The sequence below is a fragment of the Rattus norvegicus genome, chromosome X (genome assembly GCF_036323735.1).
Source record: "Rattus norvegicus strain BN/NHsdMcwi chromosome X, GRCr8, whole genome shotgun sequence".
NCBI classification, from domain to species: Eukaryota; Metazoa; Chordata; class Mammalia; order Rodentia; family Muridae; genus Rattus; species Rattus norvegicus.
The window spans coordinates 134851344-134995522 of NC_086039.1; the positions used below are offsets into that span (position 1 = coordinate 134851344).

The 144179-nt window shown below is 41.9% G+C and overlaps 1 long non-coding RNA gene across 50 annotated transcripts; it reads right to left on the reverse strand.

Moving 5' to 3' along the window:
• Nucleotides 1-28966: 28966 nt before the first annotated feature.
• Nucleotides 28967-102228, reverse strand: LOC103690083 (uncharacterized). Of its 50 annotated transcripts, none has more exons than XR_010061584.1 (37): nt 101836-102228; nt 97969-98077; nt 93635-93708; nt 91296-91335; nt 88356-88473; nt 85634-85785; nt 83937-85016; nt 83432-83500; nt 80775-83354; nt 80034-80344; nt 78252-78404; nt 77753-77821; nt 77511-77675; nt 75095-76763; nt 72572-74664; nt 72073-72141; nt 69416-71995; nt 66893-68985; nt 66394-66462; nt 63736-66316; nt 61213-63305; nt 60472-60782; nt 60086-60170; nt 57183-57472; nt 55939-56071; nt 55337-55469; nt 54250-54391; nt 53293-53445; nt 52780-52847; nt 51632-51773; nt 50665-50817; nt 46493-47117; nt 42955-43026; nt 39842-40010; nt 38137-39427; nt 35560-37712; nt 28967-32372 (listed from the first exon to the last, which is right to left on the reverse strand). It is a non-coding gene; the product is annotated as an uncharacterized LOC103690083 (long non-coding RNA). The 50 variants fall into 50 exon arrangements; XR_010061596.1 differs by having other exon boundaries at nt 78252-79292; XR_010061578.1 differs by having other exon boundaries at nt 79151-80344.
• Nucleotides 102229-144179: the final 41951 nt, after the last annotated feature.

The following is a 144179-nucleotide window of genomic DNA, read 5'->3' on the forward strand; positions in this document are numbered from 1 at the left end:
GGAACACCCATAAAGAAGGGGAGGGGGAGGGATTAGGGGGATGTTTGCCCGGAAACTGGGAAAGGGAATAACACTCGAAATGTATTTAAGAAATACTCAAGTTAATAAAAAATAAATAAATAAATAAATAAATAAATAAAAATAAAAAGACATAGATTAACAAACTGCATATGTAAAGAGGAATCAGCATTTTGCTGTATACCGGAAACATACCTCAGAGACAAAGACAGACACTACCTCAGAGTAAATGGCAGGAGTACAACTTTCCAAGCAAATGGGCAGGCAGAACAAGCTGGAGTTGCCATTCTAATATCTAATAAAATTGACTTTCAACCAAAAGTCATCAAAAAAGATAAGGAAGGACACTTTATATTCACCAAAGGAAAAAAATCCACCAAGATGAACTCTCAATCCTAAATATCTATGCTCCAAATAGAAGGGCACCTATATTCATAAAAGAAACCTTATTAAAGCTCAAAGCACACCTTGCATCTCCCACGAAAATAGTAGGAGATTTCAACACCCCACTCTCATCACTGGACAGATCATGGAAACAGAAATTATACAGAGACATAGAGAACTAACAGAAGTTATAAACCAATTGGATTTAACAGATCTTTACAGAACATTCCATCCTAAAACAAAAGGATATACCTTCTTCTCAGCACCTCATGGTACCTTCTGCAAAACTGACTATATAATCGGTCATAAAACAGGCCTCAACCGATACATGAAGATAGAAATAATCCCATGCATCCTATAAGATCACCATGGACTAAGACTGGTCTTCCATAACAACAATAACAACAGAAAGCCCACATATACATGGAAATTGAACAATGCTCTACTCAATGACAATTTTGTAAAGGAAGAAATAAAGAAAGAAATTAAAGACTTTTCAGAATTTAATGAAAATGAAGGTACAACATACCCAAACTTATGGGACACAATGAAAGTGGTGCTATGAGGAAAACTCTTAGCTCTGGGTGCCTGCAAAAATAAACAGGAGAGAGCATATGTCAGCAGCTTGACAGCACACCTAAAAGCTCTAGAACAAAAAGAAATAAATAAAATGAAGAGGAGTTAAAGGCAGGAAATAATCAAACTCAGATCTGAAATCAACAAAGTAGAAAGGAAAAGTACTATACAAAGTATCAACAAAACCAGGAGCTGGTTCTTTGAGAAAATCAACAAGATAGATAAACCCTTAGCCAAACTAACCAGAGGCCACAGAGAGTGTATCCAAATTAACAAAATCAGAAACGAAAAGGGAGACATAACAACAGAATCTGAGGAAATTAAAAAAAATCATCAGATGCTAGTACAAAAGCCTATATTCAACAAAACTTGAAAATCTGGAGGAAATGGACAATTTTCTAGACAGATACCAGGTACCAAAGTTAAATCAGGAACAAATAAACCATCTAAACAACCTCAAAACCCCTAAAGAAATAAAAGCAATTATTAGAAATTTCCCAACCAAAAAGAGCCCAGGACCAAATGGGTTTAGTGCAGAATTCTATCAGACCTTCATAGAAGACCTCATACCAATATTGTCCAAATAATTCCACAAAATAGAAACAGACAGAGCACTACCAAATTCCTTCTATGATGCCACAATTACTCTTATATCTAAACCACACAAAGACCCAACAAAGAAAGACAACTTCAGACCAATTTCCTTTCAGAATATTGATGCAAAAATACTCAATAAAATTCTTGCAAATCGAATCCAAGAAAACATCAAAACAATCATCCATCAATATCAAGTAGGCTTCATCCCAGGAATGCAGGGATGGTTTAATATATGGAAATCCATCAACGTAATCCACTATATAAGCAAACTCAAAGATAACCACATGATCATTTCATTACATGCTGAGAAAGCATTTGACAAAATTCAACACCCCTTCATGATAAAAGTCATGGAAAGAATAGGAATTCAAGGCACATATCTAAACATAGTAAAAGCAATATACCACACACCAGTAGCTAACATCAAACTAAATGGAGAGAAACTTGAAGCAAGCCCACTAAAATAAGGGACTAGACAGGCTGCCCACTCTCTCCCTACTTATTCAATATAGTTCTTGAAGTTCTAGCCAGAGCAATCAGACAATGAAAGGAGGTCAAATGGATACAAAGTGGAAGGGAAGAAGTCAAAATATCACTATTTTTAGGAGATATGATAGTATACTTAAGTGACTGCAAAAGGTCCACCAGAGAGCTACTTAACCTGATAAACAACTTCAGCAAAGTGTCAGGGTACAAAATAAATTCAAACAAATCAATAGCCTTCCTCTATTCAAAGGATAAACAGGCTGAGAAAGAAATTAGGGAAATGACACCTTTAATAGTCCCAAATAACATAAAATATCTTGGAGTGACTTTAACCAAGCAAGTGAAAGATCTGTATGACAAGAACTTCAAACCTCTGAAGAAAGAAATTGAAGAAGTTCACAGAAGATGGAAAGATCTCCTATGCCCATGGATTGGCAAGACTAATATAGTAAAAATGGCGATTTTGCCAAAAGCAAAATACAGATTCAATGCAATCCCCATCAAAATTCATACTCACTTCTTCCTAGAGATAGAAAGAGCAATTTGCAAATTCATCTGGAATTACAAAAAACCCAGGATAGCTTAAACTATTCTCAACATTAAAAGAACGTCTGGGAGAATCACCATCCCTGACTTCAAGCAGTATTACAGAGCAAAGGTCATAAAAATTGTATGGTATTGGCACAAAGACAGGCAGATAGATCAGTGTAACAGAATTGAAGACCCAGAAAAGAACCCACACACCTACGGTCACTTGATCTTTGACAGAGGAGCTAAAACCATCCAATGGAAGAAAGATAGCATTTTCAACAAATGGTGCTGCTTCAACTGGAGGTCAGCATGTAGAAGAATGCAAATCCATCCATTCTTATCGCCCTGTACAAAGCTTAAGTCCTAGTGGATCAAGGACTTCCACATCTAACCAGATACACTCAAACCAATAGAAAAAAAAGGTGGGGAAGAGTGTCAAACACATGGGCACTGGGGAAATTTTCCTGAACTAAACAGCAATGGCTTATGCTCTAAGATCAAGAATTGACAAATGGGACTTCATAAAACTGCAAAGCTTCTGTAAGGCAAAGGACACTGTCACTGGGACAAAATGGCAACCAACAGAGTGGGAAAAGGACTTTACCAATCCTACATCTGATAGAGAGCTAATATCCAAAATATACAAAGAACTCAAGAAGTTAGACTCCAGAGAGCCAAATAACCCTATTAAAATATAGAGTACAAAGCTAAACAAAACATTCTCAGCTGAGGTATATAGAATGTCTGAAAAGCACCTAAAGAAATGTACAACATCATTAGTCATCAGGGAAATGCAAATCAAAACAACCCTGGATTCCTCCTCACAGCATTCAGAATGGCTAAGATCAAAAACTCAGGTGCTGGCAAGGATATGGAGAGAGAGGAACACTCCCGCATTGCTGGTGGGATTGCAGACTGGTACAACCATTCTGGAAATCAGTCTGGAGGTTCCTCAGAAAATTAGACATTCCACTACCTGAGGACCCAACATATATGCCTCTCCTGGGCATATACCCGAAAGATGCTCCAACATACAACAAAGACACATGTTCCACTATGTTCATAGCAACCTTATTTATAATAGCCAGAAGCTGGAAAGAACCCAGATGCCCTTCAACAGAGGAATGGATTCAGAAAATGTGGTACATCTACTCAATGGAATATTACTCAGCTATCAAAACAATGACTTTATGAAATTCATGGGCAAATGGATAGAAGTAGAAAATATATCCTGAGTGAGGTAACCCAATCACAGAAACACACACTTGGTATGCACTCACTGACAAGTGGATATTAACCCAAAAGCTCGAATTACCCAAAATGCAATCCACAGACCACAGGAAGTTGAAGAAGAAGGATGGCCAAAATGCGGATGCTCCCACTCCTTCTTAAAAGGGGGAACAAAAATATCCATAGGAGGGGATAAGGAGGCAAAGTTTAGAGTATAGACTGAAGGAATGGCCATTCAGAGCCTGCCCCACATGTGGCCCATATATATACAGCAATCAAAACTTGATAAGATTGATGAAGCTATAAAGTGCATGCTGACAGGGACCGGATATAGATCTCTCCTGAGAGACACAGCCAGAACATGTCAAATACAGAGGTGAATGCTAGCAGCAAACCACTGAACTGAGAACAGGACCCTCATTGGGGGACTTAGAGAAAGGTTTGAAGGAGCTGAGGTGGCTTGCAATCCCATAAGAAAAACAATACCAACAAGCCAGATCTCCCAGGGACTAAACCACTATCCAAAGACTATTCATGGACTCACCCAGGGCTCCAACTGCATACGTAACAGAGGATGGCCTTTTTGGGCACCTGCCAAGGTTGGACCCCCAGTGTAAATGATTTTTGTGTGGGCAGTAACGGGGGGTGGATGTGAAGGGGAACACCCTTATAGAAGAAGAGGAGGGAGAGGGGAGTGGGGCTTATGGACAGGAAACTGGAAAAGGGAATAACATTTGAAATATAATAAAAGAAATATCCAATAAAAAATAAATAAATAAAAAATGAAAAGGTAAAATAATGTAGATATAATTAAACTAAAAAAGAGGATAGAGACTTGTGATGATTGGAATGAAAAATAAATATACATATTAATATGGATATTAAATATATGTGTGCATATATAATATTATATAATTTATATGAGTTTTAATATTATATATAATATATACATTTGTTGGGGACAGCATACTATGACAGGGACTGCCAGCAGCAGGCCTGGATGGAGAGCACAGAAGTCCCCAGCAGTTTCTTGTAAAAATGTATGGTGTCTTGGGCCTTGAGAAGCTGGAGTCATATCCCTCCATGAAACCCAACATCTGAAATAAGGGGCTGCCTGTAGTAGACCAGATGTAGACATCTCAGTAGCCCCTGGCAGCTCTTTGTAAAAAAAAAAAAGATTTTCCCCCATTTTTCCTAACCTCAGCCCTGGACAATGGCTGTATAGATTTCATTTGTGTGTGACTGCTTTACAGTTGGTTTGGTATGCATATTTATTCTATTATATCTGACTTTCCTATTTCTTTCTCCTTCTGCTCTGGTGAATTCTGTGAAACTAGATGTTCCTTGATGTAAAGATTCTTAAACAATTAAAAATTGAGGCATAGGGACCAGCCCAGTCCTAATGATCAGGTGCATGACCTGTGCTCTCATCTTGGAAACAATGTAGTAACTTCACAATGGTACTTCTAGATAAGTGCTTAACTTGCAAAGAAAGTTTGAAGAAATTATTAGAAAATGAAATAGAGCCACCATTGGAACTCCGAGAAAGATTGAAGTTATGAAATAAGTTTTGCACAACATTTGGGAGTTATTCCTAGATAAGCAAGTACAGAATGCATAAAATTATGTACTAGAAAAACTACTAGTCAAAATACTGGAATTCGCAGGAGAGTCATTGTTTGCAATGTGCAGAAGCAGAAAGCTAGAAGAACTACTGAGTTAAGGGTTAACCTGATTCTTTCTGGTCACTGCCTGGCAGCTTTGCCCATGTCATTTATCATTAGAGCTTCACAGGAAAATTGAAGTAGCTGACTTTGGAACTCTAAGTGGATATTAGCCCAAAAGCTCACAATGCCCACAATACACCCACAGTGCTGAGAAAAGACAAGAGACACAGATAGCAGGTGTGCCTTTGCTACTGCTCACATCCCTGGGGCTTCTCCAGGTTACACCTTCAACAAGACCACTGTCTCCAAGTTATTGCCTCAACAAATCTGCACCCTCAGGTTACAAGCCCACCCCCTACCTAATGACCACCAATGCAGAGGGGAGCAGAAATTAAGTGTATGACATGACAGTGGCTTTCCAATTAGATGCTTTCATACTTCCACACCTCATCTCACCCCCGATGCCACTTACTATAAAGTCTTGCCCCAATAGACTTTTGGCGTTCTGCTGAAGGACCTGAGGGGCTTTCGCCAACCTTACACCCACCAGCCTCAGGTCAAGGATAGGCTAGGTACCATTCTCCACCCTCAGGAACATTCTTGTAGAAAATTATCAGAATGTACTGACTGATACTGAAGAAATATAGTTTCATAGATGTGATAAACAAAGTTGTAAAAACAAGGTTTTGAGAAATACATCTGGTGGTCAGGATGCCTATGACAAACTTGTAACTTTTCTGAGCGATACATCTGACGTCATGATGCCCAGTGATAACATAAAGTTTTGGTGATCAAGATTCTGACTAAGCTAATTAAGACAAAACAATAGCAACTGCTCTCAGTAAGACCCCCCCCCCCCAACCCATCCCTGTGGTAAATTCCGAGAACAACCGCAAGATGTCATCCTGACCCTGCCCGACCACCCAGTTCCTCCCCTATCTAAGGGACGTGCCAATTTAGCCCTTTCCAAGTGATTCTCCAAGGCCAGGTGTAGGGCTGGATGAGTTAAGTGACTAATTGAGCCAAGAACCGCCCCTTGAGCAGGCCAGCCAATACCGGACCAGATCCTCTGTCCTGTGTTCCACCAATGAGAATAGGCCAGCTAACTCTGTTGCTGAAGTCCGCCCTCTGTAATGAATAAAAGTTGTGTGCTTTTTGGGTTCCGGGTTGCCTCTCCCTGCATGGATGAGCAATCCCATGTATGTGGATTAAAAACCTTATACCCTCATGCTATTGCACTTTGTCAATCTGTGCTCTGTGGGTTGCGCTCCTGAGGTAAGGCCACTATGGGTGGTGTCTTACAACAATGCTTGCTAGCCGATAGATTTAAAAATCAATATGCTTAGCCAATAAGTTTGAACTCTAACCTTGCTGAGGTAACCTGTCCCTAAAAAGTATAAAAAGTGCTTGTAATAGCCATTTGGGGTCGAGTTCTAGTCACTCACCTTGAGGGACTAATTGGAGGTCAACCCCGGTACAGGCCAGAAAATAAACCTCTTGCTTTTGCATCGATCTGCGTCTCGGTGTCTCACTTTTTTTTTTTTTTTTTAAGATTTATTTATTTATTTTATATGATGACACTTCTCTGTCTTCAGACACACCAGAAGAGGGCATCAGATCTCATTACAGATGGTTGTTAGCCACCATGTGGTTGCTGGGAATTGAACTCAGGACCTCTGGATGAGCAGTCAGTGCTCTTAACCGCTGAGCCATTTCTCCAGCCCCCGGTGTCTCACTTTTGGGGCGTCTCAAAGAACCACTGATCGAAGGTTGGGGGTCACCAACCTGTGTTACATTGGAGGGGCCTGAGATAGCCCGACTAAAGACCCTGCCGTGAGTTGCATCATATTGGCTCCTGTCTGGTTCTGGGGGGGACTACTAACATTTCTCTGCCACTACAGTCCCTGGTAGTCTTTTGGGGAAATCTCACGATCTGGGCATAAAAAGGGGAATGGGGGCCTCAGGATCCAGTATGGGTAAAGACAGGTGATTTTCAGGCTAGATAGCCATGAAAGTAAATAGAAATTATCTTTCTTGATTGAGTCCACATGGTCCAAGATTCATAGTACTCTCTTGCTCTTCCTGCACCTTACAGTAGGGTACTTTACGATAAGTCGGAGTGCGTTACGGCCATACCTTTGTGCTCTACGGCTTCCTAGTTATCCTGGGATATTTTTACGACAGAAAGCCGATTCTCACACCTGTATGTACTCCTGCCACAGTCATTCCAGGTTTGGAGAGTCTGCTAGAGGGCTGTATGACTTTTGGGGTCATTTTCACATCTAAATGCCCTCTGATTTGCTTTTAAATTTTTATTTAGGCAACTTTTGGTTGTAAACATTTAATTTTCTGCTGTCTCAGGGGCTGGCAAAGCCTCTCAGAGGACAGCCATATTAGGCTCTGATCTGGGAGCACATTTTGGCATCATCAATAGTGTCGGAGTTTGGTGTCCGAGCATAGGATAGGTTCCAATGTGGGGCAGTCTCTGGATAGTATTGGTATGAGGTCTTCTATGAAGGTCTGATAGAATTCTGCACTAAACCCGTCTGGACCTGGGCTCTTTTTGGTTGGGAGACCTTTAATGACTGCTTCTATTTCCTTAGGAGTTATGGGGTTGTTTAACTGGTTTATCTGTTCCTGATTTAACTTTGGTACCTGGTATCTGTCTAGGAAATTGTACATTTCCTGCAGATTTTCAAGTTTTGTTGAACATAGGCTTTTGTTGCAGGATCTGATGATTTTTTGAATTTCCTCTGATTCTGTAGTTATGTCTCCCTTTTCATTTCTGATTTTGTTAATTTGGACACACCCTCTGGGTCCTCTTCTTAGTCTGGCTAAGGGTTTATCTATCTTGTTGATTTTCTCAAAGGACCAACTTTTGGTTCTGTTGATTCTTTCTATGGTCCTTTTTGTTTCTACTTGGCTGATTTCAGCTCTGAGTTTGATTATTTCCTGCCTTCTACTCTTCCTGGGTGTATTTGCTTGTTTTTATTCTAGAACTTTTAGGTGTGCTGTCAAGCTGGTGACATATGCTGTCTCCTGTTTCTTTCTGCAGGCACTCAGAGCTATGCGTTTTCCTCTTAGCATGGCTTTCATTGTGTCCCATAAGTTTGGGTATGTTGTACCTTCATTTTCATTAAATTCTAAGAAGTCTTTAATTTCTTTCTTTATTTCTTCCTTGACCAGGTTATCGTTGAGTAGAGCATTGTTCAACTTCCACGTATATGTGGGCGTTCTTCCCTTATTGTTATTGAAGACCAGCTTTAGGCCGTGGTGGTCTGATAGGACGCATGGGATTATTTCTATCTTTCTGTATCTGTTTAGGCCTGTTTTTTGACCAATGGTCAAATTTTGGAGAAAGTACCATGAGGTGCTGAGAAGAATGTATATCCTTTTGCTTTAGGATAGAATGTTCTATAAATATCTGTTAAGTCCATTTGGTTCATGACTTCTCTTAGTCTGTCTACGTCTCTGTTTAATTTCTGTTTCCATGATCTGTCCATTGATGAGAGTGGGATGTTGAAATCTCCCACTATTATTGTGTGAGGTGCAATGTGTGTTTTGAGCTTTAGTAAGGTTTCTTTTACGTATGTAGGTGACCTTGTATTTGGGGCATAGATATTTAGGATTGAGAGTTCATCTTGGTGGATTTTTCCTTTGATGAATATGAAGTGTCCTTCCTTATCTTTTTTGATGACTTTTAGTTGAAAATTGATTTTATTTGATATTAGAATGGCTACTCCAGCTTGCTTCTTCTGACCATTTGCTTGGAAAGTTGTTTTCTAGCCTTTCACTCTGAGGTAGTGTCTATCTTGTCTCTGAGGTGTGTTTCCTGTAGGCAGCAGAATGCAGGGTCCTCGTTGCGTATCCAGTTTGTTAATATATGTCTTTTTATTGGGGAGTTGAGATCATTGATGTTGAGAGATATTAAGGAATAGTGATTATTGCTTCCTGTTATATTCATATTTGGATGTGAGGTTATGTTTGTTTGCTTTTCTTCTCTTTGTTTTGTTGCCAAGACGATTAGTTTCTTGCTTTTTCTAAGGTGTAGCTTGCCTCCTTATGTTGAGCTTTACCATTTATTATCCTTTGTAGTGCTGGATTTGTAGAAAGATATTGTGTAAATTTGGTTTTGTCATGGAATATCTTGGTTTCTCCATCTATGTTAATTGAGAGTTTTGCAGGATACAGTAACCTGGTCTGGCATTTGTGTTCTCTTAGCGTCTGTATGACATCTGTCCAGGATCTTCTGGCTTTCAAAGTTTCTGGCGAAAAGTCTGGTGTGATTCTGATAGGTCTGCCTTTATATGTTACTTGACCTTTTTCCCTTACTGCTTTTAATATTCTTTCTTTATTTTGTGAAGTTGAACCAGCACCATTTGCTGAAAATACTATCTTTTTTCCATTGGATGGTTTTGGCTCCTTTGTCAAAAATCAAGTGACCATAGCTGTGTGGGTTCATTTCTGAGTCTTCAATTCTATTTCACTGGTCTATCTGCCTGTCTCTGTACCAATACCATACAGTTTTTATCACTATTGCTCTGTATTACTGCTTGAGATCAGGGATGGTGATTCCCCCAGATGTCCTTTTATTGTTGAGAATATTTTTAGCTATCCTGAGTTTTTTATTGTTCCAAATGAATTTGCAAATTTTTCTTTCTAACTCTATGAAGAATTGGATTGCAATTTTGATAGGGATTGCATTGAATCTGTAGATTGCTTTTGGTAAAATGGTCATTTTTACTATATTAATCCTGCCAATCCATGAGCATGGGAGACCTTTCCATCTTCTGAGACCTTCTTCAATTTCTTTCTTCAGAGGCTTGAAGTTCTTATCATACAGATCTTTCACTTGTTTGGTTAAAGTCACACCAAGGTATTTTATATCATTTGGGACTATTAGGAAGGGTGACATTTCCCTAATTTCTTTCTCAGCCTGTTTATCCTTTGAGTAGAGGAAGGCTACTGATTTGCTTGAGTTACTTTTATACCCCGACAATTTGCTGAAGTTGTTTATCAGGCCTAATACTCTTTGGTGGAACTTTCAGGGTCACTTAAGTACACTATCATATCATCTGCAAATAGTGTTATTTTGACTTCTTGCTCTCCAATTTGTATCGCTTTGACCTCCTTTTGTCTATTGCTCTGGCTAAGACTTGGAGAACTATATTGAATAGGTATGGAGAGAGTGGGCAGCCTTGTCTAGTCCCTGATTTTAGTGGGATTGCTTCAAGTTTCTATCCATTTAGTTTAATGTTAGCGACTGGTTTTCTGTATATGGCTTTTACTGTGTTTAGGTATGGGCCTTGAATTCCTATTCTTTCCAGGACTTTTATCATGAAGGGGTTTTGAATTTTGTCAAATGCTTTTTCAGCATCTAGTGAAATGATCTTGTGATTTTTACCTTTGATTTGTTTATATAATGGATTACATTGATGGTTTTCCATATTGAATCATCCCTGCATACCTGGGATGAAGCCTACTTGATCATGATGTATGATCGTTTTGATGTGTTCTTATATTCGGTTTGCAAGAATTTTGTTGAGTGTTTTTGTGTCAATGTTAATATTCATAAAGGAAATTGGTCTGAAGTTCTCTTTCTTTATTGGGTCTTAATGTGGTTTAGGTATAAGAGTAATTGTGGCTTCATAGAAGGAATTTGGTAGTGCTCTGTCTGTTTCAATTTTCTGGAATAGTTTTAACCGTATTGGTATGAGGTCTTCTATGAACGTCTAATAGAATTCTGCACTAAACCGCTCTGGTCGTGGGCTTTTTTTGGTTGGGAGACTTTTAATGACTGCTTCTATTTGTTTAGGAGTTATGGGGTTGTTTATATGGTTTATCTGTTCCTGATTTAACTTTTGTAGCTGGTATCTGTCTAGAAAATTGTCCTTTTCCTCCAGAATTTCCAGTTTTGTTGAATATAGGCTTTGTAGTAGGATCTGATTATTTTTTAATTTCCTCTGATTCTGTTCTTATGTCTTCCTTTTCATTTCTGTCATTTCTGATTTTTGTTAATTTGGACACACTCTCTGTGCCCTCTGGTTAGTCTGGCTAAGGGTTTATCTGTCTTGTTAATTTCTCAAAGAACCAGGTTTTTGTTCTGTTGATTCTTTGTATAGTCCTTTTTGTTTCTACTTGGTTGATTTCAGCTCTGAGTTTGATTATTTCCTGCCTTCTACTCCTCTTAGGTATATTTGCTTCTTTTTGTTCTAGAGTTTGTAGGTGTGCTGTCAAGCTGCTGGTGTATGCTCTCTCTGGTTTCTTTCTGCAGCCACTCAGAGCTGTGAGGTTTCCTCTTAGCACAGCTTTCATTGTGTCCCATAAATTTTGGTATGTTGTACCTTCATTTTCATTAAATCTAAGAAGTCTATAATCTTCTTCTTTATTTCTTCCTTGACCATATTATCATTGAGTAGAGCATTGTTCAACTTCCATGTATATGTGGGCGTTCTTCCCTTACTGTTGTAATTTAAGACCAGTCTTAGTCCTTGGTGGTCTGATAGGATGCATAGGATTATTTCTATCTTTCTGTTTCTGTTGAGACCTGTTTTGTGACTGATTATATGGTCAATTTTTGAGAAGGTACCATGAGGTGGTGAGAAGAAGGTATATACTTTTGTTTTAGGGTGGAATGTTCTATAAATATCCGTTAAGTCCATTTGTTTATTAACTTCTGCTAGTCTCTCTATGTCTTTTTTTAATTTCTGTTCCATGACTTTTCTAAGGCAACACTGCCATCATGCGGAGATCGGTCCATAAATTCCTTGTGCCTAGTCTTAGGTATCTTGTTCTGCCATGTTTGGTGGATAGAACCCTAGGAAATCTGTTCTTTGCAGAAGAAACAGAGAAATAGTTCTCAGGGTACGGGTAAGGAGCAACCTCTATGCCTTCTCTTCTTGTGGCTGTTTCTCTGCTCTGGATCGGCGTTGCCAACAAACTGCTTGATAGGAGGGTTGCTAATTTCAATTCTAGCAAACACACTAAGTATCTTTTACAACAGCCCGGTGAATTGGACTCAGATGAGAACAGAGGACCAATGTGCTTAACAGAGTAATAATCAGTCCAGGGACATCTCTAAATTTTGTTCCAAGAGACTGGAACAGGGAACAAGAGCCCCAGAGCGTCTGCGCTAATGTTGAACGCGATTGACCGCGATTTCTGTATACTGGAAAGACCGCGGGTCCCATTACCAAACTTCCTGAGGCACCGTGTCCATGCAAGGGCCTGTCCACTCGGGTACCTCGCTTGTTAGATCTGAAGTGAGAAAACTTACCAGCCCATGTCTCTCATTAGACTTTGAGAGAAGTCACAAAAGCCCTGATAACAAGCTCAGATACTTCTTGCTAGGAATCATGGGAAAGACACTTAGTGAGCCAGTTTTGAATCTCTTTCCACATGATGGCAGTATTGTTCCAGAAACGCGGGTATCACACTTATCTCCAACCTTTCATATCTAGACAGCAAACAAAAAAACATGCCACGTAGAGAAAGGGGGACCAGGAAATATGGCTGTTTTGACTTACATCTAATAACTACTAGTTCAAAAGTATTTTGTTTTTACTGCGGTCAATGAACAAAACCAACGCCTAGCACGACCATAACTCAGTTCACTTCTTTCAGAAGTGAATTTATAGGGACGTGGTAATCCAGTATGAGCTTTCATTCTCGCCCTCTCCATTTCTTTTTTTTTATTCCATCTCTATTAAATTGACTATTTATTTACATTTCAAATGTTATTCCCTTTCCCGGTTTCCAGGCCAACAACCCCCTAACCCCTACCTCTCCCCTTCTATATGGGTGTTCCCCTCCCCATCTTCCCCCCCATTACCTCCCTCCCTCCAACAATCACATTCACTGGGGATTCAGTCTTGGCAGGACCCAGGGCTTCCCCTTGCACTGGTGCTCTTACTAGGCTATTCATTGCTACCCGTGAATTTGAAGCCCAGGGTCACTCCATGTATATATAGTCTTTGGGTACTGGTTTAGTCCCTGGAAGCTCTGGTTGGTTGGCATTGTTGTTCATGTGGGGTCTCAAGCCCCTTCAAGCTCTTTCAGTCCTTTCTCTGATTCCTTCAACAGAGGTCCCGTTCTGAGTTCAGTCGTTTGCTGCTGGCATTCGTCTATGTATTTGCTGTATTCTGGCTGTGTCTCTCAGGAGAGATCTACATCCGGCTCCTGTCAGCCTGCACTTCTTTGCTTCATCCATCTTATCTAGTTTGGTGACTATATATTTATGGGCCACATGTGGGGCAGGCTCTGAAGGACCATCCCTTCAGTCTCTGCTCTAAACTTTGCCTCCTTAGGCCCTCCTATGGGAATTCTGGTTCCCTTTTTAAATAAGGAGTGAAACATCTGCATTTTGGTCATCCTTGCGAGTTTCAGGTGGTCTGTGCATCTTGGGTAATTCAAGCATTTAGGCTAATAGCCACTTATCAATGCGTGCTTACCATGCGTGTTTGTCTGTGATTGGATTACTTCACTCAGGATGATATTTTTCTAGTTCCATCCATTTGACTATGAATTTCATGGAGTCATTGCTTTTGATAGCAGAGTAGTACTCCACTGTGTAGATGTACCACATTTTCTGTATCCATTCCTCTGTTGAAGGGCATCTGGGTTCTTTCCAGCTTCTGGCTATTATAAATAAGTCTGCTATGAACATAGTGGAGCATGTGTCTTTGTTATATGTTGGGGCATCTTTTGGGTATATGCCCAAGAGAGGTATAGCTGGGTCCTCAGGTAGTTCAATGTCCAAATTTCTGAGAAACCTCCAGACTGATTTCCAGAATGGTTGTACCAGTCTGCAATCCCACCAACAATGGAGGAGTGTTCCTCTTTCTCCATGACCTTGCCAGCACCTGAGTTTTTGACCTTATCCATTCTGACTGGTGTGAGGTGAAATCTCATGGTTGTTTTGATTTGCATTCCCCTGATGACTAAGGATGTTGAACATTTCTTTTGGTGCTTCTCAGCCATATTCCTCAGTTTAACTTCTTGAGGTCTTTGTATATTTTGGATATTAGCCTTCTATCAGATGTAGGATTGGTAAAGATGTTTTACAATCTGTTGGTTGCCGTTTTGCAGTAATGACAGTGTCCTTTGCCTTACAGAAGCTTTGTAGTTTTATGAGATCCCATTTGTCGATTCTTGATCTTAGAGCATAAGCCATTGGTGTTTTGTTCAGGTAAATTTTCTCCAGTGCCCATGTGTTCGAGATTCTGCTCCACTTTTTCTTTTATTAGTTTGAGTGTATATGGTTTGATGTGGAGATCCTTGATCCACCTGGACTTAAACTTTGTACAGGATGATAAGTATGGATCGATTTGATTTCTTCTACATGCTGACCTCCAGTTGAACTAGCACCATTTGTTGAAAATGCTATCTTTTTTCCATTGGATGGTTTTGGCTCCTTTGTCAAAAATCAAGTGACCATAGGGGTGTGGGTTCATTTCTCGGTCTTCAATTCTATTCCAGTGGTCTATTTGCCTGTCTCTCTACAAATACCACACAGTTTTTATGACTATTACTCTAATACTGCTTGAGGTCAGGGATGCTGATTCCCCTGGAAGTCCTTTTATTGTTGAGGATAATTTTAGCTATCCTGGGTTTTTTGTTATTCCAGATGAATTTGCAAGTTGTTTTGTCCAACTCTATGAAAAATTGGATTGGAATTTTGATGGGTATTGCATTTAATCTGTAGATTGCTTTTGGTAAAATGGCCATTTTTACTATATTAATCCTGCCAATCTATGAGCATGGGATATCTTTCCATCTTCTGATATCTTCTTCAATTTCTTTCTTCAGAGGCTTGAAGTTCTTATCATACAGATCTTTCACTTGCTTGGTTAAAGTCACACCGAGGTGTTTTCTATTTTTTGGGACTATTATGAAGGGTGTCGTTTCCCTAATGTTTTTCTCGGCTTGTTTCTCTTTTGTGTAGAGGAATGCTACTGATTTATTTGAGTTAATTTTATACCCAGCCACGTTCCTGAAGTTGTTTATCAGCTTTAGTAGTTCTCTGGTGGAACTTTTGGGATCACCTAAATATACTATCATATCATCTGAAAATAGTGATATTTTGACTTCTCCCTTTCCAATCTATATCCCTTTGACCTCCTTTTATTGTCTGATTGCTCTGGCTAGAACTTCAAGAACTTTATTGAATAAGTACGGAGAGAGCGGGCATCCTTGTCTAGTCCCTGATTTTAGTGGGATTGCTTCAAGTTTCTCTCCATTTAGTTTAATGTTAGCTACTGGTTTGCTGTATATGCCTTTTACTATGCTTATGTATGGGCTTTGAATTCCTGTTCTTTCCAGGACTTCTATCATGAAGGGGTGTTGAATTTTTTCAAATGCTTTCTCGGCATCTAATGAAATGATCATGTGGTTTTTATCTTTCAGTTTGTTTATGTAGTAGATTACATTGATGGCTTTCCATATATTAACCCATCCCTGCATCCCTGGGATGAAGCCTACTTGATCGTGATGGACGATTATTTTGATGTATTCTTCAATTCGATTTGTAAGCATTTTTTTGAGTACTTTTGTGTCAATATTCATAATGGAAATTGGTCTGATGTTCTCTTTGTTGGGTTTTTTCGTGGTTTATTTCTAAGAGTAATTGTGGCTTCATAGAAGGTTTATCTGTTCCTCATTTAACTTTGGTACTTGGTATTATTCTAGATAATTGTCCATTTCCTGCAGATTTTCAAGTTTTGTTGAATATAGGCTTTTGCAGTATGATCTGGTGATTTTTTTTGAATTTCCTCTGATTCTTTTCTTATGTCTCCCTTTTCATTTCCGATTTTGTTAATTTGGACACACTCTCTGTGTCCTCTCGTTAGTCTGGCTAAGAGTTTATCTATCTTGTTAATTTTCTCAAAGAACCAGGTTTTGTTTCTGTTGATTATTTGTATAGTCCTTTTTTGTTTCTACTTGGTTGATCTCAGCCCTGAGTTTGATTTTTCCTGCCTTCTACTGCTCCTGGGTGTATTTGCTTGTTTTTGTTCTAGAGCTTTTAGGTGTGCTGTCAAGCTGGTGACATATGCTGTCTCCTGTTTCTTTCTGCAGGCACTCAGAGCTATGAGTTTTCCTCTTAGCACAGCTTTCATTGTGTCCCATACGTTTTGGTATGTTGTACCTTCATTTTCATTAAATTCTAAGAAGTCTTTAATTTCTTTCTTTATTTCTTCCTTGACCAGGTTATCATTGAGTAGAGCATTGTTCAACTTCCATGTATATATGAGTGCTCTTTCCTTAATGTTACTGAACACCAGCTTAAGCCTGTGGTGGTCTGATAGGATCCATGGGATTATTTCTAATTTTCTGTATCTGTTGAGGCCTGTTTTTGACTGATCATATGTTCCGTTTTGGAGAAAGTACCATGAGGTGGTGAGAAGAAGTTATATCCTTTTGTTTTAGGATAGATGTTCTATAAATATATGTTAAGTCCATTTGGTTCATGACTTCTCTTAGTCTTTCTATGTCTCTGTTTAATTTCTGTTTCCATGACCTGTCCATTGATGAGAGTGGGGTGTTGAAATCTCCTACTATTACTGTGTGAGGTGCAATATGTGCTTTGAGCTTTAATAAGGTTTCTTTTATATATGTAGGTGCCCTTGTATTTAGAGCACAGATATTTAGGATTAAGAGTTCTTCTTGGTGGATTTTTCCTTTGATAAACATGAAATGTCCTTCCTTATCTTTTTTGATGACTTTTATTTGAAAGTCAATTTTATTCTATATTAGAATGGCTACTCCACCTTGCTTCTTCAGATCATTTGTTTAGAAAGTAGTTTTCCCGCCTTTTACTCTGATGTAGTATCTGTCTTTGTCTCTGAGGTGTGTTTCCTGTAGGCAGCAAATGCTGGGACGTCATTACGTATCCAGTTTGTTAATCTGTGTCTTTTTATTGGGGAATTGACTCCATCGATATTGAGAGATATTAAGGAATAGTGATTGTTGCTTCCTGTCATCTTCGTATTGGGAGGTAAGTTTATGCTTGTGTGCTTCTCTTCTCTTTGTTTTGTTGCAAAAAAATTAGTTTCTTGCTTTTCTAGCATGTTGCTTGCCTCCTTGTGTTGGGCTTTGCGATTTTTTATCCTTTGTGGGGCTGGATTTGTAGAAAGATATTGTGTAAATTTGGTTTTGTCATGGAATATCTTGATATCTCCATCTATGTTAATTGAGAGTTTTGCTGGATGCAGTAACCTGGGCTGGCATTTGTGTTCTCTCAGGGTCCATATGACATCTGTCCAGGATCTGGCTTTCATAGTGTCTGGTGCAAAGTCTGGTATAATTCTGATAGGTCTGGCTTTATATGTTACTTGACCTTTTTCCCTTACTGCTTTCAATATTCTTTCTTTGTTTTGTGCATTTCGTGTTTTGACTATTATGTGATGGGAGGAGTTTTCTTTTCTGGTTCAGTCTATTTGGAGTTCTCTATGCTTCTTGTATGTTTATGGGCATCTCTTTTTTTTTTTTTTTTTCATTTTCTTTTACTTTTTTTCGGAGCTTGGGACCGAACCCAGGGCCTTGCGCTTGCTAGGCAAGCGCTCTACCACTGAGCTAAATCCCCAACCCCGGGCATCTCTTTCTTTAGGTTTGGGAAGTTTTCTTCTATGATTTTGTTGAAGATATTTACTGGTGCTTTGAGTTGGGAGTCTTCACTCTCTTTTATACCTATTATCCTTAAGTTTCATCTCGTTGTGTCCTGGATTGCCTGTACATTTTGGGCTTGGAGCTTTTTTCCTTTTTACATTATTTTTGACAATTCTGTCAATGTTTTCTATGGAATCTTCTGCCCCTGAGATTCTCTCTTCTATCTCTTCTTGTATTCTGTTGCTGATACTCGCATCTATGACTCCTGGTCTCTTTCCTAGTTTTCTGTCTCCAGGGTTGTCTTTCTTTGTGCTTTCTTTATTGTTTCTATTTCCATTTTTAACTCCTGGATGGTTTTGTTCATTTCCTTCTCCTGTTTTGTTGTTTTTTCCAGTAGTTCTTTATGGTTATTTTGTGTTTCATCTTTTAGGGCTTCTAGTTGTTTCCTTGTGTTGTCCTGTATTTCCTTAAGGGAGTTCTTTATGACCTTCTTAAAGTCCTCCATTATCATGATAACATGTGTTTTTAAATTTAGATCTTGCTTTTCTGGTGTGATTGGACATCCAGTGTTTTCTTTGGTAGGAGAATTGGGCTCTGATGATGCCAAGTAGTCTTGGTTCTGTTGCTTGGCTTCCTGTGCTTGCCTCTCGCCATCAGGTTGTCTCTGGTGTTAGCTTGTCTTACTATTGCTGACAGTGGCTTCACTGTCCTGTAGGTCTGTGTGTCAGGACTGCTGTCAACCTATTTTCTTTCAGCCAGCTATGGGAACAAAGTGTTCTGCTATCAGGTGTGTAGTTATTCATGTCCGCTAGCTTTTAGCTCTCCCTGTGGGCAGGAAACAGAAGGATCCTGCCCCTACTGCTCCTAGGTCCCTGTGCACAGATGGCACAAGGCGTTTTACTCTTGAGTCAGGAATGTGGGCAGATTGTAGTCTCCTCTGGTTTCTCAAGAGTGTATTCTCCTCTGAAGGTCTAAGTCTCCCACCCACAGGATTTGGGTGCAGGGAGCTGTTTGACCAGTTCAGTTCAGATCCAGGCTCAGTCTAGACTGTGGGGCTCCTGCAGCTTTACTGCTCCTATATTCCTGTGTCCAGAGGCACTATGCAGTTTCTTCTTGGGCCAGGGATGTGGGCAAAGGTGGGTAGAAGTGGCGGTCTCTCCTGCCCTGCAGTCTCAGGATTCATCCTCTCCATTTCTTTTCTGTAGGATGCAATTGTATTCGTAGGACACATTTGGTAAATACAAAGGAATACAAAGAGGTTGCTTGAAGCCTTGAGGGTATCATGTAATCCAAATGCCCCTCCTTTTTTCTTAATTCATATTTTAAGCTTAACGTTCTAAATTGTACTTAATAGGGGTGTCTGAGAATGCTGTGGGATGTTTGTGCACATAGCATGGCATTTATCTTGAGTTCAGAGGACAATTTCAGTTTAATTCTGCTACCCTTTTGTAGGTTTAGGGCTCAAACTTAGATGGTTTGTGTGGCAAGTGCTTTAATGGCATGCCACATTGTCTAGTCCATTGTAAAGTTTTCCAATTAGGTTTCCTTATGGAATTTTCTCATAAAATGTTTTAATGTTTCCTCTCTGCCCCTTCGAGGGCTGCTCCCCCTCCAACAGCCTCCTTCAGCTTTCATGTCAGCTCTTCAACGGTTGGGATTATAACATCTGCCATCAAGCTAGTTTGGTTTTGCTTCCCAAGTCTGCTTTCTAACACTTTAACATCCCAAGTACTGGGATTAGAGGCTTGTGCCTCCATGTCAGGCTCAAGTGGTCTCAGACCTGGCATCCCCTCCATAAGAACCAAGACTCTGTTCCTTCCTACATCTGTACTAAACTGGATAGAAGAATATCACTGCTGTCAGAATTGCTATCACAACTTCCAGAGTTGTCTCATTTACTTATCTTTTAACATGTGAACATTTTCAAACAGCAGGAAAACCTCTTTTTCTGGCACTACCATAGGCTCTGTGCACTTGTGTTTCATCTCTGCTATATTACTTAACACTTCCCCAGTAGTACATTAAAGGTTTCCCTAGAATTTAGGAAATGTCAGTGTCTGAGAGTTTCTGTTGCTGTGACCATGACAAAACCAAATTGGGTAGGAAAAGGTTTATTTATGCTTCCACATTACTGCTAATAATCGAAGAAATTCCAGACAGGAACTCAAAACAGGGCAAGAAGCAGGAGCTGATGCATAGGGCATGGAGGGGTGCTGCTTATTGGCTGCTTTCTTACAGAACCCAGGACCACCAGCCCATGGATGGCCACACCTCACAATGGGGTAGGTATTCTCCTCAATCACTAAGGAAATGTTCCACATGCTTACCTACCTACCACCTGATCTTAAAAGAAACATTTTCTCAATTGGGGTTTCCTCCTCTCAGCTGACTCTACCTCATGCCAAGTTGACATCTCACATTAAGTTGACATAAGCTACCAAGTGTGCTATGAATAGCAGCACCAAAACCACAAAGCAACTCATACTGGGGACTGAATACAGCTCAGTACCCATGTCACGTGGGTCACAGACCCCAATTAACTCCAGCTCAAAGGAAGCCAATAAACCTGTCTTCTATCCCCTGTGGACATGTACACACATAAACTGAAACATCTAAGAGAGAGAAAGAGCTCACTGTTTGGACTGTTCTTGTGCATATCCTTCTGAGAAATTTGGGGAGCCCACGATGAATGTCACATGCTGTCAGGGAAATTGGGCCTTCTTAAGGTTCTTAATCTCATTAATACAATAATTTAAGACATGACTCAGAAGGGGGTTCAAAAACAATTTTATTAGTTTAAAAAGACATTCCTGGGAAGTTGCTGTGGCCGAAACGCAGTGGTCAGTGGAGGCGGGACTTAGGGGGGCGGAGGCCTGGGACCCGGGATCTGAAGCGGGCAAACTTCAACTTGACCTCTGAAGTAGGCTGAATGATATGGCGAGCTGCAAGCTACGGGCAGTGGCGGACGGACTCTGAGATAGCACTGGCAGTGGCTATGATTCACTTCTTCCAAAAGCCTGCAGAATCCAAAAAGCCCTCTGTGCCGGAACCGGAAACCGATGGATTTGTCCTCTTAGATCATATTTAGAAATCCATAGTTAAAAATAAAGCCCGAGGGAGGGCCCAGGAGCAGCAGGACCACTGCGTCTGAGACACTGCCAGAACCTGAAGGGACCAACCGGATAAACAGTTCTCTGCACCCAAATCCCGTGGGAGGGAGAGCTAAACCTTCAGACAGGCAGACACGCCTGGGAAACCAGAAGAGACTGCACTCTGCACACATCTCTGACGCCAGAGGAAAACACCAAACGCCATCTGGAACCCGGGTGCACAGAAGCTCCCGGAAAGGGCGGTGCAGATCTTCCTGGTTGCTGCTGCCGCGGAGAGCTCGTAGGAAGCACCCCACGAGCAAACTTGAGTCTCGGGACCACAGGTAACACCAACTTTTCTGCTGCAAGTGACCTGCCTGGTGAACTCAAGACACAGGCCCACAGGAACAGCTGAAGGCCTGTAGATAGGAAAAACTACACGCCCGAAAGCAGAACACTCTGTCCCCATAACTGGCTGAAAGAAAACAGGAAAACAGGTCTACAGCACTCCTGACACACAGGCTTATAGGACAGTCTAGCCACTGTCGGAAATAGCAGAACAAAGTAACACTAGAGATAATCTGATGGCGAGAGGCAAGCGCAGGAACCCAAGCAACAGAAACCAAGATTACATGGCATCATCGGAGCCCAGTTCTCCCACCAAAGCAAACACGGAATATCCAAACACACCAGAAAAGCAAGATCTAGTTTCAAAATCATATCTGATCATGATGCTGGAGGACTTCAAGAAAGACATGAAGAACTCCCTTAGAGAACAAGTAGAAGCCTACAGAGAGGAATCGCAAAAATCCCTGAAAGAAATCCAGGAAAACGTAAATAAACAAGTAGAAGCCCATAGAGAGGAGTCATAAAAATCCCTGAAAGAATTCCAGGAAAACACAATCAAACAGTTGAAGGAATTAAAAATGGAAATAGAAGCAATCAAGAAAGAACACATGGAAACAACCCTGGATATAGAAAACCAAAAGAAGAGACAAGGAGCTGTAGATACGAGCTTCACCAACAGAATACAAGAGATGGAAGAGAGAATCTCAGGAGCAGAAGATTCCATAGAAATCATTGACTCAACTGTCAAAGATAATGTAAAGCGGAAAAAGCTACTGGTCCAAAACATACAGGAAATCCAGGACTCAATGAGAAGATCAAACCTAAGGATAATAGGTATAGAAGAGAGTGAAGACTCCCAGCTCAAAGGACCAGTAAATATCTTCAACAAAATCATAGAAGAAAACTTCCCTAACCTAAAAAAAGAGATACCCATAGGCATAAAAGAAGCCTACAGAACTCCAAATAGATTGGACCAGAAAAGAAACACCTCCCGTCACATAATAGTCAAAACACCAAATGCACAAAATAAAGAAAGAATATTAAAAGCAGTAAGGGAAAAAGGTCAAGTAACATATAAAGGCAGACCTATCAGAATCACACCAGACTTTTCGCAAAAAATATGAAAGCCAGAAGATCCTGGACTGATGTCATACAGACCCTAAGAGAACACAAATGCCAGCCCAGGTTACTGTATCCTGCAAAACTCTCAATTAACATAGATGGAGAAAAAAAGATATTCCATGACAAAACCAAATTTTCACAATATCTTTCTACAAATCCAGCACTACAAAGGATAATAAATGGTAAAGCCCAACATAAGGAGGCAAGCTATACCCTAGAAGAAACAAGAAACTAATCGTCTTGGCAACAAAACAAAGAGAAGAAAAGCACACAAACATAACCTCATATCCAAATATGAATATAACAGGAAGCAATAATCACTATTCCTTAATATCTCTCAACATCAATGGCCTCAACTCCCCAATAAAAAGACATAGATTAACAAACTGGATACGCAACGAGGACCCTGCCTTCTGCTGCCTACAGGAAACACACCTCAGAGACAAAGACAGACACTACCTCAGAGTGAAAGGCTGGAAAACAACTTTCCAAGCAAATGGTCGGAAGAAGCAAGCTAGAGTAGCCATTCTAATATCAAATAAAATCAATTTTCAACTAAAATTCATCAAAAAAGATAAGGAAGGACACTTCAAATTCACAAAGGAAAAATCCACCAAGATGAACTCGCAATCCTAAATACCTATGCCCCAAATACAAGGGCACCTACATACGTAAAAGAAACCTTACTAAAGCTCAAAACACACATTGCACCTCACACAATAATAGTACGAGACTTCAACACCCCACTCTCATCAATGGACAGATCATGGAAACAGAAATTAAACAGAGACGTAGACAGACTAAGAGAAGTCATGAGCCAAATGGACTTAACAGATATTTATAGAACATTCTACCCTAAAGCAAAAGGATATACCTTCTTCTCAGCTCCTCATGGTACTTTCTCCAAAATTGACCATATAATTGGTCAAAAAACGGGCCTCAACAGGTACAGAAAGATAGAAATAATACCATGCGTGCTATCGGACCACCACGGCCTAAAACTGGTCTTCAATAACAATAAGGGAAGAATGCCCACATATACGTGGAAATTGAACAATGCTCTACTCAATGATAACCTGGTCAAGGAAGAAATTAAAGACGTTTTAGAATTTAATGAAAATGAAGGTACAACATACCCAAACTTATGGGACACAATGAAAGCTGTTCTAAGAGGAAAACTCATAGCGCTGAGTGCCTGCAGAAAGAAACAGGAAAGAGCATATGTCAGCAGCTTGACAGCACACCTAAAATCTCTAGAACAAAAAGATGCAAATACACCCAGGAGGAGTAGAAGGCAGGAAATAATCAAACTCAGAGCTGAAATCAACCAAGTAGAAACAAAAAGGACCATAGAAAGAATCAACGGAACCAAAAGTTGGTTCTTTGAGAAAATCAACAAGATAGATAAACCCCTAGCCTGACTAATGAGAGGACACAGAGAGTGTATCCAAATTAACAAAATCAGAAATGAAAAGGGAGACATAACTACAGATTCAGAGGAAATTCCAAAAATCATCAGATCTTACTATAAAAGACTATATTCAACAAAACTTGAAAATCTGCCGGAAATGGACAATTTCCTAGACAGATACCAGGTACCTAAGCTAAATCAGGAACAGATAAACCAGTTAAACAACCCCATAACTCCTAAACAAATAGAAGCAGTCATTAAAGGTCTCCCAACCAAAAAGAGCCCAGGACCAGACGGATTTAGTGCAGAATTCTATCAGACCTTCATAGAAGACCTTGTACCAATATTATCCAAACTATTCCACAAAATTGAAACAGATGGATCACTACCGAATTCCTTCTATGAAGCCACAATTACTCTTACACCTAAACCACACAAAGACCCAACAAAGAAAGAGAACTTCAGACCAATTTCCCTTATGAATATCGACGCAAAAATACTCAATAAAATTCTGGCAAACCGAATCCAAGAGCACATCAAAACAATCATCCACCATGATCAAGTAGGCTTCATCCCAGGCATGCAGGGATGGTTTAATATACGGAAAACCATCAACGTGATCCATTATATAAACAAACTGAAAGAACAGAACCACATGATCATTTCATTAGATGCTGAGAAAGCATTTGACAAAAATCAACACCCCTTCATGATAAAAGTCCTGAAAAGAATTAGAATTTAAGGCCCATACCTAAACATAGTAAAAGCCATATACAGCAAACCAGTTGCTAACATTAAACTAAATGGAGAGAAACTTGAAGCAATCCCACTAAAATCAGGGACTAGACAAGGCTGCCCACTCTCTCCATACTTATTCAATATAGTTCTTGAAGTTCTAGCCAGAGCAATCAGACAACAAAAGGAGGTCAAGGGGATACAGATCGGAAAAGAAGAAGTCAAAATATCACTATTTGCAGATGATATGATAGTATATTTAAGTGATCCCAAAAGTTCCACCAGAGAACTACTAAAGCTGATAAACAACTTCAGCAGAGTGTCTGGGTATAAACTTAACTCAAATAAATCAGTAGCCTTCCTCTACACAAAAGAGAAACAAGCCGAGAAAGAAATTAGGGAAATGACACCCTAATACTCAAGTTAATAAAAAATAAAAATAAATAAAAATAAAAAGACATTCCCAGGATGGCCAAGGTGTAAACCTTTTAGCTGCCCAGAGAAGGTAAAAGGACGAAAAGGGGGAGGGTTTCTGAGTAAAGAGGTAGACCCAGGCAAGCTGCAAAGCATGGGTGTAGGGCCAAAATCTATTACACCACAGATGGGCTTTCTAGGAAGAAAAACCACACTAGCTCAGTAAAGCGTATTTTGACATAAGCTGGAGTGGCTCAAATCCTAATGTAAACCCTGCTAAGTAGCACATGGCTTTCATGTTAGAATAGTAGGACTGTTTCTCTGTAGGTTCCCATGTAGGTGCTAGTGTTGAATGAACTAAGGTTTGGAACACTGAATATACACAGCATCTTGCAGCTGGCCAAAAATTAATTTTTTCTTTTCACTGTCAAGCCCAGTAGAGTGTCTGTTCCTCAGGAGTCACCTGGGCTTGGGAGCAACCCTTGACTCTTTTTTTCCTCCCATTTTTATTAAATTGGGTATTTATTCACATTTCAAACATTAATTCCTTTCCCGATTTCTTTTCCATCAGCCGCCTACAGCTCCCCTCCCTTTCTGTATGGGTGTTCCCCTCCCCATCCTCCCCTCATTACCACCCTCCCCCCAACAATCCAGTACACTGGGGGACCAACCTTGGCAGGATCAAGGGTTTCCCCTTCCACTAGTGCCCCAACAAGGCTATTCACTGCTACCTATGCAGTTGGAGCCCAGGGTCAGTTCATGTTATAGTCTTTGGGTAGTGGTTTAGTCCATGGAAACTCTGGTTGGTTGACATTGTTATTCTTAAAGGGTTGCAAGCCCATTCAGCTCTTTCAATCCTTTATCAAATTCCTCCAACAGGGACCCCGTTCTCAGTTCAGTGGTTTGTTGCTGGCATTCGCCTCTGTATTTGACATGTTCTGGCTGTGTCTCTCAGGAGAGATCTATATCTGGTTCCTGTCAGTCTGCACTTCTTAGCTTCATCCACCTTACCTAGTTTTGGTGGAGATATATATGGGACACATGTGGGACAGGCTCTGAATGGCCCATTCTTTCAGTTTCTGCTCTAAATGTTGCCTCCCTATCACCTCTTATGGCTATTTTTGTTCCCCTTTTAAAGAAGGAGTGTTTAACATCGGCATTTTGGTCATCCTTTGTGAGTTTCCGGTGGTCTGTGCATCTTGGTAATTTGAGCATTTGGGCTAATATCCACTTATCATTTAGTGTATACCACGTGTGTTTTTCTGTGATTGGGTTACTTCAGGATATTTTCCAGTTCCATCCATTTGCCTATGAGTTTCATAAAGTCATTGTTTTTGATAGCTGAGTAATATTCCATTGTGTAGATGTACCACATTTTCTGTATCCATTCCTCTGTTGAAGGGCATCTGAGTTCTTTCCAGCTTCTGGCTATTATAAATAAGGCTGCTATGAACATAGCACGTGGAGCACGTGTCTTTGGTATATGTTGGGGCATCTTTTGGGTATATGCCCAAGAGAGGTATAGCTGGGTCCTCAGGTGGTGCAATGTCCAATTTTCTGAGGAACCTCCAGACTGATTTCCAGAGAGGTTGTACCAGTTTGCAATCCCACCCACAATGGAGGAGTGTTCCTCTTTCTCCACATCTCGCCAGCATCTGCTATCACCTGAGTTTTTGATCTTAGCCATTCTGAAAGGTGTGAGGTGAAATCTCAGGGTTGTTTTGATTTGCATTTCCCTGATGACTAAGGATATTGACCATTTCTTTTGGTGCTTCTCAGTCATATTCCTCAGTTTAACTTCTTGAGGTCTTGGATATTTTGGATATTAGCCCTATATCTGTTATAGGATCGGTAAAGATCTTTTCCCAATCTGTTCGTTGCCGTTTTGTCCTAATGACAGTGTCTTTTACCTTACAGAAGCTTTCCCGTTTCATGAGGTCCCATTTGTGGATTCATGATCTTAGAACATAAGGCATTGGTGTTCTGTTCAGGAAAATTTTCCTAGTACCCATGTGTTCAAGACTCTTCTCCACTTTTTCTTCTATTGGTTTGAGTTTATCTGGTTTGATGTGGAGGTCCTTGATTCTCTTGGACTTAAGCTTTGTACAGGGTGATCAGAATGGATCAATCTGCAATTCTTCTACATGCTGACCTCCAGTTGAACCAGCACCATTTGCTGAAAATGCTATCTTTCTTCCATTTGATGGTTTTGGCTCCTTTGTCAAAAATCAAGTGACCATAGGTATGTGGGTTCATTTCTGGGTCTTCAATTCTATTCCACTGACCTATCTGCCTGTTCTGTACCAATACCATATAATTGTGACCATAGTTGTGTGGGTTCATTTCTGGATCTTCAATTCTGTTCCATTGGTCTATCTGCCTGTCTCTGTACCAATACCATACAGTTTTTATGACTATTGCCCTGTAATACTGCTTGAGACCAGGGATGGTGATTCTTCCAGAAATCCTTTTATTGTTGAAGATAGTTTTACCTATCCTGGGTTTTTTGTTATTCCAAATGAATTTGCAAATTGTTCTTTCTAACTCTATGAAGAATTGGATTGCAATTTTGATGGGGATTGCATAGGATCTGTAGATTGCTTTTGGTAAAATGGCCATTTTTACTGTATTAATCCTGCCAATCCGTGAGCATGGGAGATCTTTCCATCTTCTGAGATCTTCAATTTCTTTCTTCAGCGGCTTGAAATTCTTATCATATAGATCTTTCACTTACTTGGTTAAAGTCACACTGAGGTATTTTATATTATTTGGGAGTATTTTGAAGGGCATCCTTTCCCTAATTTCTTTCTCAGCCTGTTTATCTTTGTGTAGAGGAAGGCTACTTACTCTTTTGAGTTAATTCTGTACCCAGCCACTTTGCTGAAGTTGTTTATCAAGTTAAGTAGTTCTCTGGTGGAACTTTTGTGGTCACATATACTATCATATCATCTGCAAATAGTGATATTTTGACTTCTTCCTTTCCAATTTGTATCCCTTTGACCTCCTTTTGTTGTCTGATTGTTCTGGCTAGGACTTTGAGCACTATATTGAATAAGTACAGAGAGAGTAGACAGCCTTGTCTGGTCCATAATTTTAGTGGGATTGCTTCATGTTTCTCCCCATTTAGTTTGATGTTAGCTACTGAACACCAAACTGTCTTGATTTCGTGTCATTAAAAATGTTTGTAATTTAAAAAAAATTAAAATAATTTTTAAAAAATTACATTTTTGTTTCCCTTTGCTATCAATAGTAGATATATTAGGAAGGGCTAGAATCTTATCCTAGCACCAAAAATATGTTAAAAGAAAGAAAAAGAAGTAAGATCTAGGGTACCCACTATCATCTGTCATCAGACATCTTTTTGAAGATGTAAGAATACATATGATTAAGGCCTCTGATGTCTGCCCATCTTTATCCAGGAGTTTTCTATCAAGTGATTCTATATTTAGCAAATTTTCTGGTGGTCTTGATAGCAAACCAAAGGGATCCAGACCTAGGGAAGAAAAGAAAATTCATAAACATCAGGATTAGAGAACAGCAAAGCGTGGTTCTCATTCAGATTCACTTCCAACCATTGTGACCTTTGTGCCCAGGAATGAAGCTGACTTAGTTTTTAAACAAACTAAATTACAATGTATTTTACCTCTAACAAGTTCTACTTTCTGAACAGTTTTTGACATTTTTAAATAATGGCAAGGTCTAGAATGTAGAAAATAAAACAGCCATAGACTGACATAAAAACCACAGCGCGCAACTTAAAGGAAATAAGGATGGTTTATTCTGGATCCATTTTGAGTCACCATGGCCCGAGAACACAGGTTTAGATCACCCCAGATTACATGTTCCAACATGGAAACAGTTTCCCAAGATTTTTATACTTTTATACAACAAATAAAATCATGAATCAGGGCAAGTTTAAAAGACATTGGTGGATACATGGGAGAGGTGGCTGTAACATGATTAGGGAAGTTATTCTACAGCTCCAAGATGCTACCTGTTGACATTCTGCACTCTTGAATGGGTGGAAGCTAGTGCTCTGCTAAGTTAATAGCTTCTAAGGCTTTTTTATGTATTATCATGATGTGTTGCTTCACATCAGAGTGAATGGAACAAGGAATGGCTGTTTCAGAAGGCTAAAACTAGCCCAAGTTAAAGTAATTGTCCTCTAAACCTGAAAAAACCCAAATCTCTCCATAAGACTGTGATTCATCAGCCTCGGAAGACAGACTCCTCCAAGACTGATTAATCCACGTCTTGTTGGTTTATTTGTTTTTTGTCTTTGAGACAGGGTTTCTGTGTGTAACCCCGGCTGCCTCAGAACTCACTCTGTAGGCCAGGCTAGCCCTGAAGTCAGAGATCCACCTGCTTCTACCTTCCAAGCACTGGGAATAAAGGCATGTACCACCACAGCCCAGTTCTTCCAGTTTTTACTCACAACCAGATACAGCTTCTTTTTAGCATTTTTTTGCTCATATATAAATCTTTTTATTAGATGTATTCATTTTTACTTGTTTTCCCTGTATGTATGTATATATGTATATACATATGTATGTACATAGTCTGTATATATGTATTGCTCACAGTGGTTAAAAGAAAGCACTGGAGCCCTGGAAAATAGCAATGATAGGTGGTGGTTACCTATATGAATACCGGAAATTGAACTAGGTCTCTGTAAGAGCAACCAGAGCTCTTGACTCCTATAACATCTCTCTAGGACCGAATAAAAGTCTTCTTTCAGCTATTTATGACAAAAATTAAGGCATTTTATTCACTAAGTAGTTAAACAAATTTCATACATAATACATATAAAATTAATATATACTAGGGAATCCCAAGGTCATTTCACTACTCAGAAGTTTGTGTTTTTTGAGACAAGGTCTCTACATAGCTTTTGTTGTTGTTTAATGCTTAAGTCTTTACATATCTATAATGCCAGACTGAGGTAGAATTGCCAGTTAGAGGCCAGCCTAGGTGGACTACACAGTGTGATTCCTCCAAGAGAAAAAGATACATTTGTATCTTCAAAATCCATTGGGGGAGGGGGGAACCTCAACAAATGATGTTTAAAACTGGCTTCTCCAATACAGTCACCCAGCTGTGTACACTGAGAGCTTTCAGACATAGCAAACCATTCTCATACACTCAAGATTTTCATGAACGGGGTTGGGGATTTAGCTCAGCAGTAGAGCGCTTGCCTAGCGAGCGCAAGGCCCTGGGTTCGGTCCCCAGCTCCGAAAAAAAAAAAAAGGAAAAAAAAAAAAAAAGAAAAAAAAAGATTTTCATGAACATCTCTTTAGTTATTAAATTATAAAGTAATCTTCAACATTGACAGATATTATAAAAACATAGCTTTATACAGTCTTTGTCATCACCTTAAACTGTGGGCATATATTCATATTTATATTTTGAATATCTGGACTTCTGTATTTTACTTGAGAAGACATTTAAGAAATGATAAAGTAAATAGAGCTTGGTACCGTGTCTTATATGAAATTCATTGTCAATTACTTGTCTTCAAATTCCAAGTGACATTTACAATTAGCAATTCTATTTCTGTAAAAAAAAAAAAAAGCGGGGTTGGGGATTTAGCTCAGTGGTAGAGCACTTGCCTAGGAAGCGCAAGGCCCTGGGTTCGGTCCCCAGCTCCAAAAAAAAGAACCAAAAAAAAAAAAAAGCATTTACATTGAATCTATCCCACCCACCCATCCCCACACATACATTTACTCTTCTAGATGGAAGCCTAATTCTTTGCCCTGTGTTTTGATAGTTGGGTACACATCAGGCCTTTTCTAAACTCCCTTGGCACGTGGAATTGGCTTTTCTTGCCGGTCTTCCACTGCTGCAGTTCCTGGATCCAGCGGGTATAGTAAGTAGGGCTGTAGAACAGTGATGGTGCGTGAAGTTCTGCTTCCAGCATGGGCAAGAGCAATAGGAACACACACCCCTTCTCATAGTGCAGTGCCTCTAACCCATTTTAAAAGTTCATTCTTGAGTTCCTTGACACAAAATCTTCTCTCTAGCCCATGTTTACCTAGTGCTCACTGTAGTCCTTTCCTACCTTCAGAACACTGGGATTACAAGCAGGAGCCATCTTGATGACGGAGAGTTTGCATTTGTTTTTGAGTTATTTCTACATTTTCAAATCAAAGCTGGGAATAGCACAGTTTCAGTATCCCAGACTACTTGTGGTCCACTTCAGGTCCCACAACCTTCAGGTTCTATGAGGAATTACACCAGCTTCCTGGCATTTCTTGGGGCATTGGAAGACAATGAGCTTCAGTTTGAAGGCTAGCCTTCCTTCTAGCAGGGGCTTATAGGAAAGAAACTGCTGGTGTCCTGTTGAAACTAATTCCTCTTGGGGGCAGCAGAGCTCTAGATAAGTTCAGCAATGCCACCTTACATCCTATTCTCCCCCCAGTTTAGTCTGAAAAAAAGGACAAGAAAAATGCCTGCTTCCTCTTCTGTGCAGATTCTAGTTGTACAAGGCAGCCATTTTACTTTTGCATTTGCAATTCAAACCAAAGATTGCAAACCACCACCCTTCTTCATGAAAACACCTCTCCTTTGTCTAGATAAATTCCCTCAGAGCCCTGTGCATTCAGGCTTGATTTACTTGGTGATACTTGTCCAGTAGGTGAATAAAAAGTAGAAAGAAAGCATGTGAATTCTGAGGGCATGTCTAGTAAATCCTGAATCCAAGTGCTTTTTTACTCATTTCTGTACTTATGAATTTCTGCAGTGTCCTCAGGTTGTGGGAGGATAACCGTTTGTGATACTGGGGTTGCATGTATGCCTGAGGACCTCTGTTCCATCTCCAGCACCCTCTTTAAAGGAGATAACTAACACTTACAAATTGTTCTCAGACCTTGGCAAGCATACTACAGGGGTACACTCGCACCTACAGTAAACATGTATGCTATTAAATTGCTTCACTGCTGATAGTTCGTGTCACCCCCTAGGTTCTACACTAATGTACAGTTAGGGTTCAGTTCTCCAGGTTGTAGAAAGAAAATAATGCCCAATCTCTTCTAGAACACTAAAGGCCAGGGCTGTCATGGGAAGGAAACTGGAGGTAACATGTCTGATGAAACTGTGTCCTCATGGGGGCAGTAGAGCTCTACGAGGAGCCATTGTGGTGCCCTCCTCTTCCACCCATCTTATCTGAAAAGAAAAAAAAGAAAAAAATCATTTTCCATTTCTAAAAATATCAGAAAGTAAGCCTGCCTTCCATTTAGGCTCAGAGGCAGCTCATAAGGCAGCCATTTTGTTTCCGAATTACCTTTTCAAGGCTAACAGATGCCTATAACTCCACCCATCAGCACTCCTGTCCTTTTCCTAGGTAAATTTCTGAACTCCACAATGGGAATCAATGGTCCAGAAAGTTGCTGTTGTATTATCATATCTCCTCAGTGGGGTAACATGGATGAAGCCAGGAAGACAAAATTGCTTGAAGCCTGTTTTCTAGCAAATATTTAGCAGATTTTGGTTGTTATTTAATGCAAGTTACCTCAGGCCCACTCACCTATGAAATTCCTATTTTCTAAATAACATTAACTCCTAACTGAAGTGCCATTCTCCCATAAAGCCATTCTGAAGGACATACATCCATACAGAAGCATTTCTCAAATTTCAAGCAAAACAATACTGTCTACTTTTTATAAAGCAATGTTTTACAGTATATTAAATTTTACCATTACCTGTGGTAGAGGTCTAAAGTGTGACAAACAAGGTTTATGAGTCTTCATATTTACTGTTAACACAAAAATACAGCCCTCACCTCCAAAGGGATTAGAGATACTGTATACTGAAGTCAAATATGAGTAATCTTGACTCAAGAATGCATATCTAGGTTACCCCAACTTACATGTTCCAATAAGGTAGCAATTTACTGAACTATTTGTAGTAATAAAACAAAGAAAGTCAGAATACAGGCCCAAGGCCTGGGATGACCTCAAATTCAAGAGTCTGAAGAGCAAAAAATAAAAAAAACTATCTATAAAAAAAGAAAGAAAGGAATGAAATAAAAATTCTAGACTACAAATATCATTAAGATTGGCCAAATCTTAACAAAATATAAAATTTTCTCAAGGGTTTTAACATCTGGACCAAATGTTATCTTACACTGTTACTCATTTAATCAAGGGGTACCAAACAGCCATGAGTTCAAGATAAGCCTGGACTACTACATTGGGACCTGTTGAATGAAGGGGAAAAAAAATCACCTGTATTACAGAATAAATGTGTACTGTATATACTGACATAATACATACTTTTACAGTAGAAAAGCAGATGTTTTGCTGTCTTGGTGTTTACATTGTTTTTTGTTTTGTTTTATTTTAAAGTGTGCCTCTGAATGTATACCAAGTGTGTAATGCTAACCACAGAGGACAAAAGGGTGTGTCAGAACCCCTGGAGCTAAAGTTCCCAGGAAGAGATGAGCCTGTTGACTTGGGTACCCACAACAAACTCAGATGCTTTGGGAAGAGCAGGAAATGTTCTTAATGAGTCACCTCTGGAGCTCTTCTCATGTTCTTGTCCTGAAACCTTACCATGAAACTTTATAGTTAAATCTGTGCTGAAGGTACCAACCTGTGATTCCCACAATAGAGGAGTTCAGGGAAGAGAATTAAGGTTTCCGGAACAGAAGGTGTGGGGAATGGGTGTAGCAGCAATCCCAAGATGGCGCCAGGGACTGCTGCCGAGTTTTAAGACTAGCACCTGAAAGTAAGCCACGCCCCATCATGAGAGCTGTGCAGGCGCACCATGACCATAGATCAGGCCATGTGACGTGGACCTATGAACAGAGGATACGCACACTGGATGGTTGAGTTGAGGGAGGTTATAAGGGAGTACTCTCGGGGCTGGAGAGAGATTGTTGCTGCTTGTATGCTAAAAGGTTCCTGAATAAACTGCTTTGAGAAGAACGTCTTGGTGTCGCTCCTTTCCTGCTGGTCGGGGTTGGAAGCGACAAGAAGGGACACAGCAGATCCACAGCTCACTTATGACATAGAGAGCTATGCTAGGAATAAGTAAAATATAAAGCAATTACAGCCCAATGCTACTGTGTAGGTTGGCCAGATTGTCCTAGGCCTCAATGCTATCACCATCCTCCAACCTTGGGAGTGGTGGCACTGCAGCTCAGTTTCTTGAATTATATTTCCAATATTCACATCTAGGATGAACAAATGAAAACTTTGTTGCAAATAACATTACTCAAAGCAATCACCATTAACAGCTTGTTATATATGTGTATTTGATTGGAAATGGAATAAAAGGAAGTTTGTTGATGAGAGCTCATATTTTTAAATTACGTATATGTTTGTCAGGGTAATATTGTATTTGTACCTTTGGATGGACACACAGGGAGAGGAAAACAGGGAGACTGGGAAATGGAGTGGAGGTTTAGTGACACAGAGAAGGAAGACACTAAGAAGGAAGGAAGAGGCTGAAGAACTCAGGACAGCCATCCTAGGTGTTTTTATCAGACAGGAAGGGTAGGGGGACAATCACTCACAAGCCAGTGTGTGCAGCTCTGCTATCATAAGAACATGGTTTCAAAATTAACAACACCATGTCCCATGATTCTTTGCAATGGCAGAAGATTACAGACAGCAAGAACAGCTCCGGGTGCCTATTTGAGCTTCCTGGATTTCTCCTCTGGCCCCAACAAAAACTCTGTAGTTTCCGTAGTGCTTTCTCATCAGAACCTGGAGAATGAGGTGTCTGGCTTCCATAGGCCACGAGTTAAAAGGTTGAGATAACTAGCTGAGGACCAGTGAAACCCGCCACTCTGCTTCCTGTTCCTGAGGACAGCTGTGCATGTGGTACAAATCTCTCAGTCAACATAGTCTACATTAACACTCTGTAAGATCCCATGATTCTAGTCTGACTACAGAAGGAAAAAATATATATATAACCAGCAAGCTTTGCCATTTAGGACTCTGAGAGCTTCCGTGTTTCAAAATGGTGACAAGCAGGATCAAGGAAGTCCCTGTGCATGCCTGTGCCCTGTGCAGGAATATATGAAACATATTCCACATGACGGCACTGTGGCCCCACAGGAGTGACTATGCCCTGACTGAAGTTCCCTATTCCCCACCTTTCCAGTATGAAAAAAAAGTCAATACAAATATAGTATCCTGTAACTGGTTGGGTCCAGCCTTCTTTCTGTCAGAAGCCTATTGTACTCCCAGAATTTAGCTTCCGTTTTGCATTTTATTCCAATGCCATTCCTAACAAGGATAGACCTGTGCTCCCACTAAATAAATTATTGAATGGATAAAATGAAATATAAAAAAAAAAAAAAGCAAACAAGAGGCAAAAGGAAAGCAAGCCTTGAGGCACCCACCTGCCTCATTCCTCTTCTCTTGGGAGGAAGTCTGTGCAGTCCACGCTCAAATCCTGCATTGCTCCCCATCTGCCCCCAGCAGCATTCTGCCTCCATGCTTGCCCCTGAAGTCTGATGGATTCCTGGTCTTGAGAGCGATCTCAGGGATCACTTCAAGGGAGAAAAAAGACATGTTGCAACCTCAGGGCTGAACAAAAGTAAACCATCAGGGGACCTAGTTCTTACCTACTTCACACAGACTTCCCTGGATAGCACGCTGTGTGTGATCCAGACAAGGGCTTTAGACAAAAGGCCTTGTGTGTCCTGTGCCAGGCTGACTCTAGTGGCCCTGGATAGAGGATCCAGATACCTGTCAACACTGAATGCTATGCACAACCCCACTTGGAGAAACATGTGCGTTGAAATCAGAGTGGTTTCCAAATGGATCTGTCACTGATTCTCTCTAGGGGATGCTTTAGTTCACACTGCAGCAAGGGCACAAGAGTCTTCCTAGATTGGAGGCCTATTACTGTTTCCCATGACATAACTACATATGCCTGTTACTGTCTTCACTCTAGATTATACATTCAGTCTTATACTTGCCCTTGGCAACCAAGACATGGACCTCTGAGAGGAGCTGGGACTACACAGTGTGTGCCAGGGCAGCTTGGGCTAAACGGGGAGTGGATGTGTCTCAGCAAGAAGGCAAACTTAAAATCCGGCCCACACATGGCACAAGGAGCAGGAGACAGACATCCCCTTCAAGAGCCTGCATTTCTTTTCCTGTGGTTTCTTCTTGTCAGGTCCCAGATAAAAAGACCAAAACCCCGCCCCACAACTTCCTATGTCAGCTTGTCTACTGGTCTTCTCTTAGTCCTGTACTCTTCATTTTTAGCTCCAAGGTAGTGCTGGTGTTCAAATCTCTCCTGCTGGAGAGGAAAAGCACTGGAGTCCACTTGGAAGTCAAAGGAATCCTACCTGACATTGATTCCCCATTGCCAGGACTCATGGGAATGAAGCTGTAATGGCCCTGCACTGTAGCTCTACCTGCAGGATGGCAGTAGGGCACAGCAGAGGCTCACAAAGGCCATCCTTGACTACTCCTCCCCCATGCTCAAGCCTAAAAAAAAAAATACAATAACCAAAACAGAGAGACAAAAGCGTGGATGTCTCGTATTTTCTTACTGTTTCACAGAAGTAACTCTCCACTGAACCTTCTCCGTTCAGACCTGTTAAACTCCCCTTGGATTTACTTGTGTTTCAAAGGTGGGTAAATTGGTGGATGAAGAAAGAGAAAGGGAAAACCTTGAAGCCTGGACGTTGTCTTTAGGATAAAAGTAATAATTGCCAAGGGTTTGTTCGGTGATGTTATTTAAGACAAGGTGAAACCTACTCCTGCCATCTGGTCATGGTAGCATGAACCTAGAAATTCTGAAATTCTCAGGGGCAAAGACAGAAGTCTCATGGAAAGACCCAGGCCAGCCTGGTCCATGTAGTTAGCTCACAACAACTAGGGCTTAGCATTGTTCTTTGCTTTTAAACAATACCTCTATCATGTGAAACCTATGAAAAATTAATCATTCCAAAATTTTACGAAGACCAATAAGTATCTGGAATGGGTAAAAATGAGCCGTCATAAAGAAAGAAAAAGAAATATTCCAGATCACACAAGGAAAAGAATCCCATAAAACAAGAAAAAAAAAAAAAATACTGGTGAAATTACTCAAAGATGAGCTGAAGAACTCAGGACAGCCATCTTTGGCGTTTTTTCAGACAGGAAGGGCGGGAGACAATCACTCACAAGAGCTTGTGTGGAGCTCTACTGCCATCATGCGGATGCGGCTTCAAAACTGACAACACCACTGACCTTACTTCCCATGATCCTTAGCGATGGCGGAAGCTTTTTTAATGGCAAGATCAGCTCTGGGTGCCTACTTGGGCTTCCCGGACTTCTCCTAAGGCCCCAACAGAGACTCTGTAGTTTCAGTACTGCTTTCTCATCAGAACCTGGTGAGAGGCCTAGCTGGCCTAGGCCACCAGCTAGTAGGTTAACATTGCCAAGTGAACGCCAGTGAAACCCGCCCCTCTGCTTCCTGCTCTAGTACCTCAGGTCAGCTCTGTACCTGGTCCAAGTCCCTCAGTGAAAACAGTCTGCGTATTCTGAGAGGTCCTGCCTACGGAAGGAAAAAAAATGTAAGAGGCCAGTTTGCCCATTAGGGATTGTGAGACCCTCCCTGTTTTAAAATGGCGACAAACAGGATCAAGGAAGTCCCTGTGTTCTGGAATGTCTGAAAGGCTTTCCGCATGATGGCGCTGTGGCCCCAAAGGAGTGAAGGTGTCCTGACAGAAGCTCTCTCTCCCCGCCTTTCCAGTGAAAAAATTCAATGCAAAAGCAATATCTCAAAGCTGTGTGGGTCTAGCCTTCTTCCTGTCAGAAGACTGTTGTACTCCCAGAATTTATCTTCTATTTTGCATTTTATGCCACTTCTAACAAGGATGGACCTGTGCTCCCACTAAATAAATAATTAAATGGATAAAATGAAATATAAAAACAAAGCAAGCAAGAAGAGAAAGGAAAGCAAGCCTTGAGACACCCACCTGCCTCATTCCTCTTCTCTTGGGAGGAACTCTGTGCAGTCCACGCTCAAATCCTGCATTGCTCCCCATCTGCCCCCAGCAGCATTCTGCCTCCCTGCTTGGCCCTGAAGTCTGATGGATTCCTGGTCTTGAGAGCGATCTCAGGGATCACTTCAAGGGAGAAAAGACATGCTGCAACCTCAGGGCTGCACAAAAGCAAACCATCAGGGGACCTAGTTCTTACCTACTTCACATAGACTTCCCTGGATAGCACGCTGTGTGTGATCCAGACAAGGGCTCTAGACAAAAGGCCTTGTGTGTCCTGTGCCAGGCTGACTCTAGTGGCCCTGGATAGAGGATCCAGATACCTGTCAACACTGAATGCTTTACACAACCCCACTTGGAGAAACATGTGCGTTGAAATCAGAGTGGTTTCCAAATGGATCTGTCACTGATTCTCTCTAGGGGATGCTTTAGTTCACACTGGAGCAGGGGCACAAGAGTCTTCCTAGATTGGAGGCCTATTACTGTTTCCCATGACATAACTATATATGCCTGTTACTGTCTTCACTCTAGATTATATTATCACAGCAGCCTGGTCCATATAGTCAGTTCACTACAACCAGGGCTTAGCATAGTTCTTTGCTTTGCTTCTAAATCTCCACAATAACTCTATGGTGTAAAACCCATGAAAAATTAATCATTGTAAAACTTTAAGATCATTAAATATTGTAAATGGATAAAAAATGAGTTGTCATAGAGAAAAAAAAGGAGATATATTAGATAACACAAGGAAAAGATCCCCATAGGACAAAAAAAAAAAAAAAAAAATACTGCTGAAAGTATTCAAAGTTGGGCTGAAGAACTCAGTACAGCCATCCTTGACGTTTTTTTCAGATAGGAAGGGCGGGGGATAATTACTCACAAGAGCTTGTGTGGAGCTCTACTGCCATCATGAGGTTATGATTTCAAAATTCACAGCGCCACTGCCTGCCTCCCCATGATTCTTAGCGATGGCGGAAGATTACAGCTAGCAAAAGCAGGTTTAGCTGCCTATTTGTGTTTCCTGGACTTCTCCTCAGGCCCCAACAGAGACTCTGACTGTAATGCTTTCTCTTCAGAACCTGGAGAGAGTGAGGCCTGGCTGCTCTAGGCCACCAGGTAGTAGGTTAACATCCCTAGCCGAGCTTGGGTGAAACCTGCCCCTCTGCCTCCTGTTCCTAGGCCTCGGGTCATCTGTGTACTTGGTGAAAGTGTCTCAGTCAACAGGGTCTGCATTAATACTCTGTAATGTCCTGTGATTCCAGTGTGCCTACAAAAGGAGTGAAAAAAACAAAACAAAACAGTAAAGGCCAAGGTTTGTCATTTATACATTCCCGTGATTCTTCCTTACTTCAAAATGGCCGTCCACAATCAGGTTTGATGATGAGGTATGCATGTGTGGGTATGTATGAAATATTTGTTGATGGCAGTGTTGACCCAGAGAATTAAAGGTCCACTGACTCTAGCTCTCTGCTCCTGCCTTTAAAAACTGGAATAAATGGGAGGTCTCTTTGCCTTTTTCCTTTATTGTGAGGAAAACTGATCTGGGCAGTTTAGCTTCCATTTTCACTTTATACTCTTACCAATCTACTGGATAAGGACCTGTATCAGAACTCAAGCACCAAAAGACAGACAGTCAGACAGAACGATGGGGGAGGAGTGAAAGTGTTGCTGAGACACCTACCTCCCGTCCTTGTCCATCCTCTCTGAAGACCTGAGAGCCAGAAGTGACAGCCTAGTCAATGACAATCCTGCATTTCTCCCTGTCTTCAGCCAGCATCATTCTAGCTCCAGTGCTTTCTCATGCTACCTGATTGTTTTGGGATTTGGGGGGCAAGTCTCAGCATCCAGTTCTAGGTAGGAAATGAAAATACAGCTAACTCGGTACCTGGATTAGAACTAAGTGAGCTCCAGGAAACCAGGTTGTCAGCCAGTTTCCCTTGTTCCCTAGGCCTCATATTTCAAACTCTGATACATATAATAGGCCCAGTGTGGACCGCAGGATGTGACCTGTAAGGTGGACCTGGAGACTGGTGAAGACTGAATGTTACAGAAGCCCAAGCATTTTTAGTGTTTGAGCATGTTCAACAGTCTAGCAGTTTCCTCTCCTTTCACTGTGGACCTCTTATTCTTCATCATTATTTTTCCCTTGAGCCTCAGTGTTATTTTTCCTCATTGATACTTAAGATATACACCATATACAGGATTCAGCACTTTCATTAAACTTAATATTCACACTGATGAATTTTCCACATTCACTCCAACTCTCCCAATGCCTAGATCCACAGCTCATTACCGATAATGAAATACTCATTAAATTTGCATTGAAATTCATTATGTTGCACAATGATTTTCATGTCTTTACTATGCATAATGTACCTAAGGCTAAGGAATCGTTATAGCTCAGAGTTTGAGGCTAGCTTATTTCTAGTGAGTATATGTCAGCCTGGAAACTAAGAAGAAAAACATCAAACAAAAATACCAATGTATTATTTAATATATTAATAAGTTTCTATTCATATATAATACAAACTTTTAAAATCTTAATACAGGTTAATAGCCGCAAGATTTTTTTGAAGATTTATTTTATATGTGTGTGTGCACATGTATATGCTTATGTGTATGAATGTATGTTATGTATGTGCAAGTAGCCCCGAAGTCCAAAATGAGGAGTTGGCTTCCCTGGAACTACAGTTAAGAGGAAATTATGAGCCTGTTCAGTTAGCTACTGAGAACCAAACTCAATTCCTCCGGGACAGCAAGAGATGCTATTAACTGCTGAGCCCATTCCAGAGCTGGGCTTCTTCCTGTTTGTATCCTAAATTCTTACTTTACAATTGTATCTTTGCAACTGTGCATGCTGGGGTTTATGTGTGATTCCCACCCTACAGACGTTCAGACAGGGGGATTGAGGGTTGCTGACTAGCTGGGCCAACATAGCAATCTCAAGACCCTGGCCTTCTCCAGCCCACTCTCCCCATCACTGGGAACCTTCACGGGAAATCATTCTTGGTAATTCTACATCCTCCTGCTGTTAATAATGCACTAGCTGTGGTCAAAACGCCATCATAGTGCCCTTCCTACCTGAGAAACATCATCCAGAAAAAAAGATGTCAGGGAACACAACTGTTTTGACTTTCAATAGGATATTCTGAAGGGTCTAACTTTTGTTTTGTTTTTCTATTCGAAACCAAACTTTCAGCAAAAGAATTAATTTCGTAGAAATCAAATGTGCTCCCTGCTTCCCCACGCGGTGTTTCTCATGCATCTGGACCTGTGTTTGCCCAGTACTCCATGTCCCATACTTGGCCACTGCATCATATCTCTGTCTCAGAGAGAAAATGGACATTCCAAATAAAAAAGGAGAAGAATGTTCTGGAATTTAAATTTGTTGCCCAGAAGAAGGCATCTCTAATAACAAATCTTAGCTCTGAGGCTCTGCAAAAGATTCTTCTGTTAACTCTACAATCCTCATAAACTAATGGATTTCTTAATACACTCCTCATAACCAAGATACACATATTGACAAAAGAGAGCAACAAAAACCACTTCAACAGCTTTTAACTATATTCTACTGCTTCCTTTTCAGGTTAGGTTTTCCTTCATTTCATGAGATAGGGTCTTTGGCTCAAGTGGTCTAAAAGACCCAAGGTAGCCCATTATGATTAAACTTTTTTTTTTTTTTTTTGGTTCTTTTTTTCGGAGCTGGGGACCGAACCCAGGGCCTTGCGCTTCCTAGGTAAGCGCTCTACCACTGAGCTAAATCCCCAGCCCCATGATTAAACTTTTGATCGTTCTGCCTCCACCTTCTACTGCTGGGATTGAAGGCAGGCTCCACTGTTGATAAAACGTTTAGATGCAAACAGAAGGCCTCATGCACAGTACAAGCCCAGGGATGTTTTCACTGCACAGCCTCAAGATTACCCTTTCATTAGTTGTTAAAATGATAATTTCAAACATTTTTGTGCATGGATTCAATATAAGAAAGTACTATTTAAAAGAGAAAATGTGGAGATTAAGGGGTCATATCGAATAAAGAGTCATGCAATCAATCTCAGAGCATCTACTACTATTAATTTTATATACTCAGGAGCGATTAAGATTCTTATGGAAAACAGCATAAACTACTTCAGACAGTAAACATGGATTCTTTGATAACTGATAACATGTACGGCCTAACAGTTCTCTTAGGGCCTGAGAGGAATTTAAGGCCAGCCTCTAGCACTAGCTTCTCAAGGCCTCTACAGATGGACCTTAATCCAAGTCAGAGGTTCTCAACTTTCCTAATGCCAAAATCCTTTACTCCAGTTCCTCATGCTGTGCTGACCTGGAGTGTAATATCATTGGGGTCACCAATTTTTAATTTTACTATTGTTATGAATCATAATGTAAATATCTGATATGCAGGACATCTGGTATGCAAACCACAGTTTGAGAATCACTGCTTTAAGGAGAGGACAGGAAGTTGGAATGGCGCTGTTTTGAAACTGCTTCCTCATGGTGGCAGTATTGTACTAGACACTTACACAACCGCCATTTTGTAATGTCTTCTCCCGCCCTTCTTGTTTGAAAAAAAGAAAACCTACATAAACTATGGATACCTTGTATACTGTCCAGTTGGAAGGGACAAGATCAAACTATTTTGCTCTAGGTGTACTATTCTCCATAAAACCAAACTTAGGCCAACCACTTCATTGCCACTTCATTGTTAACATTTTCTTACGAGTTAAATCACCTTCACATTTAAATTCTCTCATCTACCCTTCTGGCAGATCTTGTCTGAAATGCTATACTCACATTCGACACTGTACTTCGCCGCCATTTTTCATACTCTGTGTTGAATTGTTGGCAGTTCTGTGCTTTAAAGACCTAAGAAGAGGCAGAGACAGTTCTCATCAGACACCATTTTCTAACCTGTACCCCCTGTATATAGCATAATTTTCTGCTAGGACAGAGAGACCTCGCTCAGCCCACAGTTCTGTGCTTAAAGTGGAACGAAAATGCATTCCTTTGCTATGAAGTGTTTTCTTTTCTTTCTAACTGAAATATTTTTTAACAATAAATTCTGATCATGGTTTCCCCTTCCCCATCCATCTCCTCTAACACCTCCCCTTCCCCCGTCCCAACTCCAGGCCATTGCCTTAGGGAGCCTATATGGTGATTCACTCCTTTAATCCTAGCATTTAGGAGACAGAACAGGCAGATCTTTGAGTTCTAGGCCAGCCAGAACTACAGATTTTTTTTTTCCTTTTAAAAGGGGTGGTGGTGAAAAATACAAACAAACCAGATTGTTTTTAAAAAGAAGCAAAAGCCCTACTGAAGGATATTTGATCGCATAGTGAACCCCAAGAGTGTGACCTGGCAAAAATCTCTTCATGGTAAGGCTCAGCCTTAGCACATACCTAGCAGAGTGAGAACAAAATAGACATAGGCGAAGACAGGAGTCAGAGAATGAGGAGCCCAAAGATTAGAACAGATCATAAAGGTAGTATGAGGCCAAGCACAGAATTCAGTGAGAAACCTAGAGAAAAGCCTGACTGAATCAGTCAGCTGGGAGAGGAATTTAGTCCAGAAAAGCAGGGGTTGACCAGCCAGCCAGAAATCAGAAAGAACTAGAAAGGGTGAGCTTATTCAGCAGTAAGTCTCACAGGCTGAAGACATTCTAGGCCTAGATAAGACTGTACAGAGGCCTAGGTTAGCAGACTGAAGGCAGTAAGCCTCCAAGATGACAATTATACAGAAGAGTAAAAGTTCCCTTTACAAAACACAAGTATTAAACAGAGATACACAGAAACACATACAAACACAAAATCCATAAAAACAGAATGAGAAACTGTAACATACAAACAGACTTATAAGATAAAATACCCAAAGAAAAGGTTTACCCTTAAGTGTGGTTTAATACCCAATGACACTCTATTAGAGAAACCCAGAATTTCCTTTGCAAGTGGGTGTCAATTACAGAGAGTCTCAGTTAGGAATGGGGGTCTCTTGCCACTATCAGGGCTGGGATCACATCTAGCTTCAACCTGTGTAGGGCCTGCACATGCTCTGAGTCCTGAGAGCTGTGATGTGTGTCAGCCCTGTTGTGTTCAGAAGACACACAGGCCCTCTGGCTCTTACAATCTTAAGAGCTTGTCATCTGCATAGCTCCCTGGGCCTTGAGGGGAGAACCATTCAGGAGCAAGTGTTCCACAAGACTCCGTCTCCAGTTGTATGTCTCTGTGTTACTTCCCAACTACTGGAAGACAAACTGAATAAAACATTTTTCAACCCCTTTGACTTTCTTGTGGTGCATATGTTGTTGTGTGTATGTGTTTATGTATGTGTGTGCACAAACTGGACTTACAGAAATGTATAAAGTTGAATAAGGTAAAATACTTGAATGCAACATGGAAGTTTGTAATACAAATTAATAAATGTGGGCTTCAGGCTGGCCAATTTTTCCTCTTAGACTTTACTGGAAAGATATTTATAATTAAAATGAATTTTCTCAGCTTACAGAATAGATACACAGACATAAAAAAAATATTCTGTAACAATGACTTATAAGAAAGGCCATAGTGGGGGTTCATACCCTGAATCCCAGCACTCCTGAGCAGGGGAAGAGGGAGATGGATCTGTTAGTTCCAGACCAGCCTGGCCTAGAGTGAGTTCTAGAACAGTCAAGGATACAGAACAATTGTTTTGAGGACAAACAAAACAAAAAACAAAAACAAAGAGAACTAAATATATTAATAAAATGATTTCATCAAAATGGGTTATCATTATTAATCCCATCAACTATTTTCTAAATTTCCATCCCAGTCATATAATGATAAGATTTAATGCCACAGATATTAGGAAGTGGGAAATTCCAGGGCACATACTGTAGAAATAAATTAGCTCCCCACCTCCAGTAGTGAGGATCAAACCAAGGGCAAGGACATGTAACCCAAGCATTGTACCCCCCATTTATAGCCATTGCATTACGTGTTCACTGTATGTGTTTACTTCTAAATCTCACAGCACATCTTTATTGCATAAAAGTTTAAAAGGGTACCAAAATTTTAAATATTAGGCACTTGAACAAAGTAGAAAGGAAGCAAATGGGAAACAACCTTTGGTGTTTTAGGAAAAGCATCCAATGATCCCTTCTAGATTTGAGCTTTAGTTTGGCTTCACCTGAAAACACAACAAAAATAAAATACTTTTCGGGGTTGGGGATTTAGCTCACTGGTAGAGTGCTTGCCTAGGAAGCGCAAGGCCCTGGGTTTGGTCCCCAGCTCCGAAAAAAAAAGAACCAAAAAAAAAAAAAAAACTTTTCAAAGTACCCAGAGCGGAGCAAAACCCAGAGCACCCATCTTACTTGGTCACTTTCTTTCTGGGTAGCGTTTTTTCAAACAGGAAGGGCGGGGGGGACACCCACTCACAAGCACTTGTGTGGAACTCTACTGCCCTCATGAGGATGCGGTTTCAAAACTGACAGCACCACTGACCCGCCTTCCCAGGAGTCTTATCGATGGCGGAAGATACCGGAAGATTACAGACAGCAAGAACAGTTATGGGTGTCCATGACTTCTCCTCAGACCCCAACATAAGCTCAGACCGTAGTGCTTTCTCATTGGAACCTGGAAAGTGCCTTACTGCCATAGGACAGCATCCAATAGATCAATATTGCAATCTGGGCAGCGTGAAACCCCACCCCTCTACTTCCTGTTCCGGGACCACAGGAAATGTAATAGGCACTTGTGTTTCAGTCAAAAGGATTAACAGACTCTGTGATAGCCCATACCTCCAAACTGCCTATAAAAAAAAAAAACGGAGTAAGGAGAGGCCACAATTGGCCATTTATGAATTCCCCTGGACACTCTGCCTTCTCCATAATGTCTAGAAAAAACATTAAGGTAGTGCTCTGTGCCTGGGTATATATGAATTATTTTCTACATAGAAAAGAAGTGGAGTAAGAGTCCAAACACGGATAATTAGTAACTTTCAAACTATCATAGCTTTCCTTAATATTTGTAATTCCAGCATGGAGGAAGAGACCTGTAGTCAGGTATGTATGAAATATGTTCTGAATGACGGAAGTGTTGCTCTAAAGAAGAAACAGTACCCAACCCCCAGTTCTGATTTATACAAACAAAAAACAAAAACAAAAACAAAAATTGAGTCCAATTGGAGAGTCCAGCAATGGAGGCAGCCTTTCCCCCTTCCTTCAAAGTGAACAAAGAGGTCCCCTTCGGCTTTCATTTTTCGTCAATGTCAGACCAACTGGATCTCTTCCTGATTTGGATCTCCAAAGGACAAAAGACCAAAACACGAATAAAGAAGGAAAGAGAAAGAAAAGTGAGACCTGAGGCACCTCATGCATCTTCTCTTTGGATAAAGTCAGCATTCAACCTCCAAAGGGTTCTTGTGATATTTATGATTATCTTGTGCTCTTAGGATCCATTTCTAGAAAGAAGAAAGAAAATGCTGTATGGAACCTCCGTGTCTGCATTAGAGCAAATCCAGGTACCAGAAACCCTACTCTCAGACAAATTCACTTATTCCTTGGGCACCATATCCCGAAGGACATAACAGGCCTCGTGTGGGCAGTGGGTGGTTGACTAGCATCATATAAGGAGAATCTAAGTAGTAATTTTGAATGCTCATAATCGAAGGGGGAGAAATAAACATTGCACTGCCTATAAATTCCAATGAGATAAGTGACAGTGTCTTATTATTCTCCTATTCTTGTGAAGGGCCACTAGGAAGCAATTCATTGGAGGCTTATTAACACTTTCCAGTAGTAAATTGATGTCCAATGTTGCGAGAAGCATGGAAGCGAGCAGGCAGGCGAGCTGCTGGACCAGGAGCTGAGAACAAGCAGACGAGCAATCACTTTCACTGCATGGCTTCTAGAGTCTGTCTTCATTAACTGTTGAACCGGTCATTTTAAAAATGTTTGTGCATAGATTCAGGAAATAAGGAAATTCCTTTTTAAAGAGAAAATATGGAAATAAAGGGATCGTATTACATGAGCAATCTCAAAGCATCTACTACTGTTTATTTTAATGTACTCAGGAACAGTTAAAAACACCCTAAGTAAAACATCATAAAATAGTCAAACAGTAAATATAACCATTCCATTATTTGTAACACCAAGAGTGTATGAGGATACACATTCTCTTAGGCCATATTGAAATTCAAGGAAGGCCAAGGCCAAGTTCTCCAGGCCTCCAAGACCAACCTTGCTCCAGGGAGAGTGCAGGAAGCTGGAATGGCGCCAGCTACATGGAAACTGATTCTTCAAGAGGGCAGTATTATTCTACATACTTATAAAAGCCCCATTTTTTTGAGCCTTTTTCTCCCATACGCCTCATTTCAAAGAGAGAGAGAGAGAGAGAGAGAGAGAGAGAGAGAGAGAGAGAGAGAACCTGCAAGAAGACAAGACATGGCAGCTTTGTACTTGGCCCAGTCTGAAAGGACAAGTTCACACTGCTGTGCTCTTGGCCAGGTGCTCCCTGTGAAACCAAACTGTGGTCTCAACCCACAAGGAATCTTTTGACATGAGTCAGATTATCCCCTCCACGCAGTAAGTGGGTGGGTGTGTTTCCTACCTATCAACAGGCATTGTGAACCTTATCAAATTATCTGCTCCAGCTAGTTATGTGGACTCTGTATGAAATGAAGACTGAACTTTGGGCCCTAAGAAAACTGAACACATTCCTAAAAGTCCGCACATGCTACCCTGAAGTTCACCTCCATTTGTCCTACTGTGTGTTGAATTGTTGGCAACTCTTTGCCCTAAATACCTAAGAAGAAGCAGGGACAGCTCCCATCAGTCACCACTTTGTAACCTGTGCTTCCTGTATATAGTATAAATTTCCACTAAGAGACCACACTGTCCCCATCCTTCCGGTCTCAGTTAAAAACAGGAGGAAAACACATTTCTTTGTATCAAGTATTTTTTCTTTTCTAATTGAAAATAATTTTTCATACAATATAATTTACTCTTGCTTTCTCCTCTATTTCCTTATGGATCCTAAGCACAAACAAACCAGAAGAAAAAGTACGTAAGAATCATACATGCACACAAACAGAAAAATCATAACAAAACAATTTCAGAAACTGTAAGATGCAAACTAAATAGCAGCAAATTTAAAAAATGCCCAGGGAAAGAATTGAGACCAATCGATCAACAAAATTATCACTGAGTTTGCTTTGAGATGGCCATTACCTATTAGTTATGAGGCCTACCCTTCAGTGTGTTTATATATCCAGGGACACAACTGACAAAAACAAAAACTTCCTTTGGAAGTGGGTGTCATATGCAGCTAGCTTCCTGGTTAGGGGTAGGGATTTGTGTCCACTTTCCACTGTCAGTATTGGGATGATGTGCAGTTTCGGCCTGTGAAGGCCCTATGCATGTGTCCGCCCTGTCTCAGTGGGTTCTAATGTGTCAGTCCTGTTGTGTCTGGAAGATACCTCTAGCGTGCTCTGCTTCCCCTTCTAAATAGCTTCCTGAGTAACAACGGGAAGGACATGATAGAGACATTGCCTTAAGGACTGAGTGTTCTGAAGTCACACACTCTCTACACATCATCCAGCTTTAGGTCAGTGTGCTACTTCACATCAATTGGAAGAGGAAGCTTGTACAGCATTTCAACATCTTTGAATGTCTTGTTGATGTGCCTGCATGTGAGTGTGCCTCAGACTACTGATAATGTTATGTGGAAAACAAGTCTCATCAAAAATACTTTTCAAAGTACTCACACATCTTGCTTTGTGCCTTTATTTCGGGGTAGCATATTGTCAGACAGGGGAGACAAAAATTAAAATACTAATACTGTATTAAGGTTTGAAAAACTCAGGACAGCCATAAGGTTTGAAAACTCAGGACAGCCATCTTCCTTGGTGCCTTTTGACTCTTAATGGTGTTTTTTCTTTTGCTTTCTTTTGCTTTTCTGAGAGAGGGGCAGAGAAAAGTTGTGACAGGCTCTTTCCTGGAGCTCTACCACTGTCATGGGGGTGGACTTTAAACTCACTGTTGTGATTTATAAAAAGAAAGAAAAAGGCTCCACTGAGCTATCTACCCATGTTTCTTAGCAATGGCAGAAGATGGCAGAAGTTTACAAACAGCAAAAATACCTCTGGGTGCCTATCTGGGCTTCCAGTACTTCTCCTCAAGCCCCAACAGAAATGCAGGACTGTAGTGCTTTCCTGTCAGAGCCTGGAGAGTGAGGCACCTGGCTGCCCTAAGCCACCAGCTACTAGGTTAACATTGCCAGGTGAGTACAATTGAAACCCGCCCCTCTGCTTCCTGCTCTAGGACCTCAGCACAGTTGTGCACTTGGTACAAGTCTCTCAGTCAACATGGTCTGCATTAATACTCTGTAAGGTAATGAAAGGAAAATTATACGAATTTAAGGTTTAAAAATATAAAATTAAAAGAGTAAGCCCCAAAAGCCACAAACTCAGGAGTAGCAGGCCATAAAGATAAAGAAAAGGAATACAAGAGAACTACTTTGCTTATCACCCGGTGTGAGTAACTGTTCTTTGTTCTGCCCGTGATGTTTATTTAAGCCCCTGCTTGTGCTTTCCAGCCATTGCGTCCTACAGAGAGCACCCCAAGAAACCAGCAGGCCAAGCCTAACCAGAGGTGTTTCAAACACAGATGCTTCATCAATTCTGACAAACTTTTAAAAATAATGAGGACCTGAAGACCCGACCGTTCTCCTGATTTAGTAGCTCTGTTCCAGGAACCAGGGGGCCATAAAACCTTCTGGCATCCCCTTATCTCCTGGAGCCATAAAACAATCCTGTAACTTGTGGTGCCTTCCCCTTTGACATCCCCCATCCCCTGGGCTCACAGCCTCTGCCTTTAAATACTCTTTCTCCCAGCTTCTCAGGGTCTACACCTCTGTCTCCTGCGCAAGAAACCTGTCGGCCCGGAGATCTCTGTAATAGGTCTCCATAATAAACCTCGCCTTTGCTTATTACATCCAAAATGGTCTCTCTGTGTCTGGGGTCCGCGATTTCCCAAGACTTGAGTAAGGGTCTCTCTGCGTGGGATTTTTCAGTAACATAATTACAGTCTGTCGACAGAAGTAGAAAAAAATGTAACAGGCAAGGTTGTCCATTCAGGATTACAAGACTGTCCCTGTTTCAAAATGGCAACAAGCAGAATGGAGGAAGTTCCTGTACATGCCTGTGAGGGAATGTATGAAACACATTCCGCATGATGGCAGTGTTGCCCCACAGGAGTGAAGATGTCCTCACAGAAGCTCTTTGTCCCCGCCTTTCCAGCATGAAAAAAATTTCAATACAAATGCAATATCCTGTACCCGGGTGAGTCTAGCCTTCTTCCTGTCAGAAGCATGCTGTACTCCTAGAATTTAGCTGCTACTTTGCATGATATACCAATGTCATTTCTAACAAGGATGGACAAGGGCTCCCATTAAATAAATAACTGAATGGATAAAAAGAAATATAAAAAAAGCAAACAAGAAGGGAAAGGAAAGCAAGCCTTGAGGCACCCACCTGCCTCATTCCTCTTCTCTTGGGAGGAACTCTGTGCAGTCCACGCTCAAATCCTGCATTGCTCCCCATCTGCACCCAGCAGCATTCAGCCTCCATGCTTGCCCCTGGAGTCTGATGGATTCCTGGTCTTGAGAGCGATCTCTGGGATCACTTCTAGGGAGAAAAAGGACATGAGGCAACCTCAGGGCTGCACAAAAGCAAGCCATCAGGGGACCTAGTCCTTACCTACTTCACATAGACTTCCCTGGATAGCATGCTGTGTGTGATCCAGACAAGGACTCTAGACAAAAGGCCTTGTGTGTCCTGTGCCAGGCTGACTCTAGTGGCCCTGGATACAGGATCCAGATACCTGTCAACACTGAATGCTTTACACAACCCCACTTGGAGAAACATGTGCGCTGAAATCAGAGTGGTTTCCAAATGGATCTGTCACTGATTCTCTCTAGGGGATGCTTTAGTTCACACTGGAGCAAGGGCACAAGAGTCTTCCGACATTGGAGGCCTATTACTGTTTCCCATGACATAACTATATATGCCTGTTACTGTCTTCACTCTAGATTATACATTCAGTCTTACACTTGCCCTTGGCAACCAAGACATGGACCTCTGAGAGGAGCTGGGACTACATAATGTGTGCCAGGGCGGCTTGGGCTAAATTGGGAGTTGCTCTGCCTTAGCAAGAGGGCAAAGCTTAAAATCCTACCCACACATGGCAAAAGGAGCAGGAGACAGATGCCCCCACCAAGAGCCTGCATTTCCTTTCTGGTGGTTTCTTCTTGTCAGGTCCCAGATAAAAAGGCCAAAGCCCCACCCCACAACTTCCTGTGTCAGCCTGTCTCAGTCCCTACTGGTCTTCTCTTGGCCCTGTACTCTTCATTTTTAGCTCCTAGGTAGTACTGGTGTTCAAATCTCTCCTGCTGGAGAGGAAAAGCACTGGGGTCCACTGTGGAAGCCAAAGGAATCCTACCTGGCATTGATTCCCCATTGCCAGGACTCATGGGAATGAAGCTGTAATGGTCCTGCACTGTAGCTCTGCCTACAGGATAGCAGTAGGGCACAGCAGAGGCTCACAAAGGCCATCCTTGACTACTCCTCCCCCATGCTCAAGCCTAAAAAAAAAAAAAAATACAATAACCAAAACAGAGAGACAAAAGCGTGGATGTCTCGTATTTTCTTACTGTTTCACAGAAGTAACTCTCCACTGAACCTTCTCCGTTCAGACCTGTTAAACACCCCTTGGATCTACTTGTGTTTCAAAGGTGGGTAAATTGGTGGATGAAGAAAGAGAAAGGAAAAACCTTGAAGCCTGGACATTGTCTTTAGGATAAAATTAGTAACTGCCAAGGGTTTGTTCGGTGATGTTATTTAAGACAAGGTGAAACCTACTCCTGCCATCTGGTCATGGTAGCATGAACCTAGAAATTCTGAAATTCTCAGGGGCAAAGACAGAAGTCTCATGGAAAGACCCAGGCCAGCCTGGTCCATGTAGTTAGCTCACAACAACTAGGGCTCAGCATTGTTCTTTGCTTTTAAACAATACCTCTATCATGTGAAACCTATGAAAAATTAATCATTCCAAAATTTTACGAAGACCATTAAGTATCTGGAATGGGTAAAAATGAGCAGTCATAAAGAAAAAGAAATATCCTAGGTCACAAAGGAAAAGAATCCCATAAAACAAGAAAAAACAAAAAAATACTGGTGAAATTACTCAAAGATGAGCTGAAGAACTCAGGACAGCCATCTTTGGCATTTTTTCAGACAGAAAGGGCGGGAGACAATCACTCACAAGAGCTTGTGTGGAGCTCTACTGCCATCATGAGGAAGGGGTTTCAAAACTGACAACACCACTGACCTTCCTTCCCATGATCCTTAGCGATGGCGGAAGCTTTTTTAATGGCAAGATCAGCTCTGAGTGCCTATTTGTGCTTCCTGGACTTCTCCTAATGCGTCAACAGAGACTCTGTAGTTTCAGTACTGCTTTCTCATAATAACCTGGAGAGTGAGAGGCCTAGCTAGCCTAAGCCACCAGCTAGTAGGTTAACATTGCCAAGTGAACGCCAGTGAAACCCGCCCCTCTGCTTCCTCTTCTAGTACCTCAGGTCAGCTCTGTACCTGGTCCAAGTCTCTCAGTCAACAGGGTCTGCATTAATATTCTGACAGGTCCTGTGTTTCCCATCTGCCTACAGAATGAAAAAAAATGTAAGAGGCAAGTTTGCACATTCGGGATTCTGAGACCCTCCCTGTTTCAAAATGGCGACAAGCAGGATCGAGGAAGTCTCTGTGAATACATGTTCTAGAATGTTTGAAACATAATCCGCATGATGTCGCTGTGGCCCCAAAAGAGTGAAGGTGTCCTGACAGAAGCTCCCCCCCCCACCCGCCTTTTCAGTATGAAAAAAATTTTAATACAAATACAGTATCCCAAAGCTGTGTGGGTCTAGCCTTCTTCCTGTCAGAAGACTGTTGTACTCCTAGAATTCAGCTTCCATTTTGCATTTTATACCAATGCCATTTCTAACAAGGATGAACCTGTGCTCCCACTAAATAAATAATTAAATGGATAAAAAGAAATATAAAAACAAAGCAAACAAGAAGAGAAAGGAAAGCAAGCCTTGAGGCACCCACCTGCCTCATTCCTCTTCTCTTGGGAGGAACTCTGTGCAGTCCACGCTCAAATCCTGCATTGCTCCCCATCTGCACCCAGCAGCATTCAGCCTCCATGCTTGCCCCTGGAGTCTGATGGATTCCTGGTCTTGAGAGCGATCTCTGGGATCACTTCTAGGGAGAAAAAGGACATGAGGCAACCTCAGGGCTGCACAAAAGCAAACCATCAGGGGACCTAGTCCTTACCTACTTCACATAGACTTCCCTGGATAGCATGCTGTGTGTGATCCAGACAAGGGCTCTAGACAAAAGGCCTTGTGTGTCCTGTGCCAGGCTGACTCTAGTGGCCCTGGATAGAGGATCCAGATACCTGTCAACACTGAATGCTTTACACAACCCCACTTGGAGAAACATGTGCGCTGAAATCAGAGTGGTTTCCAAATGGATCTGTCACTGATTCTCTCTAGGGGATGCTTTAGTTCACACTGCAGCAAGGGCACAAGAGTCTTCCGACATTGGAGGCCTATTACTGTTTCCCATGACATAACTATATATGCCTGTTACTGTCTTCACTCTAGATTATACATTCAGTCTTACACTTGCCCTTGGAAACCAAGACATGGACCTCTGAGAGGAGCTGGGACTACACAGTGTGTGCCAGGGCAGCTTGAGCTAAACGGGGAGTGGATGTGTCTCAGCAAGAAGGCAAACTTAAAATCCGGCCCACACATGGGACAAGGAGCAGGAGACAGAAGTCCCCTTCAAGAGCCTGCATTTCTTTTCTTGTGGTTTCTTCTTGTCAGGTCCCAGATAAAAAGACCAAAGCCCCACCCCACAACTTCCTATGTCAGCTTGTCTACTGGTCTTCTCTTGGTCCTGTACTCTTCATTTTTAGCTCCAAGGTAGTGCTGGTGTTCACATCTCTCCTGCTGGAGAGGAAAAGCACTGGGGTCCACTTGGAAGTCAAAGGAATCCTACCTGACATTGATTCCCCATTGCCAGGACTCATGGGAATGAAGCTGTAATGGCCCTGCACTGTAGCTCTGCCTGCAGGATGGCAGTAGGGCACAGCAGAGGCTCACAAAGGCCATCCTTGACTACTCCTCCCCCATGCTCAAGCCTAAAAAAAAAAAAAAAATACAATAACCAAAACAGAGAGACAAAAGCGTGGATGTCTCGTATTTTCTTACTGTTTCACAGAAGTAACTCTCCACTGAACCTTCTCTGTTCAGATCTGTTAAACTCGCCTTGGATTTACTTGTGTTTCAAAGGTGGGTAGCTTGGTGGATGAAGAAAGAGAAAGGAAAAACCTTGAAGCCTGGACGTTGTCTTTAGGATAAAATTAGTAACTGCCGAGGGTTTGTTCAGTGATGTTATTTAAGACAAGGTGAAACCTACTCCTGCCATCTGGTCATGGTAGCATGAACCTAGAAATTCTGAAATTCTCAGGGGCAAAGACAGAAGTCTCATGGAAAGACCCAGGCCAGCCTGGTCCATGTAGTTAGCTCACAACAACTAGGGCTCAGCATTGTTCTTTGCTTTTAAACAATAGCTCTATCATGTGAAACCTATGAAAAATTAATCATTCCAAAATTTTACGAAGACCAATAAGTATCTGGAATGGGTAAAAATGGGCAGTCATAAAGAAAGAAAAGGAAATATCCTAAGTCACAGAAGGAAAAGAATCCCATAAGCCAAGAAAAAAAAATACTGGTGAAATTACTCAAAGATGAGCTGAAGAACTCAGGACAGCCATCTTTGGCTTTTTTTTCAGACAGGAAGGGCGGGGGACAATCACTCACAAGAGCTTGTGTAGTGTTCTACTGCCATCATGAGGTTAAGGTTTCAAAACTAACAGCGCCACTGACCTGCCTCCCCATGATTCTTAGTGATGGCGGAAGATGGCGGAAAATTACAGACAGCAAGATCAGCTCTGGGTGCCTGTGCTTCCTGGACTTCTCCTCAGGTCCCAACAGAGACTCTGACTGTAAAGCTTTCTCTTCAGAACCTGGAGAGTTAAGGGCCTGGCTGACTAGGCCACCAGCTAGTAGGTTAACATCGCTACCTGAGCTGGAGTGAAACTCGCCCCTCTGCTTCCTCTTCCTGGACCTCAGGACAACTGTGCACTTGGTCCAAGTTTCTCAGTAAACAGGGTCTGCATTAATACTCTGAGAGGTACTGTGATCTTTCCGATTTGCCTACAAAAGGAAAAAAAGTATAACGGGCAATCTTTGGCATTTAAGCACCTTCCTTAGCCTCCCTCCTTCAAAATGGCGGCAAGTGCGTGCATGTGCGTATGTGCAAGGAAATTTATGAAACATCTTCCACATGATGGCAGTGTTACCCCGGAGGAGGGACAGTACCCTGCCTGCAGCTCTCTCCCCCCGCCTTTACAGTTTGAAAAAAAACTCGAATGGACAGAGTCCAACAACTGTGGCAGTTTTCATAACTGCTTTCTTTCAAAATAAGGAAAATTCATCTATGGAGAGTTTAGCTTCCACTTAAATTTCATGGCACTGCCACAGCTATCTATCTACCTGTATGTGGATTCATAGGAATCCACAACCAAAACCAAAAGAAAACCTCTAATGTAAGAAGGAGTCTGACTGACATGAAATATATCATCTAGGCAGAAAGAGAAGGAAGGAGGAACTCTGAGGCACCCACCTTCCTAAAGCATCATACTTTGGGAAGAAATCAATGGCTGCTCACTGATCAAGTCTTGGGTCTCTTCTTCACCCAGCAGCAGTCTACCCCAGTGCTTGCTTGTGCCATGGAGGTTAAACTTTATCATCCAGTTCTAGGTAGAAAAAAAGAAATACTGCCAAACTTCAGGATCAAAGCTAGGAACCAGGAAACCTGGTTCTCTGCAGGATCCCCTGAATGGATTCCCTGGGCACCATACCTATCCTGACTTAGGCAACTGGAATGGGGGCCCAGCCAAGCTGACTATTCCCGCCCAACCCCCTTAATGATGATCTGGATAGGTCTCAAGATTTAAGGGTGACAAATGTATTGAAATCACTATAAATCCCAATCAGATAGATCACAGAGTATGTTTTACCCTCAAACAAAAGTGAACAGTCAATAAATTTGCGTTTAAATTGTACTGTATTATGTATAACTCCTCATACCTTTATTTTGAAGGAACGGGAAGAGGAAGGTTCAGGAGCAGGGGGAGGGGGTTGTAGGAGTTGGAGGGAAAGACAACTGGAACCAGGGGTTCTTTTGGGGGTGATGTATAAAACTAATACAGTGCAAACTCCTTGGAATCTATGAGAGTGACCCCAGTAAAATCTCCTAGTAATGCGGGATATACAGCCTGAACTGACTGACTTTTATAACCAGGCAAAGTTCCTAGTCCTTGAACTTGGACACCAACCCAGACACAAAAGCAATGACATATAATGTCCTATCTGCAAGACTTGCTGGAACAATGGTGGTCAAGAACTTGTGATGAACAAGTCATGACTGGCCTAACTTTTGGCCCAAACTAACAGGAGAGTGAGCCCATGGCTGACACTGCCTGGATGACCAGGAACCAGAGGCAGGACAGCCTAAGAGCCTGGATAGAACCAAACAGGACTGCCAATAAATATTTTTAAAAGGTCAATGAAGTGATTCCTAATAATATTCTGCTATACTCATAGTCATAGATCCATGCCACCCAAGAGTCATCAGAGGGCTGTCCTCCAGCAACTGATGGGAGCAGATGCAGAGACCAAACATTAGGTAAAGGCAGGGAACCCATTAAAGAGGAGGAAGGATTGTATGAGCCAGGGGGGTTGAGGAAACCATGACAACAGAGCCCAAAGAGTCAACAAAACAGGGCTCAGAGGGGCTCACAGAGACTGAAACAACAAACATAGAGCCTATGTGGGTCTGAGCTAGGTCCTCTGCATATACCTTACCTTATGGTTGTGTAGCAGCTGGGTGTTCTTGTGAGACTCCTAACAGTAGGGGTGGGATGACATGTGCCTCTGAATCTTTTCCTTTGCTTGGAACTCTTTTCCTCCTATTTGGATTCCACATCTAGGTATGATATGAGAGTTTGTGCTCTGTTCTATTTTATTTTGTTAGGCCATGTCCAGTAGATATCCCTGGGAAGCAGCTGCTACTGATTTTGCTGCTTCTGCTCCTCTTCCTCTTCATCCTCCTCTTCCTCCTTCCCCATTTTGATGGGAACAGAGAAGGAGTTGATCTGGGGGAGAGGTGACATGGGGATAGGGTTTAAGTGTAGGGAGGTAGAAATTGCAGTACAGATGTAATACATTAGAGAAAAATAAAAGACTTAAAAACTGATCACTAATAAATAATCCAATTAAAATGGGGTACAGTTCTAGACAGAGAATTCTCAAAAGAGGAATCTCAGACAGGGAAGAAACACTTAAAAAATGTTCAAGAACCTTAACTAAAGCTATCAAGAGAAGGCAAATCAAAACTCCACTGAGATTTCATTTTACATCAATCAGAATGGCTGAGACCAACAATGCAAAGGATAGCTGATGGTGTCAAGGATGCATAGTAAGGGGAACACTCCTCCATTGCTGCTGGAAATGCATACTTTACAGCCACTATGGAAATCAGTTTGATGGCTACTCAGAAAGATGGGAATAGCTGTACTTCAAGATCCACTTATGTCACTCTTGAAAGTATAGCAACGAATGTTTCAACCTAGTACAAACACATTTTCTCAACCATATTTGCTGCTGTTCTATTCGAAACAGCCAGAATCTGGAAATCTAGATGTCTGTCAATGAGTGAATGAAGAAAATGTCATACATTTACACAATGGAATATTAGTTAGCCATTTTAAAAAGGAAAAATCATGAAATTTGCAGGTAAATAGAAGGAGAAACAATCATCCTGAGGTAACTCAGATCCCAGAAGACAATTATTTAACATAGTCACTTATATGTGAATGCTAGCTTTTAAATCTCTGAGAAGCAAACTACAATTCATATAACGAGAGATTATATATAAAGTAAGGAAATATGGAAGAAGGACTGATGTTCCTTGGAAGAAGAATGTAAGAACTGATAGTTATGGAAGACAGAGTTGGGGGCTGAAATGGAAGAACAAGTAGGGAGAGGAAGGGAAGGGAGGATATATAGGGAGGGAACAAAATGGTACACAAAGCCCCAGGTAGACACCTCTTGTCACTAAATGAAGCCTCCAGTTCTGCTGGGAGTTTCTAATCAAGTTTGGGCAAACCTAGGCTGTTACAAAGGCTTTCCGTGGCTGTTCATAAATGGACAGCAAGGCCAAAGTGCTCAAGAGAACGCCTGTGACTCACTGAAGTGAAGAAGTCAAGCTGGTGTCTACCTAGCACCTTCACCCCAAAAGACTAGTGTCCATGGGATTGGAAGAAAAATCTACAAGAGTGACTTCCCATGGAGCAATGCTGGCACAAAGCTTGTGAGAATAACCAGCCAATGTCTGATTTGAGGTCTAGCCCATTCCAAATGAAACCCATACCCTATTCTGCCTGGGTGGCCAAGAACCTAAGACTACATAGGCCAGGGACCAAGGGGGAAACCAAATACGACTCTTCTGCTAAAATGACTCTTATAGGTACCTTGCTCAGCCATCATCAGAGAAGCTTTACCTCCTCCAGCAGATGGAAACAAATAGAGTCACAACCAGACATTACATCAAAAGTGAAAACTTAACATACTCAACCCTTACAAACATAACAAACAAACAAACCAACAAAAAGGTCTCCATGAAATCCTTCTCCTCAGGACTTGGGGAACCCTCAGAAGAGAAACCGGAAGAAAATGAGGAGTCAGTGGGACAGGGCACCAATCATCTAGACACAGCAAGACTGGACTACACTGAGGTAGCAATCACAAGGCCTGCGTTTGTCTGCACCACACGGGATCCTCTGGCTAAAAGAGAAGTCACACAACACCATACCAAATAGAAAATCTGGTTCCCATTGACAGCCACTTGCAAATGGACAATTAGTTTTCTTCACAGAGTCTCACTAGGGAAACAAACCACTCTTAAGGCCAGGCCCCATGCCCAGTAATAGATGCCAAAAAAGAACGAATTCAGGGCCATCTTGGAGGTTCGCTGTCTCATAAATAAAAGTCACAGTATTTTAAAGAAAGAAAACATTACAGGTCCTTTTCCTATGTGGTGTGTGTGGTGTGTGTGTGGTGTGTCTGTGTGTACAAAACACTTGGTTTTCAGTTTTATAGGATTCCTTTGTGTGTAGACTCCTGTGCTTTTACTTTGGCTCCGTTTTTGTTCAGTTGCTTTGTCATTATCCAATGTTTATTTTAAAATTTATTTCATTACTGTTCCTTAGATATCTGTTCAAACTATAGTTTATAAAATGAAATCAAGTTGGAGTTATAAAAGCATGTACGGATTATTGGTATATAATACGTGAATGCAGTTTGGTGACTTTGCTACACATATGACAAGCATAATTCAGAAAGGGCAACTTTTCCCTTATACATTGTGAATCTGAAGTACACAAGGAATATCAAATCACGGTACACATATTGGATGCTTACAATAAATTTTCTCATGCTCAAGAATGAATTCACACATATAGAAAACATTCACTAAAAGGATTAATAAAATTATTATGGCAAAATAGATAAATCTTATTAACATTTTCTGCTCTTCCATGTTACTCAAGACATTAGGAATTGGGAAGTTTTCAATAGGATTAACTATGTATGAGGTAGCTACCCAGCACCCATTAACAGTGATTAAAACTCAGGTCCTAGGGTTTCTTATTATAGAAAGGTAGACCTCAGCTGTATCGATTCCATTGCACATGGTTTAGCATACTCACTTCCTTCGATATTCCCAGGAAACATTATTGTATGAGACGGACAGAAAAATTAATGGTTCCAAATTTTGATACCACCTCTAAGTATCTATAAAGGGAAAAAATAAAGACATATAAAGAAAGAAAAGGGAAAGATCCTAGGTAACAGAATGAAAATAGTCCCAAGTTCTAGGCAAAAATTGGGCCTCATATTGGCTTCACCTGAAACAAAAAAAACATTAAAAAGAAATACTGCTCAAAGTATTCAAAGTTGGGCTGAAAAACTCAGGACAGCCATCCTTGCCGTTTTTTTCAGACAGGAAGGGCGGGAGACAATCACTCACAAGAGCTTATATGGATCTCTACTGCCATCATGAGGATGCGGTTTCAAAACTGACAACACCACTGACCTTACTTCCCATGATCCTCAGCGATGGCGGAAGCTTTTCTGATGACAAGATCAGCTCTGGGTGCCGATTTGGGCTCCCTGGACTTCTCCTGAGGCCTCAACAGAGACTCTGTAGTTTCAGTACTGCTTTCTCATCAGAACCTGGACAGTGAGAGGCCTAGCTGGCCTAGGCCACCAACTAGTAGGTTAACATTGCCAAGTGAACGCTAGTTAAACCTGCCCCTCTGCTTCCTCTTCTAGTACCTCAGGTCAGCTCTGTACCTGGTCCAAGTCCCTCAGTCAAAACAGTCTGCATATTCTCAGAGGTCCTGCCTACGGAAGGAAAAAAAAAATGTAAGAGGCCAGTTTGCCCATTAGGGATTGTGAGACCCTCCCTGTTTTAAAATGGGGACAAGCAGGATCGAGGAAGTCCCTGTGTTCTGGAATGTCTGAAAGGCTTTCCGCATGATGGCGCTGTGGCCCCAAAGGAGTGAAGGTGTCCTGACAGAAGCTCTCTCTCCCTGCCTTTCCAGTGTGAAAAAAAATTCAATGCAAAAGCAATATCCCAAAGCTGTGTGGGTCTAGCCTTCTTCCTGTCAGAAGACTGTTGTACTCCTAGAATTTAGCTTCTATTTTGCATTTTATGCCACTTCTAACAAGGATGGACCTGTGCTCCCACTAAATAAATACTTAAATGGATAAAAAGAAATATAAAAACAAAGCAAACAAGAAGAGAAAGGAAAGCAAGCCTTGAGGCACCCACCTGCCTCATTCCTCTTCTCTTGGGAGGAACTCTGTGCAGTCCACGCTCAAATCCTGCATTGCTCCCCATCTGCACCCAGCAGCATTCAGCCTCCATGCTTGCCCCTGGAGTCTGATGGATTCCTGGTCTTGAGAGCGATCTCTGGGATCACTTCTAGGGAGAAAAAGGACATGTGGCAACCTCAGGGCTGCACTAAAGCAAACCATCAGGGGACCTAGTTCTTACCTACTTCACATAGACTTCCCTGGATAGCATGCTGTGTGTGATCCAGACAAGGGCTCTAGACAAAAGGCCTTGTGTGTCCTGTGCCAGGCTGACTCTAGTGGCCCTGGATAGAGGATCCAGATACCTGTCAACACTGAATGCTTTACACAACCCCACTTGGAGAAACATGTGCGCTGAAATCAGAGTGGTTTCCAAATGGATCTGTCACTGATTCTCTCTAGGGGATGATTTAGTTCACACTGGAGCAAGGGCACAAGAGTCTTCCGACATTGGAGGTCTCTTACTGTTTCCCATGACATAACTATATATGCCTGTTACTGTCTTCACTCTAGATTATACATTCAGTCTTACACTTGCCCTTGGCAACCAAGGCATAGACCTCGGAGAGGAGCTGGGACTACATAATGAGTGCCAGGGCGGCTTGGGCTAAACGGGGAGTAGCTGTGTCTCAGCAAGAAAATCCTACCCACACATGGCACAAGGAGCAGGTGTCCCAGATAAAAAGGCCAAAGCCCCACCCCACAACATCCTGTGTCAGCCTGTCTCAGTCCCTACTGGTCTTCTCTTGGTCCTGTACTCTTCATTTTTAGCTCCTAGGTAGTAGTGGTGTTCAAATCTCTCCTGCTGGAGAGGAAAAGCACTGGGGTCCACTGTGGAAGCCAAAGGAATCCTACCTGGCATTGATTCCCCATTGCCAGGACTCATGGGAATGAAGCTGTAATGGCCCTGCACTGTAGCTCTGCCTACAGGATAGCAGTAGGGCACAGCAGAGGCTCACAAAGGCCATCCTTGACTACTCCTCCCCCATGCTCAAGCCTAAAAAAAAATACAATAACCAAAACAGAGAGACAAAAGCGTGGATGTCTCGTATTTTCTTACTGTTTCACAGAAGTAACTCTCCACTGAACCTTCTTCGTTCAGACCTGTTAAACACCCCTTGGATCTACTTGTGTTTCAAAGGTGGGTAGCTTGGTGGATGAAGAAAGAGAAAGGAAAAACCTTGAAGCCTGGACGTTGTCTTTAGGATAAAATTAGTAACTGCCGAGGGTTTGTTCGGTGATGTTATTTAAGACAAGGTGAAACCTACTCCTGCCATCTGGTCATGGTAGCATGAACCTAGAAATTCTGAAATTCTCAGGGGCAAAGACAGAAGTCTCAAGGAAAGACCCAGGCCAGCCTGGTCCATGTAGTTAGCTCACAACAACTAGGGCTTAGCATTGTTCTTTGCTTTTAAACAATACCTCTATCATGTGAAACCTATGAAAAATTAATCATTCCAAAATTTTACGAAGACCAATAAGTATCTGGAATGGGTAAAAATGAGCCATCATAAAGAAAGAAAAAGAAATATTCCAGAGCACACGAGGAAAAGAATCCCATAAAACAAGAAAAAAAAAATACTGGTGAAATTACTCAAAGATGAGCTGAAGAACTCAGTACAGCCATCTTTGGCGTTTTTTCAGACAGGAAGGGCGGGGGACAATCACTCACAAGAGCTTGTGTGGAGCTCTACTGCCATCATGAGGATGCGGTTTCAAAACTGACAACACCACTGACCTTACTTCCCATGATCCTCAGCGATGGCGGAAGCTTTTCTGGTGGCAAGATCAGCTCTGGGTGCCGATTTGGGCTCCCTGGACTTCTCCTGAGGCCTCAACAGAGACTCTGTAGTTTCAGTACTGCTTTCTCATCAGAACCTGGACAGTGAGAGGCCTAGCTGGCCTAGGCCACCAACTAGTAGGTTAACATTGCCAAGTGAACGCTAGTTAAACCTGCCCCTCTGCTTCCTCTTCTAGTACCTCAGGTCAGCTCTGTACCTGGTCCAAGTCCCTCAGTCAAAACAGTCTGCATATTCTCAGAGGTCCTGCCTACGGAAGGAAAAAAAAAATGTAAGAGGCCAGTTTGCCCATTAGGGATTGTGAGACCCTCCCTGTTTTAAAATGGGGACAAGCAGGATCGAGGAAGTCCCTGTGTTCTGGAATGTCTGAAAGGTTTTCCACATGATGGCGCTGTGGCACCAAAGGAGTGAAGGTGTCCTGACAGAAGCTCTCTCTCCCCGCCTTTCCAATATGAAAAAAAATTCATTGCAAAAGCAGTATCCCAAAGCTGTGTGGGTCTAGCCTTCTTCCTGTCAGAAGACTGTTTTACTCCTAGAATTTAGCTTCTATTTTGCATTTTATGCCATTTCTAACAAGGATGGACCTGTGCTCCCACTAAATAAATACTTAAATGGATAAAAAGAAATATAAAAACATAGCAAGCAAGAAGAGAAAAGAAAGCAAGCCTTGAGGCACCCACCTGCCTCATTCCTCTTCTCTTGGGAGGAATTCTGTGCAGTCCATGCTGAAATCCTGCCTTGCTCCCCATCTGCACCCAGCAGCATTCTGCCTCCCTGCTTGGCCCTGAAGTCTGATGGATTCCTGGTCTTGAGAGTGATCTCAGGGATCACTTCTAGGGAGAAAAAGGACAAGTGGCAACCTCAGGGCTGCACAAAAGCAAACCATCAGTGGACCTAGTGAAAGACCCACCCCATGAGTCTTAACTCAGAGCTGCAACAGGCTTGAAGGAGCCCAGGCACACCCAGATACCTAGGGCCGAGTCACCGTTAAAACTAACAGACCATAAAAGGAAAGGAATACAGAACAGACTAGGAGTACCAGATCTGGCAGGAAGGGATAAGCCCCTAGCCCCCGACATTCAGGACGTCCCAGCCCGCATGTACTCTTTTACCATGTTACAACCTCAGTTGAATATGATGCAAACCTGCCAATGTGTGTAGCTATACCTTATTACCTCATCATGTGAAATAACCAATCATATGTGAACATGTCTATATGCCTCGTTTAAATCCACCAATCCCCGTAACTATGCATCTGCTTCTGTACGCCCGCTTCTGCTTCCCCAAACCCTATAAAAGCCCCATGCTGGAGCTGCTGGGCGCGCAAGTCCTCTGAAGAGACTGTGTGCCCGCAGGTACCTGTGTTTTCCAATAAACCCTCTTGCTGATTGCATCGGAGTGGCCTCGGTTCGGTCATTGGGCGCTTGGGGTCTCCTCCTGAGGGAGAGGTCCTCTCCGGAGGTCTTTCACTAGTTCTTACCTACTTCACACAGACTGGATACCACGCTGTGTGTGATCCAGACAAGGGCTCTAGACAAAAGGCCTTGTGTGTCCTGTGCCAGGCTGACTCTAGTGGCCCTGGATAGAGGATCCAGATACCTGTCAACACTGAATGCTATGCACAACCCCACTTGGAGAAACATGTGCGCTGAAATCAGAGTGGTTTCCAAATGGATCTGTCACTGATTCTCTCTAGGGGATGCTTTAGTTCACACTGCAGCAAGGGCACAAGAGTCTTCCGACATTGGAGGCCTATTACTGTTTCCCATGACATAACTATATATGCCTGTTACTGTCTTCACTCTAGATTATACATTCAGTCTTATACTTGCCCTTGGCAACCAAGACATGGACCTCTGAGAGGAGCTGGGACTACACAGTGTGTGCCAGGGCAGCTTGGGCTAAACGGGGAGTGGATGTGTCTCAGCAAGAAGGCAAACTTAAAATCCGGCCCACACATGGCACAAGGAGCAGGAGACAGACATCCCCTTCAAGAGCCTGCACTTCTTTTCCTGTGGTTTCTTCTTGTCAGGTCCCAGATAAAAAGACCAAAACCCCGCCCCACAACTTCCTATGTCAGCTTGTCTACTGGTCTTCTCTTGGTCCTGTACTCTTCATTTTTAGCTCCAAGGTAGTGCTGGTGTTCAAATCTCTCCTGCTGGAGAGGAAAAGCACTGGGGTCCACTTGGAAGCCAAAGGAATCCTACCTGACATTGATTCCCCATTGCCAGGACTCATGGGAATGAAGCTGTAATGGCCCTGCACTGTAGCTCTGCCTACAGGATAGCAGTAGGGCACAGCAGAGGCTCACAAAGGCCATCCTTGACTACTCCTCCCCCATGCTCAAGCCTAAAAAAAAAATACAATAACCAAAACAGACAGACAAAAGCATGGATGTCTCGTATTTTCTTACTGTTTCACAGAAGTAACTCTCCACTGAACCTTCTCCGTTCAGACCTGTTAAACTCCCCTTGGATTTACTTGTGTTTCAAAGGTGGGTAAATTGGTGGATGAAGAAAGAGAAAGGAAAAACCTTGAAGCCTGGACGTTGTCTTTAGGATAAAATTAGTAACTGCCGAGGGTTTGTTCGGTGATGTTATTTAAGACAAGGTGAAACCTACTCCTGCCATCTGGTCATGGTAGCATGAACCTAGAAATTCTGAAATTCCCAGGGGCAAAGACAGAAGTCTCAAGGAAAGACCCAGGCCAGCCTGGTCCATGTAGTTAGCTCACAACAACTAGGGCTTAGCATTGTTCTTTGCTTTTAAACAATACCTCTATCATGTGAAACCTATGAAAAATTAATCATTCCAAAATTTTACGAAGACCAATAAGTATCTGGAATGGGTAAAAATGAGCCATCATAAAGAAAGAAAAAGAAATATTCCAGATCACACAAGGAAAAGAATCCCATAAAACAAGAAAAAAAAAAAAAAAACTGGTGAAATTACTCAAAGATGAGCTGAAGAACTCAGTACAGCCATCTTTGGCGTTTTTTTCAGACAGGAAGGGCGGGAGACAATCACTCACAAGAGCTTATGAGGAGCTCTACTGCCATCATGAGGATGCGGTTTCAAAACTGACAACACCACTGACCTTACTTCCCATGATCCTCAGCGATGGCGGAAGCTTTTCTGATGACAAGATCAGCTCTGGGTGCCGATTTGGGCTTCCTGGACTTCTCCTGAGGCCTCAACAGAGACTCTGTAGTTTCAGTACTGCTTTCTCATCAGCACCTGGACAGTGAGAGGCCTAGCTGGCCTAGGCCACCAACTAGTAGGTTAACATTGCCAAGTGAACGCTAGTTAAACCTGCCCCTCTGCTTCCTCTTCTAGTACCTCAGGTCAGCTCTGTACCTGGTCCAAGTCCCTCAGTCAAAACAGTCTGCATATTCTCAGAGGTCCTGCCTACGGAAGGAAAAAAAAAATGTAAGAGGCCAGTTTGCCCATTAGGGATTGTGAGACCCTCCCTGTTTTAAAATGGGGACAAGCAGGATCGAGGAAGTCCCTGTGTTCTGGAATGTCTGAAAGGCTTTCCGCATGATGGCGCTGTGGCCCCAAAGGAGTGAACGTGTCCTGACAGAAGCTCTCTCTCCCTGCCTTTCCAGTGTGAAAAAAAATTCAATGCAAAAGCAATATCCCAAAGCTGTGTGGGTCTAGCCTTCTTCCTGTCAGAAGACTGTTGTACTCCTAGAATTTAGCTTCTATTTTGCATTTTATGCCACTTCTAACAAGGATGGACCTGTGCTCCCACTAAATAAATACTTAAATGGATAAAAAGAAATATAAAAACAAAGCAAACAAGAAGAGAAAGGAAAGCAAGCCTTGAGGCACCCACCTGCCTCATTCCTCTTCTCTTGGGAGGAACTCTGTGCAGTCCACGCTCAAATCCTGCATTGCTCCCCATCTGCACCCAGCAGCATTCAGCCTCCATGCTTGCCCCTGGAGTCTGATGGATTCCTGGTCTTGAGAGCGATCTCTGGGATCACTTCTAGGGAGAAAAAGGACATGTGGCAACCTCAGGGCTGCACTAAAGCAAACCATCAGGGGACCTAGTTCTTACCTACTTCACATAGACTTCCCTGGATAGCATGCTGTGTGTGATCCAGACAAGGGCTCTAGACAAAAGGCCTTGTGTGTCCTGTGCCAGGCTGACTCTAGTGGCCCTGGATAGAGGATCCAGATACCTGTCAACACTGAATGCTTTACACAACCCCACTTGGAGAAACATGTGCGCTGAAATCAGAGTGGTTTCCAAATGGATCTGTCACTGATTCTCTCTAGGGGATGATTTAGTTCACACTGGAGCAAGGGCACAAGAGTCTTCCGACATTGGAGGTCTCTTACTGTTTCCCATGACATAACTATATATGCCTGTTACTGTCTTCACTCTAGATTATACATTCAGTCTTACACTTGCCCTTGGCAACCAAGGCATAGACCTCGGAGAGGAGCTGGGACTACATAATGAGTGCCAGGGCGGCTTGGGCTAAACGGGGAGTAGCTGTGTCTCAGCAAGAAAATCCTACCCACACATGGCACAAGGAGCAGGTGTCCCAGATAAAAAGGCCAAAGCCCCACCCCACAACATCCTGTGTCAGCCTGTCTCAGTCCCTACTGGTCTTCTCTTGGTCCTGTACTCTTCATTTTTAGCTCCTAGGTAGTAGTGGTGTTCAAATCTCTCCTGCTGGAGAGGAAAAGCACTGGGGTCCACTGTGGAAGCCAAAGGAATCCTACCTGGCATTGATTCCCCATTGCCAGGACTCATGGGAATGAAGCTGTAATGGCCCTGCACTGTAGCTCTGCCTACAGGATAGCAGTAGGGCACAGCAGAGGCTCACAAAGGCCATCCTTGACTACTCCTCCCCCATGCTCAAGCCTAAAAAAAAATACAATAACCAAAACAGAGAGACAAAAGCGTGGATGTCTCGTATTTTCTTACTGTTTCACAGAAGTAACTCTCCACTGAACCTTCTTCGTTCAGACCTGTTAAACACCCCTTGGATCTACTTGTGTTTCAAAGGTGGGTAGCTTGGTGGATGAAGAAAGAGAAAGGAAAAACCTTGAAGCCTGGACGTTGTCTTTAGGATAAAATTAGTAACTGCCGAGGGTTTGTTCGGTGATGTTATTTAAGACAAGGTGAAACCTACTCCTGCCATCTGGTCATGGTAGCATGAACCTAGAAATTCTGAAATTCTCAGGGGCAAAGACAGAAGTCTCAAGGAAAGACCCAGGCCAGCCTGGTCCATGTAGTTAGCTCACAACAACTAGGGCTTAGCATTGTTCTTTGCTTTTAAACAATACCTCTATCATGTGAAACCTATGAAAAATTAATCATTCCAAAATTTTACGAAGACCAATAAGTATCTGGAATGGGTAAAAATGAGCCATCATAAAGAAAGAAAAAGAAATATTCCAGAGCACACGAGGAAAAGAATCCCATAAAACAAGAAAAAAAAAATACTGGTGAAATTACTCAAAGATGAGCTGAAGAACTCAGTACAGCCATCTTTGGCGTTTTTTCAGACAGGAAGGGCGGGGGACAATCACTCACAAGAGCTTGTGTGGAGCTCTACTGCCATCATGAGGATGCGGTTTCAAAACTGACAACACCACTGACCTTACTTCCCATGATCCTCAGCGATGGCGGAAGCTTTTCTGGTGGCAAGATCAGCTCTGGGTGCCGATTTGGGCTCCCTGGACTTCTCCTGAGGCCTCAACAGAGACTCTGTAGTTTCAGTACTGCTTTCTCATCAGAACCTGGACAGTGAGAGGCCTAGCTGGCCTAGGCCACCAACTAGTAGGTTAACATTGCCAAGTGAACGCTAGTTAAACCTGCCCCTCTGCTTCCTCTTCTAGTACCTCAGGTCAGCTCTGTACCTGGTCCAAGTCCCTCAGTCAAAACAGTCTGCATATTCTCAGAGGTCCTGCCTACGGAAGGAAAAAAAAAATGTAAGAGGCCAGTTTGCCCATTAGGGATTGTGAGACCCTCCCTGTTTTAAAATGGGGACAAGCAGGATCGAGGAAGTCCCTGTGTTCTGGAATGTCTGAAAGGTTTTCCACATGATGGCGCTGTGGCACCAAAGGAGTGAAGGTGTCCTGACAGAAGCTCTCTCTCCCCGCCTTTCCAATATGAAAAAAAATTCATTGCAAAAGCAGTATCCCAAAGCTGTGTGGGTCTAGCCTTCTTCCTGTCAGAAGACTGTTTTACTCCTAGAATTTAGCTTCTATTTTGCATTTTATGCCATTTCTAACAAGGATGGACCTGTGCTCCCACTAAATAAATACTTAAATGGATAAAAAGAAATATAAAAACATAGCAAGCAAGAAGAGAAAAGAAAGCAAGCCTTGAGGCACCCACCTGCCTCATTCCTCTTCTCTTGGGAGGAATTCTGTGCAGTCCATGCTGAAATCCTGCCTTGCTCCCCATCTGCACCCAGCAGCATTCTGCCTCCCTGCTTGGCCCTGAAGTCTGATGGATTCCTGGTCTTGAGAGTGATCTCAGGGATCACTTCTAGGGAGAAAAAGGACAAGTGGCAACCTCAGGGCTGCACAAAAGCAAACCATCAGTGGACCTAGTGAAAGACCCACCCCATGAGTCTTAACTCAGAGCTGCAACAGGCTTGAAGGAGCCCAGGCACACCCAGATACCTAGGGCCGAGTCACCGTTAAAACTAACAGACCATAAAAGGAAAGGAATACAGAACAGACTAGGAGTACCAGATCTGGCAGGAAGGGATAAGCCCCTAGCCCCCGACATTCAGGACGTCCCAGCCCGCATGTACTCTTTTACCATGTTACAACCTCAGTTGAATATGATGCAAACCTGCCAATGTGTGTAGCTATACCTTATTACCTCATCATGTGAAATAACCAATCATATGTGAACATGTCTATATGCCTCGTTTAAATCCACCAATCCCCGTAACTATGCATCTGCTTCTGTACGCCCGCTTCTGCTTCCCCAAACCCTATAAAAGCCCCATGCTGGAGCTGCTGGGCGCGCAAGTCCTCTGAAGAGACTGTGTGCCCGCAGGTACCTGTGTTTTCCAATAAACCCTCTTGCTGATTGCATCGGAGTGGCCTCGGTTCGGTCATTGGGCGCTTGGGGTCTCCTCCTGAGGGAGAGGTCCTCTCCGGAGGTCTTTCACTAGTTCTTACCTACTTCACACAGACTGGATACCACGCTGTGTGTGATCCAGACAAGGGCTCTAGACAAAAGGCCTTGTGTGTCCTGTGCCAGGCTGACTCTAGTGGCCCTGGATAGAGGATCCAGATACCTGTCAACACTGAATGCTATGCACAACCCCACTTGGAGAAACATGTGCGCTGAAATCAGAGTGGTTTCCAAATGGATCTGTCACTGATTCTCTCTAGGGGATGCTTTAGTTCACACTGCAGCAAGGGCACAAGAGTCTTCCGACATTGGAGGCCTATTACTGTTTCCCATGACATAACTATATATGCCTGTTACTGTCTTCACTCTAGATTATACATTCAGTCTTATACTTGCCCTTGGCAACCAAGACATGGACCTCTGAGAGGAGCTGGGACTACACAGTGTGTGCCAGGGCAGCTTGGGCTAAACGGGGAGTGGATGTGTCTCAGCAAGAAGGCAAACTTAAAATCCGGCCCACACATGGCACAAGGAGCAGGAGACAGACATCCCCTTCAAGAGCCTGCACTTCTTTTCCTGTGGTTTCTTCTTGTCAGGTCCCAGATAAAAAGACCAAAACCCCGCCCCACAACTTCCTATGTCAGCTTGTCTACTGGTCTTCTCTTGGTCCTGTACTCTTCATTTTTAGCTCCAAGGTAGTGCTGGTGTTCAAATCTCTCCTGCTGGAGAGGAAAAGCACTGGGGTCCACTTGGAAGCCAAAGGAATCCTACCTGACATTGATTCCCCATTGCCAGGACTCATGGGAATGAAGCTGTAATGGCCCTGCACTGTAGCTCTGCCTACAGGATAGCAGTAGGGCACAGCAGAGGCTCACAAAGGCCATCCTTGACTACTCCTCCCCCATGCTCAAGCCTAAAAAAAAAATACAATAACCAAAACAGACAGACAAAAGCATGGATGTCTCGTATTTTCTTACTGTTTCACAGAAGTAACTCTCCACTGAACCTTCTCCGTTCAGACCTGTTAAACTCCCCTTGGATTTACTTGTGTTTCAAAGGTGGGTAAATTGGTGGATGAAGAAAGAGAAAGGAAAAACCTTGAAGCCTGGACGTTGTCTTTAGGATAAAATTAGTAACTGCCGAGGGTTTGTTCGGTGATGTTATTTAAGACAAGGTGAAACCTACTCCTGCCATCTGGTCATGGTAGCATGAACCTAGAAATTCTGAAATTCCCAGGGGCAAAGACAGAAGTCTCAAGGAAAGACCCAGGCCAGCCTGGTCCATGTAGTTAGCTCACAACAACTAGGGCTTAGCATTGTTCTTTGCTTTTAAACAATACCTCTATCATGTGAAACCTATGAAAAATTAATCATTCCAAAATTTTACGAAGACCAATAAGTATCTGGAATGGGTAAAAATGAGCCATCATAAAGAAAGAAAAAGAAATATTCCAGATCACACAAGGAAAAGAATCCCATAAAACAAGAAAAAAAAAAAAAAACTGGTGAAATTACTCAAAGATGAGCTGAAGAACTCAGTACAGCCATCTTTGGCGTTTTTTTCAGACAGGAAGGGCGGGAGACAATCACTCACAAGAGCTTATGAGGAGCTCTACTGCCATCATGAGGATGCGGTTTCAAAACTGACAACACCACTGACCTTACTTCCCATGATCCTCAGCGATGGCGGAAGCTTTTCTGATGACAAGATCAGCTCTGGGTGCCGATTTGGGCTTCCTGGACTTCTCCTGAGGCCTCAACAGAGACTCTGTAGTTTCAGTACTGCTTTCTCATCAGCACCTGGACAGTGAGAGGCCTAGCTGGCCTAGGCCACCAACTAGTAGGTTAACATTGCCAAGTGAACGCTAGTTAAACCTGCCCCTCTGCTTCCTCTTCTAGTACCTCAGGTCAGCTCTGTACCTGGTCCAAGTCCCTCAGTCAAAACAGTCTGCATATTCTCAGAGGTCCTGCCTACGGAAGGAAAAAAAAAATGTAAGAGGCCAGTTTGCCCATTAGGGATTGTGAGACCCTCCCTGTTTTAAAATGGGGACAAGCAGGATCGAGGAAGTCCCTGTGTTCTGGAATGTCTGAAAGGCTTTCCGCATGATGGCGCTGTGGCCCCAAAGGAGTGAACGTGTCCTGACAGAAGCTCTCTCTCCCTGCCTTTCCAGTGTGAAAAAAAATTCAATGCAAAAGCAATATCCCAAAGCTGTGTGGGTCTAGCCTTCTTCCTGTCAGAAGACTGTTGTACTCCTAGAATTTAGCTTCTATTTTGCATTTTATGCCACTTCTAACAAGGATGGACCTGTGCTCCCACTAAATAAATACTTAAATGGATAAAAAGAAATATAAAAACAAAGCAAACAAGAAGAGAAAGGAAAGCAAGCCTTGAGGCACCCACCTGCCTCATTCCTCTTCTCTTGGGAGGAACTCTGTGCAGTCCACGCTCAAATCCTGCATTGCTCCCCATCTGCACCCAGCAGCATTCAGCCTCCATGCTTGCCCCTGGAGTCTGATGGATTCCTGGTCTTGAGAGCGATCTCTGGGATCACTTCTAGGGAGAAAAAGGACATGTGGCAACCTCAGGGCTGCACTAAAGCAAACCATCAGGGGACCTAGTTCTTACCTACTTCACATAGACTTCCCTGGATAGCATGCTGTGTGTGATCCAGACAAGGGCTCTAGACAAAAGGCCTTGTGTGTCCTGTGCCAGGCTGACTCTAGTGGCCCTGGATAGAGGATCCAGATACCTGTCAACACTGAATGCTTTACACAACCCCACTTGGAGAAACATGTGCGCTGAAATCAGAGTGGTTTCCAAATGGATCTGTCACTGATTCTCTCTAGGGGATGATTTAGTTCACACTGGAGCAAGGGCACAAGAGTCTTCCGACATTGGAGGTCTCTTACTGTTTCCCATGACATAACTATATATGCCTGTTACTGTCTTCACTCTAGATTATACATTCAGTCTTACACTTGCCCTTGGCAACCAAGGCATAGACCTCGGAGAGGAGCTGGGACTACATAATGAGTGCCAGGGCGGCTTGGGCTAAACGGGGAGTAGCTGTGTCTCAGCAAGAAAATCCTACCCACACATGGCACAAGGAGCAGGTGTCCCAGATAAAAAGGCCAAAGCCCCACCCCACAACATCCTGTGTCAGCCTGTCTCAGTCCCTACTGGTCTTCTCTTGGTCCTGTACTCTTCATTTTTAGCTCCTAGGTAGTAGTGGTGTTCAAATCTCTCCTGCTGGAGAGGAAAAGCACTGGGGTCCACTGTGGAAGCCAAAGGAATCCTACCTGGCATTGATTCCCCATTGCCAGGACTCATGGGAATGAAGCTGTAATGGCCCTGCACTGTAGCTCTGCCTACAGGATAGCAGTAGGGCACAGCAGAGGCTCACAAAGGCCATCCTTGACTACTCCTCCCCCATGCTCAAGCCTAAAAAAAAATACAATAACCAAAACAGAGAGACAAAAGCGTGGATGTCTCGTATTTTCTTACTGTTTCACAGAAGTAACTCTCCACTGAACCTTCTTCGTTCAGACCTGTTAAACACCCCTTGGATCTACTTGTGTTTCAAAGGTGGGTAGCTTGGTGGATGAAGAAAGAGAAAGGAAAAACCTTGAAGCCTGGACGTTGTCTTTAGGATAAAATTAGTAACTGCCGAGGGTTTGTTCGGTGATGTTATTTAAGACAAGGTGAAACCTACTCCTGCCATCTGGTCATGGTAGCATGAACCTAGAAATTCTGAAATTCTCAGGGGCAAAGACAGAAGTCTCAAGGAAAGACCCAGGCCAGCCTGGTCCATGTAGTTAGCTCACAACAACTAGGGCTTAGCATTGTTCTTTGCTTTTAAACAATACCTCTATCATGTGAAACCTATGAAAAATTAATCATTCCAAAATTTTACGAAGACCAATAAGTATCTGGAATGGGTAAAAATGAGCCATCATAAAGAAAGAAAAAGAAATATTCCAGAGCACACGAGGAAAAGAATCCCATAAAACAAGAAAAAAAAAATACTGGTGAAATTACTCAAAGATGAGCTGAAGAACTCAGTACAGCCATCTTTGGCGTTTTTTCAGACAGGAAGGGCGGGGGACAATCACTCACAAGAGCTTGTGTGGAGCTCTACTGCCATCATGAGGATGCGGTTTCAAAACTGACAACACCACTGACCTTACTTCCCATGATCCTCAGCGATGGCGGAAGCTTTTCTGGTGGCAAGATCAGCTCTGGGTGCCGATTTGGGCTCCCTGGACTTCTCCTGAGGCCTCAACAGAGACTCTGTAGTTTCAGTACTGCTTTCTCATCAGAACCTGGACAGTGAGAGGCCTAGCTGGCCTAGGCCACCAACTAGTAGGTTAACATTGCCAAGTGAACGCTAGTTAAACCTGCCCCTCTGCTTCCTCTTCTAGTACCTCAGGTCAGCTCTGTACCTGGTCCAAGTCCCTCAGTCAAAACAGTCTGCATATTCTCAGAGGTCCTGCCTACGGAAGGAAAAAAAAAATGTAAGAGGCCAGTTTGCCCATTAGGGATTGTGAGACCCTCCCTGTTTTAAAATGGGGACAAGCAGGATCGAGGAAGTCCCTGTGTTCTGGAATGTCTGAAAGGTTTTCCACATGATGGCGCTGTGGCACCAAAGGAGTGAAGGTGTCCTGACAGAAGCTCTCTCTCCCCGCCTTTCCAATATGAAAAAAAATTCATTGCAAAAGCAGTATCCCAAAGCTGTGTGGGTCTAGCCTTCTTCCTGTCAGAAGACTGTTTTACTCCTAGAATTTAGCTTCTATTTTGCATTTTATGCCATTTCTAACAAGGATGGACCTGTGCTCCCACTAAATAAATACTTAAATGGATAAAAAGAAATATAAAAACATAGCAAGCAAGAAGAGAAAAGAAAGCAAGCCTTGAGGCACCCACCTGCCTCATTCCTCTTCTCTTGGGAGGAATTCTGTGCAGTCCATGCTGAAATCCTGCCTTGCTCCCCATCTGCACCCAGCAGCATTCTGCCTCCCTGCTTGGCCCTGAAGTCTGATGGATTCCTGGTCTTGAGAGTGATCTCAGGGATCACTTCTAGGGAGAAAAAGGACAAGTGGCAACCTCAGGGCTGCACAAAAGCAAACCATCAGTGGACCTAGTGAAAGACCCACCCCATGAGTCTTAACTCAGAGCTGCAACAGGCTTGAAGGAGCCCAGGCACACCCAGATACCTAGGGCCGAGTCACCGTTAAAACTAACAGACCATAAAAGGAAAGGAATACAGAACAGACTAGGAGTACCAGATCTGGCAGGAAGGGATAAGCCCCTAGCCCCCGACATTCAGGACGTCCCAGCCCGCATGTACTCTTTTACCATGTTACAACCTCAGTTGAATATGATGCAAACCTGCCAATGTGTGTAGCTATACCTTATTACCTCATCATGTGAAATAACCAATCATATGTGAACATGTCTATATGCCTCGTTTAAATCCACCAATCCCCGTAACTATGCATCTGCTTCTGTACGCCCGCTTCTGCTTCCCCAAACCCTATAAAAGCCCCATGCTGGAGCTGCTGGGCGCGCAAGTCCTCTGAAGAGACTGTGTGCCCGCAGGTACCTGTGTTTTCCAATAAACCCTCTTGCTGATTGCATCGGAGTGGCCTCGGTTCGGTCATTGGGCGCTTGGGGTCTCCTCCTGAGGGAGAGGTCCTCTCCGGAGGTCTTTCACTAGTTCTTACCTACTTCACACAGACTGGATACCACGCTGTGTGTGATCCAGACAAGGGCTCTAGACAAAAGGCCTTGTGTGTCCTGTGCCAGGCTGACTCTAGTGGCCCTGGATAGAGGATCCAGATACCTGTCAACACTGAATGCTATGCACAACCCCACTTGGAGAAACATGTGCGCTGAAATCAGAGTGGTTTCCAAATGGATCTGTCACTGATTCTCTCTAGGGGATGCTTTAGTTCACACTGCAGCAAGGGCACAAGAGTCTTCCGACATTGGAGGCCTATTACTGTTTCCCATGACATAACTATATATGCCTGTTACTGTCTTCACTCTAGATTATACATTCAGTCTTATACTTGCCCTTGGCAACCAAGACATGGACCTCTGAGAGGAGCTGGGACTACACAGTGTGTGCCAGGGCAGCTTGGGCTAAACGGGGAGTGGATGTGTCTCAGCAAGAAGGCAAACTTAAAATCCGGCCCACACATGGCACAAGGAGCAGGAGACAGACATCCCCTTCAAGAGCCTGCACTTCTTTTCCTGTGGTTTCTTCTTGTCAGGTCCCAGATAAAAAGACCAAAACCCCGCCCCACAACTTCCTATGTCAGCTTGTCTACTGGTCTTCTCTTGGTCCTGTACTCTTCATTTTTAGCTCCAAGGTAGTGCTGGTGTTCAAATCTCTCCTGCTGGAGAGGAAAAGCACTGGGGTCCACTTGGAAGCCAAAGGAATCCTACCTGACATTGATTCCCCATTGCCAGGACTCATGGGAATGAAGCTGTAATGGCCCTGCACTGTAGCTCTGCCTACAGGATAGCAGTAGGGCACAGCAGAGGCTCACAAAGGCCATCCTTGACTACTCCTCCCCCATGCTCAAGCCTAAAAAAAAAATACAATAACCAAAACAGACAGACAAAAGCATGGATGTCTCCTATTTTCTTACTGTTTCACAGAAGTAACTCTCCACTGAACCTTCTCCGTTCAGACCTGTTAAACTCCCCTTGGATTTACTTGTGTTTCAAAGGTGGGTAAATTGGTGGATGAAGAAAGAGAAAGGAAAAACCTTGAAGCCTGGACGTTGTCTTTAGGATAAAATTAGTAACTGCCGAGGGTTTGTTCGGTGATGTTATTTAAGACAAGGTGAAACCTACTCCTGCCATCTGGTCATGGTAGCATGAACCTAGAAATTCTGAAATTCCCAGGGGCAAAGACAGAAGTCTCAAGGAAAGACCCAGGCCAGCCTGGTCCATGTAGTTAGCTCACAACAACTAGGGCTTAGCATTGTTCTTTGCTTTTAAACAATACCTCTATCATGTGAAACCTATGAAAAATTAATCATTCCAAAATTTTACGAAGACCAATAAGTATCTGGAATGGGTAAAAATGAGCCATCATAAAGAAAGAAAAAGAAATATTCCAGATCACACAAGGAAAAGAATCCCATAAAACAAGAAAAAAAAAAAAAAAACTGGTGAAATTACTCAAAGATGAGCTGAAGAACTCAGTACAGCCATCTTTGGCGTTTTTTTCAGACAGGAAGGGCGGGAGACAATCACTCACAAGAGCTTATGAGGAGCTCTACTGCCATCATGAGGATGCGGTTTCAAAACTGACAACACCACTGACCTTACTTCCCATGATCCTCAGCGATGGCGGAAGCTTTTCTGATGACAAGATCAGCTCTGGGTGCCGATTTGGGCTTCCTGGACTTCTCCTGAGGCCTCAACAGAGACTCTGTAGTTTCAGTACTGCTTTCTCATCAGCACCTGGACAGTGAGAGGCCTAGCTGGCCTAGGCCACCAACTAGTAGGTTAACATTGCCAAGTGAACGCTAGTTAAACCTGCCCCTCTGCTTCCTCTTCTAGTACCTCAGGTCAGCTCTGTACCTGGTCCAAGTCCCTCAGTCAAAACAGTCTGCATATTCTCAGAGGTCCTGCCTACGGAAGGAAAAAAAAAATGTAAGAGGCCAGTTTGCCCATTAGGGATTGTGAGACCCTCCCTGTTTTAAAATGGGGACAAGCAGGATCGAGGAAGTCCCTGTGTTCTGGAATGTCTGAAAGGCTTTCCGCATGATGGCGCTGTGGCCCCAAAGGAGTGAACGTGTCCTGACAGAAGCTCTCTCTCCCTGCCTTTCCAGTGTGAAAAAAAATTCAATGCAAAAGCAATATCCCAAAGCTGTGTGGGTCTAGCCTTCTTCCTGTCAGAAGACTGTTGTACTCCTAGAATTTAGCTTCTATTTTGCATTTTATGCCACTTCTAACAAGGATGGACCTGTGCTCCCACTAAATAAATACTTAAATGGATAAAAAGAAATATAAAAACAAAGCAAACAAGAAGAGAAAGGAAAGCAAGCCTTGAGGCACCCACCTGCCTCATTCCTCTTCTCTTGGGAGGAACTCTGTGCAGTCCACGCTCAAATCCTGCATTGCTCCCCATCTGCACCCAGCAGCATTCAGCCTCCATGCTTGCCCCTGGAGTCTGATGGATTCCTGGTCTTGAGAGCGATCTCTGGGATCACTTCTAGGGAGAAAAAGGACATGTGGCAACCTCAGGGCTGCACTAAAGCAAACCATCAGGGGACCTAGTTCTTACCTACTTCACATAGACTTCCCTGGATAGCATGCTGTGTGTGATCCAGACAAGGGCTCTAGACAAAAGGCCTTGTGTGTCCTGTGCCAGGCTGACTCTAGTGGCCCTGGATAGAGGATCCAGATACCTGTCAACACTGAATGCTTTACACAACCCCACTTGGAGAAACATGTGCGCTGAAATCAGAGTGGTTTCCAAATGGATCTGTCACTGATTCTCTCTAGGGGATGATTTAGTTCACACTGGAGCAAGGGCACAAGAGTCTTCCGACATTGGAGGTCTCTTACTGTTTCCCATGACATAACTATATATGCCTGTTACTGTCTTCACTCTAGATTATACATTCAGTCTTACACTTGCCCTTGGCAACCAAGGCATAGACCTCGGAGAGGAGCTGGGACTACATAATGAGTGCCAGGGCGGCTTGGGCTAAACGGGGAGTAGCTGTGTCTCAGCAAGAAAATCCTACCCACACATGGCACAAGGAGCAGGTGTCCCAGATAAAAAGGCCAAAGCCCCACCCCACAACATCCTGTGTCAGCCTGTCTCAGTCCCTACTGGTCTTCTCTTGGTCCTGTACTCTTCATTTTTAGCTCCTAGGTAGTAGTGGTGTTCAAATCTCTCCTGCTGGAGAGGAAAAGCACTGGGGTCCACTGTGGAAGCCAAAGGAATCCTACCTGGCATTGATTCCCCATTGCCAGGACTCATGGGAATGAAGCTGTAATGGCCCTGCACTGTAGCTCTGCCTACAGGATAGCAGTAGGGCACAGCAGAGGCTCACAAAGGCCATCCTTGACTACTCCTCCCCCATGCTCAAGCCTAAAAAAAAATACAATAACCAAAACAGAGAGACAAAAGCGTGGATGTCTCGTATTTTCTTACTGTTTCACAGAAGTAACTCTCCACTGAACCTTCTTCGTTCAGACCTGTTAAACACCCCTTGGATCTACTTGTGTTTCAAAGGTGGGTAGCTTGGTGGATGAAGAAAGAGAAAGGAAAAACCTTGAAGCCTGGACGTTGTCTTTAGGATAAAATTAGTAACTGCCGAGGGTTTGTTCGGTGATGTTATTTAAGACAAGGTGAAACCTACTCCTGCCATCTGGTCATGGTAGCATGAACCTAGAAATTCTGAAATTCTCAGGGGCAAAGACAGAAGTCTCAAGGAAAGACCCAGGCCAGCCTGGTCCATGTAGTTAGCTCACAACAACTAGGGCTTAGCATTGTTCTTTGCTTTTAAACAATACCTCTATCATGTGAAACCTATGAAAAATTAATCATTCCAAAATTTTACGAAGACCATTAAGTATCTGGAATGGGTAAAAATGAGCCATCATAAAGAAAGAAAAAGAAATATTCCAGAGCACACGAGGAAAAGAATCCCATAAAACAAGAAAAAAAAAATACTGGTGAAATTACTCAAAGATGAGCTGAAGAACTCAGTACAGCCATCTTTGGCGTTTTTTCAGACAGGAAGGGCGGGGGACAATCACTCACAAGAGCTTGTGTGGAGCTCTACTGCCATCATGAGGATGCGGTTTCAAAACTGACAACACCACTGACCTTACTTCCCATGATCCTCAGCGATGGCGGAAGCTTTTCTGGTGGCAAGATCAGCTCTGGGTGCCGATTTGGGCTCCCTGGACTTCTCCTGAGGCCTCAACAGAGACTCTGTAGTTTCAGTACTGCTTTCTCATCAGAACCTGGACAGTGAGAGGCCTAGCTGGCCTAGGCCACCAACTAGTAGGTTAACATTGCCAAGTGAACGCTAGTTAAACCTGCCCCTCTGCTTCCTCTTCTAGTACCTCAGGTCAGCTCTGTACCTGGTCCAAGTCCCTCAGTCAAAACAGTCTGCATATTCTCAGAGGTCCTGCCTACGGAAGGAAAAAAAAAATGTAAGAGGCCAGTTTGCCCATTAGGGATTGTGAGACCCTCCCTGTTTTAAAATGGGGACAAGCAGGATCGAGGAAGTCCCTGTGTTCTGGAATGTCTGAAAGGTTTTCCACATGATGGCGCTGTGGCACCAAAGGAGTGAAGGTGTCCTGACAGAAGCTCTCTCTCCCCGCCTTTCCAATATGAAAAAAAATTCATTGCAAAAGCAGTATCCCAAAGCTGTGTGGGTCTAGCCTTCTTCCTGTCAGAAGACTGTTTTACTCCTAGAATTTAGCTTCTATTTTGCATTTTATGCCATTTCTAACAAGGATGGACCTGTGCTCCCACTAAATAAATACTTAAATGGATAAAAAGAAATATAAAAACATAGCAAGCAAGAAGAGAAAAGAAAGCAAGCCTTGAGGCACCCACCTGCCTCATTCCTCTTCTCTTGGGAGGAATTCTGTGCAGTCCATGCTGAAATCCTGCCTTGCTCCCCATCTGCACCCAGCAGCATTCTGCCTCCCTGCTTGGCCCTGAAGTCTGATGGATTCCTGGTCTTGAGAGTGATCTCAGGGATCACTTCTAGGGAGAAAAAGGACAAGTGGCAACCTCAGGGCTGCACAAAAGCAAACCATCAGTGGACCTAGTGAAAGACCCACCCCATGAGTCTTAACTCAGAGCTGCAACAGGCTTGAAGGAGCCCAGGCACACCCAGATACCTAGGGCCGAGTCACCGTTAAAACTAACAGACCATAAAAGGAAAGGAATACAGAACAGACTAGGAGTACCAGATCTGGCAGGAAGGGATAAGCCCCTAGCCCCCGACATTCAGGACGTCCCAGCCCGCATGTACTCTTTTACCATGTTACAACCTCAGTTGAATATGATGCAAACCTGCCAATGTGTGTAGCTATACCTTATTACCTCATCATGTGAAATAACCAATCATATGTGAACATGTCTATATGCCTCGTTTAAATCCACCAATCCCCGTAACTATGCATCTGCTTCTGTACGCCCGCTTCTGCTTCCCCAAACCCTATAAAAGCCCCATGCTGGAGCTGCTGGGCGCGCAAGTCCTCTGAAGAGACTGTGTGCCCGCAGGTACCTGTGTTTTCCAATAAACCCTCTTGCTGATTGCATCGGAGTGGCCTCGGTTCGGTCATTGGGCGCTTGGGGTCTCCTCCTGAGGGAGAGGTCCTCTCCGGAGGTCTTTCACTAGTTCTTACCTACTTCACACAGACTGGATACCACGCTGTGTGTGATCCAGACAAGGGCTCTAGACAAAAGGCCTTGTGTGTCCTGTGCCAGGCTGACTCTAGTGGCCCTGGATAGAGGATCCAGATACCTGTCAACACTGAATGCTATGCACAACCCCACTTGGAGAAACATGTGCGCTGAAATCAGAGTGGTTTCCAAATGGATCTGTCACTGATTCTCTCTAGGGGATGCTTTAGTTCACACTGCAGCAAGGGCACAAGAGTCTTCCGACATTGGAGGCCTATTACTGTTTCCCATGACATAACTATATATGCCTGTTACTGTCTTCACTCTAGATTATACATTCAGTCTTATACTTGCCCTTGGCAACCAAGACATGGACCTCTGAGAGGAGCTGGGACTACACAGTGTGTGCCAGGGCAGCTTGGGCTAAACGGGGAGTGGATGTGTCTCAGCAAGAAGGCAAACTTAAAATCCGGCCCACACATGGCACAAGGAGCAGGAGACAGACATCCCCTTCAAGAGCCTGCACTTCTTTTCCTGTGGTTTCTTCTTGTCAGGTCCCAGATAAAAAGACCAAAACCCCGCCCCACAACTTCCTATGTCAGCTTGTCTACTGGTCTTCTCTTGGTCCTGTACTCTTCATTTTTAGCTCCAAGGTAGTGCTGGTGTTCAAATCTCTCCTGCTGGAGAGGAAAAGCACTGGGGTCCACTTGGAAGCCAAAGGAATCCTACCTGACATTGATTCCCCATTGCCAGGACTCATGGGAATGAAGCTGTAATGGCCCTGCACTGTAGCTCTGCCTACAGGATAGCAGTAGGGCACAGCAGAGGCTCACAAAGGCCATCCTTGACTACTCCTCCCCCATGCTCAAGCCTAAAAAAAAAATACAATAACCAAAACAGACAGACAAAAGCATGGATGTCTCGTATTTTCTTACTGTTTCACAGAAGTAACTCTCCACTGAACCTTCTCCGTTCAGACCTGTTAAACTCCCCTTGGATTTACTTGTGTTTCAAAGGTGGGTAAATTGGTGGATGAAGAAAGAGAAAGGAAAAACCTTGAAGCCTGGACGTTGTCTTTAGGATAAAATTAGTAACTGCCGAGGGTTTGTTCGGTGATGTTATTTAAGACAAGGTGAAACCTACTCCTGCCATCTGGTCATGGTAGCATGAACCTAGAAATTCTGAAATTCCCAGGGGCAAAGACAGAAGTCTCATGGAAAGACCCAGGGCAGCCTGGTCCATGTAGTTAGCTCACAACAACTAGGGCTTAGCATTGTTCTTTGCTTTTAAACAATACCTCTATCATGTGAAACCTATGAAAAATTAATCATTCCAAAATTTTACGAAGACCAATAAGTATCTGGAATGGGTAAAAATGAGCCATCATAAAGAAAGAAAAAGAAATATTCCAGATCACACAAGGAAAAGAATCCCATAAAACAAGAAAAAAAAAAAAAAACTGGTGAAATTACTCAAAGATGAGCTGAAGAACTCAGTACAGCCATCTTTGGCGTTTTTTTCAGACAGGAAGGGCGGGAGACAATCACTCACAAGAGCTTATGAGGAGCTCTACTGCCATCATGAGGATGCGGTTTCAAAACTGACAACACCACTGACCTTACTTCCCATGATCCTCAGCGATGGCGGAAGCTTTTCTGATGACAAGATCAGCTCTGGGTGCCGATTTGGGCTTCCTGGACTTCTCCTGAGGCCTCAACAGAGACTCTGTAGTTTCAGTACTGCTTTCTCATCAGCACCTGGACAGTGAGAGGCCTAGCTGGCCTAGGCCACCAGCTAGTAGGTTAACATTGCCAAGTGAACGCCAGTGAAACCCGCCCCTCTGCTTCCTGTTCTAGTACCTCCGCTCAGCTCTGTACCTGGTCCAAGTCCCTCAGTCAAAAGTGTCTGCATATTCTGAAAGGTCTTGCCTACAGAAGGAAAAAAAATGTAAGAGGCCAGTTTGCCCATTAGGGATTGTGAGACCCTCCCTGTTTTAAAATGGCGACAAACAGGATCAAGGAAGTCCCTGTGCAACCATGTTCTGGAATGTTTGAAACATAATCCGCATGATGGCGCTGTGGCCCCAAAGGCGTGACGATGTCCTGACAGGAGCTCTCTCTCCCCGCCTTTCCAATATGAAAAAAAATTCATTGCAAAAGCAGTATCCCACAGCTGTGTGGGTCTAGCCTTCTTCCTCTCAGAAGCATGCTGTACTCCTAGAATTTAGCTGCTACTTTGCATTTTATACCATTTCTAACAAGGATGGACCTGTGCTCCCACTAAATAAATAATTGAATGGATAAAAAGAAATATAAAAACAAAGCAAGCAAGAAGAGAAAGGAAAGCAAGCCTTGAGACACCCACCTGCCTCATTCCTCTTCTCTTGGGAGGAACTCTGTGCAGTCCACCCTCAAATCCTGCATTGCTCCCCATCTGCACCCAGCAGCATTCTGCCTCCCTGCTTGCCCCTGGAGTCTGATGGATTCCTGGTCTTGAGAGAGATCTCAGGGATCACTTCTAGGGAAAAAAGGACATGTGGCAACCTCAGGGCTGAACAAAAGCAAACCATCAGGAGACCTAGTTCTTACCTACTTCACACAGACTTCCCTGGATACCACGCTGTGTGTGATCCAGACAAGGGCTCTAGACAAAAGGCCTTGTGTGTCCTGTGCCAGGCTGACTCTAATGGCCCTGGATAGAGGATCCAGATACCTGTCAACACTGAATGCTTTACACAACCCCACTTGGAGAAACATGTGCGTTGAAATCAGAGTGGTTTCCAAATGGATCTGTCACTGATTCTCTCTAGGGGATGATTTAGTTCACACTGGAGCAAGGGCACAAGAGTCTTCCGACATTGGAGGCCTATTACTGTTTCCCATGACATAACTATATATGCCTGTTACTGTCTTCATACTAGATTATATTATCACAGGAGCCTGGTCCATATAGTCAGTTCACTACAACCAGAGCTTTAGTCCTTTGCTTCTAAATCTCCACAATAACTATGGTGTAAAACCCATGAAAAAATCAATCATTGTAAAATTTTAAGAAGACCATTAAGTATTGGAAATGGATAAAAAACGAGCTGTCATACAGAAAGAAAAGGAGATATCTTAGGTAACAAAAGGAAAAGGCAAAAAATAAAATAAAATACTGGTGAAATTACTCAAAGTTGAGCTGAAGAAGTCAGGACAGCCACCCTTGGTGGTTTTTTTAGACAGGAAGGGCGGGAGACAATCACTCACAAGCGCTTGTGTGGAGCTCTACTGCCATCATGAGGTTACGGTTTCAAAACTGACAACACCACTGACCTGCCTCCCCATGATTCTTAGTGATGGTAGAAGATTACAGGCAGAAGATCAGCTCTGGTTGCCTATTTGCGCTTCCTGGACTTCTTAGGTCCCAACAGAGACTCTGACTGTAGTGCTTTCTCTTCAGAACCTAGAAAGTGAGGTGTCTGGCTGCCTTAGGCGACCAGGTGGTAGGTTAACATGGCTAGCTGACCGAGGCTGGCACCCGCCCCTCTGCTTCCTGTTTCTAGACCTCGGGTCATCTGTGTACTTGGTGAAAGTCTCTCAGTCAACAGGGTCTGCATTAATACTCTGTAATGTCCTGTGTTTCCCATCTGCCTACAAAAGGAGTGAAAAAATGTAAGAGGCAAGCTTGGCCATTCGGGATTTTGAGACCCTCCCTGTTTCAAAATGGCAACAAGCAGGAACGATGGAAGTCCCAGTGCATGCCTGTGCAGGACTGTAGGAAACATGTTCCGCATGATGGCGCTGTGACCCCATACCAGTGAAGGTCCCCTGACTGAAGCTCTCTGTCCCCGCCTTTCCAGTATGAAAAAAAATTAGATACGAACGCTTCTGTCTAGCCTTCCTCCTTTCAGAAGACTGTTGTACTCCTAGAGTTTAGCTTCTATTTTGCATTTTATACCAATGTCATTTCTAAGGAGGCTGGACCTGTCCTCCCAATAAGGAAATAATTAAATGGATAAAAAGAAATATAAAAAGAAAGCAAACAAGAAGGGAAAGGAAAGCAAGCCTTGAGGCACCCACCTGCCTCATTCCTCTTCTCTTGGGAGGAACTCTGTGCAGTCCATGCTCAAATCCTGCATTGCTCCCCATCTGCACCCAGCAGCTTTCTGCCTCCCTGCTTGCCCCTGAAGCTGATGGATTCCTGGTCTTGAGAGCGATCTCCGGGATCACTTCTAGGGAGCAAAAGGACATGTGGCAACCTCAGGGCTGCACAAAGCACTACTAGGCCTTCATGCTTGCTTGTGAAGTCTGCTTGTCCCCTGAACTGGAGCAGCCTGGTTAATGTTGTTCAATGCACCAGAGCTTCATAGATACAAAACGCAAACTAAAAACCTCTCTCCCAGTCCAACTCTTAATTCTGTCAAAATCTTATAGCTCCAACAGTCACTAAGCCATTCATAAAGTCAGAATCTTCTTGATCTAAACACCTCTTCCCCACTCACCCTAAACACATACATTGAATGACTGTTTCCAACAGAGAAATTCTGCAATATAAGTAATTAAGCCACAGATTTGTTAAGTAAACAAAACATGTCACAATAATATTCCTAGGATCATTGCAAATTTCCAGGCCAGGCAGAAGTAGAGACCCTAACTCAAAACAAGAGCACCTCACTTAATCTGTATTTCTCAAGTGATTTTTAGAGCTTCTTTTCTACATTGCTTTTATAACATAATGTTTATAAGTAAGAATGACACCATTCCTGAGTTCTCATTTTCCTCAAGTCTTTCTTAACTATAAACTGGTCTAATTCAATGTATAATGTACTATCCTATCCAATTTTTATATAGATTTAGAGATTGTGTGAAATAAAATCAAGACATGTATATACAAAATGATGTGTGCATAGATACTTAAAAAGGTTATCCGTGCTTTGAAACAAGTTTTGGCACTGCTTTATACCCAGCATGTCCTCTTTTGGAGTGCTGTGAAAGCATCATTCTGAAAGTTACCAATGAGCGATCCTACAAGGTTCTCTACCAAAGATTTACTTAACAATTCTTCATATGCACCATCGCCCCAGTGTAAATCACAGTAAGTGGTGGAACATAACTCATGACATTGGAACACACTGAATTCTCACGAGAGAAGATGGCAGCACTCGGAGTGATGTCTCATAGACGCTGTTGAGTACTCAGCAAAGCACTATGTAATGTGACTGACATGTGGCAATGATGGCTGCCACCCTTCTTTTATGTCTCAGGCCAATACAAAGCCACAATTCACTTCCTCCTGCCTTGGAGAGTAGCCAGGCTACTAACTATTTCGGCAGGCAGGAGAGAACAGTCTTCTAATCTCAGATAAAGATTAGATAGGCCAGGAACCTGAGACTTGGGAGTCTGAGATTAGCCTGTGCCACAAAGTAAATCCTTGCCTGAGGGAAAGAAAAAGGTAGGGTATCCAAGGAGGGAAAGATTTGTAATTCCACCTATTCCTGAGGCTACTGATCTTAAAATTCAGAGCAGCCTGGTCAACATACTAAATTCCTAGGCAACCCAAGCAACACTGGGTGGCCTTGCTTCAAAGGGAAAGTGACCTTCACGAATGGCTCTGAGGTAGAAGGCTTATCTCTGCACCTTGCCTGAGGTCCCAAGTTTAATCTTCAGTACATTGTGTGTGTGTGTATAATCATAGTTAAATAAATATAATTATATAAGAACATAAATATATGTATATATAAATATAGTATAAGTGTTAAATATTATCTAAATGATATATAAAATTATATAATTACAAATATATACATATATTACATATATGTGTATACACACATGGTCTAAAATCATAGGAAGTGTACTCATTGATCTGGGTCTAATAGAAAGAACTAAAAAGGAACTTGACTTGTGCAAGGATTTTAAGAAATTTCTTCCCTTTTCTGCTTTTCTCCACATTACTTACAGCATTAAAAAGGCTTTAAGGTATTGGACAAGAAACCACACTTTAGTGAACAAAAATCCAGTGAAAATTTACCTAGGGAAAACACAAAAGTCTGGACAGAATAGGTGATTTTAGTCCTTACGTTGGTTTGAGAAGGAAAACAAAAGTAAAATGGCCGCTCCATTACCCTGCTCCACTGAATTTGACAAAATGGAGGGCAGGCTTTCTTGGAGCTTTTTCCCTATCAGCGAAAGGTTTGTTTTTTCAGACAAAGAAGGGCGGGAGAAGAGGACGCAAAGATGGCGGTTCTGGCGGTATCTGGAGCCCTACTGCCACCATGCGGCCACAGTTTCCAAGAAAGCAGCACATGTGTCAGGTTCTTTCCCATGAACCTTAGCGGTATGCAAAGATGGAGCCTGCTGGGATTGGAAATGACCTGGACTCTGCTGTTAGGCATACTTCCTTATATTACTAGGGCACAAGTTATAATCTGAACCCTTAAAACTACTTTTGGGTAGAACCTGGAGCTTCCAAGGCACACAGACACAGGAAGTCATGGGCTAATACTTCAATTCTGAGACTTGCAGGCATTTGAGACAAATGCAGGTCTTTGTGGGATATTTTCCTCTACATCTCATCTTGTGGAGAAAGAATTGTCTTTCCTGCGGTAAATCTACTCTTTGGAGTCCTTTTAGTTTCTATCAGAGTATAACTGATAGGACAGTAAAAGGAAGTTTACAAGCATTTGTTATGTACTTGATGTGTGAATGTCTTTGGACAGCCAGCCAAAGGTGGAGTGCTCGCCATGACATTACTGTCTGACCCAGAGCACCAAAGAAAGCCGACCCTTTTAGTGATACTCACAGTTCTATGTAAAACCAAAGAAACTGGGAGGATGGAGATCCTGCCCCTTGACTTCCTGTGTCAATGTCTTCTGACAGCTGTTGGTCCACAGGGAGAATACACCAGGGTCCAGATCCATCTGCAGTAAAGAAAGTGACCCAAGTCTGAGTGCAAGCCTCTGAGATCTCCCCAAAGGCTAGACTAGCTGCTGGAAGTGTTGAGCTCATGGGAATGACGTCTTCATGGGCCTGTTCTTTCCTTCAGATAAGGACTCAGTATGCAGACCCGAACTCACCAAAATATGTCACATTCAGTTTCTCAAGGGCCAAGATTAAATGATACCACTTTTCGCGCCACCAAAACAACCTGCTTGTCTTTTTTAAAAAGAAACTTCCTCCGCAAGATGGCAGTAAAGTTCCAGGTATGCATACAGACGCCCACTCCTACCCCGCCCTTCCGATCTAAAAAAAAATAAAAAAAAGAAAAGAAAAAACAAAATGCTCACTAGAAAAGAGGTCATCAGGAAAACAGGGCCGCTGCTTTATATTTGCCTTGCGTGGACAAGTCACAAAGTAAGCTTATTTCTGTCTGAAGCCAAAGTGAGGACTATGGTCATCACCATCATTCTCAGCAAGAATCTTGTTTTCTTAGTATTATATACTGCTGCTCTTGGTTTCATGTCTTTAGCAACCCAAATTATTGTTTGTTGCTTTATATGCAAACCCTCATAAGCCTGGCCTAAGAGAAATAAAGAAATTAAGAAACGTTAATGGCACAGGGAGGCATCTCTAAGACCCTGACGACTTATTAGTAATAATGACAAACTTACTTTGGTTATTGTTAAAACAATGAAGACTATCGCAATAAAAACCTTTCAACAGGGAAAAAATTAATCAGACTCAGCCCTGAATACAGCAAAGGCTGCTAGGGACTTACAACCAAGGCGCTAAGTGGGGACTATCAGTGTATGGGAAATGTCTTCATTTTTTTTTTTTTTTCTTTTTTTTTTTCGGAGCTGGGGACCGAACCCAGGGCCTTGCGCTTCCTAGGCAAGCGCTCTACCACTGAGCTAAATCCCCAACCCCTCATTTTTTTTTTTTAATATGGGACTATATCAAACTGACTAACTCTACTGTTCAAAGATGAATATCTATTATTCAAATTAATTACTAATTAATTAAGGGTTCAGATGGACTGGGGTATGATTTAATGAATGAATAAACACACACACACAGAGAGAGAGAGAGAGAGAGAGAGAGAGAGAGAGAGAGTGTTAACTTAGAAAGTAGGAGGGCCTGAGAGAGAGAGAGAGAGAGAGAGAGAGAGAGAGAGAGTGTGTGTGTTAACTTAGAAAGTAGGAGGGCCAGACCTCAGCACAGCAAACCAAGCATGGTGACTCATGACTATAATCCCAGCACAGGTAAACGAGAGAGAGAGAGAGAGAGAGAGAGAGAGAGAGAGAGAGAGAGAGAGAAGATGAGACCACAAAAGCTTATTTCTTTTAAGGAGAGACAGTAGATAAAGTCTGGTCAAGGAGATTGTCACCACTGGAGGCAGTAAATAGTCCTCCTCTATTTACTGGGCTAAAGTAAATGAAATGGGAGGTACCTATTTGCTTTAGATTCCTAGAAGACATGCTCAGATATCCTTCTTTGGAGCCATGTCATTATCTCCTTTTGAGCAGAAATTTCTCAAATATATAAAACTCATATGATTCATCTCTTAACACAGGTCTTTAACTGGCTAGTCATAGCTGCATTAGTAAAACAGATTGAGCCCTAATTCAGGTTTTTGGTGTTGTTTCTGGTTGGCTGTAAAACTTGTCTCCATCTGTCACTACTGAAAACAAGACATAATATTGAGAGGGAAGAATATCACTCATTTTCTCTCCGATGTAATCTATGGGGATACAGGAACTACAAAGGTAGATGGGGGTTTACAACAGAAAAGGAATGTTCCTCCACTGAAGTTACTTAACTGGGGAAAAAATTATGGAGGTTTTGGTTTTAGCTCTCATACTTTAGTCTGACCGGATGATTTTTTTTTCTTATGGGGATTTGTGTTCATCTGCATTTACTATATAATGAAAATACCTATTAAATTCCTTGGACTCGGTGAATGACTGTCTCAAAACAATAGGACAGGGAGCTGCTGGTGGTGGCGGGTAACACTTTCAGTTAGTCAGTTTCTTATGCTGCAATGTTGCTTTAGGAAAAGGTGAAACAGTCAGAGAGTGAGAGACAGCGGGCCCTGTTCCTGAGCGCAAGGCTTCTGCAACCAAAGTCCCGCCTCACAACTTCCGGAAAGCTAAGAGCAGCTTTTGCTTTCCTCAACACTGATGAAATGTTTCCCAGTCTACATCGAACTTCTGCCCAGAACTCCTAGACTAACTTAAGACTCGAAAAAAGGTGGGCCATTTTGATATTAGGGCCAGCTAGTCTTCTTTACAGAATGGATTTGTAAAAACCGGAAGTCCTCTCGAGAATTCGATAATAACTGCGCTCTGGGATTTGAACCTATATCCACGCGATGGCAGTAGAGCTCCAGATAGACAAACAGTTAACAATGTGTGCCTTTCTTCTCCCGCCCATCGCATCCGCAAAAAAAGAAAAAAAAAAAGGTACCGGCAAGCATGGCTACCAGGATCATTTAAAAAAAAAAAAAAAAATCAAACAAACAAAACTTGTCTGTTTTTCTAAACCGAAAACCAAACAGTAGCAGAAAATCACTATGCTCATCAAGAATTAAAAGGAAAAAAAAAATTAAAAAAAAAAAGATTAAAAAAAAATCTAAATTTTAGATTCCTTTAATCTCAGCACTCTGGAGGCAGAGGAGGGCAGGTCTTTGAGCTCCAAGCCAGCCTGTCTACAGAGTGAGTCCCAGGACAGGCAGAGTTATATTGAGAGACCCTGTCTCAAAAAATAATTAATAATTATGTGCCACTCAAGTTTCTTATCTTACCTGTAGTTGATGCAGGAGCATAGCCTTAACCCATGAATTTCTATGGAAGAAACAAACAATACAATACTATAAAATTAAGTCTCACTGCTAGCACTCACAGCTCTGTTCTCATTCGCTGAGCACCACACACCTCTAGTATATTCCCCAGTCATCGAGTTGTCAGCTCCTGAAGACAAAGGAGCTAAGCCTAAGAAAAATTAAAATTGAAAAAGGAGGAGGAGGAGGAAAGGAAGGAAGGAAAGAATGAAGGAAGGGAAAAGGAAGAAAAGAAAAAGGGAGAGAAAAGGAAAGGAAAGATGCAGGAACTCAAGCTCAAGCTCGGGCGATCCTCTCTAGGTAACACCCTCTTTTGGTTCACCTTCCAATCTCCCAAGTAATTCACCATATTCTGTAAAAGACCTAGGTCATAGACTTTTTATGAGTTCTTATCACTGTATGCAACACATGGCAGGATTCCTATGTGTGTGTATATTACATGCCAGTCAGACTACTCAAGTGTTTTCTTAGGCTTGTATGAACTAAATAAAGCTACTAGAAGGAAGAACAGAAGCTGACCCTGGGCTAAAGACTCGACAGAGCCAAGAGACTGAACTTTGTTTTTGTGTTTTTGAGACAGGGTTTCTCAGTGTAACCAGCCTTGGCTGTCCTGGACTCAATTTGTAGACCAGGCTAGCCTTGGTCTCAAAAATCTGCCTGTCTCTACCTCCTGAGTGCTGAAAAGGCATGAGCCACCACCTCTGGCTCAATAGACTGAACTTGAAGTTTATACAAGTATTTATTGCAAGCCAAGGCCGAACTACCTTGTGCTGTTTTCAATCTCTTTGAAAGCCATCCACTGCCATCTGGTGTCTCCTCTAACATCTTTGTGACTATCAACACCCTAAAATATATTCTTGGCAGACCACTAGCTCTCACAAATCCAAAACCTACATCAGAATTCTTCCCTTGGCTATAATTCACATATCTGTGACATCTCCCAATGCATTTGGAAAATTCTTTGATTTATGACTTTGTTTTATAATAAAATATCATATAATTACTTCAAATATAGAACATAGTATTTGTGTTCCTGGGTCATGGTCACATTTTGGCTCCAGAATAAATGATCATTATCTCTTATTCCCTTTGAAGTGAGACCTATTCTGTGTGGACACTTTCATTTATCACTTGAACACAGCACTTTGCCATGTTATTAAATAGACTTCAGCTGTTTTCTATGATATGACATCATTCAGTGTTCTGGGGGCAATCATCTGTGTTGTAGAGAAAAGTATAAAAACTTTTCTCATTAGGCTCTACCACACAGTACAAGTCAAAGATTCCAAAACCAATCATGTATAAATCACCTCCTCCCACACAGCCTTTAAGATCTCTGATAAACTTTTAGATTATTCCCTTTAGGCCATCTCATCAGAGTCTAAAACTTACTTTCACAAATAACAATAAACTTTGTATTAAAATTCGATGTTTTTACCCTTTGGTTCATACAGAAATGTCCAATCTTTGAGCCAGGTATAGTGATTTGGCTCAGAAATCCTGCTGCTCTGGAGGCTGAGGCAAGAGAAATAACACAAGACTAGGCCAGCCAAGGCCACAAAGGTCACCAGGCAAAGCTAAGCTAATGTGTGACCTGGCATGAAAAATAAAAAAATTAAGAAGGGGGAAAAATAAAGAAACCAAACAACAAATAGATTTCATTCCTTATTCCTAAGCAGTCTGACAAAATTACATATTAATTTTTCAAGTTCTCATTTTTAGTAAGTAAATCACTATAAATGATGCTTATTTTGTTTGATATATTTAATCTATATTGCTACATGTCATGTTCATATGTATATAAGCACATAGTTCTGCCACATTAATGGCAATTTCATTCATACTGAGTACAGCTTTATCTACAATCTTCTGTACCAACTAGACACTCAGAATATTTCCATATTAATATATTTTCCCTAAACAGAAAACTTTTTATATTTATTCTTTGAAGTAGACCCTCTTCTAATATATATAAAATATTACATATTTATTATTATTATTATTATTATTATTATTATTATTTTCCTCATCACTTACTAGTTTGAGGTCCTCCAAGCACACTAACTATTCTTTGGAATATGTACTTTTCCCCACTTTAGACAAGGTCTCACTATGTAGTCCAGGGGTGCCTTGAACTCAGACATCCATCTATCTGTCTCTGACTCCTGGGTGCTGGAATTGAAGTCACAGAAACCACACCTAGCCATAGATTGTATAATATTTTTAATGCTTCCTCTTTAACTTCTGTGGTTTTAGAAGTAACAATTACAGGCTACTCATGGATTAAAAAATACAGAACTTACCAGCACTACAAATTCAAGCAGACAAGGGAGTTTATAAAGTGCTTGTCTTCAGTTCTCCCGTTTTCTATCACCAACTGGAGATACAAATATATTAAATCACAAATGGCCAACAGATCACATTTCATGAGCAATTATTTCTACACTTAATTACTTAAAGTTTATTTTCAATTCTTCAAGAATCTCTAGACTATACAACTTATCTAATTAATACAAGTGGTCTCAATTCACTCCAAATTCAATATCCCTGAAAGACTATGACCTTGACCTACTTCTGTAGGTGCGTCACTGTGGCTGGAGCCAAGGCTCTTGTACATGTACATGTGTGTTCTGCCACTGAAGTGTACTCCTAGCCCCAGCATATTGTAAAAAGGATGGACAACTCTTTCAAAGGATTGGAATTTAATTAAATCGATTTAGTCTCATTATTAAACAACCCACATTCTTTCATGTGAGAGACAGGGTCTCAGCCTAGGCTGCCTTCAAGCCTGCTATGTAGCTTAATGCTGGCCCTGAACTCCTGATGTGCTGGCACTTCGGTATGCTAGCATAATCCTAAAAAGCATACGATACATCTTCATTCTTTCTTTTATTACATTATACCTGGTTAGGTGCCATGAGTCCGTCACTCAACACACAGGACAGTAAGCACAGACTATTCACAGGAAACATGACTTTTTGGTGTGTGTGGGGGTAAATATCATAGCATTTTCTTTAAAAAATTTTTTTATTTATTTAATTATACCATGTTTTGCTTGAATGTTTCCCACATGTGTGCCTTATCTCCATGGAGGTTAAAAGACATCAGATCCCCTGAAACTGAAGTTAAAGGAGTCGCAATGTGGGTGCTAGGAATTAAACCTGGGTCCTCTGCAAGAACAGCCAGTAAGTTCTCTTACCTGCTGAGCCATCTCTCCAGGCCCTCATAGTGTTACCTTGTAGTTGAACTAGTACAAAGACTAGCATGCATATTGGCAAACAACAAACAAAAACCATCAAATAAAACAAATATTCTTAGATGCTGTATAGCTATCTCATCTTTGATCAACTGCACTCGGCTGTTGTACTTATAGACAACACATACATGGGCACAAGTTTGTATACAGGCTGACAGGATTTGTTGGTATTGATTCTGACTTGTATAATGTGTAAGGAATATCTTCTTGCCTCTTCAGTTGCTTCTATTATCTGTATTCTCAGGTCTCCTATCATAATCCCTGTCATATGTCATTACGTGTAGAAATTAATGATAGCATTCCACTTGCGTAAACATTGAGAGTAAAGTCGCTTAAGAGGGAGGCCATTGGGGACTACTGGGAGTATGAGGATATGGAAGAGCAAGGTAACAGAAGCAATGTATGGTATCAAAGTATAGTAAACGTCTTTAGGAAAATGCCATAACTAGCAGGGGTGATGGCTCATGCCTAATTCCAGCCCTTGATTGGCAGAAGGATGGACGGCAATTTGAGGACAATCTAGGCCACACTGTGAGCTCCAGACTAGTCTGAATTTGGGAGTCTCAAACTCTGGTCCCCTCCCTACAAAGGAAAAGAGAAGAAATGAAATTGTGAAACTTGCTATTTTGTATAGTTAATATAAAAAAGTGACGCCTTTAAATTTTGCATAGAAATATGATTATTTTTAAAGGAAAAGACATGGTTATTTTCCAATTTAGTTTTTGAACGGTACTGGGTTTTTCCTGTTTTAAAAAATTATTTCAAATTTTGAAATATTTTAGTTCTAAACACATAAATTAAAACCATTTTGAATATTTTAATTCTAAACACATAAATTAAAACTTTATGGCTGAGGCTGAATAGATAGCTCAGTGGTTAAGGACATGTGTTCTTCCAGGGGACCTGAGTTCTGTTACCAACACTCACATGGTGGCTCACAACAACTCTATTTCCAGTTCCAGAGAATTTGACGCCCTCCTCTGGCCTCTGTGGGCACCATTCATGTGTACACAGACACACATGCAGACCAAATGCCCATTCACAGAAAATAAATGAGAATAACAATACTAATAATAGATTTTTAACAACTTGAAGGAAAATACACAACTGGCAGTTACACAATTAGTCCTTTGGACCTAGTCATTGTTTTGCTCACCATGTTTCTGTGAAGAACATATTTAAACATGTGCACAGTAAATAAGTGGAGAAATTCTTATATTCCTGCCGGAAGCTTGCCACCTTGGGTCCTCTGGAGCTGATGGGCAAGTCAGCAGGGGACAAAACTTGGTTTTGTGACTATAAAGGTTGCTTAGTATTAATACTTACTCTCTTTGATTCTTAGTTATACTGGGGCCAGAAGCCGATGGCTTCAGATGAATTATTACTTTTTGCGTAACACCCAGGGGTTGGAGGGGGCACTTAGGGAAAGGATTTATTGCTAATAACCTTTGTCCTGGCTATGCAGCCAGAAGTCCTTCATTGGCCTGGGTGGTTAAATCTTTTTGAACCACAGAGAAAGGAAAGGAAACAAATTAAGATCCCTTACCCAGGAAACTTTGCACAGACACAAATTCATTCACATACCCACACTCTGGTCAGGCTGGGCATCTGTCTCTATTAACTCCATAAGTATTCATGCATGCTTACAAACATACACATAGACCTACATATAAACAGACATATACATTTGGACAGATGGACAGACAGACAGATGGACAAATGGATGGATGAATGGGGAGATGGGGCAGAGCTCCCCAAGCCACCACACCACAGCACACTACACCATCTTTATTTCTTTTCTCTGGCCTTTTAATAGACAAAAGTTCTTAGAAAAGTACCTCATAAATAAAATGTTCCACAAAATGGGAGTTACAGAAGGATGTTGATATTAAGTTCAAAGCAGTGTTCCACTCTCTATTGCTCATTGTAAGTTCAAATCAACAGTTTCTCATGGCCTTGTCTTGTCAGTGCACACCTCTGGCCTCATCCTTGGACCTGAATGTTTTTCCTTGAACACTAATTTGTCTCAAGCCTATTTCTTTTTAGCGTAATTATGAAAGCTCATTGTATTTTTTATTATACAGCCTTTACTTACTATTCTGAGGAGTAGGCACATTCTATTCTTGATTCAAACTTTATTCTATCTTCCTAGCCAACAACTAGAACCATCTCTTAAAACTTTCTTCCTAAGATTATTTGAATCAAATCAAAAACTCTATAAAAATCCTAATTCCTCTAAATAGCTGTAATTCAGGAAAGACCATCTTTATGTTGATCTGCAAGAAATCTGCTCAATATAGTAGGCTAATGCCCAGGAGCTATATAATATTAATTTACTAATGTCAGGAAAATCATATCAGCTGCAAGAAGCAGTCATGAGATGAAGTCTCTTTAAGACCTTGCCACATAGAGTTCACCCATCACAGACCAGGCAAAAATGTGGGCCACCTCCAGGTAGGCCACCTGCTAGCCATAGCCTTCCCAAGATGGCTCCTGAACTATTATCTAACTAAAATAGCTTCACCTGAATGTACTAACAATCTATTATTTCATTCCTAAAGCAAAGGCATCTATCTTTCCCCTAAGGAGGACTTGAAAATGGCTTTCAATGTTCGAAAGATTTAAGAATACTATTTTGCTCTATGAGAAAGGTTAACTGTTGTAACCATTGACATTGGAAATGGTGAATCAATAAACAGCGTTGCTTTTCTGGTTAGAGCTTGTACAGTTCTGTAAATCTCCGCCCAAAGTGAGTTGTAAGAATGCCTTTGTTTTCATGTCCCTGCTCACTTAAGGCACGGGGCATAATGGAAGTATTGAACTGTACTTGTTTAACTTCAGCACTGCTGAACTTAGGACTCTCTGCTAAGGTAAAGATGGGGGTCCACTGTGCCGTTACTGAACTGTTTCTTTCCTTTGAACCTTTCATTTAGAGATACCATTTGAACTGACACGAATATAATGCTTGAAGAATATGTCAGTTAGCCATAGCTGCAATCTGTCATTTCTGAATTCCTGGGACCCAGGGAGGTACTACTACTTTAGGTTTCCACTCACCTTCTGGCTAGATGTAGTCTCTTAATGTAAAGCAAAATGTATGTGACTACGACATTCTTATACCTTAAGATTTCTAGGGCTCTGGGCTACCCTATCTGTGGTACAATTCTACAATTCTAACTTCAGAAACAATGCACCATCTTTACACAGGTAAATCCCTTAGAAACTATTACTTCACTGCAGACAGCTCAACCTAGCCGGCACGGCATTTCTCACCACCTGCTTGCCCACAGTCGGCTGAAGAAGGCATGGGTCACTTTCGCATACTACTCAAAACCATGGAAATATGCTATTTCTAATGTCCCCATTCGTTCCATGGCCTACCTTAATCAAGAGCATTCTCCAGGACAGCCAGGCCCATCACCAATTTCCCCGGTAACTTCTTCGTCCTCATAGACAGGGATGAAGGCTTGGTAGGAGAGGTGAAACACACCTGGGTAAACGAGTTCAAGCAGGGAGCAGGCATTAAGCAATGGAGCAGAGTAGGTCTCCCTCCTGTCCTGTGAGCACACAGCTACCAATACTCTCATTAGCACAGAGGGAAATATTCACGGCCAGTGAATCCTATGAAATATTCAGTATTTCTTACTATGCTGAGACCAAGAGATCCTCGGTCCTCCAAGAGTTTCTGATGTGCTTTAAATTCTCATAAGAGGCTATCCTGGTAGGCCTAGAGGGAATCTTCACTTGAAAAATGCTAAGAAGCAGGCAGTTGAATAAAATAATACCTGCTAACATGAATCCACACTTAGGTCCCAAATAGCATGAGTTTCATTTTTATTACTAGAATGGCATCCAGTTTAAATAGGCAAAGTCCCGTCTCTTAGGAAAACTGAGGTAAGAGCATATCCTTCTAGAGCAGTGGTTCTCAACCTGTATGTCGTGACCCCTTTGAAGGTCAAACAACCCTTTCACAGGGGTCACCTAAGACCATCAGAAAACAGATATTTATATTATAATTTATAACAGTAGTAAGATTACAGTTATGAAGTAGCAATGAAAATAATTTCATGGTTGTGGGACGGCACAGCATGAGGAATTATATTAAAGGTCACAGCATTAGGAAGGTTGAGAAGCACACTGTTCTAGAACAGGCCTTCCACCACACCCTGGGGAAAAACTGCACAGCCACTCTAGCTGTTATCTTTTGGGCCTGAAAAGGCCACCTCTACTCTCTAGGCTTTCCCTGGATCTTGACAATGGAGCACCAATTCTGAGTGTCTTTTGAGACTCCAAATACTCCATGAGGAAAAGTAGGATTCCCTGAGAATCTGATCCCAAGTCCTAGGTCATGTTTATTGGGTGCCTAAATTTGCATTACCTTGGGAGCTAAATTCCAGAGATTTGTTCAGCTTCTACCACTTCTGTCAAGTAGCAGAGACAGAAAACAAATCCCAGAGCCTCCCCGAAAAACTCCTTGAGTGCTTTGTTTTTGCCTGATTTCACTGACTATTAGCTACAGGGCTTTGGCCAATTTACCAATCTGGCAGCTGGCCTCAGTCACACAACCACGCCAACAGTTCCCCTTTAGTTGCTTCCTTTGGATCCCATCTTTGTCTCAAGCTCGTACGTGGAAGTTAAAGGTGGTCTGTTCCGGGCCTAGGCCCACTTATCAAAAGAGCCAACCTTTCTTAACTGTTAGATCTACTCTCACGGCAAGATACCGGAAAACACCTTCCTCTTGTGGATAGTATTATTCTGGAGAACCTGATTAACCCGCCGCCCCTTCTACTTTCCACTGTTTGGCTGGAGAAAAAAAAACCTTGTGAGAAGAAAGCTACCACCCAGTTTGCTCTGGTAGGAGACATCTTACAGGCCTGTAGCACCCAATTTTATTAGCTATGGATGGTCTTCAAGAATTCCACTTTCATTCAGCCAAGATTCCCTACTCTTAGCCTAGTCATCTGCTTCAGTGACCAATCCCTGCTAAGAAAACAAAGAGGACTCTGGAATTTAGCTCCCAGGGAAATGCAAATTTAGGCACCACACAGACCAGACCTAGTTCTCAGGATCAGATTCCCAGGAATCCGCCATTTTCTCACCAGGGTATTTGGCCTTCTGTGTTCAGTAGGAGGCAACATGGCTGCAGCTTCACATCCCAACTCCGCATTCTTATGAATCTCCAGGAGTGACTATAAATTCCCATCAAAAGGGACTTGAATTTGTCTCATAGGTTCATTTGACATGGGAGCACAACCACATTTCCTTCACACCTGAATCATTAATGAGTGTTTCTTGTGTTTTTTATTAGACCCATTAAAGCTTAGGAGTGAGTCTTCCAGTGTTGCAAAGATTTAGAAAGTCACCCGATCTTGGTCAGGAACAAAAGCAATGTCCTAAGCTTTTGGATCAAGCACTGTTGATTCTTTGCAAATTTATTCCCATTTCCCTTTTCAGTACACACATATAATCTCTATTTATGGCCAGTAAAGTGCAACAAATTTATAATGAAATTAGATTGACATACACATCCCATTAAATTCCAAACCTGTACTTCTGAGCTCCAGGTAGATTAAAACATCCTGAAATATTTCAAAGGACTGGATTTTAGATAAAGAGATCTCCAAACTTTCTACACTGACTGTTCAACAAAGAATATTAGTTTCTCCCTTAATATTTAAAAATCTATATAGCAATACAAAATAGCTATAATATTATCATTCAAGGAATTTGTTGTCAAGGCCTTCCTTACCTAAATTGCCACGTGATAACGACAAAGATATGCACATTAAACCTTAAGAAACTTAGGAACTCAGCCAGGTGGTGGGGACGCATGCCTTTGATTCCAGAGGCCAGCCAATCTCTGAGTTTGAGGCCAGCCTGATCTTCAGAGCTAGTTCCAGGACAGCTAGAGACCAGGGCTACACGGAGAACCCCTGTCCTAAAGAGGGGGGAGGGGGGCTTAGGAACTCTAGCTGTACACTTCGTAGACTTTGCTACAAAAAATATCTTTAAAACTGTAAGACAAGGACTGGAAAGATGGTTCAGTGGTTAAGAGCACTGACTGCTTGCTCTTCCAGAGGTCCTGAGTTCAATTCCCAGCAACCACATGGTGGCTCACAACCATCTGTAATGAGATCTGATACCCTCTTCTGGTGTGTCTGAAGACAGCCACAGTGTACTTACTTGAGGCAAACAAATCTTAAAAAAATAACCGGCAAGACATATAGAATTTAATAACCTAAGTTTCTTAAAACTTTAAGATGCCTTTAGCATTTCTCTTGAATATTGTCCACACAGTAAATTTCAAACAGGTAACTTGTGAAACTTGATAGTGCCTATCTTTTCAGGAAAAAATAAATGTGTTGTATACACCGAATACACTGGATTTTCCATGTGTTACTCATTTTTTCAATAAAGGCAGGGGGGAAAACTATTAGCTTAAAAAGTAGTAGTCACCGTATTTGCTCAAGTTTTGACCGTAAAGGCAGTTTTTAAAAAAGGAATAGTTATTTCCGAAATCCAGCCACACAAGTGTATATTCTAAGAAAACTGGCCAACAGGTGCATTCACACCCTTTGTACTTCAGTGATGTATTTGTGTAAAAATATAAATACAATATAGATATGAATACACAACACTGGCTGAGATGTTCAGGTTGAACAGTACAGTCAAGCCCTCTTTAACACTGACTAGGTTCAAAGTATAAAACTGTAAACAGCGTCTACAAGGAAAGGATTGGATATAAGTACGCACTCAAGCTGGTTTCTTCTTAAATATAACCGAAGGCATGCAGGGTATGGCTCCGCAGAAAGTGCTCGGCACAAACATACCATTTGCTCCCCAAGTGCTTGGCATCGTTATTATATTTGTTTTCAGAAGCCCTTTCTATACCAAGAAATTGTAAACGTTTACCCACTGTTGGCAAAGTATTCAAATTTTGAGAAATTACAAAGTAAAAACAAACTGTACTTTAATCAGAGAAGAAAAAAACAAAACAAACAAAAACAAAAAAACAAACAAACAACAAAAACGGCCTTGCCACACATTCTCTAAACTTCACTTTGCGTGTAACATATAATTTTTAAGGGGCAAATTCCTTTGTACTTTGGGCATTAAATCGTTAAGTTTTCCTCATTTGTGGCTTTAATACCTTTAAAATATAGTAAATCTTTAGAATAATACTGCTTTAAAAATTCTGCCCGTTTTTCAATTTTCTAGAAACAACCATGTCTCTGGTTTACTACCTACCGTACAACAGCCGTGGCTGATGACTTTTTGCCTGCTTCGTCTCCAGTCCTCCCGTCTTGTTTTTTGGTCTCCATTTGTTTGGCGTCCTAGGCTTCCTAGAATCCTGACTTCTCTTGGCGCGATAGTTCTCGGGTTTTGGGGTTTTTTTTTACCCCCATTCCTCTCCAAGTCTCTAAAACAACTAGGACACACCGAGACTTTTAGCAAGAACATGACGTTCTGATCCCAGGCCTGACTATGCTACGTAAAAGGACCCTAGAGCTCGGAGACCCCACGTGTGGATCGTCTCTGTGCCCCGAGGGGGAAGGGAGGGAAGAGGGACCAGGAGAAGCCAGGGTGTGTCTGCAGGTGGCCTCTCTAGTCCCGCCCACTGTCCGGAGAACCTCGCCCTCTTCCCAAGAGCGCCTCTGCCTGGCCTTCCCCCATTGGCCAGTTCCCCTCACGTGGACCCTGAGAGGGAGGCCTTGGGAACAGAAGCCCGGATCACTCTCGCCACCCGGACTCCAATGACAGGAATTTCCCAGAGATGCCCTCAGGGTGGCGCCTAGAACTGTAGCAGAGAGCCGATCTCTTCTGCTTGCTTCTCTTCTTCCCATCTAGTTTTTGTTTGGTTGGTTTTTTTGGGGGGGGTAGGCTGGGGGGGATAGGGTGGCCTGGGAGGGGAGCGAGTGGCCAAGAGACAGACACCAGAAACTAAGTCTGCTTTGACCTTGCCCAGTTGGAGAAAAACTTGCTTGCACCATGATTTCCCTTTTCGTTTTCCTCTCAAGTCAGAGGCCTACCTAGTTCAAGAAATCAGTTTCAACTTGGCCTGCCTTCACAACTCTTCCCCCACCCCCCACACACACACTTTGCGCAACATTTACTCATGGAAGCATATTGTCTTAGAGTATCCGGATGGGAAAAATATCCAGGGACTCAGGAGTCTAGGAGGAAAGAAATGTTTTCAGCTACAGGGCTGGAGAAGAGCCGCTCCAGGCATTTTTACCAGAGCCATTTCGCCGACTCCCTTCCCACATTTCCCTAGGGATTCTGCACATATTCTAGCCAGAGTATCATAGCTGTATGTTAGGAAGAAACTGCTATTTCTCCACAATCCCAAGCTGTGTGTCTAGTGGACTACGAACACACGTAAGGCAGTATGCTCCGTATTAAGGAGAAAGGGGTTTTGACCATTATTTTATTCATTGAAATTAGAAGACAAAGTCCACTTGCACAGTGTCATTTAGAATGATCCACATACTCAAATACTGGCAAATTCCAGGTGTGAAAATCTTAGCTTTGTGGTCTCATTACCAGAGACACTTTCTTTTTTCTTTTTTTCTTTTTTTTTCGGGGCTGGGGACCAAACCCAGCCCCAGCGCTCTACCACTGAGCTAAATCCCCAACCCTTCTTTCTCATGGTTTTGGTGTGGCTGTCAATGACTTCACTGTGTAGGTACACATCCCTGGGGAGATCGTCTTACAATATTTCCTTATACATAATAACAAGGCATGGTATTGCTAAGAATTCAGAAAACAACCATGTGTTGCTGGTCAAAAGTAAAGCACCTTCAGAAACAGCTCCTGGTGGAAACCACAGATAAACAATTACATGTTGTTTCTTTTTTATTATTGGATATTTTATTTATTTACATTTCAAATGTTATCGCCTCTCCTGGTCTCCCCTCCCCTGAAAACCCCCAAGTCCATCCCCCCTCCCCTCCCCCGCTTCTGTGAGGGTGCTCCCCCACTCACCCACTCCCTCCTGCATCACCGCACTGGCATTCCCTACACTGGGGCATTGAGCCTTCACAGGAGAAGGGCCTCTCCTCCCACGGATACGTGCTGTCTCAGCACACACATACAAACTGAGATTCATTGTATTGGTATTGACTTCACCAATACATACACAGACATCTATATCAAGCTTCCTATATGTTTATGTTTTAAAGAGATATTTTTATATTTCATATTTTTACCTATTTCCAGGACAGTTAATCATTCTCGTGAAAATTTTACATAAGCCAATTTTTTCATAAAATAAAACACTGACCAAAAGCTGTTGTTGTTGTTGTTGTTGTTGTTGTTGTTGTTGTTGTTTGAGACACGTATCATGCTGTAGCCCAGGCTGGCTTGGAACTCATTATATAGCTCAGGCAAGCTCGACATTCAACCTGCCTCAGCTTCCTGAGTGCTAGAGTCCCATGGATGCCACTATACCTAGAATCATGGCTTTCTTTTTTTTATGACAGCATTGATTTTATTTTTACTTATATGTGCATAGGAGTGTGTGTCTATGTCGGGGTGTGGGCACATACATGTGGGTGTGGGATGAGGCCAGAAGCATTGGAGTCTTCGCAGCTGGAGTTATAGGATGTTGTTACCGGCAACATGTGGGTGCTAAGCACTGATCTCAGCTCCTTTGCAAGAGCAGGATGCACTGTTAATCACTCTCCCACCTCTCCAGCCTTCCCCTCCCTCCAAACAACTTCTTGGTTGGCAGATTGACTAAAAGGATTAGGGTCTCTTGAAACAAATATACAATTTATTAAAAAAAAAAACCATTCATTTAAATCAAGGCCAGAAAGATGACTCAGTAGTTAAGAGCTCTTGTTGCTTTTATAGAGGACCCAGGTTCGATTTCAAGCATTCAAATGGCAGTTCACAAACCTCTGTAACTCCAGTTATAGAGGATCAGATGCCCTCTTCTGACCAGAACTCCATGTAACACACACACATACATGCAAGCAAAACAGCCTTGTACATAAAACAAACAAAACTTAAGAATGTGTATAAAATATAACTTACATAAATAGGAAATGGTGCCACACACCCTCAGTGTCAGCAATGAGGAAGCAGAAGCAAGTGGTGACTTTGAGACCAGCAGGAGTGTGGTGGTTTGAGTAGGAATGGCCCCATAGACTCACGTGTTTGAATGCTTGGCCCACAGGGAGTAACACTATTAAGAGGTGTCGCCTTATTGGAATAATTGTGGCCTTGTTGGAGGAAGTGTGTCACTGTGGAAGTGGCCTTTGAAGTCTTATTTATATTCAAGGTATGCCCAGTGTGGACACAGTATCCATCTGCCACCTATGGTTCAAGGTGTAGAACTAGGGGCTCCTCCTGCACCATGCCTGCTGGACGCTATCATGCTTCCTGCTATGATAATAATGGACTAAACGTCTGAAACCGAAAGCTGGCCCCAATTACATGTTATCTTTGATAAGAGTTGCCAGTGTCATGATGTCTCTTTACAGCAATGAAACCCTAACTAAGACAAGGAGCTACATAATACCATCCTGTCTCAATAAAACAAAACCTCAAAAAGCAATTGAAATTTAATTCTTTGTGTAACACTCACAAACAGAATTTGAAGACTTGGGCTTTCTCATGTTAATATGTACAGTATGTATTATTCTAAAGCAAATACCGAATTATAACTACACTTACATGCCTCACAAGATACATAGGATCTTTTTTCTCCTTTTCAAAAGAATTTGTTTATGAATTTAAATATGATTTAACTAAGGACTCACTATGTAGCTGAGGCTGGTATGGAAATTCGTTAGGTATTCAGCCAAGACTGGCCTCAAGCTTGAGATTGTCTTGCTTTAGCAAGATTCCACTATTTCCTCTGTGCTATGTAGGTGCAGCTGTATGAGCTGCAAACTCTGATTCTGTGCTTTCCGTACATTTACTTTTCTTACTATAAAAATGACTTCAAACATAGTTTTGTTGATCTTCCTGCTTGCCTTCACCCAAATCCTGTCCTTCCTTCCTGCTCTGCCCCGTCCTGACCCCCACTAGACCCTCTGTCCATTCCAGACACAGATACTCTCCTTCCCCCACTTCCTTTATTTCCCCTCGTAATTTGTGCCCACACCTTAATACCCCTTTCTTATCTCTCATGGGCCCCTAAAAAGTTTTGTGAACTATATCTTCTGACAAACACACATAATGTATACAGATACATAAGAATTAAAATACAGGATCCAGGACTGGAAAGATGGCTCAGTGGTTAAGAGCACTGACTGCTCTTCTACAGGTTCTGAGTTCAATTCCCAGCAACCACATGGTGGCTCACAACCATCTGTAATGGGATCTGAAGACAGCTACAGTGTACTCATATACATAAAATAAATAAATAAATCCTTAAAGAAAACCCCAAGATCTACTCCTGAGAGACATCACGCAGTCTAAACGTAACCTATGTTTTAACTACGGAGTATGAATATGATCAAACTATACTGTACTTATGTACAAAAACATCACAATGAGGTCCACTATTTTTCTGCTGACCAAACTAAAGAAGAACATGAAGCGATGCATGCTCAACAACTATTCTTGAGCCAAAGCCTCCCTATTTAATCCAAACTGGATTTAAACATAAGGGTCTTCTGCCTCAACTCCTATGTGGTAGGATTTTAGGCTTATGGCACCATACCAGTCTCAAAAAGGTTTTAGACAATGTTTTATTCCATAACTTAATCGGGCCATTTCATTAGTTGGAATATAACAGACCACATTCCTGTATAAGTGAACCTTGTGTCTTGTGTGCATCTATGTAACAGTAAACCAGGTGCAGTCTATTCCAGCGTCAAAGTACAGGTCACCCACAATGCTTCATCAGTGGTTTCCTTTATTTTACTTCCAAAACAGCAAGTTTTGCACATTTTTCATGATAATAACAAACTGCCCAGGAAGCAAAATGTGAAAATTGCACATATGAATCAGTCTGATTTTAATGTGTTGTATACCAGGCTAAATATCAAGGTTTGCATACTTATGGATATATATGTGTACATACAACCTAACACATGTCTATGTAAGTAAAGAAGTTAAAACTTAATTGTTTAATTATAAAAATATTTGTTATTGTTAAAATTGCACAATTTGGAGGGTTAAAGTGCATGCCTAACATGTGGGACTCCCTGGATTCAATTTTCAGTACTGAAAAATTATATGTAGTTTTTAGCATATTTGCATATCTATAGATTATGTTAATGTATAAGTTTGCTTCTCTTAAAATATAATTGAATTAATGTCCAATATAATTTTGAATAAAATCATTATCAGTTTCTATTTGCTAACATACACATGTATATATTTAAGGAAGAAGTTACTTTTCTGTTTGTTTTTTTGGTTTAGTTTGGTTTTTAAGACAGGGTTTCCCTATGCAGTCATAGTTGTGCTGGAACTTGCTTTGTACACCAGACTAGCCTTGAACTCACAGAGTTACGCCTGCCTCTGCCTCTCCAGTGTTGGGATTAATGGCGTGTGCCATCACTCCCAGCTTAATTCTTTGAGAACCTAATACATTGTGTTTTGATCAAATTCATACCCCACCTCACCCCTAAATTGGCCCAGATCCATCTGGCACTCAATTGATTCCAATTTCTCAGGTATGGGTCCGTCCACTGGAGCACAGTTGACCTCCCAGGAGCCCCACCATTAATGAAAACTTACCTTCCTTCCTCCAGAAACCATCAACTGCCAATAGCTATCTAGCTAGTAGGGGTGAGGACTCAGGAGCCATAAATGCACCCCAGGTTGGAACGCTGACTTGCTTCATCTGTGAGCTCAGGGGTACAGTGGCCCTGTCCTATCCAGGACACAGTGTTTCAGTCTTTCCATCTGCTGTTCCATCATGGGTCCCCAAACTTTAGGGAGGGGTGACAGTGATATACCCCGCTATCTGAGATCCCTTTATTCTAATTTAGAAAGGCTTTCGCGAGCTAAGAAATGTAAAACAACACCTACTGCAAACTTCAAAATTAATGATGTGAAAAAACACAGAATGTTGAAAAGGTCATTCTCATTCTTAATTTATACATATGTAATAATTTAAAAATAATTCTATTGTCCAGTCATCTGTTCATGAATATATAGATGAATTTCATTTTCTTGCTATTTTAAATAGAGAAACAGTATACTTGAGTGTGGTATTCTGTGGTAGTATTTATTCCTTTGGGTGTATGTCCAGGAATGATATAGCTGATTCATATAGTACTATCTTTAGTTTGTGAAAAAACTCCTCTCTGATTTCTATAGTAGCCCCCACCAGTTTACGAAATCAGCAACAGTGAATAAGGATTTTTCTTCATGAATCCTTTGGAGACTTTACAACACCCATTTATGAAAGGACCATGAAATTATAGCGAATGCTAGCAGAAACTCACAGATTATAAGATAGCATTGTGTCTTCAGACCTCATGTTTTGTATGCTCAAAAATATAGATACCCAGGCCTCTTGCATGTGGGGAGCACAATAATTACTTCTGCACATATTTGTTCTAGATTTGTTATGGAATCACACACACAATCATTATGAAAATTCTTGTAGAGTACACACGTCTGAAAAAGCCATATGGAAGCACTTTATCTAAAATCCCAGGGGAGCCACTGTTGGCAGCTTAATGGGTACATGTGTTCAAACGCTGTAAACAAGATGTACAGCTACTCATGAGAACTGACATTGTTTAACCAAATGAATTTCACCACCTGCAAGTCAATAAACTCTGTTTGCTCGCAGGACGCCTGAAGCACCTTCACTCATACATGAACACATCATCATTTATTTTCTTCCGTTACATCTTGGTTCAAATGTTAGTGTTTCCTGCCGTTGTTTATTTCTCTAGCAATGGAAAAATGGATATGCTCTAACACTACAAATATTCATCACTTTGGTTTTATTTTATTTTATAACTTTTAAAATTCATGTTCTCTCTTTGTAACCCAGGCTGTCCTTCAACTCAAAATCCTGTTGCTCGGGCTCTCTAGTCCCAAGGTTACATATGCACCACCATGCCCAGTCTTTGGTGGATTTCTTTTAAATGCACTTGGTGACCAGTTCCTAAGGCAAATATCCACATACAGGAGTCAGATGACAGGCCGAGTAATTATAAGATAGAAGATGCTTCTTATTCTGTTAACTCGACTAAACTTCAGTCTATGGTGTTCTGCCATGCGCGTGCGTGCGTGCGTGCGTGCGTGTGTGTGTTGCTTTTATTGAGAAAATTTGGGAACATGAATTTCAAATGTCATGTTTTCACATGGACATTTCTTGTCGTTTGAAAATTTCCTTTTCTTTGATCTTTTATTTTTAATTAGTTTATTTCTTTATTCACTTTATGTCCCAATTGCAGCTCTCCTCTCTCCTCTCATCCCAGGCCCACCATCACAACCCTATCCCCCAATTACTCCCTTCCCTCTCTGACAAGGGAAAGTGACACTCTAACCCTCCCCATGGGTACTAACCTGCCCTGGCATATCAAGTTGAAGTAGGACTAAACACATCCTCTACCACTAAGACCAGATAAAGGACCTCAGATAGGGGAAAGGAATCCAAAGGCAGGCAACAAGGACAGCCCCTACTCCAGTTGCTAGAGGACCCACATGAAAAGCAACCTGCACAATGCCCTACAATGTGTTCGGGGACCAGTTCCAGACCCTGCATGCTCTATGGTTGGTGGTTCAGTCTCTGTGAGCCCCCATGAGCCCAGGTTAGTTGACTCTGTAGGTCTTCTTGAGGTGTCCTTAACCCCTCTGGCTCCCTCAATTGTTCCCCCCACTTCCACAAGACTCCCCTACCTCCATCTCATGTTTGGCTGTAGGTCTCTGCATCTGTTTTAGTCAGCTGCTAAGTGGAGCCTCTCAGAGGACAGTTATGCTAGGCTCCTGTCTGTAAACATAACACAATGTCATTAATAGTTTGATGGTTTGGTGCTTACCCATGGGATGAATTTCAAGTTGAGCCAGTCATTGGTTGGACATTCCCTCACTCTCTGTTCTATCTTTGTCCCTGTACTTCTTCGGTGTGTTGGTATTCATATCCCTCCACTGGGAGTCCTGCCTGGCTAGAGGATTGTGGCTCCTTTAGGATTCATAACTCCCACTGCCAGGAGTCTCAGCTAGAGTCACCCTCACAGATTCCCTGGAGTCAGCCCCGTCCCAGGTCCTAGAGATGTCACTCACCCTCCACTGGCACCGATTTCCATTCACTATCCAGGCCCTCTCTCCCTGTTTCTCCCTACCCCTGACTCCCTATGCCCTCTCCCATCAAGTTCCCCCTCCATCCACCTCTGATGACTATTTTACTTCCCCTGCGGAGTGAAATTCAAGCATCCTCCCTTGGGCCCTCCTTTTTTAAAAAGCTTATTCACTTTACACCCTGCTCACTCCCCACCTCCTCATCACACCCTCTCACAATGTTTCCACCCATCTACTCTTCTCCTCTGATCAGGTGGGGGCCTCCCTGGGTATCCCTGCCCCCTGGTACATAAGTATCTGCTAGGCTAGGTGTATCTTCTCCCAGTGAGGCCAGACAAAACAGCTCAGCTAGTAGAATATATCCCACATACAGACAACAGCTTTTGGGACAGTCCCCACTCCAGTTGTTTGGGACCCACATGAAGACCAAGCTGCACATCTGCTACATATGTGCAGGGCCCTCCTTTTTATTTAGATTCTTTGGGTCTGTGGATCATAGCACAGTTATACTGTACTTTACAGATAATATCCACTTATCAGTGAGTGCATACCATGTGTGTTTTTCTGTGATTGAGTTACCCCACTCAGGATGATATTTCCTAGTTCCATCCATGTATTTGCCTACAAATTTCATGATGTCTTTGTCTTTTAGTGGCTGAGTAGTATTCCATTGTGTAGATGTACCACATTTCCTTTACTCAGTCTTCAGTTGAGGGACATCTAGGTTGTTTCCAGTTCCTGGTTATTATGAATGAAGCTGCTCTGAACATAGAGGAGCATGTGTCTTTGCGCAATGTTGGAGCATATTTTGGATATATGCCCAGGAGTGGTATAGCTGGATCCCGGAGGTGAGACTATTCCCAATTTTCTGAGAAACCATCAAATTGATTTCTAGAGTGGTTGTACAAGTCTGCCCTCCCACCAGCAATGGAGGAGTGCTCCCCTTGCTCTGTATCTTCACCAGCATGTGCTGTCACCTGAGGTTTTTTTTTTTTTTAATCTTAGCCATTATGATGAGTGTAAGGTGGAATCTCAGAGTTATTTTGGTTTGCATTTCCCTGATGACTAAGGACATTGAACATTGCTTTAGGAACTTCTCAGGCATTCGATATTCTTCAGCTGCAAATTCTTTGTTTAGCTCTGTACCCCATTTTTAATGGAGTTATCTGAATTGTTGATGTCTCATTATTTGAGTTCTTAATATATTTTGGACTCTAGTCCTAGGTCAGATGTAGGGTTGGTGAAGATTTTTTTCCCATTCTATAGGCTTCAGTTTTGTTCTTTTGATGGTGCCCTTTTCCCTACAGAAGCTTTTCAGTTTCATTTGTCAATTGTTGACCTTAGAGCCATTGATTTTCTGTTCAGTAAATTGTCTCCTGTACCAACATGTTCAAGGCAGTTCCCCACTCTTTCTCTTCTATTAGACTTAGTGAATCTGGTTTTATGCTGAGATATTTGATCCTCTTGGACTTGAGTTTTGTGCAGGATGATAAATATGGATTTTCATATTGTCTTTTATATGCAGAAATCCAGTTAGACTAGCACCATTTGTTAGAGACTTTCTTTTTACCTTTGTATTGTTTGGGTATATTTGTCAAAATTCAAGTGTCTATAAGTGTGTGTATTTATTTATAGATCTTTGATCCTATTTCATTGATCAACCTGTCTGTATTTATGCCAATATCCTACATCTTTTATTACTATTGCTCTGTAGTACAGCTTGAAATCAGGGATGGTTATGTCTCCAGAAGTTCTTTTATTGTACAGGATTATATTGGCTATTCTGAATTTTTTTATTTTTCCATATGAAGTTGAGAATTGCTCTTCCAAGGTCTGTAACGGATCATGTTGGAATTTTGATGGGGATTGCATTGAACCAGTAAATTCATCTTTTGGTAAGATGGCCATTTTTACTGGGTCAATGCTACTGATCTATGAGCATTCGAGAGCTTTTCATCTTCTTCAATTTCTGTCTTTAGAGACTTGAAGTTCTTGTCACACAGGCCTCTCACTTGCTTGGTTAGAGGTACACCAAGATACTTTATATTATTTGTGAAAGGTGTTGTTTTCCTAATTTTGTTCTCAGACTGTTTTTGCTTGTTTGTAGGTTTGTTTGTATAAAGGAGAGCTACTAATTTTTTTTTAGTTAATTTTGTATCTAGCCACTTTCATAAAAGTGTTTTTCAGCTCTAGGAGTTCTCTGGTAGAGTTTTTGGGATCACTTATGTATATTATCATATTATCTACAAATAATGATAATTTGACTTCTTCCTTTCTAATTTGTATCCACTTGATCTCCTTTAGTTGTCTTGTTGCTCTACCTAGAACTTCAAGTAGTATATTGAACAGAAATGAAGACAGTGGGTGACTTTGTCTTGTCCCTGATTTTAGTAGGATTGCTTTAACTTTCTCTCCATTTAATTTCTTGTTGTCTATTGGCTTGCTGTAGATTGCCTTTATTGTGTTTAGTTGTGTTCCTTGTATCTCTGATCTCTCCAAGACTTTTACATGACAGGGTCTTGTACTTTGTCAAAGGCTTTTTCAGCACCTAATGGAATGACCATGTGATCTTTTTCCTTTCAGCTTTGTTTATATGGTGGATTACATTGATTTGTATAAGTTAAAACATCTACGCATCTCTCTGAGGAAGCATATTTGTTATCATGGTAGATGATATTTTTGATGTGTCCTTGGATTCTGATTTTGAGTATTTTATTGAGTATGTTTTTCATAAGTTTGAATAAGGGCAATTGGTCTGAAATTCTCTCTTGGTTAAGTTTTTGTGTTGTTCAGGCATTGGGGTGACTCTAATCCCATAGAAAGTCTTTGGCAATGTTCCTTTTGTGGAATAGTTTGAGTAATATTGGTATTAGCTCTTCTCTGAAAGTCTGGCAAAATTCTGCACTAAACCCATCTGGTCCTGGCTTTTTTTGTTTGTTTGTTGGGAGACTTTTTAAAAAAAGATTTATTTATTATATATAAGTACACTGTGGCTGTCTTCAGACACACCAGAAGAAGGCATCAGATCCCATTATGGACGGTTGTGAGCCACCATGTGGTTGCTGAGAATTGAACTCAGAACCTTTGGAAGAGCGGCCAGTACTCTTAACTGCTGAGCCATCTTTTCAGCCCCAGTTGGGAGACATTTAATGATAGTTTTTATTTCCTTAGGAAGTATGAGGCTATTAAATTGTTTAACTTATCTTTTAAAAAAACATTTATTTATTCATTTTACATCCCAAATGCTGCCTCCCCTCCTGCTCCCCACTCACATAGTCCTTCACCCCACCCTCTCCCTCTGAGAGGGTGGAGTAGCCCACTCTTGTCACCCAACTTCATAAACGGTATCTATCAAGAAAATCGTCCATTTCATTTAGTTCCCAATGTTGTGGTGTATAAGCTTTTGAAGTAAGACCCAATGATTCTTTGCATTACCTCACTGTCTATTGTTATGTTCCCCTTTTTGTTTCTGATTTTGTTAATTTGGATAACCTCTCTGTGTCTTGTAGTTAATTAGGATAAGAGTTTGTTTATCTTGTTGATTATTCTAAAAAAAAAACCCAGCTCTTAGTTTTATTGATTCTTTTTTATTGTTCTCATTGTTTCTGATTGATTTCAGCCCTGAGTTTGATTATTTCCTGCCATCTACTGCTCTTGGATATGTTTGCTTCTTTTTGTTCTAGAACTTTCAGGTGTTCTTTTAAGTCATTGGTATGAGAGTTCTCCAATTTCTTTATGAAGGTGCTTAATTCTATGAACTTTCCTCTTAGCACTTCTTTCTTAGTATCCCATAAATTTTGGTATGTTGTACCTTTGTTTTCATTGAATTCTAGAAAGTCTTTAATTTCTTTTTTTTCATTTCTTCCTTGACCTAGTGATTATTGAGTAGAAAGTTTTTTACTTTCCATAAGTGTGCAGGCTTTCTGTTGTTTCTGTTGTTGTTGAAGTCCAGCTTTAGCCCATGGCGGTTTGATAAGATATAAAGTGTTATTTCAATTTTCTTGTATCTTTTGATGCTTGTTTTGTGACTGACTATACGGTCCATTTTGGAGAAGGATCCACGAAGTGCTAAGAAGCAGATATATTCTTTTGTGTTTGGGTGAAATATTCAGTAATATCTGTTAGGTCCATTTGATTCATATTTCTCTGTTTTGTTTCTGTCTGGATGACCTGTGCATTAGTGAGAGTTTGGTGGTAAAGTCTCACACTATTAATATGTGGGGTTTGATGTGTGATTTAAGCTTTAGTGATATTTCTTTTATAAATGTGAGTGCCCTTGCATTTGAGGTATAGATGTTCAGAATTGAGATGTCATCTTGGTGGACTTTCCCTTTGATGAGCATGAAGTGTCCTTCCGCATGACTTTTGATTGTTTGAAAGTTATTTTATTAGATGTAAGAATGGCTACTCCAGCTTGTTTTTTGGGGTCTTTTATTTTTTAAAAACCACTTTAAATGTCATCACACGTGCCTAAGAAGATTGGACTTTATATTATGTAATTATTTTTCAAAAGCTGTTTTGTCCTGCAGCTATTAAAAGCAAGATAGTTAATTATGTCAGCACAAATATAAAATGATGTCTGGTTTAGTAAAACTGCAGTTGTCTGTTCTCCTCCAAGATCCATGACTTCACTAGCCCTGGGTTGTTGGCTAGGCTTACGGTTCCAGACACGATTTCCGCCTTGTTTACCAGGTTTTAAGTCCAATTAGAGAGCTGTTGGTCACCACTGTGGTATTTATATCACTACTGCACCCTTAGGGTTATTGTGCCATTTGGGTGATTGATGTGTTCATAGACTTCATAGCAAGGTAGGAATATTGATTGCTCCTCTCCTTTAGTTGTTTTCTTGGTGCCTTCTGGTGCCATAGGGACTTAGCATCCACCTCTGGGGGCTGGGTAAGAACAGAGTAAAAATAGGCAATAGACTGTAATGCCTTGGGCGTCTCTTAGAGAATCATGACATGTAACTCAAAAAGGGTCTGGTGTATGGTTTTGTGGTTTTGTTCAATAATAAATGACTCTTATGAAGAAACTTGTTAGCCCAGATGGAAATTTTTCATTTAAACTATGCATATATGTACTATACAGATACTTATGTGTATTAGATGTAGTTCTAGGTAGATAGGTAATAGTATGATTCTTTATGCCTTTTCCAGACATAACTACTGTTGTTTACCCTCCCCTCTCCTTTTATATTTATCTCCTTCCCCTGTTCCTTAAATAAAATTCCCCACTTCCCATTTTCTTCTTCCAATCACATGTGCCCTGCTAGTCACCTCTCTATTACCCCCCAACACCACCCTCTGGCTCCTTTTTTACCTTTTTGGTTGCTGCAGTTACTTTAGGTTATATACTCTCATCTTGAAATTTTGAACTAGGAACTGCACATGAGAGAGAACTTGTGCAATGTTTGTCATTCTGGCTCTTTTAGGAAGGGCTAAATGCAGTGGTTCAAGTAGTTTGAAAAACGCAGCATGACAGAGACTGCAAGAGAGAACTTGCTTTCATCTAAAGTGGAAGGTAAGAAACAACTCCTGAAAAGCTGTCTGTCCTCTGACTTTTATACCCATGCTATGGCGAGCACATGCACACACACACACACACACACACACACACACACACACACACCATCATCACTGATGATGATGATGATGATGATGATGATGATGATGATGATGATGATAAAATGTTTTAATGAGTAAAATGTTCTGGAGATATGGACTAGCAGTTAAGAACACTTACGATTCTTTCAGAGGACTGGAGTTCAATTTCAGACACACAATTTAGGCATCTCACAAGTGTCTGTTACTTAAGCTCCAATGAATCTAAAATTCTTTTCTGATTTCCTGTGGTACTCACACACACATGATGCATACACAGATATATCTACAAATATATAAATAAAACTTTTGAATAAGTAAAAATATCTCCTGATTTTTCTCTTATGTACACTCTAGCTTTAAATTTGTGTGTGTGTGTGTGAATGCATACACATGTGCAAGCCTGTGTGTGTGTGTGTGTGTGTGTGTGTGTTTTCACATACGTATATAGGGCATGAAAATAGAAAGGGACCTTTATAGAGTAGGAAGAGGTCTTAAGGGGTGGGGAGGAAGAAGAGGAGAGCATAATGGGTCACGTGTGTCATGAAAGCAGAGGGTGGTGGTATTTGTGGAGAGAGGTAAGAGACCAGAAAGAAGGAGGAGAAGGACCTGGAGAGATGGTTCAACAGATAAAGAAGCGTGATGTCAGGGCTGACAACCCAAGTTAGAAAGAAAGAATTGACCCCACAATTTTTTTCTCTGAACCCCGCATTTGGGCTGTGAAACAGACACAAAATAAGTAAATACAAATGTAAAATAAAATAGACTATGTTACAGTGATAATGTTCTTCTTAAATGAAGAAGGAAAATGGAATGAATAAAAACAGTAAAATCACACTTTCATATAAAATGCTATGAGCAAACTTATTACTGACATGAGGCTTGACATCAGTTCGAGGCCAGCCAGATCTTCACAGTGAGGTCCAGGCTGGTATGGGCTAGCGGGTGAGACCAAGTTTCAAAAGAAAAAGGAAATTTCTCTATATTCTCTAATGTTCTTTATGCTAAGGTATGCTATTGTTAATTCATTGGCATATGTATTAGACATACCTAAAATATTATCATTTGCTTTTAAGTGTTATATATATATGTATATGTATGTATATATATATATGTTCTATCCATTTTTATGTGTATATATGTTTGTGCCACAATACACATGTGGTGGTAGAGGACAACTTTTAGAAGACATTTCTCCCTTTCTGCCTTCCAGCGAGTCAAAGTCAGGCCATCGTGCATCTGTAGGCACTGTGCCATCTTGCCACTCCCTATATGATTTTAAAGGATAAGAACTGGAAATAGAGAATTTGGTATCTAGAGGACTTTCAAACTTGCTGATGTTCTTTATTTGCACCAAGCAATGCTTTTATTTCGGTTGCTATTTTTTTCAACCTGAAGAATTTCATTGTGTTTACATGTGAAAAGAATTCTTACTTTTCTATTTTCACAAAAACATTTATTTCACCTTCATTGGTGTAGGATTTTTACAATGGACAATCAACTCTGGGCTAACTCTTTTCTCTGTCACCACTTTGTAGAGGATGTTGCCGTCTTCTAGCCTCCATAGTCACTGGTGAGAGATCCACAGCTTTTTGAATAAAACATGTAATACATCACATGCTAGCATCTCCAGTGTATGGAGGGAAATGACTATCTTTTCAATAAATGGTCTTGGGATTGCAGGCTATCTATGTATACAAATGCGACTTTACCCCCTATCTCACTCTACACACACACACACACACACACACACACACACACACACTCACACACACACACACACACACCACTTCCATAATCCCTTTAGATGAATTCATGACATACCTACACTAGTATTAGAGAAAATCCAAGAGACAGAGAAGGACTTTAATGGGTTTGAGAGGAGAACATGAACATGAGTAACAGGAAATGGCACTCCATGACACAATGGAATAAGTATGGTCAGTGACCTGCATTCCTACAAATTGATTTACATTTTCATTTTATGATTAGCAACATTGTTTTAGTTTTTGATTCAGCATCTGACTATGTAACCCAGACTAATCTGGGACATGTATCCCCTTGCCTATGCCTGCCGGAAGTGTGTGCCACTGTTGCTGTTTCACTGGGGGAAGAAAGGGTTTATTTGGCATAGTCTTCCAAGTCACAGTTCATCATTGTCCATCACTAGCAGAAGTCAGGGCAGGAACACAAGGCAAGAGTCTGGAGGAAGGAATCATGGAAGGAAGAGTGCTGCTTGCTCATAGGCTCACGCTTAGCTAGAATTTTTATATAAATCAGGAACACTTTGCCTAGGAATAGTAGTGCCCACAGTGGACTTATCTCTCCTATATGAATTAATAATTAAGGCAATCATGCCCAGACATGTCCAACAGTCAAGCTCCTAATCTGATGTAAGCAATTTTTCAATGGAAGCTTTCCTGTCAGTTGAGACTGTGTCATGTTGACAAACTAGGACAGCCTCTGTATCTGTGAGATTTCATTATGAGATGGAGCTTTTATAAAACGAATATACAACATAGAGAGCTTGATCTCTGCAACTAGGAGCTGGGGGTCTTCTGCTTCAGAAAAGAGCAATTAAGCCTCACTGTGGTCTAATGTGTACATGCTGTTGCTGTAGTTGTTTTCACTGAGATAAGCAGAGGATGGGACACACTAATATTTCATGTTCCTCCAGAAGTATGGTAAATGATACCTAAACACTAACTATAACCCCATCATGACCTAGTCTGATGGTAAAGCCATAGGATAGAATCACTGATGTATGATATAGGCTCCTGAATGGAATTTTGGAAATCACAACAGGGAAAATATAAAGAAATCTGAATAAAGCATGAGATTTAGTAACCAGAAATGCATCAATAGGCTCATCAATTATGATAAATCCCCTTTATTAAAGTAGGAACAATAGACTCAAACAGGCACAGAGCATTTGGGAATACTCTGCAAATTTTGGCAACTTCTCTGTAAATATAAGACTCTAAAATTAAAAGCTTTCTTAAAAACAAGTGACCTTACAACGAGTACAGGATAAGTGTCATGCTGAAGATGGTTCCAACATGAGGTTTAAGGGTGTCTGTTTTATTAGCTATTCAGGAATATGTTGTCTTCAATAGGTTTTAATTATAAACCTTCTGACTGAAAGCAACTTGAGAGGAAAGGATTTATTTCAGCTTACAGTGTAGTCCACCATGAAGGGAACTCAAGGTAGGAACCCAGAAGCAGGAGCCAAAGCAGAGGCCATGGAGGACTGTTCCTCATTAGTATTCGCTCCAAGGCTTACTCAGCCTGCTTTCTCATAGACCCCACCACCATCTGCCTGTGATGTTTCTTTATAGAAGGACATGTGGGTACGATGGAGGAGAGATGTCATTAGACTATCACCTGAGAGTTTAGGCTCTCCTTGCTGCACCTCCTTCCCAGCTGGGTGTAGTTGTGACCCAGCTGCTGTGCTTCTGTACTCTCTGGAAACACTAGAGAATAGAGTATGGAGTGTTGACTGTTAGAGGTAGTCATCTAGGCAGCTATGGGGATGATGCCCATTATCCATGCCACAGTGAGACTTTTTGATGGTGTCTCTGCTTTGAGGCCACCAATGCTCCAGTAAGTAATCCCTCATTCCTTCACTGAAATTTCTAAATTCACGGACTCACCAAGTTGGGCTCTGATGGAATAATAACCTTGAACTGTCAGAGCCCTGTCTGATGTTCATTTGTGTCTCTCCAGGAAATGTCCATGAAACACTTAGCACTCAGGGTCTAAGTTAAGGTTTCCAAACTACACCTAGTTATTTTTTTTACCACATTTCTAACTGCATATCATGTACCCCAAATTGGAAACTTCATCTGAGGGACTAGCTCAGTCAGCAACATGCTTGCTTTGGAAGCCTGAAGACTTGGGTTCAAGCTGCAGAACCCACATTTTTCAAAAACGGCCCAGTCTCTACCTTCACTCAGAGCTGGAAGCCAGTCACCAGGAGCACTGACACACCTGAGAGCAGAGGAAAGACCAACCCTTCTGTTCCAAGTACACCCCCCTCCCCGAGCCCTCAGAACACACAAACCCAGGAGCAGTCTGGGACAGTACCATTCTGGTTTCTGCCTGCACCTGGAGTGACCTGGGCCCAAGAATCTCTGTACCTAAATCCCTTGGGGGAGAGAGCTGAACTCTCAGAAGTGTGGACAATCTTGAGAGCTCAGGGAAGACCACCACTTCTGCTCACATTCCTGGCCCAAGAAGAACCTGCGTAGAGACCCCCTGGACACAGGAACCTAGGAGCAGCAAGGGGCAGGGCACTTCCAGTTTCTGCCTGCACCCTGGCCAGTCGCCAGGAACACTGACACATCTGAGAGCAGAGAGGTAAGACCAACTCTTCTGCTCCAATTGAATTGCCTGGAGTCCTAAGGACACACAAACCCAGGATCAGTCTGGGACAAGACGCTTCTGGTTTCCGCCTGTACCCAGAGCTGACCCAGTCCCATAGGTTTCTGTACTCAGATCCCACTGGGAAAAAACAAGTCTACAGGAGTGTTGATACACAGACTTAAACGAGGGTCAAGCCACTGTCAGAAACCGCAAGACAGAGAGACAACCTGATGGTGAGAGACAAACTCAAGAAACTAAGTAACAGAAACCAAGAACACTTGGCATCATTAGAGCCCAGTTCTCCCACCAAAACAAAGACTGGATATCCAAATACACCGGAAAAGCAAGATTTGGGTTTAAAATCACATCCCATGATGATGACAGAGGATTTTAAGAAAGACATACACAACTCCCTTAAAGAAATACAGGACAACACAGGTAAACAAGTAGAAGCCCTTAAAGAGGAAACACAAAAATCCCTAAAAGAATTACAGGAAAAAACAACCAAAGAGGTGAAGGAATTGAAAAAAAAATCAAGGATCTAAAAAAGGAAAGAAAAAGTATAAAGTAATCACAAAGGGAGACAACCCTGGAGATAGAAAACCTAGGAAAGAGATCAGGAGTCGTAGATGCAAGCATCATCAAGAGAATACAAAAGATACAAGAGAGAATCTCAGTGTCAGAAAATAACATAGAAAACAATGACACAACCTTCAAAGAAAATGTAAAACACAAAAAGCTCCTAACCCAAAACATCCAGAAAACACAGGACACAATGAGAAGATCAAAGCTAAGGATAATAGGTATAGAAGAGAGTGAAGACTCCCAAATTAAAGGGCCAGTAAATATCTTCAACAAAATCATAGAAGAAAACTTCCCTAACCTAAAGAAAGAGATGCCCAACTGGAAAAAAATTTCCTGAACAAAACACCAATGGCTTATGCTCTAAGATCAAGAATCGACAAATGGCATCTCATAAAACTGCAAAGCTTCTGTAAGGCAAAGGACATTGTGGTTAGGACAAAACGGCAACCAACAGATTGGGAAAAGATCTTGACCAATCCTACAACAGATAGAGTCAAGAAGTTAGACTGCAGGGAGACAAATAACCCTATTAAAAATGGGGTTCAGAGCTAAACAAAGAATTCACAGCTGAGGAATGCCGAATGGCTGAGAATCACCTAAAGAAATGTTCAACATCTTTAGTCATAAGGGAAATGCAAATCAAAACAACCCTGAGATTTCACCTCACACCAGTGAGAATGGCTAAGATCAAAGACTCAGGTGACAGCAAATGGTGGCGAGGATGTGGAGAAAGAGGAACACTCCTTCATTGTTGGTGGGATTGCAGACTGGTACAACCATTCTGGAAATCAGTCTGGAGGTTCCTCAGAAAATTGGACATTGAACTGCCTGAGGATCCAGCTATACCTCTCTTGGGCATATACCCACAAGATGCCCCAACATATAAAAAAGACACATGCTCCACTATGTTCATCGCAGCCTTATTTATAATAGCCAGAAGCTGGAAAGAACCCAGATGCCCTTCAACAGAGGAATGGATACAGAAAATGTGGTACATCTACACAATGGAATATTACTTAGCTATCAAAAACAATGACTTTATGAAATTTTGTAGGCAAATGGTCGGAACTGGAAAATATCATCCTGAGTGAGGTAACCCAATCACAGAAAAACACACATGGTATGCATTCATTAATAAGTGGCTATTAGCCCAAATGCTTGAATTACCCTAGATGCCTAGAACAAATGAAACTCAAGACGGATGATCAAAATGTGAATGCTTCACTCCTTCTTTAAAAGGGGAACAAGAATACCCTTGGCAGGGAATAGAGAGGCAAAGATTAAAACAGACACAGAAGGAACACCCATTCAGAGCCTGCCCCACATGTGGCCCATACATATACAGACATCCAATTAGACAAGATGGATGAAGCAAAGAAGTGCAGGCCGACAGGAGCCGGATGTAGATCTCTCCCGAGAGACACAGCCAGAATACAGCAAACACAAAGGCATATGTCAGCAGCAAACCACTGAATTGAGAATTGGACCCCCGTTGAAGGAATCAGAGAAAGAACTGGAAGAGCTTGAAGGGGCTCGAGACCCCATATGTACAACAATGCCAAGCAACCAGAGCTTCCAGGGACTAAGCCACTACCTAAAGACTATACATGGACTGACCGTGGACTCTGACCACATAGGTAGCAATGAATATCCTAGTAAGATCACCAGTGGAAGGGGAAGCCCTGGGTCCTGCTAAGACTGAACCCCCAGTGAACTAGATTGTTGGGGGGAGGGTGGCAAGGGGGGGAGGATGGGGAGGGGAACACCCATAAAGAAGGGGAGGGGTTAGGGGATGTTTGCCCGGAAACCGGGAAAGGGAATAACACTCGAAATGTATATAAGAAATACTCAAGTTAATAAAAAAAAAAAAAGAAAGAAAGAGATGCCCATAAACATACAAGAAGCCTACAGAACTCCAAATAGATTGGACCAGAGAGAAATTCCTCCCGTCACATAATAGTCAAAACACCAAATGCACAAAACGAAGAAAGAATATTAAAAGCAGTAAGGGATAAAGGTCAAGTAACATATAAAGGAAGACCTATAAGAATTACACCAGATTTCTCACCAGAGATCATGTGGGGCAGATGTAAAAAAGAGCCTAAGAGAACCCAAATGCCAGCCCAGGATACTATATCCAGCAACATATTCAATTAACATAGATGGAGAAACCAAGATATTCCATGAGAAACCATATTTACACAATATGTTTTTACAAAGCCAGCCCAACAAAGGATAATAGATGGAAAACTACAACAGACACACCAGAAGAAGGCATCAGATCTCTTTACAGATGGTTGTGAGCCACCATGTGGTTGCTGGGAATTGAACTCATGACCTCTGGAAGAGCAGTCGGGTGCTCTTAACCGCTGAGCCATCTCTCCAGCCCGGAAAACTACAACAAAAGGAGGGAAACTACACCCTAGGAAAAGCAAGAAAGTAATCTCCTTGCAACAAAGCCAAAAGAAGATAGCCACAAATCATAATTCAGCCTTTAACAAGAAAAATACGAGGAAACAACAAACATTATTCCTTAATATCTCTTAATATCAATGGACTCAATTCCCCAATAAAAAGACATAGACTAACAGGCTGGAATACATAAGGAGGACCCAGCATATTGCTGCATAAAGAAAATATACCTCAGTGACAAAGACAGACTCTACCTCAGAGTAAAAGGCTGGAAAAACTTTTCCAAGCAAATGGTCAGAAAAAACAAGCTGGAGTAGCCATTCTAATATCGAATAAAATTGACTTTCAACAAAAAGTCATCAAAAAAGTTAAGGAAGGACATTTGATGTTCATCAAAGGAAAAAATCCACCAAAATGAACTCTCAAACTTGAACATCTATGCTCCAAACGCAAGGGAACCTATACTCATATAAGCCTTACTAAAGCTCAAAGCACACATTGCACCTCACACAATAATAGTAGGAGATTGCAACACTCCACTCTCATCAATGGACAGATCATGGAAACAGAAACTAAACAGAGACATAGAGAAACTAACAGAGTTATAAACCAAATGATCTTAACAGATATTTATAGAACATTTCATCCTAAAACAAAAGAATATACCTTCTTCTCAGCACCCCATGGTACCTTCTCCAAATTTGACCATATAATCAGTCACAAAACAGGCCTCAACAGGTATAAGAAGATTGAAATAATCCCATGCATCCTGTCATATCATTACAAACTAAGGCTGGTCTTCAATAACAATGAAAATGACATAAAGCCCACATATACATGGAAGTTGAACAACACTCTATTCAACGATAACCTGGTCAAGGAAGAAATAAAGATATAAATTAAAGACTTTTGAGAATTTAATGAAAATGAGGATACAATATTCCCAAACTTATGGGACACAATGAAAGTGGTACTAAAAGGAAAACTTAAAGCTCTGAATGCCTCAAAAAGTAAACTGGAGAGAGTATATATTAGCAGCTAGACAGCACACCTAAAACCTCTAGAACAAAAAATAAGCAAATATACCCAAGAGGAGTAGAAGGCAGGAAATGATCAAAATCAGGTTGAAATCAACCAAGTAGAAACAAAAAGAACTATACAAAGAATCAACAAAACCAAGAGCTGGTTCTTTGAGAAAATCAACAAGATAGATAAACACTTAGACTAACCAGAGGGCACAGAGAGTGCATCTAAATTAACAAAATCAAAAATGAAAACGGAGGAGTTGGGCGAGGTGAAGGAGGACACTCAGAGAGTAGCAAGAAAGAGGCTGGACTTTTGGACAGGACAGTTATTAAACATCAGAAGTATATTTCTCGAGACACCACCAGAACCTGTGTGTCTCAAGACGCACAGAGGCAATATTCCTCTAGGACCGGACACTTCTGGTTTTTAGCTGGATTCCCAACCTCGCTGATCCCCACCCGCAGCTCACTGCTCCCAAACCCCATGGGAGAGAGCGCTCACCGCCCCGAGAGGTGGGCACTCCTGAGACTGCAGAGCAGAAGAGACCACCAATACTGCCCACCCCTGCCCACATCCCTGGCCCAAGAGGAAACTGTATATGGCCTCTGGGAACCAGAAGATAGGGGCACTGGAGCTGCAGATTCCCTGTGCCCCAGACACTGCATGAACCTGAAGGGACTGAATCAACAGTTCTCTGTACCCAAATCCCATGGGAGGGAGAGCTAAACCTTCAGAGAGGCAGACACACCTGGGAAACCAGAAGAGACTACACTCTGCCCACATTTCTGACTCCAGAGGAAAACACCAAATGCCATCTGGGACCCTGGTACACCGGGGCTCCTGGAAAGGGCGGCGCAGGTCCTCCAGGTTGCTGCCCTCGCTGAGAGCGCATTAGCAACACCCCACGAGCAAACTTGAGCCTCAGGACCACAGGTAAGACCAACTTTTCTGCTCCAAGTGACCTGCCTGGAGAACTCAGGAAACAGGCCCACAGGAACAGCTGAAGACCTGTAGACAGGAAAGACTACACGCCCGAAAGCAGAACACTCTGTTCCCATAACTGGCTGAAAGAAAACAGGAAAACAGGTCTACAGCACTCCTGACACACAGGCCTATAGGACTGTCTAGCCACTGTCAGAAATATCAGAACAAAGTAACACCAGAGATAACCTGATGGCGAAAGGCAAGCGAAGGAACCCAAGCAACAGAAACCAAGACTACATGGCATCATCAGAGCCCTATTCTCCCACAAAAGCAAACACTGAATATCCAAACACACCAGAAAAGCAAGATCCAGATTTAAAATCGTATTTGATAATGATGCTGGAGGACTTCAAGAAAGACAAGAAGAACTCCCTTAGAGAAACGCAGGAAAACATAAATAAACAAGTAGAAGCCTATAGAGAGGAATCAAAAAAATCCCTGAAAGAATTCCAGGAAAACACAATCAAACAGTTGAAGGAATTAAAAATGGAAATAGAAGCAATAAAGAAAGCACAAAGAGAGACAAGCCTGGATATAGAAAACCAAAGGAAGAGACAAGGAGCCGTAGATACAAGCACCACCAACAGAATACAAGAGATAGAAGAGAGAATCTCAGGAGCAGAAGATTCCATAGAAATCATCAACACAACTCTCAAAGATAATGTAAAACGGAATAAGCTACTGGTCCAAAACATACAGGAAATCCAGGACTCAATGAGAAGATAAAACCTAAGGATAATAGGTATAGAAGAGTGTGAAGACTCCCAGCTCAGAGGACCAGTAAATATCTTCAACAAAATCACAGAAGAAAACTTCCCTAACCTAAAGAAAGAGATGCCCATAAGCATACAAGAAGCCTACAGAACTCCAAATAGATTGGATCAGAAAAGAAACTCTTCCCATCACATAAGAGTCAAAACACCAAATGCACAAAATAAATAAAGAATATTAAAAGCAGTAAGGGAAAAAGATCAAGTAACATATAAAGGCAGACCTATCAGAATCACACCAGACTTTTCGCCAGAAACTATGAAGGCCAGAAGATCCTGGACTGATGTCATACAGACCCTAAGAGAACACAAATGCCAGCCCAGATTACTGTATCCTGCAAAACTCTCAATTAACATAGATGGAGAAACCAAGATATTCCATGACAAAACCAAATTTACACAATATCTTTCTACAAATCCAGCACTACAAAGGATAATAAATGGTAAAGCCCAACATAAGGAGGCAAGCTATACCCTAGAAGAAGCAAGAAACTAATCATCTTGGCAACAAAACAAAGAGAAGAAAAGCACACAAACATAACCTCACATCCAAATATGAATATAACAGGAAGCAATAATCACTATTCCTTAATATCTCTCAAAATCAATAGCCTCAACTCCACAATAAAAAGACATAGATTAACAAACTGGATATGCAACGAGGACCCTGCATTCTGCTGCCTACAGGAAACACACCTCAGAGAGAAAGACAGACACTACCTCAGAGTGAAAGGCTGGAAAACAACTTTTCAAGCAAATGGTCGGAAGAAGCAAGCTGGAGTAGCCATTTTATATCAAATAAAATCGATTTTCAACTAAAAGTCATCAAAAAAGATAAGGAAGGACACTTCATATTCATCAAAGGAAAAATCCACCAAGATGAACTCTCAATCCTAAATATCTATGCCCCAAATACAAGGGCACCTACATACATAAAAGAAACCTTACTAAAGCTCAAAACACACATTGCACCTCACACAATAATAGTGGGAGATTTCAACACCCCACTCTCATCAATGGACAGATCAGGGAAACAGAAATTAAACAGTGATGTCGACAGACTTAGAGAAGTCATGAGCCAAATGGACTTAACGGATATTTATAGAACATTCTATCCTAAAGCAAAAGGATATACCTTCTTCTCAGCTCCTCATGGTACTTTCTCCAAAATTGACCACATAATTGGTCAAAAATGGGCCTCAACAGGTACAGAAAGATAGAAATAATCCCATGCGTGCTATCAGACCACCACGGCCTAAAGCTGGTCTTCAATAACAATAAGGGAAGAATGCCCACATATACGTGGAAGTTGAACAATGCTCTACTCAACGATAACCTGGTCAAGGAAGAAACAAAGAAAGAATTAAAGACTTCTTAGAATTTAATGAAAATGAAGGTACAACAATACCCAAACTTATGGGACACAATGAAAGCTGTGCTAAGAGGAAATCTCATAGCTCTAAGTGCCTGCAGAAAGAAACAGGAGAGAGCATATGTCACCAGCTTGACAGCACAGCTAAAAGCTCTAGAACAAAAAGAAGCAAATACACCCAGGAGGAGTAGAAGGCAGGAAATAATCAAACTCAGAGCTGAAATCAACCAAGTAGAAACAAAAAGGACCATAGAAAGAATCAACAGAACCAAAAGTTGGTTCTTTGAGAAAGTCAACAAGATAGATAAACCCTTAGCCAGACTAACGAGAGGACACAGAGAGTGTGTCCAAATTAACAAAATCAGAAATGAAAAGGGAGACATAACTACAGATTCAGAGGAAATTCAAAAAATCATCAGATCTTACTATAAAAGCCTATATTCAACAAAACTTGAAAATCTGCAGGAAATGGACAATTTCCTGGACAGATACCAGGTACTGAAGTTAAATCAGGAACAGATAAACAAGTTAAACAACCCCATAACTCCTAAGGAAATAGAAGCAGTCATTAAAGGTCTCCCAACCAAAAAGCGCCCAAGTCCAGATGGGTTCAGTGCAGAATTCTTTCACACATTCAAAGAAGACCTCATACCAATACTATCCAAACTATTCCACAAAATTGAAACAGATGGAGCCCTACTGAATTCCTTCTATGAAGCCACAATTACTCTTATACCTAAACCACACAAAGACCCAACAAAGAAAGAAGACTTCAGAACAATTTCCCTTATGAATATCGATGCAAAAATACTCAATAAAATTCTGGCGAACCGAATCCAAGAGCACATCAAAACAATCATCCATCATGATCAAGTAGGCTTCATCCCAGGCATGCAGGGATGGCTTAATATACAGAAAACCATCAACGTGATCCATTATATAAATAAACTGAAAGAACAAAACCACACGATCATTTCATTAGATGCTGAGAAAGCATTTGAGAAAATTCAACACCCCTTCATGATAAAAGTCCTGGGAAGAATAGGAATTCAAGGCCTATACCTAAACATAGTAAAAGCCATATACAGCAAACCAGTCACTAACATTAAACTAAATGGAGAGAAACTTGAAGGAATCCCACTAAAATCAGGGACTAGATAAGGCTGTCCACTCTTTCCCTACTTATTCAGTATAGTTCTTGAAGTTCTAGCCTGAGCAATCAGACAGCAAAAGGAGATCAAGGGGATACAGATTGGAAACGAAGAAGTCAAAGTATCACTATTTGCAGACGATATGATAGTATATTTAAGTGATCCCAAAAGTTCCACCAGAGAACTACTAAAGCTGATAAACAACTTCAGCAAAGTGGCTGGGTATAAAATTAACTCAAATAAATCAGTAGCCTTCCTCTACACAAAAGAGAAACAAGCCAAGAAAGAAATTAGGGAAATGACAGCCTTCATAATAGATCCAAATAATATAAAGTACCTCGGTGTGACTTTAACCAAGCAAGTAAAAGATCTGTAGAATAAGAACTTCAAGACTCTGAAGAAAGAAATTTAAGAAGACCTCAGAAGATGGAAAGATCTCCCATGCTTACGGATTGGCTGGATTAATATAGTAAAAATGGCCATTTTACCAAAAGTGATCTACAGATTCAATGCAATCCCCATCAAAATACCAATCCAATTCTTCAAAGAGTTAGACAGAACAATTTGCAAATTCATCTGGAATAACAAAAATCCCAGTTTAGCTAAAACTATTCTCAACAATAAAAAGACTTCAGGGGGAATCACTATCCCTGAACTCAAGCAGTATTACAGAGCAATAGTGATAAAAACTGCATGGTATTGGTACAGAGACAGACAGATAGACCAGTGGAACAGAATTGAAGACCCAGAAATGGACCCACACACCTATGGTCACTTGATTTTAGACAAAGGAGCCAAAACCATCCAATGGAAAAAAAGATAGCATTTTCAGCAAATGTTGCTGGTTCAACTGGAGGTCAACATGTAGAAGAATGCAGATCGATCCATGCTTATCCCACTGTACAGAGCTTAAGCCGAAGTGGATCAAGGACCTCCACATCAAACCAGACACACTCAAACTAATAGAAGAAAAAGTGGGGAAGCAACTCGAACACATGGGCACTGGAGAAAATTTCCTGAACAAAACATCAAGGGCTTATGCTCTAAGATCAAGAATCGACAAATGGGATCTCATAAAACTGCAAAGCTTCTGTAAGGCAAAGGACAATGTGGTTGGGACAAAACGGCAACCAACAGATTGGGAAAACTTCTTGACCAATCCTACAACAGATAGAGGGCTTACATCCAAAATATATAAAGAACTCAAGAAGTTAGACCGCAGGGAGACAAATAACCCTACTAAAATATGGGATTCAGAGCTAAAAAAGAATTCACAGCTGAGGAATGCCGAATGGCTGAGAAACACCTAAAGAAATGTTCAACATCTTTAGTCATAAGGGAAATGCAAATCAAAACAACCCTGAGATTTCACCTCACACCAGTGAGAATGGCTAAGATCAAAGACTCAGGTGACAGCAAATGGTGGCGAGGATGTGGAGAAAGAGGAACACTCCTTCATTGTTGGTGGGATTGCAGACTGGTACAACCATTCTGGAAATCAGTCTGGACGTTCTTCAGAAAATTGGACTTTGAACTGCCTGAGGATCCAGCTATACCTCTCTTGGGCATATACCCAAAAGATGCCCCAACATATAATAAAGACAAGTGCTCCACTATGTTCATAGCAGCCTTATTTATAATAGCCAGAAGGTGAACAGAACCCAGATGCCCTTCAACAGAGGAATGGATTCAGAAAATGTGGTATATCTACACAATGGAATATTCCTCAGCTATCAAAAACAATGACTTTATGAATTTCATAGGCAAATGGTCGGAACTGGAAAATATCATCCTGAGTGAGGTAACCCAATCACAGAAAAACATACATGGTATGCACTCATTGATAAGTGGATATTAGCCCAAATGCTTGAATTACCCCAGATGCATAGAACACATGAAACTCAAGAAAGATGACCAAAATGTGAATGCTTCACTCCTTCTTTAAATGAGGAAAAAGAATACCCTTGGCAGGGAAGGGAGAGGCAAAGATTAAAACAGAGACTGAAGGAACACCCATTCAGAGCCTGTCCCACATGTGGCCCATACATATACAGCCACCCAATTAGACAAGATGGATGAAGCAAAGGAGTGCAGGCCGACAGGAACCGGATGTAGATCCCTCCTGAGAGACACAGCCAGAATACAGCAAATACATAGGCGAATGCCAGCAGCAAACCACTGATCTGAGAACAGGAGCCCTGTTGAAGGAATCAGAGAAAGAACTGGAAGAGCTTGAAGGGGCTCGAGACCCCATATGAACAACAATGCCAAGCAACCAGAGCTTCCAGGGACTAAGCCACTACCAAAAGACTATACATGGTCTGACCCTGGACTCTGACCTCATAGTTAGCAATGAATATCCTAGTAAGATCACCAGTGGAAGGGAATGCCGTTGGTCCTGCTAAGACTGAACCCCCAGTGAACGTGATTGTTGGGGGGAGGGAGGCAATGGGGGGAGGATTGGGAGGGGAACACCCATGAAGAAGGGGAGGGGGCGTTAGGGGGATGTTGGCCCAGAAACCGGGAAAGGGAATAACACTCGAAATGTAAATAAGAAATACTTAAGTTAATAAAAAAGTAATAAAGAAGAAATACCCAATTTAATAAAGATGGAGAAAAAGATTAAAAAAGAAAAGCCAAGTTTAAAAAAGAAGAAAAAATAATTTATTCGTTTGATAGTTTATAATCTAAAATATTTCAATTTTAGTTTCCTCTCAATTTTGCCTCAATCTTTCTTTAAATTCAACTACTGTGTTATTAAAATTTTTGTATTTTTATATCTTTTCAATAAAAAAATAATAATAGGGCCTGAAAAAAAAAAAAAAAAAAAAAAGACATCTTGCCAGGATCTCTTTCGGCATCTAGTGGTCAACGGTGTGTATGACACCCAACGAGTGCCAAACCGCGTGTCCAGCTGTGAGGACAATGAGTACCCTAGATTTTTCTTACCTGAAAGTTTATCTGTGGCCAAAAGGGGGGGGGGGAGGGCCAGATCTGTGAGAACAAGACCCCGAGGCACAGCGAGGAGATGCTTTAATGTGTTTCTTGGCAACTGTTGTCAGGTTATCCATAGTGAGTGTTGTGGTGCGCACAATGTGATGTCATAAAGCTCCTGAAAACCAGAACTAGAGAATCATGTTTTGTCCCAAGTAGAGACTGATCGTCCACCAGTGCCTTCACCAGCCATGGCCATGTGGAGATAGAAACCACAGGCTGAGCCTTAGCCCTGTACTCTCTCCTACTACTCTGGACAACTTCCGGGTACTGGGATGAACACCCCTGCGAGTCAGAGGACCTGACAGACCCTGCTATGTTGAGACCCTCTCCTTTCCTTGGCCAGAAAAGACCTGCTGCGCACCACGCTCAACTTTCCTATGTTCAGCAGCCCTGCGGCTCCTTGTCAGGCCCAACCAGAGCTTCATTCTCATCTTTCAAGTTTAAGTTCCCTGCCTCCCCTCCACACTGAAGTCTTCAACCCTACTGCAGCCATTCCGTTCAGTGTCCTTCCCCACCAGACGCAACATGTACACTGCTACAGACCAACTGGTTCTGTTCCAGCGACCCAGGTAGGTTGTGTTGACCCTTCCTGCTTTAAGGTCTTCACTGTGTCTCAGGCTTGAAAACACTAAAGGCACATACAGCCAGCCGACACCCAGGGACATGAGCAGAAAAGAAACTTGCAGAAGGCTAGAGTTGCCATGGCTGATGTACATCGACCATTTGGAGTCAGCATGATGCTGGGACACCTGTGTAGGCTGTTGCTTTCTGCTTTCTTCTCTGAGCGTTGGTTGGTTCACTGTCCCCAGAGGAGCTGAGAGACATCCATGATCTGAAACAGATACTGAGATGAATATGGAGATAGTGGTTCATATTAACTAGATCAGATTAAAACAACTTCAAGTCAAGACTTCCTCTGCAGGGTAGCATGCCCAGACTTCTTATTCTTTCCCTAGTAAGCTTTTATTTTCAGCGTTGTTCTCTCTCTCTCTCTCTCTCTCTCTCTCTCTCTCTCTCTCTCTCTCTCTCTCTCTCTCTCTCTCTCTCCCTCCCTCCCTCCCTCCCTCCCTCCCTCTCTCTCTCTCTCTCTCTCTCTCTCATCTTTCTTTCTTTCTTTATTATTTTTTGTTTTGTTTGTTGGTTTGTTTGTTTAACCAGGTTTCTCTGTGTAGCTGGCTGTCCTGGAAGTTTTTCTATATCTCAAACTCAGAAAGCCTATGCCTCCAGAGTGCTGCCATCAAAGGCACATCCATACCTGGCATAGTTCAGCTTTTTCTTAAATCCCTATGCATATTCTTTAGTCTTATACATCTACTTAGAGCAGACAGAATTTTACATTCCTTTCTTAGAAGCGCCCATCCTGGGGGAAGCCCAAAGAAGGAATGGACAGAAAAGAGAAATTTAGGCTCAATACCTGTCAGAATCTAGGCAGCTGCTTCTTGGCTTGGACAGATTCCTTCTTTGCTTCCTCTCTTGCTTTGATAGTACCCTTGATTACTTGATCTACCTTTGTGTCCTTTCTGAATTTTTCCCACTCAAGAGCAAAAGAAAAAGAAAGGAAGGAAGGAAAGAAGGGAAGAAGGAAAGAAGGAAGAGCAGAAGAGAGGAAGGAAGAAAGGAAGGAAGGAAGGGAGAATGGGAGGGAGGGAGGGAGGGAGGGAGGGAGGAAGGGAGGAAGGGAGGAAGGAAGGAAGGAAGGAAGGAAGGAAGGAAGGAAGGAAGGAAGGAAGGAAGGGCTGCTAAGGTCAAGATCAGAGAAAGAGATCCTCTCCTCTGCATAACAAAACCAGTGGGGTAACTGGAAGAAGGAGTCAGGAAACACCTGATTTCTTTCTTTCTTTCTTTTTTTTTATTAACTTGAGTATTTCTTATTTACATTTCGAGTATTATTCCCTTTCCCGGTTTCCGGGCCAACATCCCCCTAACCCCTCCCCCTCCACTTCTTTATGGGTGTTCCCTTCCCGATCCTCCCCCCATTGCCGCCCTCCCCCCAACAATCTAGAACACCTGATTTCTTAACACTGCTACCTAGACCTCCTCACAGGCTAATAAATTAAATTTTGGACATAAGAACCACAACAAAGTATGTATGTGTGTGTGTGCATGCACGAGCAAGTGAGAGCTCCTCATAGTATTTCAAGGGATACCAAGGGATGAGAAGAACCTGGACACCGGGTGATTTAATGCATGTATGTGTGCAGGTGCATATGCACTCATATGGTAGAGGTCCAAGGACAGCTTGGGCTGTGTTTTCTCAGAGGCTGTCCACGGTTTTCCTGAGGAAGAATCTCTCACTGGCTTAAAACTCAAAATATGATAAGCTGTCGGGCCAGTGAATCCATGTTTCCACCAACTTTGTGGTGGGATTCCAAGAGTGGGGTTTACACATGGCTGTTTGTTGGTTTTGGATATTTTCAATTTACATTTCAAATGTTATCCCCAATCCAGTTTTCCCATCCATAATCTCCCTATCCCAGTGCCCCTTCCCCCTTCTTCTATGAGGGTATTCCCCTTCACCAACCACCTACACCTTCCTTCCTCATTACCCTGATATTCCCCTACACTGGGGGTTCCAGCCATGGTAGGACCAAGGACTTCTCCCACTGGTGCCCAACAAGGCCTTCCTCTGCTACATATGCAGCTGGAGCCATGGATCTGTCCATGTGTACTCTTTGGATGGTGGTTTAGTCCCTGGGAGCTCGGGTTGGTTGGTATTGTTGTTCTTATGGGGTTGCAAGTCCCTTCGGCTCCTTCAATCTTTTTTCTAATTCCTCCAATGGGGACCCCATTCTCAGTTCAGCTGTATACTGTTAGCATTTGCCTCTCTATTTGTCATTCTCTGGCAGAGTCTCTCAAACGACAGCTACTTCAGGCTTCTGTCAGCATGCACTCTTTGGATCAGCAATATTGTCTGTGTTTGGGGGCTGTATGTATAATGGGATGGCTCCGCAAGTGGTACAGTCTCTGGATGGCCTTTCCTTTGGTTTCTACTCCAAACTTTGTCTCCATATCTCCTCCTATGAATATTTTTATTCCCCCTTTTAAGAAGGACTGAAGCAGCCCCACTTTGGTCATCCTACTTCTTGAGCTTCATGTGGTCTGTGGATTGTATCTTGGGTAATTCAGGCTTTCAGGCTAATATCCACATAATACTGTATGCATACAATGTGTGTTTTTTTGTGATTGGGTTACCTCACTCAGGAAGATATTTTCCAGTTCTATCCATTTGCCAATGATTTTCATAAACTTTTTGATAGCTGAGTAGTATTCCATTGTGTAGATGTACCACATTTTCTGTATCCATTCCTCTGTTGAAGGGCATCTGGGTTCTTTCCAGCTTCTGGCTATTATAAATAAGGCTGCTATGAACATAGTAGAGTATGTGTCTTTGTTGTATGTTGGAGCATCTTTTGGGTATATGCCCAAGAGAGGTATAGCTGGGTCCTCAGGTAGTTCAATGTCCAATTTTCTGAGGAACCTCCAGACTGATTTCCAGAATGGTCGTACCAGTCTGCACTGTTCCCCTTTCTCCACATCCTCGCCAGCATCTGCTGTCACCTGAGTTTTTGATCTTAGCCATTCTCACTGGTGTGAGGTGGAATCTCAGGGTTGTTTTGATTTGCATTTCCCTTATGACTAAAGATGTTGAACATTTCTTTAGGTGTTTCTCAGCCATTCGGCATTCCTCAGCTGTGAATTCTTTGTTTAGCTCTGAACCCATTTTTAAATAGGGTCATTTGACCCTCTGGAGTCTAACTTCTTGAGTTCTTTTAATATATTAGATGTTAGTCCTCTATTGGATGTAGGATTGTGAAAAATCTTTTCCCAATCTGTTGGTTGATGTTTAGTCCCATTACACTGTTCTTTGCCTTACAGAAGCTTTACAAGTTTATAAGGTCCCATGTGTCATTTCTTGCTCTAGAAGCATAAGCCATTGGTGTTCTATTCAGAAAAATTTCCCCAGTGCCCATGTCTTCTATTCCACTTTTTCTTCTGTTAGTTTGAGTGTATCTGGTTTGATGTGGAGGTCCTTGATTCACTTGGTCTTAAGCTTTGTATAGGGTGATAAGAATGGATCAATTTGCATTCTTCTACATGCTGACCTGCAGTTGAACCAGCACCATTTGCTGAAAATGCTATCTTTTTTTTCCATTGGATGGTTTCGGCTCCTTTGTCAAAAATCAAGTGCCCATAGGTGTGTGGGTTCATTTCTGGGTCTTCAATTCTATTCCACTGGTCTATCTGCCTCTCTCTGTACCAATACCATGCAGTTTTTATCACTATTGCTCTGTATTACTGCTTGAGGTCAGGGATGGTAATTCCCCCAGAAGTTCTTTTATTGTTGATAATAGTTTTCCAGATCCCAGGTTTTTTTTTTTTTTTTTTTCCGGGGCTGGGGACTGAACCCAGGACCTTGCGCTTCCTAGGCAAGCGCTCTACCACTGAGCCAAATCCCCAACCCCCAGATCCCAGGTTTTTTGTTATTCCAAATGAATTTGCAAATGTCTCTTTCTAACTCTATGAAGAATTATTTTGGAATTTTGAAGGGGATTGCATTGAATCTGTAGATTTCTTTTGGCAAAATGGCCATTTTTACTTTGTTAATCCTACCAATCCATGAGCATGGGAGGTCTTTCCATCTTCTGAGATCTCCTTCAATTTCTTTCTTCAGATACTTGAATTTCTTGCCATACAGATCTTTCCCTTGCTTGGTTAGACTCACATTGTAGTGTTTTATGTTATTTTTACTATTGTGAAGGGTGTCATCTCACTAATTTCTTTCTCAGCCTGTTTTTCCTTTGAGTAGGGGAAGGCTAATGATTTGTTTGAGTTAATTTTATATCCAGCCACATTGCTGAATTTGACTATCAGGTTTAGGAGTTCTCTGATGGAATTTTGGGGATCACGTAAGTATACTGTCATCTAACCTGCCAATAGTGATATTTTGCCTTAATCCTTTCCAGTTTATATCCCTTTGACCTCCTTTTGTTGTCCCATTACTCTGGCTAGGACTTCGAGTACTTTATTGAAGAGATAGGGAGAAAGTGGGCAGCCTTGTCTAGTCCCTGATTTTAGTGGGATTGTTTCAAGTTTCTCTCCATTTAGTTTGATGTTGGCTACTGGTTTGCTGTATATTGCTTTTACTTAGTTTAGGTATGGGCCTTGAATTCCTGATCTTTCCAAGACATTTAACATGAAGGGTGTTGAATTTTGTCATTTGGCTTCTCAGCATCTAATGAAATGATCATGTGTTTTTTTTCTTTGAGTTTATTTACATAGTAGATTACTTAGATGGATTTGGCTATATTGGACCATCCCTGCATCCCTGGGATAAAGCCTACATGATTGTTATGGATGGACGTTTTGATGTTTTCTTGGATTCAGTTTGGGAGAATTTCATTGAGTATTTTTATGTAGATATTCATAAGGGATATTGTTCTGAATTTCTCTTTCTATGTTGGTTCTTTGTGTGGTTTAGGTATAAGTGTAATTCTGGCTTCATAGAAGGAATTGGGTAGTGTTCCTTCTGTTTCTATTTTGTGGAATAGTTTGGACAATATTGTCATTATGTCTTCTATGAAGGTCTGATAGAATTCTACACTAAATCCATCTGGTCCTGGGCTTTTTTTTTTTTGGTTGGGAGATGTTAATAACCGCTTCTATTTCTTTAGGAATTATGAGACTGTTTATATGGTTTATCTGATCCTCATTTAACTTTAGTAACTGTTATCTGTCTAGAAAATTTTTCCATTTCCTCCAGATTTTCCAGTTTTGTTGAATATACACTTTTGTAGTAGGATCTGGTGTTTGGTTTTTGTTGGGTTTCTTTGTTTTTGAATTTCATCAGATTTTGCTGTTATGTCTCTGTTTTCATTTTTTATCCTTTTTTTCTTTATTAAATTGAGTATTTCTTTTTTCTTTTTTCTGTTTTTCGGAGCTGGGGACCGAACCCAGGGCTTTGCGCTCGCTAGGCAAGCGCTCTACCGCTGAGCTAAATCCCCAACCCCCTAAATTGAGTATTTCTTATTTACATTTCAAATGTTATTCCCTTTCCTGGTTTCCAGGCCAACATCCCCCTAACCCCTTCCCCTCCCCTTCTATATAGGTGTTCCCCTCCCCATCCTACCCCATTACCGACCTCCCCCCAAAAACCACGTTCACTAGGGTTTCAGTCTTAGCAAGACCAAGAGTTTTCCCTTCCAAGGGCGCTCTTACTAGGCTGTTCATTGCTACCTATCAGGTTGGAGCCCAGGGTCAGTACATGTATAGTCTTTGGGTAGTGGCTTAGTCCCTGGAAGCTCTGGTTGCTTGGCATTGTTGTTCATATGGGGTCTCGAGCCCCTTCAAGCTCTTCCAGTCCTTTCTCTGATTCCTTCAACGGGGGTCCTGTTCTCAGTTCAGTGGTTTGCTGCTGGCATTCGCCTATGTATTTGCTGTATTCTGGCTGTGTCTCTCAGGAGGGATCTTCATCCGGTTCCTGTCGGCCTGCACTTCTTTGCTTCATCCATCTTGTCTAATTGGGTTGCTGTATATGTATGGGCCACATGTGGGGCAGGCTCTGAATGGGTGTTCCTTCTGTGTCTGTTTTAATCTTTGCCTCTCTATTCCCTGCCAAGGGTATTCTTGTTCCCCTTTTAAAGAAGGAGTGAAGCATTCACATTTTGATCATCTGTCTTGAGTTTCATGTGTTCTGTGCATCTAGGGTAATTCAAGCATTTGGGCTAATATCCACTTATCAATGAGTGCATACCTTTTGTGTTTTTCTGTGATTGGGTTACCTCACTCAGCATGATATTTTCCAGTTCCCTCCATTTGCCTATGAAATTCATAAAGTCATTGTTTTTGATAGCTGAGGAATATTCCATTGTGTAGATGTACCACATTTTCTGAATCCATTCCTCTGTTGAAGGGCATCTGGGTACTTTCCAGCTTCTGGCTATTATAAATAAGGCTGCTATGAACATAGTGGAGCACGTGTCCTTGTTATATGTTGGGGCGTCTTTTGGGTATATGCCCAAGAGAGGTATAGCTGGGTCCTCAGGTAGTTCAATGTCCAATTTTCTGAGGAACCTCCAGACTGATTTCCAGAATGGTTGTACCAGTTTGCATTCCCATGGTGGACATTTTTTGATGTGCTCTTGCATTTGGTTTGCATATATTTTATTGAGATTTTGCATCAATGTTCATAAGGGAAATTGGTCTGTAATTCTTTTTCTTTGTGGATCTTGAGAGGGAAATTCTAAAACTTTATATGGAAAAACAACAACAATGAAAAACCAGGATAACTGAAAGAGACCTGAAAAAAACAAAACCCTTCTGGAGGTCTCACTATCCCTGATTTCAAGTTGTACTACTGTATTGTTTCAAGTTGAACAGTAGTAATAAAAGAAGTTGCTCAATAAAATTGAATTGAAGACCCAGAAATGAATCCATACACCTATGGACACTTGACTTTGATAAAGAAGCCCTAAATACACAATGGATAAAAGAAATCCCCTTCAAGAAATAGTGCTGGTCTAACTGGATGACAGAATGTAGAAGAATGAAAATTGATCCATATCTATCTCCTTGCACAAAACTTAAGTCCAAATGAATCAAAGACCTTTACATAAAGCTGGATACACAAAATCTAATAGAAAGGAAAATGGGAACTAGCTTTGAACACATTACAGTAGGAGACAGCTTTCTGAACAGAACACTGACAGCACAGGCACTAAGAACAACAATCAATAAGTGGGATCTCATGAACTCTGCAAAGCTTCTGTAAGGAAAAGGGCATATCAATAGGACAAAATGGCAGCCTACACAAGGGGAAAGATTTTCACCAACTCCACATCTGATAGATGTCTAATATCCAACATATATATGTATATATATATATATATATCTCCTCATGAAATTAGAAATCAAAACCCCAAATAATCCAATAAAAAGTGGTGTACAGATCTAATCAGAGTATGCTCAATAGTAAAATTGGAAATGGTTGAGAGACACTTAGTGAAATATTCAACAAATGGAGAAGAAATGGATCTAGGAAAAGAGGCAGTGGAAGGGGAATTGGCAGGACTGGAGATAGGGGAAACTGCAGTCTGTATGTAATGTCTGTACAGAAAAAAGAAAAGAAAAGAAAAGAAAAGAAAGGTACAACATCCTTAGCCACCAGGGAGATGTAAATGAAAACTACTTTGAGATTCCATCTGACACCATTCAGAGTGGCTAAGATCAGTGACACAAGTGACAGCTCGTGCTGGTGAGGATGTAGAGTAACGGGATCACTGCTCCCCTGCTAGTGGGAAGGCAAATTTGGACAACCACTATGGAAATCAATATGACAGTTCCTTAGAACGCTGAGAATCAGTTAACCTCATGACCCATTATGCCACCCTTGGTCATATCCCCAAAGAATCCAGATGCCTCTCCGCTGAAGAATGGATTAAGATTTTTTAATTTATTTATTAAATATAAGTACACTGTAGCTGCCTTCGGACACACCAGTGCTCTGAACCATTGAGCTCTCCGTCCAGTCCAAGAATTTACATTTACATGATGGAGTATTACTCAGCTGTTAAAAATAAATTACTTAAAATTTTCAGGCAAATGAATGCAACTAGAAAAATCATCCCGAATGAGGTAACCCAGACTCAGAAATACAAACATGGCACTATGTATTCACTTATAAGTGGGTATTAGCTGTTTAGTGAGTGATAACCAAAGCGCAATCTACAGACACAGAGAGGTTAAGTAAAAAGAAGGGCTCTGGAGGGGATGTGTAGACCTCCCTGAGAAGGGGAAATAGAATAATTTTGTAGGTGGACTGGGGATGTGTGGGGATGGGAGCAGTAGCCAGGAGAAAGACAGCTGGGATGGGGGAGCATAGTGAGGAAATCTAGTGCAGTGGACACTTCCTGGAGTCTATAAGGGTGATCTAATGAGGACTCCTAGTAATGGACAATATGGAGTCTGAATTGGCCATACTTTGTAGACAGGCAAACCTTCAGTGATGGAACTTGGTTACATTCTCTTGACTTATTGGCCAAAGGTGCCACTGAGATTAGGAGTTTGTCCCTAAACAACACAGGTTGATGCTAGAACAGAACAGAAGGTCCATCTCTGAAAACTGACAGCTGCAACCCTACCCCATTGCTGAGGACAACACCCACACAGGTCACTGAACACAAAGAGATGGAGCTGGTGTCTGTACGAATCCTTCACCTCTATGCTCCAGTCTCTTTGGCATGGGAAGGTACTCTGCCGGATATGGAAAGAGAAACCTGAACACCAATCCATCCTGAAACCCTCCACCTACAATCTGTCCTGCCTGGAAGATATGCAGCAGCTGTGGTCGGCACAAAACTTGTGGGAGTAGCCAACCAGTGTTTGGTTTAACCTGAGGCTCACGCCACAAGAGGGAGCCCATGCCCAACACTGCCTGGATGACCAGGAACTTGAGACCGGATAGCCCAGAGAAAGAGGGTCGAACCAAACAAAACTAGTCTAAACAAACAAACAAAATCAATGAAATGATTCCCAATAATGGTCTATACTCATAGATTGGAGCCTTGTACAGACAACATTGGTGAGGCTTGCTCTGGCAGCAGATGGGAGCAGATGCAGAGGCTCACAGCCAGACATTATGAGGAGAGTCTCTAAATTGGAAGTCTCTATTAGGTCCCTCACCTCAGACATTGGGGAACCACATGGAAGAGAGGAAAGATTGTAAGAGTCAGAAGAATGGAGGACACCAGGAGAATGTGGACCCCTAATAAACTAAGTTGGGCTCATATGTGCTCACAGAGACTAAAGAGGCAAGCATGGGGCCTGCATGGTCTGCACCAGGTCCTCTGCATATATGCTATGGCTGTTAGCTTGATGTTTTGTAGGGTTCTTAATAGTGGGAATGGGCATATTTCTAAACTGTTGGATGCTGGTGAGACTCTATTGGGTTGCCCTGTCCAGTCCCTGTATGAGGGCTTTTATCTTGTCTTAATTCTATCTTGTTTTGTCCTGCTTGGTTATCATCTCTTGGAGGATGGCTGTTTTCTGAAAAGGAAAGGAAGGGGAGTGGATCTGGGGAAGAGGGAGGAGGAGCTGAGACAAAGCAATAACATACCTGGCAATAGCATTATGAAAGCTGGGACAAGATGTACAAGTATGTAAGGCTCTTAGCTCATGCCAGATATTTCATGTGTTCATTTTTTTTAAAGGCAGGGTCTCTCTATGTAGTGCTGACTGTTATACAATTCTCTCTGAAGACTAGGCTGGTCTTGAATTCACAGAGATCCTCATGCCTCTTCCTTCTGTGTGCTGGGGTTTAAGGTGTGCACCACCATGCCCAGACATGTTCAATTTCGAAAATGTATTTGGTTACGATAAAGTTATATGTTATTTTCCTTGAAGCAACTGTTAAAATAATAGCTAAAAAACAGCACAAAATAGCTAAGAATTAATTTAGTCCACAAAAAGTTAAAACACAATCATTAATTGATTCTACACCCAAGAGAAAGCAGTATAAAAAAATAGAAAAAGAAATAGTGACTAGATTCATAGAAACTAAAAGGTAAGTAAGTGGAATGAGACCTAACCAGAGAGATGGTAACATCAAATATGGGTCCTATGGTAGATCTATTTCTAGTTTTTGAAGAACTCTCCAGATAGATTTGTAGAATGACTGTGTTAACTTACATTCCCACCCACAGTATAAAAGAACCACCCTCCCTGCCATGCCAGCCATTTGGTGGCTTGATGATGGCCTTCTTGACTGGAATGAGATAGAATTGTTTTAAAAATTTATGATTATGATCCCATCGCCCTCCTGGTCTGCACCTCCACTTGCACCTATGGCAGATCAGAGGGGAAAAGGGAGTCAGGATCATATATGGGGAAGGCAGGAGAGAAGCCCAGAGGTCTAAGACAATGAATGGAAATATCTAGCTCCCAGTGTTGGGGTTGAACCTGTAGATAATTCCAGAGATTTGAAATGTGAGAGACATCTAGGACTCATTGTGGGTGACCTTAGCCAAATGCCCAACAGTGGGGAAATGGAACCTGAAGAGACCACCTCCAATAGTCAGACAGCACCCCACAGTGCAGGGATAAGGACATCAACCCACCAACAAAACTTTCTCCCCTAAATTGCTCCTGTCTAAAAGAAATGCAGGGACAAATATGGAGCAGCAACTGAAGGAATTGCTGACCAGTGACTGGTCCAACTTGGGATCCATCCCATGGACAGGCATCAAACCCTGACACTATTACTGATGCTATGTTGTACTTGCAGACAGGAGTCTTGCATGTCTGTCCTCTGAGAGGCTCTACCAGAAGCTGACTGAGACAGATGCAGATACTCAGAGCCATCCATTGGACTGAGATTGCAGACCCCTATGGAAGACTTAGGGGAAGGTTTGAAGAAACAGAAGAGGATGGCAACCTCATAAGAAGACCAACAGTGTAAACTAACCTGTTCCCCTGGAGCTCCCAGAGACTAAGCCACCAACCAAAAGAACATATGTGTATGGTCCCCAGCACCTATCTAGCAGAGGACTGGCTGCCTCGTTTGGCCCTAGTGGGAGAGAACGTGCCTAGTCCTGTGGAGACTTGATGTCCCAGAGGAGAGGGATACCGGGAGTGGGGTGGGGAGCGTCATTGTCTCAGGCGAAGGGGAGGGGGAACTCTGAGAGGGGGGACTAGGAGGGGGCCAACATATAAATAAATAATTAATTACAATATTTTGATTTTAAAAACTGTGTTATGAGTGTTTTGCCTGTGTGCTGCAAGCATCCCTGTGGTGAGTGTCTGATCTGCTGGAACTAGAGTTGGATGATTGTGTCACCTTCTGGTTGCTGGGAATAGAGCCTGGGCCCTCTGAAAGGGCAGCCAGCGCTCTTAACCACTGAACCATCTGTCCAACCCTTACATAGAATTTGAAAGCTTTAAATCTCAGTTTTCCTCACACCTAAGGATATTGTACACTTTTGAGAACTTTCTGTTCAGTTCAAGAGACCGTTTTTGATTGGGTTGTTTGTTTCTTTGTTTGTTTTTGTTTTTTTTTCTTTTGGTTCTTTTTTTCGGAGCTGGGGACCGAACCCAGGGCCTTGTGCTTCCTAGGTAAGCGCTCTACCACTGAGCTAAATCCCCAACCCCTGGGTTGTTTGTTTACTTGCTAGTTTTAGAATCTCTCTCTCTCTCTCTCTCTCTCTCTCTCTCTCTCTCTCTCTCTCTCTCTCTCTCTCTCTCTCTGCGTGAGTATTCTAGACAAAATCCTCCATCAGGTGGGTAGCTAGCGAAGATTTTCTCTCATTCTTGTGGGCTGTCCCATCACTCCATTGACAGATTCCTTCCCTATATAGGAATTCTTCATGATGAGATCTGTTTGTCAGCTGTTGGACTTAATCCTGTGAACATCTTGTTCAGAGAGCCCACACCCATGCCTGTAAGTTGAAGCATGCCTCATACTTTGTTCTCTAAACGTTTCAGGGCATTGGTTCTTATGTTAAGGGCTTTGATTCACTTAGACTTGAATTTTATGCAAAGTCAGAGATAGGGATCCAGTTTTTAAGCACATTGAACTCCAGGATTTAAAAGAATAAAACATATTATTCAAAATTAAAGGCATAAATACCCTATATAAAATATAGGATTGCCAGGTTGGAGCAAATCCAATTTCAAGTATTAAAAGCAGAAACTGCTCAAGAATCAAAGGATGAAAAATGACACACCATTTAAACACCAATCAAAAGAAAATTTAAGAAGTTTTATTAATCTCAATTTAGATTTATCTTGGATTTAAAAATAATTTGCGGTATTTAAATAACTAAACTGTCAAAATCATAGAATCCAAACGTTTTCTCAGTAGATTTTCAAGATAAATTCATTAAAAAGTTTTTTTAAAAGCCCACAAAGAAGAAAAATTATTGTTAGAACTTTCAGTACCATGCTGTCTCAAGAAGGTTTCAAATTACTAAAGACTTTTAAGATTTGTACAGCACAATGCACTTGAAGTAACAGACATTTCTAGAACACCCTGTCTAACATAGCAAGAACACTTATTCTTCTCAAGTACTCAGACAACAGCCAAGATAGTCCATATCTGGGGACTTCAGATAGCTCTCAA